The 143184-nt window shown below is 50.4% G+C and overlaps 3 protein-coding genes and 1 long non-coding RNA gene across 8 annotated transcripts in view; 1 reads left to right on the top strand and 3 right to left on the bottom strand.

Moving 5' to 3' along the window:
• KIAA1671 (KIAA1671 ortholog) overlaps positions 1-15753 on the bottom strand; it is a 168891-nt gene extending 153138 nt beyond the window's left edge. For all 3 annotated transcript variants that reach the window (XM_045534341.1, XM_045534342.1, XM_045534343.1), the window contains exon 1: positions 15709-15753. The gene's annotated coding sequence lies outside the window, so the exon portion shown is untranslated. The remainder of the gene's footprint in view (positions 1-15708) is intronic.
• A 22131-nt stretch (positions 15754-37884) lies between these two features.
• Positions 37885-46184, top strand: LHFPL7 (LHFPL tetraspan subfamily member 7). Of its 2 annotated transcripts, XM_045534280.1 has the most exons (4): positions 37885-38070; positions 42518-42634; positions 43573-43711; positions 45691-46184. In XM_045534280.1, the coding sequence occupies exons 3-4, from the start codon at positions 43585-43587 to the stop codon at positions 45951-45953; spliced, it is 390 nt and encodes a 129-aa protein (XP_045390236.1). In that variant the 5' UTR covers positions 37885-38070; positions 42518-42634; positions 43573-43584; the 3' UTR covers positions 45954-46184. The 2 variants fall into 2 exon arrangements, with proteins under 2 accessions (XP_045390236.1, XP_045390235.1); XM_045534279.1 differs by lacking the exon at positions 37885-38070 and having other exon boundaries at positions 42405-42634.
• Positions 46185-52173: 5989 nt separating this feature from the next.
• Positions 52174-115005, bottom strand: SGSM1 (small G protein signaling modulator 1). 2 transcript variants are annotated; one of them, XM_045534291.1, is made up of 24 exons: positions 114522-114649; positions 111665-111827; positions 108999-109151; positions 105135-105202; positions 104736-104881; positions 104488-104619; positions 101275-101399; positions 97292-97359; positions 95907-96070; positions 95592-95724; positions 90626-90790; positions 88581-88719; positions 86144-86208; positions 83300-83445; positions 79476-79604; positions 74405-74587; positions 73033-73101; positions 71047-71637; positions 66603-66727; positions 64662-64744; positions 60696-60805; positions 57607-57703; positions 56268-56435; positions 52174-54298 (listed from the first exon to the last, which is right to left on the bottom strand). In XM_045534291.1, exons 1-24 carry the CDS (start codon positions 114583-114585, stop codon positions 54210-54212), a joined length of 3375 nt encoding a protein of 1124 aa, XP_045390247.1. In that variant the 5' UTR covers positions 114586-114649; the 3' UTR covers positions 52174-54209. The 2 variants fall into 2 exon arrangements, with proteins under 2 accessions (XP_045390247.1, XP_045390246.1); XM_045534290.1 differs by lacking the exon at positions 90626-90790 and having other exon boundaries at positions 114522-115005.
• Positions 115006-138110: 23105 nt separating this feature from the next.
• LOC123625755 lies at positions 138111-142046 on the bottom strand. Its single transcript, XR_006730637.1, has 4 exons — positions 141984-142046; positions 141843-141886; positions 139703-139858; positions 138111-138330 (listed from the first exon to the last, which is right to left on the bottom strand). It is a non-coding gene; the product is annotated as an uncharacterized LOC123625755 (long non-coding RNA).
• Positions 142047-143184: the final 1138 nt, after the last annotated feature.

Below are 143184 nucleotides of genomic sequence, written 5' to 3'. Positions count from 1 at the left end.
GAGGCTGTCCAGCCCCTGCACATGCGCAGGGAAGTGACAGGGAAGCAGGAGCAGGGCTCGTCCCCACCCTGGCCCAGTCCCAAGGCACGCAAGGAAGAAAGGGGTCTTCAGGGTGTATGCAGTGGGTGCTCAGTACACAAGAGCTCCGATTGTTATAAAATTCATCCTCGGAAAATGGTGAGCTCAAGAAAATGACCTCTCTGAGCTCAGAGATCCAGTCATGCCGGCGCCTTTCTGCAAACAGCCTCGGACCCCAGGCAGACGTAGGATCAGAGAAACCCCTCCCTTGTCACAGCCTCTGGGCTCAGGCTCTGGTCCAGCCGAGCCACAGCCACCCTGTGGAGCCACCCTGTGCACCCCGAGGTACATGGGACAGCCTGCTGGCTGTCCACCCACATCCTCCTGGCACTTTCTGCTGCTGGGAGATGCATTCCCCGGCTCCTTCGCACTCGGATGGGACAATTTAGAGGATTTAGAGACCTGTTCTATAATGCAGTCTCCCAGAGGCCCCGGCACGGATAAGCCCCACTGTCCCCAAAGGTAACTGGCTTGTTAGCGCACCCTAGCGGTGCACTGCCACCCAGATAAGCCACTTGCCCTTGGCACCCTTGACTCGGGCTCTGCTTCAGGGGAACCCAACCTATGACAGCCCTCATTCCTAGAGTCCCTGACTCACAGGGACGGACTGGCTCAGAATACCAGTTCCCCTCTAAGGTATTGGTCGTGACACCACGGTGAGACACGCTCTCTTTTGAAATGTCAGCAAACCACTGATGACAAGACGACCTGAGGTTCTAACGTTTGCACTTGCTATATTTTCAAAAGTTGCTTTGTTACCAATTTATCCAAGAGATTTACTGACCTCTTGTGTGTCACACCCCATGTCTGGTGATGGGGGAGAGACGGATGGACTCACAAGTCAGGGTCCCTGTTTACATGGAGTTTACAGCCGGGGTACGGGGCAGGGGGGGGATGGAAATGACAAGCGAACGGACAGACAACATGCCAAGACAAAGACGACAGCATGTGACAAAGGAGGTGAAGGGAATGGGGTCTGTGATGTGAATCACAGTTGGGCCCCACAGATTGGGTGGTCAAGGAAGGCTTCCTGGAGGAGGTGACATTTCAGCTGCACGACCTAGAGGATCGCAGGGAGCCAGCTAAGGGAACACTATGACATCTAGAGTCAGAAAAGAGCTTGGGGCAAAGAAGGAATAGAGATTTTTGCTCGCACAGCTGGAGGGGCGTGGAGAAAATGAACACGGGCTGAGTCTGGAGAGGGGGCGGTGGCAGATCTTGCAGGGCTCTGAGGCCACCGTGACAGCGCGTTTGGGGCTCTCCGGGAATCACCTCCCTCCCCCGCACTCTGATCTGCTTTCCTGAGTGGGAGAGGGTGGAGTTACCGCCTGCCTGCCAGGGGACTCGCTGAGTCCCCCACTCCCGGGGGAGAGCGTCTCACATGTCCGCGTCCTCCGTCCTGCGCATCCAGGTGAGAACTGCCGGCTTCCGGGCAGGTGGAAGGCAAGGCAGAGACGGCTGCTTGAAGATCAGCCCCTGGCAAGTGGGCAGCTGAGTCGGGGGAGACTTCGGGGTCACAGTTGTCAGTGCGCAGGCTCAAATCCAAATCCTGCCTCCATGAGCTTGGGCAAGTTTCTTAACTTCCCAAACCTCAGTTTCCCTGCCTGTCAAATGGGTTAATGATAATCCTAACTACACGGAACAGCAGCTGAGAGAGATGCTGAGAACGTACATGGAAAGGGGCTTGGTGTTGTGTATTTATTAATTAGATGTTTACTGGTCTCCCACTACGTATGCGCCCGGCGCTGTAACAGGAACTGGAAATACAGCTGTGAACAAGACAGGGCCGGCATTGGGTCTAGCGGGGGGAGACGTCCAATGCGTACAGAAGTCAGTAACAACAGAGACAAAAGTTTCACAAGCACACAGTAGGTGCTTTCCCTGGATCCGAGATCTTACCCCCCAGTAAGAGCCCAGAGTCCACCAGCCACAACACGAACCCTCCCAGCTAAGACTCCTGTCTCCTGGCACAGACCCAGGCACCGGCCTCCTTGATCCAGCCCTTTGGGAGCCACTCAGTTCCTGCAGGGTCCAAACTCCAGCCTCTGCCTCCACTTCCCGGAGACAACGTCCCTAAGCCCCAGAGACAATCTCGGGACACCAGCTTCGGGCGCGGCCAGTCATGCCCAGGGCGGGGTCTGCCACTGCGGCATGAATCACATCCTGCCTGCTCTGGGGGGGTGGGGGGGGCCCGCCAGGCCCAAACCCAAAGATGCTGCTGTGACCGTGCCAAGGAGGAGACAGGAGGAGACAGGAGGGGGACAGGGCAAAGCCCCGCCCCGGAGTCCCCACACCAGAGGAAGTGAGAACCCCAACAGCAAAACAAGCCCTCACTGCACGCTCCTTACGCACATCCTCGGCTCCAAAATAAACCCGGGACGGCGGTGACCTTCCTGACCGCTCACGATCATGCAGGGATTACAGGTATTGTTCATGTCCCCACTTCAGAAAGGAGGAAACTGAGGCTTGAAGAGAAGAAGTACCCTGTCCAAGGTCACTCATCTTGTCAAATTCCAGAGCCAAGAGGCTGAACCGCTCTGCTGGACTGGCAGGAATGAACAGACGGGACAAGCCTAAAAATAAGGAAGGGTGGGTCCCCAAAGAAGCCCGAGTGACGGGAGCTGCCTGGGCCAGTGGTGTGGCAGTGCGGTCAGAGGGAGGCCTTTGGTCCTGGCTTGTGACTGCGGCTGTGTGACCTGAGCCTCAGTGTCCCCAGCTGGGCGAGAAGGGCCAGCTCAGTACCTGCCTCGACGCCAAGCCTGGGGCCCCCCACACAGACAGGGAGAGGAGCCAGGCACCCCGCCGCCAGCAGGAGCCCAGGGCCAGCGCTCCTGAAGCTGCCCAGCCGCAGGGCCAGGTCACCACAGGGCCACCACCACCCCACCCTTCAAAGAAGGGCAAGGCCAGGGCGTGAGCCAGCGCCCGCTGCGTCTCACATGTGGACGCTCCAGAGGTGGCCTGTTCACGCCGGGGCTGGGCTGGAGGTGGTGGCTCTGCAGCCTGAACCCAACACCACGACCCAGGGCTGCTGCCGGCGTGGGCACATGTTGGGGACGCACATGGGTGGTGCAGGGCCGGTGGGGGCGCATGGCTGTGTACACAGTGTGTGGGGGCCCAGGCAGCAGGTTCACAGGTGGGTGGGTGGGTATGAGGGGTGTGTGTCTATCTGGGGGTGCCAAGGTGTGTGTGGGAGATGCCTAGGGCCACATACACATATGACAGTGGACGGTGACAGTACACACGTTCTCCTGGTGTCAGCCCTGCCTGTGGGGCTGGGAGCTGTGTCCTGGTGGTTGTAAAAGGTAACGCGGAGTATGGTGGCCGCGTGATGGCGAGGGACAGAGAGAGGTGGGGCTGGGGACAGGTGTGTGGCTGCAGGCCTGAGGCTGTACGTGTGCATGTCGGGGGCGAGGCTGCGGCCAAGAGCACAGACTCCAGGACCACCCTGCCTGGACTTCCGTCCTGCCTGAACCACTTACAATCCGTGTGATCCTGGGCAAATTACAGTATCGCTCTGGGCCTCAGTTTCCTCACCTGTAACACAGGGATAAGAACAGCATCTCTCTCAAGGGCTTGCTGTGAGGATTAAATGCGCTAATGCATGAAAAGCAACTGCACGGTGCCTGGCACATAGTAAGTGCTCATTAAAGAGCTGCCCATTATTACCCCGGCAGCAATGACGTCTGTGGCTCTCCGTGGTACCCGCCCTCGTTATACAGATCAACACGCACGTGCTGTGTCGGTGGAGGAACCAGATGGGGTGTCATGTGTCTGTGGGGGTCATTTTTGTCTTTTCCTCGTTACTCTCCCACCCCCATCATAAAGCTTGTTCAACTCCCCACCCCCACTCAACCAGTTAGGAGGCACAGAAAGCGGAGGCCCCATTTTCACAATACAAGAATGCACATCTATGAGGTATGAACCTGACACTCCCTTGACCCCTCCCGGGGCCCTGTGCTGGACCATGGGGTTATAACAACGAACAGCAGGCAGGTAGGAAGGTAACACCCTGGCCCCAGGCAGGTGGAGATCTGCCATTGGGGAAGATGGGCAGAAATCTGAGAAATTCAAGAAACGTTTTAATACAAACTATGATGAGAAGTATAACACAGGGAGTAGCCTGTGCAAAGGTCCTGAGGCACAAGACCCTTGGGGGGAACCGAAATTCGCACAGCACCCCTGGGGCAAAAAGCTGGGGACAGCGGGGAACAGGTGCATGAGGCTGGAGAGACAGACTGAGAAGTGCAAAACAATCCAAATGTCCCAGGATTGGAGATTGGTCAAACAGAGCACGACATTCCATTTTTCAGCAATTTTACGCGGTTGCCCCAAACGAAGTTTACAAACACTGGTGAAATGGCATTCACAAACCAACTCATGGCACGACGTTAAGTCAAAAAAGGAAGCTGCAAAGCTGTATACATCTGAGGTTTTACAAAAACAAGAAACAAACAACAAATGTCATCAGCATAATTCCTCTACGTGAAAAACAAATGTACCCCGCCTCCCGCAACCAAAAATACAAAAATCCCCCTGCCAAAATTTCGCAGCGCTTGCCCAGTGGTGATGGGTTTCTGGCTGACATTTCTCCTTCCTGCTGTTCGGTGTGCATAATGTTCTATCACAAAAATGTTTTTAATGTTGAACAAAGAGCCAGGACGTTTCCCTGCCATCTTCCACCATGATCCCAAAACCCCGGCAAGGTTTCCGGAGCTGCAGTTTTAAGAGGACAGCCTTTTTTCTGTTGGAATCTCAAATAAACAAGAGCCCCTCTGGCAGAAGTCCCTGCCAAGTGGACATTCACCCCGAGCACCCTCCAGGCACCAATCCTGCAGCTAAGACAATAGCTCGTGTTTTCTCGGGGAGCGGTGGGGAGGGGGCTCTTGAACGCTTGCTAAGCTTCGGGAACGCGTCCCAAATAGTTTCTTCCCCGCCCAGGGACCCTCCCTTTCCTGTGGCTCAGGGTCAGCCCTCCTCCTCCTCCCACACTCCTGCCTTAGACCAGCACGTCCCCCCTGGAGCCCTGACCAGCCCTGAATTCCTGGGGCTTAGAAGTCCAGAATCTTCCATCTTAAAGACCATGCCGCCCAGGTTCCCTTGTCACACCAGGGAGGAGACTGAGCTCCAAGCGTGGGAGGCAGGGCAGGGTCCATAACTGAACCTGGTTGTCCTCACCGGGATCGTTCGCTCAACAATTATGTATAATATTAATGAAGCACCTACTAGGTGCTGGGCGCTGCTCTAAGCACTGGGGACACAGTGACAAAGCTAAAGGACTGTGCTGAAAGGTAGAGCTTACAGGTAAACAAAAGAATGAAAAGGTTTCAGAGTCAACCAGGAATAGGACAGCAATAAAGCAAGGGTCACACGATAAAGGGCAGGGGTGGCAGCAGCAGCTCCAGGTTAGGGGCATGGGGAGGCCTCTCTGGGGAGGTGACACATGAGCTGAGACCTAAAGGAAGAGGAGGGGCCCCCCACCACGCAAACAGTCAGGGAAAGAACATTCCAGAAGGAAGGCTGAGGGGAGGCAGGGCCAGGTGGGGGTAAGGGAAGTTGGGAACGGGGGAGGTTGGGTGACTGGGAAGCAGAACAGTGACAGGTCAGGGCTCTGCAGAAGGAGCGTCGACCCGCCCCCGCGTGGGACAAGAAGCCACGGAAGGTGTCAGCAGGGCTGTGACACACCTGCCAGCACACTCTGGGCACCCAGTGGGGAATAAACTGTGGAGGACAAGGGTGGAGGCTGGGAGCCCGGGGAGGAGGCCAGGTTCAAATGCAGGCTCCACTTCAGATAGTCAGTCCCCTCCCCCATGTCTCAGTTTCCCCACTGCCAAAGCAGAAATGATGAGGCCAACCTTGCAGAAATCTGTAAGATTAGCTGTCAGGGAGTGCCTGGCGCAGGTGGAGGGGCTCACATGCACGGCCACCTTGTCACTCGTCCCTGAACCCGAGCCACCTGGCACTTGTCCATCTTCCCCCAGGACTGGGAGCACTCGAGGGCAGGGGTCCCATCTTACTGGCCTTAGCTAATCATCACTAGGTATTTTCCCCAAATACCTGCTCCACGCCGAGCCGTGTGGATGCGGAAGGGAACAAGACGTGGCCCCGGCCCTGCAGAAGAGCCGCCCCAGGCCAAGGAGGAATCACGAGACCAGGCCCTGATGGAGGTTTGCACGTGGACTCTGGGACACCAGGAGCTGCCGGAGGGAAGTGGGGACGGCTTCCTGCAGGGGGGACATTCGAACCCCGTACACCCGGGTGGTTTCCGAACGTCCCGTCATCTCTGCCTGAGGGCCTCCCCCTGCTCTGGGAGCTTAGGGGCGAGACAGGCCAGAAGTGGCCTGGAGTTGGCACCCAGGACCGGCCCTCCTCCTGGGACTGACGGCGGTTGGTGTGTGAATACCCCAGCCCCCTCAGCCTCAAGGAGACAGATCTGAAGGGCACGTCCTACACAGTCCCCCGACGTCCCAGTGCGGCTGTGCCCCGGCTGGCCACAGAGGTAACCTGTTCATGAACACACTCAGCCGTGGCTGCCCTCCCTCCCCTGTCACTGCCCCACTCCCCAAGCGGCCTCTCCTGGGACCACCTCCTGCACAAACTAGCTGCACTAGAATCACCGTCCCAGGGTGTGCTCTGGGCAGCCCAAACCCAGGCAGGTGACGCTGGCCACAGAGAAGGCCAACGGGGAGAGGCCCGAGGCATGAGAGAAGGATATCGACAGGACCTCCCACGCCATGTATCACACCACCACCTCTCCTGTATCCCCTCGTCCTCCCATTAGCGGATGGGGAAACTGAGGCTCAGAGAGGCAAGATCTTCACTAAAATCTACAGTGGGGTGTGCTGTCATCTCTTTCCTCCTCATTCCCTTCCCTTGTTCCTGTGTCCCCCACTGCCTCCCCAGCCTCCAGCTCACCCCTACCTGGGGACCTCTGCTCGTGCTGTTCCCACCGGCTGGGACACGAGGCCACCACCTCCTTCACCTTCAGTTCTCAGCTTCAGTGTCATTTCTTCAAAGAGGCCTTCTCTGACCGCTAAACAGGAGTGGCCTGGTCTCATTTCCTGCTAGATTCTCTGCACAGCCCTTCTCACTGAAATCTCAGTGAAATTTCACTAAAATTGTCTCCTTTATTGGTTCGCTGACAATACTATCTGTCTACAACAGGGTTTGGCAAAGTATAGGCCAAATCTGATCCACCTCCTGTTTTTTTTTATGGCCTGTGGGCTAAGGATGTTTTTAAATCATCAAAAAGAGTCAAAAGAGTAATATTTCATGACACATGAAAAACTGCATCAAAATCAAATGTAGGCGTCCATAAATAAGATGTGGTTGGAGTCCAACCACAGCCACACCGCTCAGTTATGTGCCGTGGACGGCTGCTTGGGCAGCAGAAGGCAGAGGTCAGTGGGGGTGACAGAGGTCTTACAGTGTGCAAAGCCAAAAGCATTTACTATCTGTCCTTTACAGGAGAAGCTGGCTGTGCCCTGCTTCAGGCTGTCAGCTCTGGAGGGTGAGGGGCCTTGTCCTTCATGTCCATAGATGGTCCCTGGTGCCTGAATAGGGCCAGGACAATGACAGGTGCTCGAATAACAATTGGATGACTAACATGAGGCCTCGCCCCCAGTATGGGGTGTGCATCACCCAGGCTTGCCACGGATGGATGGGTGGATGGATGGTTGGATGGATGGGTGGGTGGGCGGATGGAGGGATGGATGGGTGGGTGGATGGATGGATGGATGAATGGGCGGGTGGATGGATGGGTGGGTGGGTGGATGGATGGGTGGATGGGTGGGTGGGAGGATGGGTGGATGATGGGTGGGTGGATGGGTGGGTGGGTGGATGGATCAACCAACTGCAGATCGAAAATATTCAGGAAAAAATGGCTGCATCTGTAGTGAACACGTACAGACTTTTTTCCTTGTCATCATTCCCTAAACAAGAGAGTGTAGCATCTATTTACCTAGCATTTACATTGCATTAGGCATTACAGGTAATCTAGGGGTGATTTAGAGCACACAGGATAGCGTGTGTGGGTTCTATGCAAATACTGCACCATTTTATACCAGGGACCTGAGTGTCCTCGAACGTTGGTATCCACGGGGGCCCTGGAACCAATCCCCCATGGACCCCGAGGGGCGACGGACTGTATATGCTTCACAAGTAAGACAATACAAGTGTCACCCCTTAGGGCGGCCCAGAGTCCTTTCACAGAGTCCCAACCCGGAGTCTCACATCCCGAGGGTGTGGGCATCCTGCCAGCGGCGCCAGTTGGCCTTGACATTCCGCGGACCCAGAGCTCTAGAGAGGATGTGATTCATGTGAGACAGGACCTTTTACCAAGAGAGGAAGGAAACCGGGGCTCAGATCCAGGCCCAGATTTAACTCCAGTGCTCCACGCACTCCACCTCCCCTACCCTGCTCCATAATGCACACGTGTGTGTACACACACACACACGCACACACGCACACTCACGCATGCATGCACACACGGCATCTCCCCACCCTGCTGGGTGAGGAGTCCATGCCCGCAGCCGGGGCCAGGAGAGGACAGTGGCAGTTACTGGCTCAGCTGTCTCCCGAAGGACCACCCCAAAAACAAAACACAGATGGACAGAAATCCTCAAGGGAAAGGGGGTATTCCAGGAGAGGGTCCTGGTGGGTTGCAGAGCAATTCTCTCTCTCTCTCTCTCCCTCCCTTTCCCTCTCCGCCTCCTCCTCTCCCTCTCAGAAGGCACTAGGAAAAAGAGGGAACTAAAGAAACACAAAAGGGAGCAGGAAATGAGGGCCTTTCACTGCGTGGGCAATTTCAGATGCAGCCAAGAAGCCCATTCTTAGGAGGGGATTAGCATCCTCCCTACCTCAGACAAAGCACCTAAATCCCGGTGGCGGGAACACTGATACGTGCACGCTTTGGAGTGCTTTTTCTTTCTGAATAGAGATGTATTTTTACTTCCCAATAAGAAGAAAGTTCTTTGCCATGTGCATATACAATCAAAAACTCAGAGAGACAGCAGCTCAAAGGAACAGTTGTAATTGTCCTGCCATTTCCTTTGGGCCCTGGGGTGCAGATTTGATCGCAACCCTCGAAAATGCTCATTGGTGGACACGGGTCAGCGTTTACTGCTTTTTGTCTGTTTTTTCTCCCCTGAAGCTTTGTTCTGAATGGGGAGACGGAAGCGAAGCTCGTGGCTATGGGGGAATTCATTCCACACTCACGAAGTTGCTGGAGCTACCTTATCCCTTGCCCAGTAGCTTAACTGTCTCTTGCTGGGCAGGTAATAGAGCACAGTCAGGAACAGGTGTGAAATGAACGCACCTTGTCCTAGGGCATTTCCTGCAGCCCTGGAATCCCAGCTACCTTTGAGGATGAACCTTTGCCTCCAGGTGTGTTGAGAGTTCACAAGGCAGGAAAGTTGCCTGGGGCCTTGTGCTCCCTGCATCCTGTGTGATCCTGGGAAAATTCCTTACCCTCTCTGAGCCTCCATTGCCTCAAGAGATAACTGTACTGCCCTACCTACCTGCAAGGGGGCTGAGGATTAAAACACTGGAGGGGCGGCCAGGAGCCGTGGCCCACGCCTGTAATCCTAGCACTCCGGCAGGCTGAGGTGGGAGGATCACTTGAGCTCAGGAGCTCGAGACCAGCCTGAACAAGAGCGAGACCCAGTATCTACCAAAAATAGAAAAAATTTAAAAATTAGTCAGGTGTGCTGGCACGCACCTGAAGTCCCAGCTGCCGGGGAGGCTGAGGCAGGAGGATCGCTTGAGTCTAGGAGTTTGAGGCCACTGCACTCTACCTGGGATGACAGAGTGAGACTCTCTCAAATAAAATAAAATAAAAACACAGCGGAGGCACTCACATGCGTGAAAGCAGGAACCCTCAGTCATTGTCATTCTTCCCGATTAGAATGACCTTTTTCCAAAAGGGAATCCAATCACATCAAGCCATTGCTTAAGCCCCCCAGAAGCATTTAGAATTAAATTCAAACCCCTTTCCTTGGCTCTGTAGTCCAGGACCCCCGGGGTCCCCCGCATTCAGCCCCCAGCAGCCCCTTGGCTCCATCTGTCCCTGCCACACAGGCCGCTGTGCCACACGCCTGCCAGAGAGCCTTCGCATGCGCTGCTCCCTCTGCCCGCCTAGACCGACCCCACCCCCAAACCCCGCCACACACCCAACCTTTATGTCTCAGCTTTAATGTCTCCTCCTCAGTGTGGTGGATTGAACAGCATCTCCCCAAAATCCATGTCTGCCCAGGATCTCAGAATGTGACCTTATTTAGAAATAGGGTCTTAACGAGTTCACACTGGATTAGAGGGGACCCCAATCCAATGACTGTTGTCCCTATAAGAAAAAGAGAGGATACAGACATACAGCTAGAAGCCAAGAAACGCCACGGGTTGCCAGAAGCCACCAGAAGCTGGAAGAAAAAAGGAAGGTTCCTGCTTTAGAGCCTCCGAGGTGGTGCAGCCCTGTGGACGCTTCCAGCCTCCAGACTGCGGGAGAGTCAACTTCTGTCGTTTGAAGCCACTCAGATCGTGGCCATTTGTGAAGGTAACCCCAGAAAAGCCGGAGCTACACCCCGCTCCCCGCAGGGGTACACCCGCTAGACTTTCTCCAAAGCTTCCTGATCTTTCTCTCCCTCCTTGCAACGTCCGCCTCTCCGTCCAGCCCATAAACCCCAGGAGAGAAGGGATCGCAGCCGCCGGGTTCCAGTGCAGCCAGCACAGAGCGGGTGCCCAGATGAATTAGTTCGACAGAGGCACCAAGGGGAGCTCAGAGAGGCCAAGGGACCCATCCGAGGTCACACAGGTGGGGCAGGTCAGAGGCGGGGGGACGACTGGCCTCCCACAGGTGACCCAGGGAACCAGGACGCTGACAGCCACCCCACAAGGACTTGGCCCTGTGCAGGAGGAGCTCCCTGTCCCTCCTGACCCCTGACTCCCAGGCCTGTGCCCTCTGGCCTCTGTGCCCAGCCAAGAGCCTGACCTTGCCAGGGCCTGTCCCTGCTCAGTGACCCTGTAGATAAGAGCCTCTTCGGTCCTCCTGAAGTCTAGGGCCACTGTAGGGTATGGGATGCCCTGGATTTGGGCTACCCCAACACTCAGGGCGGATGCCAGCGACCAGCAATGCCCACTCAAGAAACCAGGCCTCGCCCACCCAGGCTCACTGTGCCCCACCCACTGGCTCCTGCCTCACGCACCCTCGTTCCCTAACGCTGGACATTAAAACAGCCCTGACTCAGCTGTAAACGGGGCACTCTCCTAATCACTTTATACTGATCAGCTCATCTCATCCTCCCAGCGGCCCCAGGAGGCAGGGCTTTTCATTTTTATACCCATTTCACAGATGAGGAAAACTGAGGTACCTTTACGGCTACTTAGCTAGTATATTGTAGAACTCGGGTTTGAACCCAGTAAGCCTGTTCCCTCGTGCCTGATGTTTAAAACAATTTATTTTTTTTAATTGTGGTGAGATACACACAATTTTCCGTCCTAAACCATTTTGAAATGCACAGTTCAGTGGCAGAAGTACACTGTTGTGCCATCCTCACCACCATCCATCTCCCAGACTCTCTCATCTTCCCAAACCGAAGCTCTTGTAACTGGTATCAACTCCCTATTCTCCCCCCTCCACCACCACCCCCCAGCCACCGTCATTCATTCTACTTTCTGTCTCCATGCAGTGGACACTCAGGGAAGTGGACTCCCGCAGTATTTGTCCTTCCGTGATCGGCTTATTTCACTTGGCGTAACGTTCCCCAAGTGCTGTGATGTTTGCCACCTCCGTATATTTGGCTGCTGGGCACAGAGGCCAGAGGGCACAGGCCTGGGAGTCAGGGCTCAGGAGGGACAGGGAGCTCCTCCTGCACAGGGCCAAGTCCTTGTGGGGCGGGTGTCAGCGTCCTGGTTCCCTGGGTCACCTGTGGGAGGCCAGTCGTCCCCCCGCCTCTGACCTGCCCCACCTGTGTGACCTCGGATGGGTCCCTTGGCCTCTCTGAGCTCCCCTTGGTGCCTCTGTCGAACTAATTCATCTGGGCACCCGCTCTGTGCTGGCTGCACCGGAACCCGGTGGCTGCGATCCCTTCTCTCCTGGGGTTTATGGGCTGGAGGGAGAGGCGGACGTTGCAAGGAGGGAGGAAAAGTTCCAGCCGGGAGAAAGTCCCCATGAGGTGCCAGCCTGTCTTTAATGCTTCTGCAACACCTGCTCATCACAGTTTTTTTTTTATTTATTTCAAAATATTAATTAAGGTGTCCAAGCGTCTTTGTTACAGGGATACCCTGTACAGTAAGTCAGGGCTTTTGTGTGACTAGAGATCACTGTAAACTAATCACACTTTCTAAGGAAGAAAGGAGGAGGCCTCTACGGGCTCAAAGCCCACAGCGAAAGCATTTATTTAGTGGGAACCTGATGACACTGTTAGTTTCCTTGGTTTGTATGTTTAAAGTCACCTTCTAGTTACGGCTAGCGTGGCTGGCTTTCTCAGTTCAGTAATGATAACATAGAACTGTTTGAGCACATCTAGGTGGGGTGACTTTTAATCATTAGGTGAATAATAACGCAGGAAGTATACAGACGTGGCAGAAATCACAAAGGAGTGAAGGACAGCGCTTGGGGAACCTGACACTCGTTCACTCGCTTGCTCACTCGCTTACTGCAGCGATGACACACACACCCCCGGGTGTCCCTCCTCCGCTGCTGCAGCCCGAGTCCAGGTGTAAGATGTTATGTAACCACCGTGCCTCTCAGGCCAGGAGCCCGTAAGAATCACCTGCAGAGTTTTAGTTTCTAGTACAGAGGCTCAGGCCCCCCCAGACCCCTGAGTCTCCAGATGGTGGCCCCAGCACCTGTATGTTTATAAGCCCCCAGGGGAGTTCCTTTTGAGCAGCCAGGGCTAAGCGTCACACGTCAGGTACTCAGGGGCTTTTGCTTCCTCAGTAAGCGGGTAACAGGGCCCACGGTGCACAGACAGCAGCCTCAAAGAATTATTAATAGATCCAAGCCTTACGCGTTTCTCCCCAACAGAGACACACACCAGGGCATGCCCGGCACCAGTGCAAAACGGGTTTTTTAGTATTTCTTCAACCTCTAACCCTGGCCAGCCCTCTGTGGGGCACCAGGGTACATCTTCAGGAAGTTCACAGTCCCGTTGGGGGGTGGGGGGACAAAGCGGTTCCGGAAAACATATCACAACGTGACAGACACTCTAATAGGAACGGCCCACTGCCTGGCATCTCACCCCACACAGAGGCAGGGGCCCAGCAAACACAGATCCTAAGAATCTCCTGCAAAAATCAGGTGCCAGCCACGCCCCCAAGGACGGTCACTATCAAAAAAGCGGGATAAATACCCCGTGTTGGCAAGGACGCAGAGCAGCAGGAATCAGCACCCTCGTGCACGGCTGGTAAGAACGTAAAATGGTGCGGCCATTGGGGAAACCAGTGGGGCTGTTTCTCAGGAAGTTAAAGACAGAATTAGCGTATGATGCAGTGATTCCACTTCTAGGTATAAAACCAAACAACAACTGAAAACAAGGACCTGAACAGAGACGTATCCGTTAATACCTAAAACGTGGAAACGGCCCCAGTGTCCACAGATGGGTGAACGAGCAAACAAAATGAGATACATACACACAGTGAAATATTACTCGGCCTTAAAGGAGGGAAATTCTGACCCGTGCCACAACATGGGCGAACCCTGAGGACATCACACTAAGTGAGACAAGCCAATCACGGAAGGACAAATACTGTAGGCGTCCACTTCCATCAGGGTCAAACGCATGGAGACAGAAGGTAGAATGAATGACAGTGGCTGGGGGAGGGGGCCGGGGGGGAGGGGAAAATGGGGAGTTGATCCCTGTTGTAAGAGCTTCCGTTTGGGAAGATGAGAGAGTTCAGGAGATGGGTGGTGGTGAGGATGGCACAACAGTGTACTTCTGCCACTGAACTGTACATTTCAAAATGGTTAGGATGATAAATCATGTGTGTATCTCATCACAGTTAAAACATAAATTGTTTTAAATAAATCAGGCACCAGGGAACAGGCTGTCTGGGTTCAAACCCGAGTTCTACAACATGCTAGCTAAGTAGCCGTAAAGCTACCTCAGTTTCCTCATCTGTGAAATGGGTATACAAATGAAAAGCCCTGCCTCCTGGGGCCGCTGGGAGGATGAGATGAGCTGATCAGTGTAAAGTGGAGAGCGCCCAGTTTGCAGCCCCTGCTCAGTGCGTTGACGGCGATTATCAAGGTGTGGTGTTACCATTCCCTGCTCCACACCCTGCTGGCGCTGTGACGTTTTGGAAGACGCTCACGTGAAGCATATGACGTGAGTCCCTGGGACTTTTGGCCTCGCGGTTTGGTTTGCTTAGGAGCAGAAGCCACTTCGGAGTAAGGAATAAAGATGCTGATGTCGCATGTGGAGAAACTGAGAAATTAAACTCCATAAGGAGAGAGGCCAATTCAGCAGTAAATAAATTGTCCCTGCCCAGAGCCCAGGGCTGAGAGTCCTCTGCTGGCAACTTGCAGGGTGATGCAGGCCAGGCCTGGCCCTCGCTGGGCTTCGGCAAACCCTGCCCCTCGGCCCACCACGCTGTGAATCTAAGCAGGGAGCCAGTCCATGGTCCCAACGGGTCAGGACATCACACCCCTGAGCCCCTCTGGAACCCCAGGGATGGGCTGGGGAGGCCAATGCCCCAGGTGACCGGAGCTAGAGGGTCTCAGGCACATTCGGGCCTTTCTGCTCCTCCCCAGGAGGAAGCTGGGGGAAGAACCCTCCTCCCAGCACCCATGAGCCTCCCCCAGGCCCCCAGCCCTGTGTATCTAGGGCCTTGGGGACAGACAACAGCACGTGGTCCTGGCCTTGGAGCCAACATTTTATCCTGATGCCCCACAGAGGAAGGGCCCTTAAGGGGTCGCATCATCTATCCCCTGCCTCCATTGCTCTGTTTTCCCTTTTTCAAAGAAACACGACTCCCATGTCGCCAGGTCAACCATAAACACTCATAGTAGTATTATTACATTGATAATCGTAACAGCTGCCAGCAACATGCCTGGCTAAGAACACCACAGGCAGCATCTCAGGCAATCCTCACAACAGCCCTATGAGGTAGTTCTACCATCATTCCCATTGTACAGACAGGGAAACTGAGGCTGAGGACCAAACTTGCCCAGAGTCACACAAGCAGCAAGTAATAAAGCCACGGACTAGAACCCAGGCTTTCTGGTCACAGGCGCATATGTGCTCTGTTCCACCCTCTCCCCTGATAACATGGGCATTTATTGAGCAGCTACTACATGCCCAATCCTCCCACAGTCCTCTGAAGCAGGCATCACGGCCACACGCAATTTGCAGATAAGAGAGCTGAACTGGGAGGCGACATGACTTGTCCAGAGGCAAGACTGGAACTTGGGTCAACCTCACTGGGCTCTGTTGGTCCCACCCTGCCTTCCCCCACCCCACTGGCAGGTCCCCGGGAAGCCAGAGTCTCCACCCTTGCATGTCACAGCCCAGGCACCTGGGCCTGGCAGCACACCTTCCGCAAGGCCCAGCCAGAGGTGGCTGTCCCATGTGCTGAGCTGGGGGTGAGCCCCGGCAAGTGGGGAGCAGGCAGGGAAAGGGCCCGAACCCGATCCTCCACCTGCTGTGGTGCTGGGCGCTGAGAGCATCTTCATGTGGCGACCGGCCCGGTGGCTTCTCTGCATCACAGGCGGGAGTGCCGGAGTCTGGCAGGTGGCCACTGGGTGTCCAGGCTCCACTCAGTCCCTGGGCTTCAACACGCCCGAGCAGCTCACACCTGCTAGAGGGAGGGAGACGTGGAAGGTTCCTCCAACAACCAGGGCCGGGGCGCAGGGGGGAGGGGGGCCGGGAAGGGGGAGGGAGAGGCAGAGAGGAGTATCAAGTAGAAAGAAGCAGGAATTAGGATGCAGGAATTCTGACATCTTGTCCCCACCCGGCTCCCAGCTGGCTGAGTGACCTTGAGCAAAATACTCAGCCTGTCCAAGCCTTTTGTTCCCTCTCCTAAAAGGGAAAGCTTCCAAAAGAACAGCACAAAAATCCAGACAGCCTGGTCAGGGCCGGGATCCAGTGGCCGTCCCTGGGGATGCTGCCGTCTTGCTCCACAAACAGGGAATGGCCGAATGTGGCGCAACCCTCCCCGGGGGACGTGCCCTCTGGGTGTGTTCCCGGCCACAGCAGGACCAAAAGCCTGGGACCGCTGGCTCGGGGTGGGGAGGGGAGGACCAGGTTGTCTGAGGCCCTAGAGACCCCCGAGATCCGTGAACTAGCTCAGCTGCCTCACCAGTGCCCGCTACTTCCCGCGAGGCACGTCACAGCCACCAGGGAGGCCCGCGGAGTGGCGGAGAGTGTGGCCCATACCGGGAAACCCGTCCCTGCTGCTGGACAGATAAACCGCAGCTCCCGTCCCCCGCGGGTGAGTCAGCAGCAACACTGCCAAGTGCAAAGGGAGGCCAGGGAGACAAAACGAAAGGAGGAGGCGATGGGGAGCCCAGCTCTGCACCCTCCTGGCCGTGTCTCCTCGGTCAAGTCCATTCCCTGTCTGGGGCTCGGTTTTCTCATCTGGAAAAAGCCATCAATACTGCCTGCTTGGTCGCGTCATCCTGAAGTTGCACTGTACGAAATTACCGTATTCCAGCATTCTTGACCTACAAAAACGGCAGTTTCATATGTTTCAAACCAATGCGTGCATCTGGGCAGCACACACGTGAAAGCAAGGAACACGGGTCGGAACTGAACCCAGCGGCAGAACTACTGCTTTGAAGAAGCAGCAAGCAGAGTTGAGGCGGAATTGAAACCTTCCCCCTGTTCCAGCAGAAGCATGTGTTTCCCTCATTCATGGGACAAAGACGCAAAATGTCTCATTGCACATACTCCCAAATATAACAACCACACAACAGAACAGCTCACCTGTGGGTGGCCCATGACGATGTGTAAGACAAGGTCCCAAATACCACTGTGACACGCTAACAGATATGCGTTATTTTAAGCGAAGCATTTCTGTGTGTATTAGATCAAATATAACTACCCCATTGAACATCTTTTTAAACGCTTAGAAGTTTTAGAAAAGGAACCAAAGCTGGGCATGGTGGCTCATGCCTGTAATCCTAGCACTGTGGGAGGCCGAGGCAGGAGGATCACTGGAGGCCAGGAGTTTGAGACCAGCCTGGGCAACATAGCAAGACCCCATCTCTAAAAATATATATATATAAATTAGCTGGGCACGGTGGTGAGCAGCTGTTTTCCCAGCCCACTTGAGCCCCGGGAGTTTGAGGTTGCAGTGAGCTATGATGATGCCACTGCACTCTAGCCTGGGAGAGACAGAGCAAGACTGTCTCAAAAAATAAATTAACAAAAATTTAAAAAAGGAACCAAAATGTGGTATATCCATATAATAGAATATTATTCAGTTATAGAAAGAAATGAAGCATTGATACTTGCCATAACATAAATGAACCATGAAAACATTCTGCTAAGTGAAAGAAGTCCGGCACAAAAGGTCGTGTACTGTACGACTCCATTTATATGAAATGTTCAACACAGGCCAATCCATAGAGAAAGTAGATTAGTGGCTGCCTGGGGCTGGGGAAATTGAGGAATGGTAAGAGGGGGACTGCTAATGGGTATACGGTTTCTTTTTCAGGGTTATGAAAATGTTCTAAAATTGATCGTGGTGATAGTTGCACATATCTGTGAATGTACTAAAACCACTGAAATGCATACTTTATACAGGCAAATTGAAAGATATGTGAGTTACATCTCAATAAAGCTGATATTGACAAAGAGACAAGTTTAAGAAAAATGTTAACTGAAAAACAGTCCAAGTGGTACACAAATACAAAAAAATTCCGAACTGATACAAGAATGACTGGAGTTGAGGAAACGAAATTCACGCTTTAGTTTTATGTGGGTTCAAATCTCAGCTCCACCACCCCCTGGCTGAATGGCTCTGGCCAGCGACTTCAGCTCTTTGGACCTCAGTTTCCTCTTCTAGAAAATGGCAACAAGAATAGTTGCTACCCAATGGAGTAAAACATGAGAACTAAATGAGTCAGCACAGTGCCCGGCACATCCTAGCGGGCTGATAGACGGTAGCATTGCTACCTGTCACCTGAGGCCCATGGAGGGGAAGGGGCCTGCGCAAGGACACAAGACTAGGAAAAGTGAGACTCAAAACTTGAACTTCAGTCCCCAGCTACACAGAAGCCCCACCTCCCACGCAGCCCAGAGGCCTCACCCAAACCTGCCCCACCCAGACCCAAGTCCGGCTGATAAATCTTTTCCTGAAAGGGAGCACAACCTGAAAGTTCAGCCAAGGATTTGCGGAAGGCCTTGCCAGGTGACAGGGCCTCCCAGAGCTGGCGAAACTCCCGCAGTACAAACCAGCAAAGGAGGCGCAGGGGGGGAGAGGGGGACAGGGGGCTGGCCGGGGTCTAGCACAGCACAAAGCGATGACGGTGAAAATAAAAGAAGGTGATGTGAAAGATGTGTCTGTTTTAAATCGGGTGGTTAGGGAAGGGCTCTGGGAGGAAGTGACCTTGGTGCTGAGCCCTGTAGAAGACAGAGGAGCCACATGAAGGGGCTGGGAGAAAGTGTTCTAGGTAGCAGGGCTGGCAAGTGCAAAGGCCCTGAGGCAGGAGCAAGCTGGGTGTGCTGGAAGAACCACAGGGGAAAAGTGAGCTGCTATTATTATTTATCCATCACTAAATTCATCCTTATAATGATTTTACTGGAACTCATTACTCACTCATTCGACAAGTATTTATTCAGTGCCCCTGCTATGTGCCAGGCACTGTACTGGGGACCTAGCAGTGAGCAGAACAAAGTCTCTGCCCTCCTGGATTTTCATAGTCCCAGAGAGGGAACAGACATTAGAGAATTAAATGCATAAATGATCATATGACAATCTGCACTGAGAGGACAGGGATCGGGGAGTGGGGAGGGCTATCGTCACCCTGGGCCACCATCCTCTCCACCTCCATGAACGCAGCCTCCTCGCAGCCCTCCAGGCTTCCACTCCTTCCCCTGACCTCAAGTCCCTCCCCTGCCCAGCAGCCAGGAGGATCTTTTGAAAACCCAAACCGGGTCCTGCGGTGAAAGGCCACTGCACTAAAATAAACCCCACACTGTCCTGCACTGACCCCTGAGGCCCGAAACAGTCCTCCTATACCTTTCCCTGCTTTCTGTCACTTCCTCCCAGCGCCCTTCCCTAAGCGCCCGATCTAAAACAGACACGCCTTTCACATCACCTTCGTTTATTTTCACCTTCGCCGCTCTTAAGCATTCTCTAAAGTTCTCTGGTTTTTTTTTTTTTTTTTTTTTTTTTTTTTTTGAGAAAGAGTCTGGCTTTGTTGCCTGGGCTAGAGTGAGTGTCGTGGCATCAGCCTAGCTCACAGCAACCTCAGACTCCTGGGCTCAAGCGATCCTCCTGCCTCAGCCTCCCGAGTAGCTGGGACTACAGGCATGCACCACCATGCCCGGCTAATTTTTTCTATATATATTTTAGTTGGCCAGATAATTTCTTTCTAGTTTTAGTAGAGACAGCGTCTCACTCTTGCTCAGGCTGGTCTCGAACTCCTGACCTCGAGCGATCCACCTGCCTCGGCCTCCCGGAGTGCTAGGATTACAGGCGTGAGCCACCGTGCCCGGCCTAAAGTTCTCTGTTTTATTAATGGGCTTTGGTGTCTGCTTCTCCCCATTAGCATGTCAGGTCTATGAAAGTGCTGAACCTGCTGCATCCTCGGTGCCTGCAACAGGGGCTGGCACAGAAACAAACACTGTTAGATGGGATGGACGGATGGATGGATGGATAGATGGATGGATGGATGGATGGATGGATGGATGGATGGATGGATGGACGGATGGATGGACAGACAGACGGACGGATGGATAGATGGATGGATGGACGGACGGATGGATGGATGGATGGATGGATGGAAGGAAGGAAAGGTAGGTAAGTGGATGGAAGGAAAGGCAAATGAAGTGAGGGATGAATGCACACATGGATGCATGAAGGTATGTTTGGATGGATGAGTGGAAGGGTGGGTAGATGGATGGATGCATGGAAAAATGGTAGGGTAGAAGGATGGATAGAAGAATGAATGGAAACTGGATAGATGGTAGATATCAAAATGAATGGGTGGTTCTGGCCATGTGTTTATGAGCAACAGGGTCCTGAATTTATCTCTCATGAACACTGTTTTCTGAGCAGGTGAAATAAGATAAAACATGTAAAACATTTAACAAGTGTTCAGTAAACATTAACCATGTCTATAATCATCATTTTAGTTGTTGCTAACCACTGTACTGTCTGAGGGACAACGCTTTGGATGTGCCTGTTCGCCTGTCTATATATCTACCTACCTGTCGATTTTTGCTCATGTTCTACAACAATCCTGTATTGTTTTTGTACTAAACGCCACAAATAAACACATGAAATATGAAGAGTTAGAGTTATACAGCGTGACCTTGGACTTCAAAGGCCTGTCCAGGTAGAAGGGAAAACGATTTGCCAGCTGAGTCCCCGGCCTGTTCCAGCTGTGTACCCTACTCCGACCTCCCCACGCTAGTCGCACCCTGGAACATGAAATCCCCCAGGGTTGACGATCCCTTTGGAAGCACTGTTAGGACAGCCCTCCGGAAGCGGTGGCACATGAGGAGTCCAGCCTGTTGGAGGAGGCACTCAGGCCACAGCCCAGCCAGCAGCACAGAGAAAACACAGGTCCCCTCCCAACTCTCTGCCTGCAAGCCAAACTCCTTCCTCCATAATCCACCCCCCTCAAAAATACAGTTTCTGATGCAAATTCAGTACCACGTCCTACAACGTACAGATGGATCAGCCCCAAATTTGAAAGAGCCACTGGGGATGTGCCATGTGGTGGGCACAACATTCACTCTGGAGGACCCCGGGGGTACCCCCAAGATTCAGTGGCCATCCTTCAGAGCAAGGAACCACTAACAAGGGGCAACCCGGCATGGCACTGAGGTGTCACAGGCAAAGACAACAAGCAGTGGCTCTCAAGGTCAGCCCCCACAGACCCAGCGCAGCAGACGCTCCAATCGGCAGATGTTGGGTTGGGGGGGGGGGCTCCTTCTCCACAGTATTAACTACCCGGGCTGCCACCTACTGATCCCTCCCCGGGTGTTTTATCACACACTCAAAGGTGTGCGGCCAGTGGTTGAAACCACTCCCAAGCAACGTGGAATCAGACAGCTGGAGAGTAGTATTGATAACCGCAACTACAATTTACTGCAAGGACTCGAGAGGTAGCGCACAGCAAGTACTTAGCACAAGGTCTGGCTCAGTCAGGGTCGCTGGGGCTGCTAGAAATGTGCTAGATGAGGAGGAAGAGGAAGAGGAGGCCCTGACCATGTGCCCGGTTGTGCTAGGACCCTTTACATGAGGAGGCACGACCCCCCCATTAGGGTAGACCTATTATTAACCCCATTGAACAGCAAAGGTAACTGAGGATGGGCCACGTTGTGTCATTTACTCCTCCAAGGTCACAGAGCTAGTAAAGGGCAGCATCACGTCCCTACGGACGTCCCCAACCCCAAACACACCTCTGAAAACCAGGCTCCACTATCTGCAGTGCCCTATGTCCCCCCAAAACCCTTTCCTGTCTCTGGCCTTCCGGGTCTCCACGGGCGTCCAGATGGCTTCCTGATTTTCAGACTTTCTTGCAGGTGGCCAGCTGACCCTGTCCTTCCCCCTGGTGGTGCTGAGCTCCATCCTCCGGAAGCCACCGCTGCAGCTGGGGGTGGCGAGTGGGCTCATCTTACAGGGGCCACCTCCAGCTCACTGGGACCGTCCGGCAGCTCTGCGTTGGACAACACCCAGGCCTCAGCAGGGACGGGAAGCATCCCAGTGACAAAGATCGGGACTGGCTTGTGAGTGCACCTAGAGCGCTTTGTGGGGGCCAAACCAGCTGGCCCAAGCTCCACTCTGAGCTGCCCCCACCTAGGGAACTAAAGAAAGCACCCCTGGGCTGTGCCTGGAGGAGGTGGTCTAGGGGGTTCTCCCCCAGCCGAATGCCTGCATCCACCAGTTGTAGATCACAGCATTCGTAGAAGGGGTTCATCTTCCCAAAACAAGAAAAAAAAAAGTCGCATATGTATAAAATGATAGCTAGTGGGAACTGCGCGTTAGCCGTGTGCCAGGCACCCCTCCATTAACTCATTTAATCCCCGCAGCAACCTCATTTTACTGAAGCTCAGAGAGGGCAGATGACCTGCCCCGAGGTCACACAGCTAAGAGGCTGCAGAGCCAGAACTTGAATCCAAACCACCTGAGAACGAAGCCCACATTTTATGCCCCAAGATACAGAGCTGACATTTCAATCAATATGTATGTATGCACAGTGTGGTTAACACGTCTAAAAATCACTGCCTAAAATATTAGCACCGGTTATCTTTAGACTGTGAGATTATGAGAATTTTATCTCCTTCTTCTGTATCTATACAGTCGCCCCTTCGTATCTGAGGGTTCTACATTCGGGGACTCCACCAACCGCGCATGGAAAATATTTTTAAAGCAGTGAATGTTTGCATCTATACTAAACACATACAGATGTTTTTCCTTCTCATTATTCCCTAAGCAATATAGTATAACAACTGTTTATGTAGGATTTCCATTGCATGAGGTAGCACAATACAGAGAGATGAGTTAAAGTACACAGGGAGGATTGTGTAGGTTATATGCAAATACTGCGCCATTTCCTATAAGGGGCTTGAGCATCCAGGGACTTTGGTATCCATGGGGGGTCGTGGAATCCATTCTCCAAGGATACCAAGGGACAAATGTATTTCTACATGTCCAACAATCAAAATGTATTACTGTATAATAAGGATAAAAAAAGGCATAAAAGTTATCAATTTAAAAAATGAAACGAGAGTCATCGCTTCCTTTAACGGTTATCTCACGCTAACACACGCCGGGTGTGCGGGGGACACCAAGCATGGCAGAGGGCCCACCAAGGAACACGATAACGTCAAGTGCAAAGGTCTGGGAAGCCCTCAGTGCTCCAGAGAGAGCCACGCGCACAGTGGGGGCTTTTCCTAACATCACCACCCACCCAATAGAACAGCAGGGACATGACTTCACAGTCACAGGGTGACCCTGCTGAGAGCTCCTGACCAGGCAGAAAGGCAGCACCCCCATTCCACAGGTGCGGACACCGAGGCAGGGCCAGGATGTGACCCAGGGCTGTGTGGCTCCGAACCCGGGTGGCGTCTTCCCCGGCAGGCTGCAGCTGCAGTCCACGGCAGAGCCACCATCCCAGGAGGGACTCGGGCCTCAGGACAGGAACTGGGCGGCACCCAGAGAGCCCTGTTGGCACCCCGCTGACCCCAGCCGAAGCCAAGGGAGACAGACGGCTCACACCTGCTCTGCTGGGGCAGCCGGCATTCTGGGCATTCCGAAGATGCCTCCCTGATATTTACGCTACCCCTCACCCCCAACCCCTTTTGATGAATTAAAGGAAGGGAAGACAGACGGGGTGTGATTAAGACATCTGGATGGAGACAAGACTTGGAAGCATGATCGCCGCCTTGCTGGGGTTGAATCTGACAGTAACCAGGCCCATCTCGCCGCTCCAAGGAGAAAGTGGTCTGCCCGCTGCCAAAGCTCCCGTCTCATCCAAGTCCGGAGCGCGGCAAGGGACATGGTTTTGCTCTGAGGCTGAGCGAAGGCGGGACCGGGGCTGGGATCACAGACAGGAACCCATCCCAGGGCCCGCGGCCATCCGCCTCCTCGCTGTCCTCCCTGGCCCAGCTCTGAGGCCCGGGGCCCAGCGCAGGCCCTGGTACACAGCAGGTGCTCAATAAGCAACAAAGATGAAACTGATTACCTGTCCCAAGAGAGGAAAGGACACACTGCACTGGCACTTCCGAGGGGAGAGAGGGTATTTCCGGTGGGGTCAGGACCTCGCAGGGAAAGACCTGAGTTCAAATCCAGACTCTGCCACTTCTTATCCCAAGCTGGTGACATTGGGAGGGCTCTACCTCTCTGAACCTCAGTTTCCTCGACTGTAAAGGGGTTAATAATACCAACTGCCTGAATCATCCCAAGGATTTGACGAGAAGAACCAGAACAGGATACCTCCCTAGTGAGGGACTCAGCACTCAGCAGGCCCTTGGCAAATTGTGTTTTTTCTGGGCCCTGCCTTTCAAAGGGCTGGTTTTGATCCTTTCCAGAAGGTGTATCGGAAATAAGAGGCTCTGGAGTCTACATACCCAGTTTCCCCTGCCTTTGCAAAAAAAGGCCCAGAGAGGGTAAGGGGCTTACCTAAGGACACACAGCAGAGAAGCCAGTATAGAACACAGGAGGCCTGGCTGCTTCTGACCGAAGCTCATTTTTATACACTTTGTATTCTCTCCCATGGCCTAGGACCCTTTCACGTGCCAAGCACAGTCCCTGCTAGGCAGGTAATCAGTTCTAGAAAGAGAGACAACAGTCTTCCCATGCTAGGGCCTAAAATGAAAGGGAGTGACAAACCTGGGCGGCTTCCCAGGCCAAAGGGCCCTGGGAGTTCCCCAACCAAGTCACTCCCCAGCCCTGCCCAGCCCTGGGCAAGGCTCGGCCGAGTGCCAGTGCCTGCCAAGGCCCGGGCTTCATGTCTGGACAAGTCGGGAGGAGCGAGTTCAGAGTGACCTCAGCGTACCCAATGCACCTGCTGGCCTCCCCTTCTGCTGCGAGGCCCGCACACCCCAAGTTTCCTTCCCTTGGCAGTGCCTCGCTATGGGACTCCCGGGAAGGGCTTTCATCACTGCAAAACAAACAAACAAGGACTATCAACACAGAGTCGGCTGCAAACCACAGCCCTGACCTGGAGCCTTTGAAAATACAGCTGCTTCTCTAACAGGCAGGGCACCGCACTGCCGGTGAGATTCTCACGTACAGAGTCCTCCCTGCCTGCCACTAGCTGGTAACTCTGGGCAAGGCATTTCATCTCCCAGAACCTCAGTTTCCTCATCTGTAAAATGGGAACAACACTAGCACCTTTCTTCATATCTTGTTACGAGGATTCAATAAAATAATGCACAAAATCTACACCAGAGGAACTGGAACATAAGATGCAGTCAATCAACGTTAATTATTTTTTTATATTACTGCTACTGTTACTATTTCAGCTACTACCACAAACAAGGAGGGTTTATATTATGATTTATAAAAGAATTCCTTAGGATAACTTACACACATTTTTTAAAAACCCTAGGCCTGGAGTGGTGGCTCACACCTATAATCTCAGCACTTTGGGAGGCCAAGGGGGGGGGAATGCTTGAGGCCAGGAGTTCGAGACCAGCCTGGGCAATATAGTGAGACCCCCCCCTCCCCGATCTCTACAAAAAAATAAAAAACCCTAAGCTGATCTTTTTATGGGGGAGGTCTCCCATTTTTAAGGTCCCTACTATGTACAAGAGGCTTTACAGACAAGTACCTCATCTAATCCCACAATGATCCCACAGGGACAATCTTAGCATCTTCTTTCTGCAGATGCACTGAGGTTCAGGGAGGTGAAGTCACCTGTGCAAAGCCACACAGCACTGATATGTGGGGACAGGATGTAACGGAGTCGGCAGGTTCCGACTCTGCCCAACCTGCTGTCCCCGAGAGGGGCTCCGGAATGGAGACTCAAGGCCTGGGGGCTGGAGTTGGGCTGTTTGGGTCCACACTCCCCACTCCCGGTAGTATGGCCCTGGGAAAGTGATTCCCTTTCTGAACCTCAGTTTCCTCATCTGTAAAATGGGGACATAAGAATCAAATACAACAATCTATATAGGAAAGCAATGAGCACAGTGCTAGGACAGAGTGAATACTCACTTCATATTATTTTTATTTTACTCCAAGTAACATTGTTCTCAAATGCTGGGTCTCCAAATAAAGAGGAGAGGCAGCCTCAGTCATCTCCCCCAAACCTCTAAAGAGGCCAGGGCAGAAACTGCCCCGTACATGAGGTCAGGGGCTGTCCCTGCTCACCTCCAGTGACATGTTGGCCCGTCTGAGATTCACTGCAAGACAGGAAAGGCCCAGAGGGGTGCAGCGAGCCGCCCAGGGTCACACAGGAAGCCCGTGCCTGAGCCACCCCAGACCCCAACTCCGCACCCAGCCCACCCCTGACACCTGGGGTTCCCATTTTCCATGGACGCAGCACATGATCGATACATGATAGGTTTTTATGACATGAACTACTGTGGGAGTGAGTAACCTGACGCCGCACCCCGCTTGGGTGGCCCCAGTGGCTACTCATGACCATGAACTCCCAGAAGCCTGCTGTCCCCACAGTGGGGCAGTGGGACGATTCCTTAAATTCAGAGCTTCCCTTGACTTTCCCCTGGCTGGATCAGGGCTGCTTCAGGACTCAGGCGCTGAGTGCTTGGTAAAGGCCAGCTCTGGGGACAGAAAGTCATGGAAGGGGTGACCCAGGAACAGGCAGCCCCTCCAGCTACGGCCGAAGGGGGAAAGCACACAGGCTCAGAAGCAGGGCCCCTAAAAGCACCTCCCTGTCACTCCTGTCCCCAAGACTCTGGTGGCTCCCAGGAAGAGAAGCCATGTCTCGGGGCCTTCCCAGACTAATAGGAATACTAGTAATCGTATATGGCTAATATGTAAATTCATTAGCAGGTACTATGAGTTAACACGTTTAATGCTCATCGACTTCATGAGGCAGGCATTACTCCCATTTTACAGATGAGGAAACTGAGGCCCAGAGAGGTTAACCGCCTTGCCCAAGGCCACACAGCTGATAAGTGGATTTGAATCCAGGCAGTCTGGCTCCAAATTCCCTGCAATATTCCCAAGGGAATGGGCTGCAGAATTCCTCATTCCGCCCCCATAAGGACCCGCTCGGTTCCGTGCTACACACCACCGTTTGGTTATTATCAAACGTCATGCCGAGCACTTCACAGTCCTTCTTGCTAAGGGACACCAGCACGCTGCGTACATTTTATGAATGGGCGAACTGAGGCTGAGAGACACGATGACACTGGTCAAAGGTCACGTGGCCCATAAGTCGCAGAGCTGGGATTCGAACCCAGACCCGTCTCTTCCACAGCCTTCCCTGGGCCTTGCTGTGCTCTCCCGCTCCACTGGTACCAAGGCTCGAGGGATGGAAAACCAGGTCCAGAACAAAAACCGTCACCAAGACGGTCATTTCGCACCTCACACCTCACACTGCACGGACAAAACACCTCTTCATCCAATTCCACGTTCAAGCTTCACAGCGGCTCTGCCAGAGAGGACACATCATTCCCATTTTCCAGATGAGGAAACTGAGGCTCAGACTGGTGAACTGCCTGTCCTGGGTTATAAACTCAAGACAGGTCTCCTCACCCAGAGATCCTGCTCCGAGTCCACTTGTCCCACTCAAGTCACGAGCCACAAGACTCTTAGTGCCCCATCCAGGCGGACCCTCCACTCCTGCAGGCACCAGTCCCACCCCGCGAGAAACATGATCTGGGCAGCCCGTAGTATTGCTCAGCCAGTATCCACTCAGCCTCCACGAGAGCAGTAGACATCGGATCCCGGATGTTGGGCTTGGCCATGTGACTTGCTTTGGCTGACAATATAAGGGCAGAAGTGACCCCTTCCCAGTCCTGAGAGGAGGCTGTCCTGGCTGGCTGGCGGCCACGCTTCAGCCTGGGAATCTGGACGTAGAATCGCGGGGTGGACCTGAACCCAACCCAAAGCCTGGAGTCAGACTAGTTGGCCAAGCCCAGCTAAGACCAGCTGAGCCACCTGCTGACCCGTGAGCAAGAAACAAATGTTTGCTGTTAAAGGCCACTGTGACTCGGGAGATGTTTGTTACACGGTATGATTACAGAAAACTTGACTAATACAGGGGGAGGACCATGTATTTCCAGAAGGACTCGTGTGTGCATGGGCAAATGTCTTTCAAAACACAGTCCCCAGTAGGTTGGATTAAAACCCAAGGGCCACAGAATATTGTGCCACATGCAGGAACTGTCACCTTCTCTACTGTCAGGCCAGAGGCCATATCCCATAGCCACTGACAAGACAGAGCCAATCAATGCTCCTCTGTGAAACATACAAACAAGCTCTCTCCTGCAGGCCGCCATGAGTGTGAAAGGTACAAGCGCTCCGGCAGGAAACTGTGCAGGCGAGATCAACACTCTAAATCCCCTTTATCCCAGTAGCTCTATGTCCTGGAATTTATCCTCCAATCTTCTACAGTAAGTATGCAAAGACACGCGAACAGGGATGTTTACCGTGGCACTATGTGTCATAACAAAACAAACACAAACCAGAAACAACTCAATGTCCATCAACAGATCAGAGAGCTAACAGCACCTGCATGCATGGGAATATTACTCAGCTTCTAAAAAGAATGGGATAAATCCATTATTACCGTTCTGCTACTATTCCCATTTACTGACAAGGAAATGGGCTCAGAGAAGTTAAGTTACTTGCCCAAAGTCACACAGCCAATACTCGGCAGAGCCAGGATTCAACTCCTTCCCTCTGGCTCCAAAGTGGATATAAAAATAACTTTGATAATTAGCAAAGTGTGACAGGGGCTTGGAAGGAAGCAAGTAAACAGAGCATATGTGTGTGTAAAGTTTCTGAAGGGTCAAAGGGAACTGCTGACTCTCTCAGAAGTAGGATTGGGAGTCTGGGGTACGAAACTCACTTTCCACTTCGTAGAATATCATTCCGCCGTCTTTGAAGTGTTTGGGGTGTTACGTGTTATTTTCCTAGTGTCAAATACATTTTGATGTGTGTTTATCATTTCTGACTCAGTGATATAAACATCCAAAGATCATGCTTTGAAAGAATATTTTATACTCTTAACAGAGACAGGGCTACAAAACATGTCAAAGGTTGCTTAACTGAGCAATTAACAAACGTAGCAGTGATAACTTCTCAGAAGTCAAGTTCAAAATTATTTGCATACCTGCCTCACTTTGCCTTACTCCTTCCCTTCATCCCATATCACGGACCAGAGGATTCTTAAGGGATCTTTTGAATTTTTCGCCAGCCTAGTGCCTTGCCCACTTTAGATGCTCAATAAAACACTCATCACATTGAAGGGAAAAAAAAATTAAGAGTGTGTGCGTCCCTCGGTTCAAACAGTGTGTCAGCTTTCTTTTAAATGACAGCAGCTTGAGTAGCGGGAGTGGACAGAGCACCCCTCCTTGTGCTGGGGGCCATGGAGATGGGAAGGTTGTGGCTCTGAGGCAGACAGCTTTAGGTTCAAATCCCAGTTGCGTGACCTGGCTACGAGTCACGTAACCTCTTGGAGCCCCAGTTTTATAAACTGCAAAATTGAGGGTCTGAAGAACAGGCACTGCCTGGGTTTGTCGTGAAGAATAAAAAAGGAAAAAAGCTTAATCCAGATCTGATGCACCGTGCACTTTACCATTCTCCCCAATCCTCCCATTTTACAGAGGAAGAAACTGAGGTTCCAAGAGGGAAAGAGCTTGTCTGGGTTCACACTCCTATAATCTGGATGGGTGAGTGGAGGAAGGAGTGTGAACTCCTGGACAGGGATGCTCCTGCCAAAGCCGTTGGGTTTGGGTATTCGGGGAGCAGCAGGGATGTAAGGAGAATTTTTGTTGCTGATGGTCTTTTATTCATTCAACACACCCTGCATTTTGAGCATATCAATGCCTTTGCCTGCACGATCCTTCTGCCTGGAATCCCACCTACCACCACTCCCCAGCCTCCTACTCATCCTTCAAGACTCAGCTCAAGTATCACCTTTGGTTGTCCCTCACCCAACACATACACACACACACACACACACACACACACACACACACACACACACACATACACACACCAGGTTGAGCAAGGCACCGGCTGCCTGGAACGCATCCTGCTGACAGGCTATAATGATAATAATCATACCCACCACTAACTGAGCTCAGACCCGTGCAGACACTGTGCCTGGCACTTTCCATTCACTGCTTCACTGAACTCACAGCAATGCTTTGACAGAGGGGAACATCCTATTAAGAGTCCTTTTTACAGATGAGGAAGTAGAGTCTCAAAACAAGTACCATGCCCAAGGCCACAGCCAGGAAGGGACAGGGCCAGAGTCTGTCCCCTCATCTCCCTGGCTGGCTCCCTACTTTCTAGCCCTGCCTCCTCCTCCGGGAAGCCTCCTTGGGTTTACCCCGGCTGCACTCCAACTCCACCCACCATCCTGTTTCTTCTCTACTACTCAACCACACTGAGTCCTAACAGCTGCAAGCTGCAAGCGAGAAGTGAGTTCAAATCCCCTGCTCTGCCACTGGTGGCTGGCACAGACCTCACGACACCACTGAGCCCTCCATCTGTGAAGTGGGAATAACAAACCCCACAGGAAGCCCCTAAGGACTGCTATGTTTTCTGACCATCTCTGGGGCAGGCAGATAATGCGTGCTCAGGCAGCTTTGCTAAATTAAGTATTGACACTTGCAATATTTAGGCCACCATCCCTGAGGGGTTTCCTTCTCCAGATTGACTGTCACACCTTCAAGAAGGGGTCTTCAAACTGAGCGGCTCTCTAAATACATCAGGGACCGACATCAAAGCTGTCAGTCAGCACCCTTCAATGCCATTGCCCTGCCTCTAAGTCCAGTCCACAACAGTCTCCCCCCTGGATTTTTCTAGCAGCCTCCTAATGGGCCCCCAGTCTCCTGGCATCCCCCCCTCCCAAACAGCTCTCCCACACCAGCCACGGCAAGTTTCCAAAAACACACGTCTGACCCCACCTGTCACCTGCAGAGAACCTTCCACAGCGCCCCACTGCCCTGGAATAAAGTCCAAACCACTAAGCCTGGTTGGCCAGACCCCGGCCAACATCTGCCAACCCTCCATGCACCCTCCTCGCCCTCCTGCCTCCAGGCCTCTGCACAAGTTGTTCCACGGTCCAGGAAACTGAACTCTCTGTCCCCTGTGCCTCTTCCCATGTTCATGGTTCTCCCCTTCTAGACTCTTAAGGATATGACTGCTAGCCTCATCTTTGCCAGTGCCTTGCAATATTTCTTAAATAAATGAATGAATGCACATATAAAATGTCCTTCTGAGGATCTTTTTCTGAGTTGGTTAAAGATGTATTTTAGCGATGCTGAGAGAGGAGAAATAGTCAGGGCCGGACGGCTGGCTCCTCCGTTTTCCTGCCAAGGTCAGCCTTGAATAAAAGCCAGCCCCAGGACCTCCATGGATGGGGGGAGGGGGGTCCCAGCCTCAGAATCTGGGGTGATGGCTGCATCCCCAACACGAAGAATCAACGCTAGACTGCAGGGGCCAGCTGATTGCTCCATGGCTAGAACGTTAGCAGGGGGACAGGTCCTGAACTGCCCTGGGCCGACTGTTTGTCCAGTGCTTCTCACACAGTGGTACTCAATACACGCTGATTGACTGACATGCGCCCAGCTGAGACATGTCCCCAGACACTGTACTGAAACTCTGCACTTCTCTCGCGTAATTGCACCCTTGTCAAGCATGCAAATCCTTTTAAAAGTATTCCCCCCAAAACCACCAAGACCCGGGCTTGTGTCTGCACAACTCCCTCGGGAACTGTCCCTGGCAGAGGGAAGGAAGGAGGCGCCAGTGTCTGGAGCGAAGGCATGTTTGTCCAGGAGACGTGATGGATTAGCAGAGGGAAAGCTAGGCCAAGGGAGAAGCCTTGTCCAAATGTCCTGGTTACTGATTAGCCAAACCTCAGAGCTCCTCTGTGCAAGGGGGGATCAGAGGGGCAATTAACCCATTTGGAAGAAAGGCCAAGTTAAATATCTCTCTAATCCTGCAGTTAAAAAAGGCAGCAGGTTGGTTTCTGGAGCCTCCCCTCAGTGGCCATAGGGCAAGCCCAGGAGATGGGGCATGGGAAAGGAGGGCCGTAGAAGGAGGGAGGCACTAATAGTTATGGAACCCCCTTGTATCACACCTAGCACACCGATCCATTCCGCCAGCCCCCTAGAAGAGGGATTGTGAACCGCCCCCCTCCCCAAGCCCATTTTGTCCGGAGAGGAAATCTGGGCTCAGACAGGTTAAGTGTTTTCCCAAGGTCACAAAGAAAAAGCTTTTTCTTCGTGCAACAGGTACAGCCCTTTCCCTTCCAAAAGGTAATGGCTGCTCCCGGCTAGAGAAAGTTCAGTCTCTGCGGGCAGGGAGCCCCGGCCACCTAGGCGGCCCGCGGAGGTCACACGGCCGGCCGCTCCGGGGACAGGGAGCAGGGTTTCAGGGCGCGGCGCCCCCAGCTCCCAGGCCAGTGTGCGCCAGGGGGGTGTGAAAAGGTCAGGCTCGGGAGGGGGTCAATGGGCTGCTTCCTTTCCCGGGGGGCCCCACCCGTGGTCCGGGGCGGCGCCGCCACCGGGGCGGGGACCACGCGGGCCTTCCCGCGAGCGAGGGACTGAGCCTTAATCCCATCAGGGCGCCTCTGCCCGGACAAGACCAGCGCAGGGGCGCGCAGGCCCGGCCCGGAGGACCCCGGCGACCAGAACCCCGGCCCGGGCCCGCGCACTGCCCTTCCCACCCCCCCGCCGTCCCCGTGCTCCCCTCTCCCGGGCTGCGTCTCGCTCGTCGCCCTGGCTCCCCGCTGTCCACCTCCGGGGCCTTCTGCCCGCCCGGATATCCAGATCCTGGCAGCTCCAGGCTGGGTACCCCAGATCTCCAGCGATCCCTCGGCTCCCGGCCACCAGATCTCCCCTTGGAACCTCCCCCCGAGGCTCAGACTGGCGTTGGGGGGCGAGGGATCCGCTCGCTCCCGTCCGGAATCGCCCTACGCCGTCACCCCTGGCTGGGGACCCAGGGATCCCAGGCCGCCGCTGCCCGATCCCCTGCTGGGATCGACTCCCAAGGCGCCACCCGGGTGGCGCGGGATCCACTGCATGCCCTGTGCGGGATCTTCCCGCGGGATCCACCCCCAAGTCTCGGGAGACAGATTCCCCGGCTCCCACGCCAGGACCCTCCCTCCCCGCAGATCCGGAGCCCGGGGAGATCCGCCGGGTCCCCGCCTCTCCCCCGGCCAACTTTGCCAACTTTTCTCCCGGGGCCTCGGCCGGGCAGAAACTTGGCGACCTTCTCCCGCCGCTGCCTCCCCGGGTCCCCAGCGGGTCGGGACTGGGGGCGACCGGCCGGCCCCCTCCCCCGCGGCCGCCGCGCAACCTACCCTGGAGCCGCCGCCGGCCCGCGCCGCGCCGCCACCTGCCCGCAGCCCGCGGCACCTGCCCGCGCCGCCCGCGGCCCCGCGCAGCCTAGCCTGCTGGGGGCGGGGCCTCGGGCGGGGACGCGCCCCGTCGCCATGGGAACCGCGGCCGGCGGCGCCTGCGCGGAGGGGCTCGGGGTGGAGCGCCGCCGTCCCGACCCGAGCCGCTGGCGGGCGCCTGGGCCGGGGGGCTCCCGGCGGGTCACAGGTCGCGAGCCCGCCCGAGACCCCCGCTCCTGGCGGCGCATTGCCCCTCGAGCCCCGACCCCGCCGTGTCCGACTGCGCACGTTACTTACGTCCCCCACCCGCGGCCCTGGGCTGGTCCCCAGGCACCGGCGAGGTCTGCGCCCCCGAAAGCCTAAGGCGGCCCGCAAACCGGGAGGCGCCCGGGGAAGGCTGGTTCCTCGCACCGCCGGGGCCGCGGGCACCCGCTCGGGAGCGGCCCAGTCCGCGCGGGGCACTGGCGCCCCCTGGCGGCACGCGGGGGACTGCAGCTGGGGTGTCCCCTGCGCCAGGCGCAGCCCCTCCCGCCACAGTGTTGGGGTAGGGGGTGCGGGGTAATGGCATAGAGACTTGGGGACAAGTTGACGGAATCCTAGGAAGTCGCCCCTGGGGGGGGAATGCCTGTTCTGTCATCCTTTACTCACTTCATTCAACAAATCTTTATTAAGCACCTACTGTATGCTGGGTGCTAGAGACATGTGGTGAAGGTGCTGGCGAGGTCCAGGCTCTTCTGGAGCTTACAGATATTGAAAAAAAATAACTGCACGAGTACACTGAATTGCCTGTGTGACACGTGCTCCTAAGGAAAATGTGCAAAGAGTGAATAACCAACCGGAGAACCTAAAATCATATGCGCCTAGACCTCGCTGAAATTGAAGAGAAAGAAAAAACATCCCATTGTGTGGCTTCAGGGGAATTGGCAGGGAGCCCTCTTGCCTCATTTTTCTCTTAAGTTGTTGAGGGGTGTGTGTCCCTGGGCGTGTGTACGCGCGCGCGCGCGTGTGTGTGTGGGTGTGTGTGTGTGTGTAAGAAGCAAGGGCGGCTTCTGTCACATCCTTTGCACGGCAGCCCTTCTGCAGTTGGGACCCCCACCCCCATTTTATCAATGAGCCCCCTGCAGCTCCCCAGCAGACTTGCCCACAGTGATGGCACCCAGAAATGGTGGGGCATCGGCTCTCTAAGGTCTGCTACGTCTTAGGATGTTGTCCTTTATCATCTGGATGTCTTGAGCACGGTCCTCCACAGGACCTAACTGAGTGACATATGACTACCACTTCTGGAGAGAAGTCTTCGAGGCAGGAGATCAGGAAGGGATGGATTGAAAATTAAAATCCCTCAAAATCCACCTTTAAGCAGGGCTTTGACATGGCATGCATGTGTTATAGGAGCAAGGACAAGTCATTGTTTATTGTCTGCTCTTCTGTCTGGAACTCCTCCAGGAGGGACTTTTGTCTCTTGCTCACTCCTGAATATATGCTGGGTGCATGAATGACCTGCTGCTGCTTCTCCTCCCTAAGCTTAGGGGAACTTCCTGTCTCTCCTGGGAAAATCTCCACGATCCAGAATAAGGGGGCTGGAGGTCGTGTTTAACTGAATATTCCATGTTTCTAAGCTCCCCAGACTGAGTCTTCCACCATGGCACTTCCTCTCTATCCCAGAATGTAAGCCCTGGAGGGGACAAGATGGCCCACCTCCTGCCACCACCACCCTGCCCCGCAGGGACCCCAAACCCAGACATGTCCCCAGCCCTCACCACCTGCCCTATTTGCCCAAAGAGATGCCCAGCCCCGGCCGGGTGTTAGCTCTTCCATCCCTGTCTGGCTTTGCGGGGTGCCCAGAACTGTCAAACTACAACTCCCAGAGTCCTCCTGTCCTCAGAAGGGGTGGGACTTCCTGGTTCAGCCTGGCCTCAGCTGGTTCCCCCTGCATTCCTGCGTCCTCTCTCCCAGTGAGAGGTGCCAGCCAGCACACACCCAGAGGTTGGACGCTGACCAAAGAGGTGTCAGGTTGTGCACTGTTTCCAGAGCCACTACTCCCACCCCTGCTCCCAGCCCTGGCTTTTGTCTTCCTGAAGATAGAGGGCAGTGCCACCCAGGGACTTTCCCAGAACCTTTTCTCTGCCATCTTCTGCCTCCTCCTCCAGGAAGTCTGTCCTGATGAGACTGCCTGTTCCCAGAATCTCTGGCAGCTGTGTCCAGTAGAACTTTCTGCAGTGACAAAGATGTTCTGTATCTGCACTGTCCAACATTGCCCACCAGTGACCACTGAGCACTGGAAATGAGGTCAGCGAGACTGAGGGACTAAATTTTAAATTTTATTTAATTTAAATTTAGACCAGTATGTTCTTTGAAATGTTTTCCCTCAACACCAGTCGTTTGCCCATGCCATGCTCCCTGCCAGGAAGACTTTGCCCTCCACCTGCCCATCATCTGGTTAACAACTACATGTCCCTCAGACCTTAGCATCTTCCTCCGAGAAGCCATCCCTGACTACCAAGACTGAGTAGGTGTCACCTGAGTCTTGTGCCCTCCCATCCCATGACACTGAAGTATAATTGCCCAATTACTTCTCTCTCACTTTCTAGGTCCTTGAGGGCAAAGACCAGCGTAGTACCTGAAACAGCTGACAATCGATATTCGTGGCAATCAATGTTGAAGGAATGTTTTCACGTGTTATGACCCAGTGCCTGATTCAGTAATGCTACTAATGAAAGCTATGATTTATTGAGCCAACTACTTAGCCTGTGCTGTCTCATGAAACACCACAACACCTATAAAAGATGCTCTGTTAGCTCCCTTTTACAGACAAAGGATCTGAAGCTCAGAGAGGTTAAGTAAGTTGTCCAAGGTCACACAGCTATTATAGTATCTCAGCCTGGTTCCCTGGAAAACAGAGCCTAAGGCAATATGTGTTAGTGCTTTATTGGGGATGTAATCCCAGCTCAGCAAGGGTGAAGGGAAAGTGAAGGAAGGAGAGAAATACAAGACATGCCTGACTTGTCACTACTGGCCACAGCGTCTCTGGAAAACACTGCCCGGAGTTCCACCATTCAGGAAGTCTCTGGAGAAGCCACGTGGAACAGACCATTGCAGGGATGAAGGGCAAGGACTTCACTGGCTGACACCTCTCATCTCTTGTTCACCACTGGTCACAGCTGGGCCCAACTGGTCCACACTGCTGGGTCCTGTCACCTGCACCTCCAGGCAGCCACAAGGGAGGCCAATTCCACACACAGAGCTTCACCTGCGCCCGGAAGAGGAGGTGCCACAGCTCCCTCCTTCAAAGGGCCCAAGCAGGTCAGCGTGGATGACACCTGGGGGTGTTGGGAGCCTGAGCCATGATGCAGGCCGCCCCCGCTTCAGGCCTAGGTGGCCACGTGGCTGCAGCCACTGATGCAGGACGTCTGCAGGGAGGGGCTGGGGGGGCTGGATCATGTCCGATGGCGCTGGGCAGCCGGGAAGGACACAGCTGAGCACAACTGAGAAGTGCATCAGTCAAGGAAAAGAATATTAAATAAATTAATGATTGAATGAGCGGGGAAAAACCCTGGCAGATGCCCTCATTTTATAGGTGGAGAAAGTTCCCACCAGAGAAGCAGAAGTGTCCCACTAAGGTCACTCTGAGTGTAGGTGGCAGAGCTGGGACTTGAGCCTGTGTCTCCGCTTCACTCAGGTTTTCCGCACGTAACTGGCTGGACCCTCCTGACAGCACCAACTGGTGTGCGCTCGTTGCAACGCCGGCACTTCCTGAGCACCGTGGCGACCCCTCTTGTCCTCCCCGCCTGGCATCCACCCCCCTCCTCTGCTAACAGCGCCTCAGTTCTCCTCCTGGGAACAACCCATCCCCCACACTCGGTCCATGGCGGTCCAGGGGGGTGAATTTCATGACATCCCTATCCTACCCCAATTCCCAAACCTCAAGCCTCCATCCTAGGACACGGGACCCAGGTCAGGCCAATGAGAGCATCCTATTTCCCTGGCCACGTGATTGGTCCGTGGGTGGGCACGTGATCCAACCCTGTCCAATGAGAGTTCATCACAACACTTGCTACAACTATGCAAAGAGGAGCTTTCCTTTCCCTGGGGTTGCTGAGTCGGGGACTGTCAGCCTGGAGCCCCCAGTGGCCAACACTGTTAGAAAGGATCTGCCCGAGTGTAAGAGGGAGAGAGAGATGCTGAAGACATTGCTTGTTTACCTGGATCTTCCTGTGCCTGAAGTCACAGCAGGGAATGTGCAGTTCAGGGAGCCGCAGTCCGTTTCTCATTTCCACCTGAGCGGGTTTGAGTTGCACTTCCGTCACTTACAGCAAAAGACAATACAGGCACCTGCTCTGGGCCACATCTTATGCTGGATGCTGGGGATGGAGATATTTAAGACACAGTGCCTGACTCTGGGAGGTTCACGGCACTGTGAAATATACAGAGAAATATACATGCATGTCAGTTCCCCAGACTAGAATTGCCAGGGCAGAAAGGCAGAACACAGTGGCAAAGTTTCCTACACCTGGTGTTTAATTGTAGCTCAGTTAATCCCTGTGTGCGCCTTCCCCTGCCCGGGAAACACCATCCCCTCACCCCAACCCATCTGGGGCTGGCTCTTCCCTCTTTGCCAAGCCAACCAGCAGCCGGGAGTGAGAGGCTGTTGATTTAAGGAACTGGGAAGGACACATACACACACCCTCAGACCCCCTTATCACGCATGCCAGGCTTTGCTCTACAACCCGAATGCTCCCTTCAAAGGGAAGGAAAGCTTTTATGAGGTCACAGACTTGAGTCCAAAGCTGGAACCAGAGCAGAGGTGGCCACGTTGGAGGGTCATGATCTAAAGTGCGGTGAGTCTGGAGGGGGGGAGCGATCCAAGGTGAGGATGGGGGGAGGGAGGAAGCTGGGGTAGCCCCAAGCATTGTCCAGGAGCCATAATGGGTTCTGGGGGGGGCGGTCCTTGAGCCTCTGAAATTCATACAATAGTGTGTGTGTGTGTGTGTGTGTGTGTGTGTGTTTCCATTCTAGTTTGCACAGAGAAAACAGTGATAATTTTAAATCATATTTTCAAAGGGATGCATCATCTCCAAAATGTTAAGTCTCACTGGTCTAGGGCATGGCCTTCCTTTTGTAGATCGGGAAACTGAGGCTCGGTGCCATCGTATAATATGTTCCTAGGTGACATAGGCAACATGTAGCAGAGGCTGGAAGAGAACCAGAGATCAGGCTTGCCTGGCTGTGTAGCTGGGAGAGTCAGACAAGGGGGGCAAGTAGAAATGCTCCCCAGCCCCAGGTTGGCCATTTGTGGATCTCAGCCTGGATCCCCAGGCCGGCCCAGGTGCCCTTCCTCTGTGCCTGCCCCCAGTGTCACCCTGGGCTTTCCCGTGGTGTGGAGCTGTGCCTATACCCGTGCCTGTATGTATCTGTTGATTGAAGGGTTGGTGAAAATACACAACTCAAGCTTGACTTACACAACGTCACACTCAGAGTCCTCCCCTCCCCCAGTAAACCTGTTCCTCCCACAGGTTCCCGGATCACGTAACAGCAGCTCCACTGTGCCAGGTGCCCAGGTCAAAGCCCTGGAGGAATGCTTGTCTCCTTCCTGTCTCTCGCACCCCAAAGCCACTCCATGAGCAAATCTGGTCGGCTTGAGCTTTGTCCCTCAAAACAGATATCCAGAATCTGACCCCCTTGCCCTTGACTGCCCTTCCTGCACCCCTAGTCTCATCCACCCTGTGACTCACCTAATTGACAAGTTGCCTTCCAACTGCTTTTCCCCAGCCTCCTTTTCCACCTGTTCCCCACCCAGGAGCCAAAGTCTCATTCTGTCACCCAGGCTGGAGTGCAGGGTGTGATCATAGCTCACTGTAGCCTCAAATTCCTGGGCTCAAGGGATCCTCCTGCCTCAGCCTCCCGAGTATCTGGGACTACAGATGTGCACCACCACACTTGGCTGATTTTTTTTATTAATTTTATTTTTGTAGAGATGGGGTCTGGCTGTGTTGTCCAGGCTGGTTTCAAACTCCTGGCCTCAAGCAGTACTCTCACCATGGCCTCCTGAAGTGCTGGGATTACAAGCTTGAGCCATTGCACCTGGCCCAGAGTGGTCTTTTTAAAATTTAAGACAGGTCATGTCATATCTCTGCTCAAAACTGTCCACAGACTCCCTATCTCACTCAGAATTTAAAAGCCAAAGCCTAAAAGGCCCACCATTCACCCTGTCCTTATCCTTTCAAGTCACATGGGGCTCTCTGTCCTCTGCTGTGCCAAGCACACGCACACCCCAGGGCTTTTGCACCTGCTCCTCCCCCTTCCTGGAATATTCCTCCCCCATCTCCACATGGCTCCCTCCCTCACCCCTGCTCGAAGGTCACCTTCTCCCGCGGCTTTCCATGACCATTCCCCAGTCACTCGCTCTACCCCTCCACGTTTCATTTTTCTCCAGGGCACTGGTGACATCTAGCCTAGTAATACACCTACTTGTTTATTTCCTTACTGACTCTGTCCCCACTAGAATGTAAGTTCCAAGGGGAGGGGCTTTGTCTGTTTTCCTCGCTGCCAAATCCCCAGCACCTAGAACAGTGCCTGGAACATAGTAGATGCCCAATAAATATTTGTCGGATGGGTGAATGGATGGACATATGGTTATATCCTGTCTGTCTGTCTGTCTTGCCCACAAAACTCTAAGCTCCTTCAAGGCGGGGGCTATGTTCTGTTCACCACTGTATTCCCAGGGCTGGGGGTTAAGGAGTCACACTGGGCTGGGCACATCGAAGTGGAATGAATGAATGATCAACCCCGTCCATTTACAAATGAGGACGTGGAAGCCCAAGTCCCTAGCAGACACTTCTAAACTGAATCTCTCCTCTGCTCCTAAGATTCTGCCTGTGGCTATGACCCCTCTGGAACCATCCACGCTCCCTGGCCAGAGCAAGTGGGAGAGTTGACCATGTCCTAACCCTGGGCAGCCCTGGGAAGCTGCTGAGGTATTTGGCTTTTAAATTAAGCTCCTAATATCACTCTGGGCTTAGGGCCCAGAGTTGGAGCCTGATTCCCTGAGTCCCAGCTCCACCGCTCACTTCCTGAACCTCAGTTTTGTCATCTGTAAAATGGGAATGATGATAGGAGACTCTGTTCTCATCAGGCGGTGTGAGGCTTACACGGAAGAGGCACTGAAGGCGCTTAGAACGGGGCCTGGTGAACGCTCAAAAATTGTTGGCTGCTGTTAAGAGTTAAGTACTGAGCCGGAGGAGAAAATATTCAGTTCTTTCACGCTTCCCTTAGGTGGATTCCAGCGAATTGGAGCCTGGCCGGATGTGGTTTCGGGTTATAGCGCCTCATTTAGGTTTCTGGGCACCTGGACGGTTGGCGTGATTTTCCCAGGTGACATTGAGCATTATCTAGAGAACAAAACTCCTGTCAAGGTCAGAAACGCCTGGAGAGCCACCCGTGCAGCCAGAGAGAGGCAGAACCACCGGTCTCAGTGTATTCAGCTCTCCCCGGCTTCCTGGCTGGAATTACACCCCTAGGGATCCTGCCAACCCCAAGGAGAGGCTGATTTTGGTATAGAAGCGGGGGAAGAAAAAAAACAACAAAAAACCATCCTCTCTGGCTCAGGGGAGCGCATCTCACTTGCTGGCAAGCAGCCAGGAGGTTTTTCTAATCCGGGAATAGAAAGTCCATGTGCAACTTGACCCTGACCTACCTGCCCAGGCTTATCTCTGCCCCTCCCCCTGCAACACACACATGCATTTTATTCCCTGGAACCTTCGTAACAACCCCCGCTCCCATTTTCCAGAGAGGTGAGTGGACCCATTTTCTTAGCTCACACAGCTGGGAAGGGGACCCTCGGGCCTCTCTGCCTCTGTCCACCGCATCCCCCTGCTCAGTGATCGAACTCAACACTGTCTGCCCCCAGGGATTTATAATCTCCTTGTACAGAGGGAGAAACTGAGGCCCAGGGCAGTGGGGCAACTTGCACCGGGTGCCACAACTGGGAAACGGGCTAGAGTGGTTGGTCGGCCTCCCAGCCAAGAATTCCTGCCACGTCTGAAGTGCTGGCTGGGCTTAGATCGCCAAAGTGAAAGCCAAGGTTGTAACCCAGTGGTCTGGGAGGTTTGCGTGGATGCCCTTGGCATGGGTGGCGGCTCACCTGCTTTTGGCCCTGGGTGTCCTTGGCCACCTCTCCAGGCCTCCCTGTGGCCATCAGTGACAGGCTTGGCTATTAGCAAACCACCTTCCAGCCTCAGCCATGTCAAACCTCCACCTCTATTATTATTTAAGTAACACTTGACTTGAAATTGACCTGCTTGTTTATTAAAGTAAATTTTCACTGGAAAACTAATATCATCCCCAAAAAACAGAACAATAAATACAAGGATAATCAAACCATATCCACAAATTCTCACTAGACTCTTGCTGTGGACTGAATATTTGTGTCTTCCCCCCAAATTTACATGTTGAAATCCTAACTCCCAAGGTGATGATATTAGGAGATGGGGCCCTTGGGATCTGCCTCTGGGGCCCCCAAACCCATGCAGGTAGAATAGGTGTACGCGTGAGAACATGCATCGATCCCGAAAACAGTATGCCTAGTGCCTTTCAGGAAAGAGAATACAATACATAAAATAATACTATTTACATACGTGAAAAAAATGCATGCATATCGTACAACACCAATTTTGCAAAAATATCTCCAAACAAAATGATGCACATCAAACAATTCAAAGCATATTGGGAGGCTTTAGCTAATGGGCAGGGGGCCTGCTAGAAGCAGCCTTGCATGTAAATTAAGTAAAACCACCCTCCTCTGGGTAGAAGCAGCCGTTTTGGACAGAGAAGGCTTGATGGGCAAAGAGAATGAATGAATGAACCAATGAATGAATGAATGAATGAAACATGAGAGGGGCCTGGCATGGACCAGTGATGATGATTGGCCATGCGGAAGGTGGAGGTCTGTTCCAAGGTCTGTAAGCACTAACATTTATTCTGGGATTGGGGAGTTCTACGTCCAGAGCTTGTTAGGGCAAAGTATCCCGCCCGCCACCCCACTGCATCACCGGGCTCAAGGGGGGCTCATGATCTGGGGTCTGACCAGAGCCCCAGATCCCTGGCTGGGGTCAGGGGGATCTGGGAGCCCCTGATTCTCTCCTTGTCCTGGCAGTCTCCATCACTAATCCTGCCGGTTGACCCCGAGGTCAGCGACACTCCCTGATGGTGAGCAGCGTGTGGGCAGCTCTGGGGCTGTCCCTCACCTGCATCTCGGCCCTCAGCCTCATCTCCCCTGCCTGGTTCCAGACCCCCGCCTTCTCCTTTGGCATCCTCACCTACTGCGCCTGGCCTCAGGGGGACAGCTGGAACCAGAGCTGTGTGACCTTCAGGTCCCTGGAGGATATTCCTGACTTCGCCTGGAAGGTGAGACCTGGGCTCGCCAGTTCACCGGGTCCCCGGGGGCACAGCCAGACCCTTCAGGGCAGGGAAGCCGGCTGAATGGGATTTGAAGGGCCTTTGCTTGCTGCCTGGGTGTCCCAGAACCTGTGAAGCCACCATTAGTCTCCCCTTTGAACAGAGCACAGAGGTTCTTAAGCCTGACAGCCCTTGAGAAACACCTGTGGAAGTTTGCAAAAATGCCAAGTTCTGGGGTCCACCTGGAGCCTCTGACTCTAGGGGTGGGGTGGGGTCTGGCTACCTGTATTTTAGCAAACACCCAGGATGATTCCAAAGGCAGTCGCCCACCCATATAGCACCTCTGTGCCCAGTGGGAAACAGCACCCTTTCTTCAGTACGCTGTACTGCCATCTGCTGGGAAATCGCTGTAATCAGTATGCAAATCTATGATGACCCCAAATGCATATCCTAGAGTTGTGCAGTGTACAACCTGCGCACTCCTACCTGGCCACCCTCTAAGCACTGCTAGGTGTAAAAATGAAAGCCAAGGTGTTCAAGTTCCTGTTATGATGCATATTACCAAGAGCAACAATGGGGAGAATGGGTAAGGACTCCCAGTCCAGCACTTCTGAAGAATATACAGCCTTCAAAACTGACCGTTGCAAAGGTGATGTAACAGCACCTACCAGGTGCCATTCCTGGTGATCGTGACATTTAGCATGTACTTAAGGTTATGGTATGGTGGCCAATCTGGATCTTAATTCTGGCTCTCCGTTTAACTAGCTGTGTGTCCCTAGGCAAATGACTCCCCTTCCATGGACCTCTGTTTATTTATATGTAAAATAGAGATAATAATAGCACAGACCTCATGGGGTGGACTCTGATGCTGGTCACGTAATAAGCAGAGGCAGCATCCGGCTGCCCCCGTCCCAGCCAACACCCCTCCTCTCATGTCTTCCCGGCAGCTCTCAGCTGTGATGGCTCTCGGAGGCTGGCTCCTGTTGGCCTTCAATGCAATCCTCCTCCTGTCCTGGGCCATGGCCCCCAAAGGGCTGTGCCCGAGGCGGGGCAGTGGCCCAATGCCAGGGGTGCAGGCAGCGGCAGGTAAGTCCACCGGCACATAGTTAAGTGCTATAGACATATTTATGGCATGAATGAATGAATGAGCCTGTGAGCAGAGCTTGGCCTCCTAGGTCAGATCTCAGAGATAAACCCTAGGATTGTCCACTACCCTGGTCCTTTAGCAAGCCAGAAATTGGGGGCAGGGAGAGATGGCATCCTTAATGCCACCCACTCCAGCCCTTACCCAACTCAATCCTAATAATCTGTCCCCCTTGGTTTCTGTCTTATCCATCCACCTTGTGTCATCTTTACCAGGGCCACCATGGTTGGGCAGGCAGGTTGTGCACTGCACAAAAGTGCACAGCTGAGAGCTGAGCAGATGCTCAAATCTAGCCCATGCTCAGCTTACTGAACTGTGAACCGGCAAGGCTGCATCTGCCGAGGAGGGGTGCTTTTCTCTAACTCACACACAGCCTTCGGAGGCAGCAGCCTAGGTCTCGATTGTAACCCTCGATCAATTAATTCTTCACCATCTCTCACGTGGATTAGAGCAATAATCCACACAGATCTCCCTGCTGCCACCCTTGCCCCCTAGCGTCTGTCTGCCACACGCAGGACAAATGGGTCCTGTTGAAACTGAAATGAGATCCTGCCACTCAGACTGGTTTATCTACCCCTGATGGCTTCTCATCACCCTCCGAGTAAAATCCAAAGTCCTTTCCCTGGCCTGTGAGGCTCCACCTCATTCCCTCTTCAACCTCAGCTCTTCCCCGCCCTGCCAGGCTCAATGCGCCCCAGCCATATTTGCACTCTGTTGCTTATATACACCACGCTTGCTCCCTCTGCCTGGAATTCTCTTTCCCCAGATCTTGGATGTCTAATTCCCCACTTCATTAAGGGCTCTGCTGAGATATCACTGCCTCCACGGGGGCTTCCATGCCCTCCAGCTGAGGGAGCTTTCCTCTCCTTGGGTTCTCCATCCTCTTACCTGGCTTTATATATCTCACAGTGCGCCACACATCACAGATGCCTGATAGGCATATGCCGAGTCAATAGGTGAAGATGCGCTCCTTTTGCCCTAGGCTTGCTTGCACAGTGTCTACTTGGCAGGGGTTGGGGGGATCAGAGAGTTGTAACTCAATGGATATTTGACACCACGTGGATGGGCACAGGATGCTGGGAAAAACTCCAGGGGGCACCTGACCAAGTGCGTGCAGCGTGTTAAGGCGAGCTCCCCGGAGAAGGTACCACTTGAGCTCAGTCTGGAAGGATGAGTAGAATTTAGCCTAGGGGACAAGGGCATTTCGGGTAATGGGAAGTTCAGGGGCAAAGGCATGGAGACAAGACAGCAACGCATGTACAGGGAACACAAAGTGGACCAGTGTGGCTGGAGACAGCGAGGGAGGCTAGGAGTCATGTGACTCCTCTGCACCACCAGGAGTGCCTGGGAGGCCAAGGGGTGTCTGGTTCACTTCATTAGCATCATTAATGCCCACGACAGTACCTCGAACAGTTTTGATGAATGAATGCATGGATGTATAGGTAGGTGGTTTGGTAAATGAATGGATGAACTGATGGATAGATAGATATTTTAGCAGACGGATGGATGGGTGGATAGGGAAGATGGGTAGATTGGAATATGGTTGGATGGATGAAGGATGAGGGATGGATGGATGAGTGGGTGGATGGATGGGTGGGGTCAGGTGGCTAAGGAGGCAGATGGATGAGTGAACGGATAGGCGGATAGAGGGATGGAGAGAATAAGTAGGAAGGAATATGGTTGAATGGATAGATGAGTGGATGGACAGATGGGTGGAAGGGTAGTTGAGTGAGTGGGTGGATAAAGGGGGATAAGCCACTAAATAAGTAAATGAATGGATGGTTGGGTGGGTGGATGGATGGGTAGGTGAGTGGGCAGATGGTGGGTGGATAGCAGGGTGGACGAGTGAGTCCTGGGATGGAAGGTTAGCCCAGCACTCCTTAACTGGCAACACACTGACTTTCCTTCCCACTGTCTCCAGCCACTGCCACCATCGTGGGCCTGCTGGTTTTCCCAATCAGCCTGGCCTCACCGTTCGCCAAGGAAGTCTGTGAAACCTCCTCTGCATACCATGGTGGGAGGTGCCAGGTGGGCTGGGGCTACGTAACTGCCATCTTGAGCGCAGTCCTGGCCAGCCTCCTGCCTGTGATCAGCTGGCCCAGGGTGACCAACGTCCAGGGGACGACCATCCTATTCTCCAGTGACACTGAGAAAATCATCCTGGTGCCAGAAAGGAACAAATAAAAATCTCCCCGGAGGAGCAAAAAGCGCAATCCAGCATTGTACGAAAGCACCCATTTCCTACCCAGTTTCAGATCCTACCCGTACTGCTTCCTTGTGGTGTGATCTCAGGCAAGACACTTCACCCCTCTGGACTCCAGTTTTTTTCTTCTGCAAAATGGAAGTTGAAATAATGCCCACCTCATAAGGCTGTTCCGGGAATTAACTTGAGATTCTCTATATAAATAAAGCATTTCGCACCCATGTCTGGCACATGGCGCTCAATAAATGTTAGCTACTATTATTATCGTCTCTACCTCGCAAGACTGTGGTGGGAGTTACATGTATTTATGAAAAGTGCCCAGGCCAATTCTGAGTATGTGGTTGTCACTCAAATACTAAACCTTTCAATGGGCACATGCACATTCTCTTTCTCTTCCTTTCCTTTTTATAATTCCTCCTTTCTTGGATAATTTGAAAATTATTCATTTATTTCTTCATCATATATTTAGTGGTGCCTATTATTTACAAGATTTTGTGCCAGTGTTGGGGTGTGGGGGTGAGGAAGTTAAGGACCTGTCTCACCCCTCTGTGCAAATGCAAACAATCCCGCTGATGTAGAAACTTCACTGTTAGTTGGGGCACATGATGCTCTTTACAATCCAGTTCCAACCACTCTCTTCAGCCTTCATTACTTGTCATCCACCCAACCCCTGTGCCACTCCCTGCAGCCACAATGAACTTCTGAGCCCACAGGAGGCCTCTCCCCACCGCCATAACTTGGCACGTGCTGCCTTCTCTGCCAGGGGTGCTGGGACCCATCTGTCGGTTTTGCTTGTGCTGACCCATCGCCCTTCTTGGGAAGCAGTGCCCTAATCTTCCCTAGGGGCTATTCCCTGGCCACCCTGGGCTTTGAGATGGACAAATGAGCCCTTCTGGAAAATCAACCCCGGTCAGAATGATTGATTCATGGGCACTGTGGGAGCCAGCAGGCCAACATGGAGGGGAGCAGAACCATGCGATGGAGAGACGTGGAGCTTAGAGGACTTCATTTGAACACCTGGATCCGGCCATTCTTGACCCCTTCATGCAGGAGACGTGGTCACAGGCAGCTCCAGGCTGACATCCCTAGCTTGGCTGCCCCAGAGGAAAGAGGGAACTTCCCTTTCCTCTCTTGGTATATGTAAATCCCAGGGAAGGAGTCTGATTGGCCAGCACTGGGTCACAGGCCCACCCCTGGGCAGCGAGGGGCGTGTCAGCAGTCTCACTAGAAGGCCATAGTTACAGTGGAGAAGATGCAGTTACCGATATCTGGGGGAAGGTGCTTGCTGGTAGCAGAATGGGGAAAGGATGCTAAGCAGGCAGATACATGCAATGGCCAGCAGCTCTCTCCTTCAGGGGGGCTTTAGTACCCCCATTTCACAGAATTGAAAATTGAGGCTCAGAGAGGTAAAGTCAACTCACCCAAGGCCACAGAGCTGATCAGTGGCAGAGCTGGGTTTGAACTCAGAACTGTCAGACTCTATGGTAGATGCAAAATAATAACTAGATTTGCTCCCTCTCCCCCCACCCACCCAGCTCATCTTGATCAAACTCTTGGCTTCAAATGCTCACCCAAGAATACTGTGAACTAAAATAAAATCTTAAATCTTAAGCATCCCCCGGCTGATTGAATGGATCCTCTCTTAGCCAAGGGGACCCCAGAAATAGCCTAATACTGAGTTGCTGGCCAAGAGAAGGGAGGTCAGACATGCGTCCTCATTCCCCCTTCTTGGAGAGATCCTTTGTAACTCATTAACAAGCCTAAGGCCATACAGGGTGGGGCTTGAACCACACCTGCAGGTCCTCCATTTACTTAACAGATCACTTGAGTCTATGTCCAGTATATGTCCAGCGGCTTGTCTCTGATTAACAGACTTCCTTATCTTAACCTAAAACATCCCAAGCTTTTAGACAAAGCTTCATTTCTTTAACCAATGAAAAAATCAAAGAATCTTGAAAACCCACCTATAACCTATAACACCCCCACCCCCACCATGCTTCGAGACGTCCCGCCTTTTCGGGTCAAACCAATATACACCTTCCATGCATTGATTTATGACTTTACATGTAATCCCTGTCTCTCTAAAATGTATAAAACCAAACTGTAACGCAGCCACAGCAAGTCCACTTGCTCAAGGCTTCTTGGGCATGGCTCTGGGTCATGGTTCTCATACTTGGCTCATAATAAATCTCTTTAAATGATTTTAAAGAGCGTGGGTTCTTTTCCATTGACAATGTCCATAAACAACCCCCAGGAGTGATTCTATTATTCCAAAGGCACATAGATCACAGAGAACATACCTGGTGTTTATCCTCCAGAAAGAATAATAAGAATGACTTTAGAACTTTTTTTAAAGTAATAGAATAATTGAATAAAGTAATAGGAAGCCACCACATGATGTTCAAATGGATTCAAAACCCAGCAGCTCATTTTGAATGTCATCAGAAGTGCTTCAAAGCAAATCAGTCTCATGAGGGAATATTCCTTGAGCCCTGGGCAGATTCCAGTACCAAGAGCGGCAAGTAGAAACTACCAGGTAGGAGCCCAAGGCTATGTGTCATCCATCGGCGCTTGGGGTGTGCTGTTTCCTCTCTTGTAATCACCTCCTAATGGCCCCCAAGTTCCGTAATTTTCTGTTTGAACTGTTTCAGCAATGCCAAAGGGAGTGATTCTCTAGCCCATAAAGCAAAACCATTTACAGAAAGACTCTGTCTTTATTTGGTAAGAGACAGAGGGGTCTCTCTGTTATTTTCTCTTCATCAAGAGACACCCACTGTTTACAAGAAGCTTTGTACCTACAAAGTTTGGAAATCATTGCGCACAGATATGAAAATAGAAAGCCAGGAAGATACCGGAGGGTTCCTCTACCACATCCTAATGTAATGGACCGTCTCCAGGGAACTGCATGCTCCTGTTGGGTATTTGAGTTCTGCTAGGTTGACGGTCAGAAATGGATCATCAAGTTGGCACTTCAAAAAAGGGCTCAAATTGTGTTCCTCTAGAGTCTGTATCTGTCCTGGGTGCAAGCTCTTAATGTACCCAGTGGCTTAAAAGCCAAAAAAAAAAAAAAAAAAAAAAAAAAATCGAAACAAAACACCAGGAGACCTGGGGCCCTTTCCTGACTCAGCAGAATTGGATGCAAACTGCAGAGTCACCGTGGATGCTGCTCCTGCCAAGAACTGATGTCCTCACCACACCTAACGCCTGTGCTTCTCCAAGACACAGACTTAGAGGGCTCAAGCCTCACCCCTTCCTGAGTTTTCTGCCTGGGGCCATATTCTCTTAAGTTTCAAGGACTCACCTGAGGACCCCAGATAGGAACTCTGGGAAAATGGGTTCCCATCCCCATCCGCAGTGATGCTGAGAGGCAGAGGTTCCCTTGAAAGAGCGGGGCTCAGAACTGAGTCCAGAACCAAGGGAGGCATTATTATCCCCATTTCACAGAAGTGAAAACTAAGGCTCAGAGAGGTCAAGTCACTTGCTCAAGGCCACACAGCCATAAGTACCAGATTTGAAATCCTAAATCTTGCCTCACCAAATACGTGGGTGGAGATGGATGACATGATTTTAGGTGGTACATTTAGTTAGTCATTCCTGTTTTAATTCTCCTTTAAGTCCTCCAAGAAGAAAGGCTCTCTTGGCTGATGGGTCTAATCTGCCAAACTTAAGAGTATCTGATGAGAAGAAAAGAATCTAAATCTCATATTGATAGGTATATTATAATATATTTGACTACACTGATTTGAAATGTAAAGAAAACTCTGAGCCAGGTGCGGTGGCTCATACCTGTAATCTCAGCAATTTGGGAGGGCATGGTAGGAGGATTGCTTGAGGCCAGGAATTTAAGAGCAGCCTGGGCAACACAGCTAGACCCCGTCTCTACAAAGAAATAAGAAAAATTAGCCAGGGGTGGTTGCGCGCACCTGTAGTCCCAGCTACTTGGGAGGCCGAGGCAGGAGGATTGCTTGAGCCCAGGAGTTTGAGGTCGCTGTGAGCTACGATTGCATCATTACACTCCAGCCTATCACTTCCCACCCTGTTCCTGATCACACTCTTTCCCGCCTTCCCTCAGGACTAATGGGAAAGAAGAAAAGGTAAGAAAGAAAATGAAAGAATGTGGCTTAACAAGGCTTCCAGCCATTCTGCAATGGAAAGTGAGGGCCTCTCGAACTCTTTGCAGGAGAAGTGCCTCTCAACTGCCCCGTGGCCTCTCCTGCAAGCCAAAGGGGAAGCTCTAGGTGAAAAGAAAGTGCAGGATGGTTTCAAGGGAGAAGGGTGGGGCAGCCAGAAGGGCCTTCCCACTGCAGTCTTGTTCTGAACAAGACCAGCGTAATTCAGGTAGAAAACGTGGGCACAGACACTATCCAAGTTAGTATTATTAATAATACAAGGAGAAGCAGTAGAAGGAGGGGAGAGAAGGGGGAGAGAAGGAGAGGAATAGGAATGAAAAGAGAAAGAGGTGGAGGAAAGGGGGCTGACGAGGAGAAGGAAGAGCAGGAAGAGGGTAGGAGGCAGCAGCCTCAACGCCAACTACACGCACGCGCAGGACTGAGACCGCTTCTCCACCCCCACTGAGTGGTGGAAACGTGCCTTGTGTGATCCAAGACTTACCTTTCCACATCTAGGCAAGTTCAAGTGCATATGTTTAGGAAAGCCTTGGCAGAAGCAAAAATGTTCTCTTGGGATTTTTTTTTCCCCCTAAGAGATATTGTCAATGAACAGAGGCCAACAGTGCACGTAACCGGGCATTTGTGGCCACACGACAGGCACCCTGGTGTTGCCCAGGTCTGGCAGTGCCAGGCGGCTGCAAGCAAGAGTGCAGCCCTCCAGGAGGAGGGCCACGTGGGCCGAGTAAGGTTGAAGTCAGAGAAATGAGATGGTGACCTCAGAGGACAGTTGTGGAACATCAGGACCAGACTTTGCTCTGAGACGCTTCCCTCAGGAAGCAGCAGCAGACGTGGCAACTGACACAGCCCCCAGCTGGGCTAGCGAAGGGACAAATCCCCGCTGGCCTGCTTCTGTGAGTGGCTTCACGCTTGCCTCTGCTGGGAATCTTCTCAGAAAGTGGTGACGGGCACATCCAGCTACCTGGTGCCATCTGCAAACTCCTCCTGCACTTCGCAGGCTTAATTTGGAACATCGAACTTTTTCCCTATAAAGCATGAAGTTCTGATGGGTGCTCGTTAGATTAAATCAAGCTTTGCTTCTGCAGCTGAAAACCAGAAGTTTCCCTCAGGCCGTGTTTAGAAACAGCTGGGGGCGCAGACCCATGCAAGGTCCCCATTGCCTGATGACTGTGGTTCTGAGCGACAGCCACCAGTGAGAACCAGAGATGTCTAGGAGACGGGAGCGTGGTCTGTGGGAACGTCAGAGCTGAGAGATGGGCTAGCTCAGCAGTCAGGATGCAGAGAGGTGTTAACTTAAGGGATGTTCCCATGTCCAGTGGCTGACGGACTGGGGTCCCCAGTGGTGCACCAGACCTCAGGGGATGCGGCAGGCAGTTTGCAGACAATGGCCTGCATGACTTCCCTGCTTGTATCCATGCTCCTCTTCAATGTCACGTTTCAAAGCCTCCTATCAGGAAGTGGAGTCTATTTCCCCACCTCTAAATCCAGGCTCAGTCATGTGACTTACGCTGACCAACAGAATGTGGCAGTAATGACTTTACGCCAGCCAGGCTGAGGCCTTAAGAGGAGCGCTTGCTTCTGCTTGCTTTCATGGAATCTGCCGTCACGGCCACGTCAACAAGCCTGAGCTAGCCTGCGGGAGGATGAGGGACACATGCCCCAGTTTCCTCCATCGCCCCAGCCAACAGCCGTCGGAAGTGGAGCTGCCTCTCTGGCCATCAGTTGACCACAGAGGCATGAAGAAGTCAGGCTGAGACCAGAAGAACCTCCCAGCTGAACCCAACCCAGACTGGTGCTCTGCAGAATCATGAGCTCAATAAATAGCTATTTTAAACCACTATGTTTTGGTTGGTTTGTTATGCAGCATCACTTGTGGTAACAGCTAACTGATACAAGGGGTAAGGAGTGATTCACCTTTCTGGGGAAAGGCCAGGCAACTGTCACGACAATCTGACCCCATCTGGGCTCACGAAGGTGGAAGCGTGAGCATAATTGAGAAGCAAACATTTCTTTCTTCTCAATTAAAAAATAAAAATAAAAATACCCAAACAAAGAAACAAAAAAACCCCACAGATTCACATATTTCTCTGTTTATAGATATTTTCTCTCCATATAGACACAACTCTTCAGTAAACATTTACAAGATATGTGGGCCACACTGAAAAAAATGAGGGCACTCCATAGACAGAACGACTCCCACGCACCCAATTCCAAGACACACACGCACAATGTACAGAGATCTGAACAAGCACGATAAACAAAATAAATATGAATTATTCCAAACCACAATCACAAATGCTCTCTGGAACACCACAAGAGAAGGCAGAGAAGAGGTCTTGTGCTGTACTTTGAAAGACTAGTCTGTTAAAAAAATAAATAAGAACCCGAAGGTCCGGGACTTGGGTCTTGCTAAAATAACATCCTCTGTAGGGAACAGCTGAGTGGCAAAATAAGACTTTTATCCCGAGGGCCCTTTGCACGTTTCTTCCCATCTTGGGAAGCTGGTGGGGGGGGAGGGTGGGGACATGCAACTCTAATGGCAGCCAGAATGTTGACTGTGTCCCTTTCTGCTTCCTGGCTTGTTCAGGGTGGGAGGACTAATGCACCCCCCTGCAAACACTTCAGTATGCTCCTTTCCCTGTCTTCCCCCCTCTCCCAAACCCCAGCTGTCCTTCTTTCACCGCCCTAGAGGCAGCAGGTGACCTGCGAAGAGCCTTCCTCCCTGACACTCACTGTGTCCTCCCATTCTGGGTGCATTCTCAGAACAGAAGAATTGGCAAGACTGCTCTACTGAAAGGACAGGCAGACAGAGTGAACCAGCCCGTCTAGGGTCTGTTTGCAGACTGGTGACCCTCTGTGTGAAGACATGGAGGTGGCTGTTCCCAGACCTAGCCGCACCCCTGGCCCCAGTTCATCAGCAGATGTTTCCTTAGGAAAACACACACCACACACTACCCTGGCCGACCTCTTCCTCCTTCTCCTTCCTCCTGAGTAAGCAAGGGTGCTTAGAGAAAAGCCGGCCTCCCTGATCAAGTGGCTTTTGCCAAACCTACACCTTTCCAAGATCCCATACGTGGAAGAAGGGGCGAGGTCCCCCCTTGGAGGAAGGCAGCAGGGCGTGGACCCCAGCGAGCCTCGGACTATCTCATGCCTGACAGACACTTCTCTGGTTCCGTCACTGCTGTAGGAAGATGCATTTCTTGAAAAGAAGAAAGGAAGTCTCTCCTAGCATCAGACAAACGAGAAAAAAGGAGAAAATACAACAAAAGGAATCCTGGCCCCCAAGGGAGATGTGTGGAGGACCCCTGTGTGCCTTTTCTAAGTGAGGGAAGGTCTCAGGACATGGGGAGCTTCGTACAAAGACAGTGGGCAGGGAGGCACATTTGTAGCCCTCCACTAAGCCCGGGGTTCTCCAATGGGGGCAACTGTGCCCTGCTGGGGGCATCTGGCAATGTCTGGAGACATTTCTTTTTTGTCACAATCACAGGTGGGGACAGGGGATGGTGCTACTGCCATCTTGTGGGCAGAGGCCAGGGATGCTGCTCAACACCCTGCAATGCATAGGACAGTCCCCTCAAAAAGAATGACCCGGCCCCAAATGTCAGTAATGCTGAGGGGGAGAGACCCTGCCCTGAGCCAGCCTTCCAGCCACGTTCCGGAACCTCTCCAGCGGCCCCTTTCAGAGCACAAAGGAAGCCCCGTAGACCTCTCCTACACCAATTAAAAAAAAAAAAGAAAATCCCTCCCAAAGTCTCATCTGACGAGACAGTTTGGAAGGTTCGAGAAAGAAGAGGAGACCATTCCGGAGACCAGGAACGAAGATGCTTCCTCCATCCAACAACATCCCCGAGCTCCCGCAAGGGAGAAATGCCAGACATGGGTGGGCGATCTTTGGTCAAACAGGAAAACGTAAGGCTGAACTCAAGGGGCGGCTCCTCGATCCCACCCGCCCGGTGGCCAAAGTCAGGGCAGTTTCTCTGTGCACAGAACTCCACGCTCTTGAACAGACACCAGGACTCGGCTCCCGGGGTGGCCCTCCGGCCGGGAAGAGAAGTGGGCAGAAGGACGGGCAGGGGGTGGCTCGCTGACGCTGCCTGGGCCAGGTGGCCCTCACTTGTTCTCAATCAGAGTCTGCACCTTGTACACGAGGTCCCGGGCCAGCTTCAGGACTTGCTTGGTGTTGTGTCGCTCGGCCATTTCTGAAAGAGGAGAAGGCAAAGTCTCATGAGCCTCCTTCTATGTGCAGCCTTGGGACACACTTCTAGCCCCTGGGAGGGTCTCTGCAAGCAGAGACTTTGGGGAAGGCCTGCACCTCCAGACCTCAGTTTCCTCATCTGTAAAATAGGGACTGTCACAGTAGCCACCTCACGAGGTTACTGTGCGGATCAGATGGGATGAGGCTGGTTCACAGCATGTGCTATAAAAACAAGACGTCGTTCCACCCCTCTCCTACAAACGGAATGAGGGAAAGCAAGGCCGGGCACGTAGCAGATGTGCAAATATACGAAAAGGAGGAAGCAATAGAAGGAGGAGAGGGAAGGACAAAAAAGCAAAAATAATCATTTTATCAAGAGCCACACAAAATGATCAGACCTGGAAACTAGAATAATTCCAAGTTTGGACATTTATGATAAAGAAACTACTTTGTAGAAGGAAAACAAAACACTAAGATCATGGTTCCCAAACTGGGTGCCGAGGTACCTTAGCATGTTGCCATGAACTCACAGGGGCACCGTGGAATATTTAGAAGTTTTGAGGGAAACACAGCTATCAATACTCCACATCAACTGCCAGGTGGAGTGAGTTCACAAAGTGCCCGACATTCCTATCCATTGCTTTGTATCCCTGCAAAGCTAGATTTTCAGTGGTTGTTAGGATAAAAAAATAAAAAGCAAGAACCATGTGAACATCAATGTGGAACAGAAAACGAAGGTGGCAGTGTTCAATCTGATTCCAAGACTTGACAAGTTGTGCAAAGCCTAACTGGTGCGCACATCCCATTAGTAAGTAATTGTACTTACTTAAGAATGAAATAAAAATGTTATTTTCTTTCAATTCATGTGTATTATGTTTTCAAACAGCGATTCAGTTATTAGGACATAAATACTTATCAGGGGGGTTGGACCTAACTAAGTCTTTACAAAATGCAACTTTTGGCCTCAGGTGTCATAACCATTTTGGAGAGACACTGAGGGTGCCCGGAATTGAGAAAGTTTGGGCATCTCTACACTAACATGAATGGCTTTGGGTGCTCAATGACACCTCAGACTAAAAACAGCCTAGATGCTAATGGTAAGGGATGGTTCCGTAAGTTATGGGAGTCATTAGAGGTATATTCTGTAGTCTTATAAAATTTATTATATGGAAGACAATTTTTGAAATAGCAAATTTAAAAAAAATGCTACACGCAACTGGTGAAACAAAAACCCTCATAATGCTTCAAAAGTGAGATCACAGGTGGGCTTTTTCTTCTTTTGGTTTTTCCAGAACCTTCTTTAGGTTTTTTGATTTTAAATAGTGATAACAGTAGCAATAGCTTTCATTTACCGGGGCCCTCATATGAGCCAGGTACCATGTGACGCAACTTATCCATGTTGTCTCATTTAATCCTTTGGACCTCCCTGGGCGGGGGGAGGTGTTGGCACCATTTTATCTCTGAAGAATTTAAGGCCCAGAGATGTGAAGTCACTTGGACAGGGTCACACAGCTCCCGAGTGGCAGAGCTGGGATCAGAATCCACATCTGTCTGGTTTCGAAGGCTGTGCCTTTCTCGTGTTACTGCAATCGCTTTTCTGTGCCCGCTTTTCCTACGCATGTGAATCCTCTGAAACAGACGCTGCTGCCCCATTTCACAGATGAGGAAGTGGGTGTTTAGAGAGAGGGGAAGTGACTTGTCCACTGGCACAGCTGGTCAGGGGCAGAGCCAGGCTTTGCCCCTGAGCCGATTTCAACACCCAAGCTCCCTCTGCCAGGTCCCTGAGTATACGCACCCTCTGCATTACAGAATGTCAACTTATCCTTTTCAGAATAGCCATGAGAAGTGGGAAGAACCCTCTTCATCCCCTTCACCGGGAACCAATTTCAGCAAATTTCCATCCCTCCCGAGGCCCCAGGAAGGGGTCCTCCAGAAGCCCCACCCCTCAGAAGAGACCCTAGTCATGCGGGTACCGTTAAAGAATTTGATGATGTCTGTGAAATCCATGTTGTTCTCCAAAATGATGTCACGGTAGACTTCCACCAGAGCCAGCGCGATGAACAGGACGTAGTGGGCGGATGAGACGTGTTTGGCGGCCCAGATGGTCTCCCAGACGGAGAAGACATCATCATAAACGAGTTCTACCGAAACACCAACACACACACACACACACACACACACACACGCGCGCACACGCACACGCACACGCACACACACACGCACGGGGAGAGAGAGAGTCAGCGAGAGGCGCATGGTACTGCCCTCCCTTGTGAAAATCCCTCCGGGAAAATCCCAGGCCAGCTCTGCTTCGTGCTTCTGCGCTGGTGCATCGGACACAACTCAGGCCAGGAGGCAGGAGACCTGGACTCTGTCACTTGACCATTAGAAGCCTCAGTTTTCCCCATCTGTAGAACGGGCTATGCAAACCAGGTGGGTTCTAAGTTCCTTCCAGCTCTGACATTCTGTGAATGGAGGATTGAGCATGTGCAGGTTTGGTCTATGCAGGCCTGTCCCTGCCCTGCCTTTTGACCAGGGTCCAGCCCTATCCCTGCACCTCTATCTTCATTAGCACCCATGGAGGTATCTCCACCCCGACCCACACACAAAGGCAGAACTGGGGCTGCCTCTGACTCTAGAAAAGAGACAGAATAGAGCAGTGGTTAAAGCAAGGCTTCCTATACCCAGTAAACTCGGTGCAAATCCTTCCTCCATCACTTGCTAACAAGGGGACCTTGGGCTCGTTTCTTCTCCATGAACCTCTTTCTTTCCTCATTTGTAAGGTGGGTGAAGCTGACAGCGTAAGAGGACTGAAGAGATAATACATATCGATGGGTCAGCATGGTGTGTGGCATTTAATAAACACCTCTGTATATATTAGATATTATTATTATTTGCATCCCCCAGATTTGCCCAATGGCAACAATGCACTGTGTTATACATCACTTCTAAGCCACATTTGAAATGTGTAGGAAATAACCCCTGCTCCATGGGCTTCAGAGTTCTTGGTCTCTGCTAAGCAGAATAACTGAATGGAAGGGAACTGGGCTTCGGGGGTGGGTAGAGGCGGGTGCAGATCCTGGCTCTCCTCATCCTAGCTCTGAATTTAATTCTTCCCAGCCATGGTTTCTTCCCGGTAAAATTGGGATCTTAACAGCACCGACTGCAGAGTGTTGTTGCAAGACAAGGCGGGTGAACGGACAGAGCTCTGCTGCCTTTGCCCCAGCACCCCTCGGCCTCCCCTCCACGGTACTTTTTCCCCTGGAGTTCTGCTGCAAACGGTCTGGAAAGAAGCCCCCAGTTTAAAGTCTGTACCTCGCTTGAAGTCCAGCAGGAACCAGCGGTAGCAGAAGTAGAAGTGCGTGTAGTCCCCGTTCTGATGCATCAGCTCAAACAGCTCCGAGTCCAGGATCTGTGGGAGGAAGGAAAGGGTGAAGCAGAAGGGACAGCTGAGTCAACAGTGGTGTGTCCACTCGCCAGACCCCACCCAGCCCTTAGCAGACAGGGGGAGTTAAAAACTGGGCAAAGGATCTGAGCAGACATTTCTCCAGATTTACAAATGGCCAACAAGCACAAGGAAGATGCTTAATATCATTAGTCATTAGGGAAATGCAAATTAAACCACAGGCCGGGTGCGGTGGCTCACGCTTGTAATCCTAGCACTCTGGGAGGCTGAGGCGGGAGGATAGCTTAAGGTCAGGAGTTTGAACCAGCTTGAACAAGAGTAAGACCCTGTCTCTACTGAAAATACAAAAAATTAGCAGGGCGTGGTAGCACGTGCCTGTAGTCCCAGCTACTCAGGAGGCTGAGGCAGGAGGATCACTTGAGCCCAGGAGTTTGAGGTTGCAGTGAGCTAAGCTGATGTCATGGCACTCTAGTCCAGGAGACAGAGTGAGACTCTGTCTCAAAAAAAGAAAAAAAACCCAAAGAAAAACAAACAAGATACCACTTCATACTCACTAGCATGGTTAAAATAAAAACGATAGACAATAGCTAGTGTTAGCAACGATGCAGAGAAACTGGAACCCCCATACACTGCTCCTGGGAATGCAAAATGGTGCACCGGTTGTGGAAAACAGTTTGACAGTTCCTCAAAAAGTGAAACACAGAATTTCCACATGACTCGATTCCTCTCCTAGGTATAGCCCCAAGGGAAATAAAAACATATATTCACAGAAAAATCTGTACATGAATGAATGTGTGTAGCAGCACTATTCGTAATAGTCAACTTGAATGCCCATCAACAGATGAATGGATAAACAAAAAATGGTATATCCATATAATTTAATTCAATATTATTTGGTAATAAAAAGGAACAAAATTCTAATACATGCTACAATGTGTGTGAACCTTGAAACATTATGCTAAGTGAAAGAAGCCGGTCACAAAGGCCACAAACTGTATGACTCCATTGATATGAAATGTTTAGAAAAGGTAAATCTATCGAGGGAGAAAGTAGACAGTGGTTTCTAGGGGCTGGGGACAGGGAGGAAATGGGGAGTGACTGTTAATGGGTAAAAAGTTTCTTTTGGGGGTAAAGAAAATGTTCTGAAATTGGTGATGGCTGCATAACTCTGTGAATATACTAAAAATCACCGAATGGTACACTTTACAAGGATGAATTTTATGATATTTGAATTATATTTCAAGAGAACCGTTATTTAAAAAATGGTGGTGGAAGAATACCTCCAGCTGTTAGATAGGCTGTTAAGCAAAAAGAAAAGAAAATCAGGTTCAGAATATGTATGTATACAAATAATGGAGAAGTATGTAGAAGATGATTCTAATTATGGAAAAAATTATACATATAAAATGGGCAAAACATATGAACAGGCAATTCATAGCAAAAGCACTCCAAATAAACAGGAAAAAGAAAGAAAAAAAGAAAAGATATTCAGTCCCACCATTAATCAAGAAAATGCAAATAAAACCCCAATGGGATGCTCTACTCACACCCAAGAGACTGGCAAACATTAAGAAGAGTGACAATATCAAGTGAGGGTAAAATGTGTCAAAAACCCTTACAACACTGCTCTTGAGCATAGAAACTGGTGCAATCACTTTGGAGAGTGATTCAACCATCTCTGCTGAAGATGTGTACGCTCTCTCTAATCCAGCAATTCCACTTTAGGTACGTGCCCAATCAATGCTCTTGCATAGATGCACAAAGAGATGCACGCAAGAATTTCAGTGCACCATTATTTATAAAGGCCAAAATGAAAACCCCAAATTCCCTCAAAGCAAAAGCAAAAAACAAAACAAAATGGAAACAACCTAAATGATCACCAACAGGACAATGGATCCAAATAAAATGTTATATAATGTGATATACTCCTCGAGTGGAAGACTGTACTTCTGGGAGAACGGAATGAACTGCAGTTTTGGAGCTGAGCATCATGAACTTGTTACTGAGTATAAAAACAAGTTGCAGAAGAATTTATGTCATTTACAACTATTTACGGAAAGTGGGGAAACTTGAGAAACATTACATGTTATTTAGGAATATATGCATATGTTATAAAAGAATTTTTACAATGCATTTTAATGATAAACATCCCATTCTAGAAAGTGCTTATCATTGGGAGGACAGGAGTAGGGAAATGCCACCAAGAAGGGGTACATGAGGCTGGAAAATATATAGTTAATATTTTATTTCCTGGGCAGGTGCAGGCAGAAACGTGGGTATTCATTGTATTATTGTTTCTACTTTTCTCATGCCCAAAATATTTTGTAATATTTTTAACTCCACCAAAGAAGCCTTCAGAGCTAATGTGATTATGGCTGTAGCTCCATTGCTGGTGCATAGATAATTATGCATCCCTATCATTTACTTGGGTTAATGCATTTACATTCCTTCCACTCAAAGGGCAGAATGTTTTAATTCCTCTGGGGAGCAGATATACTAATCACTATGGATGCTAAAGAGCTAGCATTTATTACAGCACCTGTCAAACTCGAGCTTGCATGAGAATCACCTGGAGAGCTTCATACAGCACAGATTCCTTGTCCCAACTCTCAGAGATTCTGATTCAGTGGGGGAAAGTGCCCAGTAATTTGCATTTCTAAAGTTCCCAGATGAGGCTGATGTTGCTGGCCCATGAGAGGCATTGGCAGGCATTGGCAGGCATTGGCTAAGCACTATAAATGCATTAGTTGGTCTCATTTCCATTATAACTGCAATGATGTATTGGGAATCCCATAAATGGGAAAAGAACCCATTTTCCAGATGAGGAAACCGAGGCTCAGGGAGATTAAAAAGCATACACCTGAAGCTAGACAGCTAGTGAGTAGCAGAAATAGGATTTGAAACCAGGTTGGCTCCAAAGTGCTCACTCTGAAGCCACTAAGATATACTTATGGTTTCCCAAAAAAACTCCAAAGCAGGACTAGCCAGCGGGTCATACCTGGATCAGCGACCTCATGTTTGCAAAGTGCGTGTCCATGGCGCCTCCGTGGGGGAAGTTCTGGTTCATCCTCTTCATGAGCTCGGTGAAGCAGCTGAAAGCAAGGGCCTCTGAGGAAGCAGCACAGGACAGTGAGCTGTAGCATCACCCAAGGGACCGGAGCTCCCAGAGTGGTGGGCTAAGGCCCCAAGCTGGTTCACAAAGTCCACAGCCAAATAGGAAACACATGGGCAATGCCGGACCAAGTGTATTTCAATTCAAGGGATGCTTTCCAATCTTTAATTACATACTTCTCACCTTAGAGGTATTGCAATGACAGCTACAGCAGATGCTCTTTTTAGAAGATCCTTATTTGGCACTATAAAGAGTTGATAATGTTTTGTTGGTCCCAAACTTTTTTTTTTTTTCTTTTTTGAAATTCTATTGGTTCATGAAATTCTCAAGTCTGGGAACCACCGTATTTGAACAGCGATTGTCAACACTGGAAGGGCTTTTACAGAAGATATGCAAAGAAAGGGTCAAACAACTTTGTGAAATGCTTAGAATATCTGCTGCTTAGGGAATCACTACATATAGTTAAGAAAGTAAAGCCTCTGACAAGTCCTGAAATAAAGAAATTTGTTTTGTATTGTTTAACTTGATGCTTCAAAAACTTTTTTGAAAATGGTATTTTCTTTTCTTTCAGCAATTGGTAACTTTGGAGAAAGATATTCTAGACTGGAAGGTTTCCCAAGGACAGTAGGATCTGATTTATTTTTTAAAAGACTATTTTTCAGAACAGTTTAGATTTATAAATAATTGAGAAGATAGTGGAGAGTTCTCATGTACCCCACATCCAGTTTCCTGTTATTAACATCTTAACATTAGCACAGTAAATTTGTTACACTTAATAAACCGATATCGACTACCATTAACTGAAGTCCACACTTTATTCAGATTTCCTTAGTCTTTATTGAATGTCCTTAGTCTATTCCAAGATCCCATCCAGAATAGCACATCACATATGGTTGTTACGTCTCCTTAGGCTCCTCGTGGCTGTGGCAGTTTCTCCGGCTTTTCTCTCTGTTGATGACCTTGACAGGTTGGAGGAGTCCTGGTCAGCTATCTTTGCAGGGTGCCACACTAGGAGTAATGGAATTTGTCTGATGTTTTCTCCCAATAAGACTGGGTTATGGGTCACTGGGCAAAAGACCACAGAGGTAAAGTGCCATTTTAATTGTATCATATCAAGGGCACGTACCATCAACGTGATCTGTGACTGACATTGACCTTGGCCAACTGGCTGAGGTAGTGTTTGCCAGGTTTCTCAACTGTAAAGTTTCTCTCTCACCCCTCAGCCCCCACTCCCTCCATGGTGCACTTTTTGGAGGAAAGTCACTATGTGCAGCCTCTGTCTAAAAGGTGGGGTTATGTCCCCATTGGTGAACAGTCTTACTGAGATTCACATATACAATTTACCCTTTAAAATGAACAATTCAGTGGTTTCAGTACATTCACAATGTTGTGCAACCATCACCACTGTCTAGTTCCAGAACATTTCTTCACTCCAAAAGGAGAGCCTGTACCCATGAAGCATCCACTCCCCATTTCTCTTCACCCAGTTCCTGTCAATTACTAGTCCACCTTCTGTCTCTACGGCTTTGCCTCTTTTGGATATTTCATAGAAATGGAATCATACAATATGTTGGTTTCTTCCACGTAGCATAATGTCTGCAAGGTTTATCCACGTTGTAGCAAGTATCAGAACATCATTCTTTTAATTACCAGATAGGATTCCACTGTACAGACACATTACATTTATTTATGCATTCATCAGTTGATGGGCATTTGGGCTGTTTCCACTTTTTTTTGCCATTATGAAGAATGCCATTATGAACGTTCATCTACAAGTGTTTGTATGAACGGATATTTTCAATTCTCTTAAGTATATACCTATGGATAGCTTATTATTGAATTGTAAGAGTTCTTTGTATGTTTTGGAGACAAGCCCCTCATCACATATATGACTTGCAAATATTTTCTTCCATTCTTTGGGTTCTCTTCACCTTCTTGATGGTGTCCTTTGGAGTACAAAAGTTTTTAATTTTGATGAAGTCCAATTTGCATATTTTTTCTTTTGTCATTTATGCTTTTGGTATCATACTAAGAAATCATTGTCTAACTCAAAGTCGCAAAGATTTACTCTGTTTTCTCCTAGGAGTTTTACAATTTTAGTTCTTGCATTTAGATCTACGATCCATTTTGAATTAGTTTTTTGTATGTGGTATGAAGTAGGGGTTGAACTTCAATCTTTTGCATACAAACATCCAGTTGTTCCCATACCATATGTGGAAAAGACTATTCTGTTTTTTCCTCATTGAGTTGAATTGTGTCTTGGCATCCTTGTCAAAATCAATTTGCCACTAACGTCAGAGCTTATTGCTGGACTCTCAAATCTATTCCACGGACGTACATGTTCTTCCTTATGGATGTACCATACTGTTTTGATTACTGTAGCTTTGTAGTAGGTTTTGGAATCAGGAAGAATGAGTCCTCCAACATTTTATCCTTTTTCAAAATTGTTTTGGCTATTCTAAATCCCTTGAATTTCTGTATCAAGTTTAGGGTCAGCTTGTCAATTTTTGCAAAAAAGGCAGCTGGAATTTTTGATAGCGATGGTACTGAATCTGCAGATCCATTTGGAAAGCATTGCTACCTTAACAATACTAAGTCTTCCGGTTGATGAACATGAGATGTCTTTCCATTTATTTAGGTTTTCTTTAACGTCTTTCAACAATGTCTTGTAGTTTTCAATGTACAAATCTTGCAGTTCTGTTCCATTTATTCATAAATATTTTATCCTTATAGATGCTATTGTGAACAGAATTGTTACCCTAATTTCATTTTGGAATTGTTCAAGTGTGTAGAAATACAATAGACTTTTGTTTATTGAGTTTGTATCATATCCTGCAACCTTGCTGAACTTATTAGTTCTATTTTTTCTTTTATTCCTTAGGATTATCGATATTTAAAATCATGTCATCCATGAACAGAGATAGTTAAAATTCCTTTCCAATCTGGATGAATTTTATTTCTTTTTCTTCTTTAATTGCCCTGGCTAGAACTTACAGTGGCAAAAGTAGACATCCTTGTCTTGTTCCGATCTTAGGGGGAGGATACTCAGTCTTTCACTGTTGAGTATGATGCCATTTGTGGCTTTTTCATAGATTTCTTTTATCATGTTGAGTAAGTTCCCTTCCATTCCTAGTTTGTTGAGTGTTTTATCATAAAAAGGTATTGGATTTTGTCATGTTTTTCTGTGTCAGCTGAGATGATCGTGTGGGTTTTTCCCTTTAATTTATTAATGTGGTGAATTACTTGATTTATTTTTGTATGATGAATCACCCTTGCACTGCTGGAATAAACCCCACTCGGTCATGGTGTATAATCCTTTTTGTATCTTGTTGGATTAAGTTTGTTGGTATTTTGATGAGGATTTCTGCATTTATATTTATGAAGGATATTGGTCTGTAGTTTTCCTGTGATGCCTTTGGCTGGTATTGGTATCAGGGTACCAGTGAGGTACCCAGTACTCACATGAGGACTGGCCTCAGAGTGAGTTGGGAAGCATTCCTTCCTTGTGTATTTTTTGTTTTTTTTGAAGAGCTTGTGAACAACTGTTGTTAATTCTTCTTTAAATGTTTGGTAGAACTAGTCAGCGAAGCCATCTGGTCCTGCGTTTCTTTTTGTTCTCATTTATCTTCATACAATCAGTGGCTAGCAAAGGCCTAGCTGTGTGTTAAATGCTGGGCAGCACGGAACACAAGGAATTTTTATTTTACTAGGATCTTGACGTGTTCATCAGACAGGTCTTCTGAGCACCTGTCCTGACCCATTCCATGGAGTCACAAAGTGAGGTTCACCTCCCTGCCCTGCAGTGGGAAGTAAACCGTACCCCCAGCCCTGGGGCAGGGAAGACACACTCACCATCATCCAGAATGACCAGCAGTGGAGCCAGAAGGTCACACATGCCCTGGACATAGCCGATCTCAATGTGCTGCCAGATGTAGCTATGAGAGACGCAAGGCACCCGATGATGGCACACACAATCTACCTCTGCAACCCACTCTTCCTTTCCCTCCTCCCTCCTTTGGTCTCCCATCCTTCACCTGGACCATTTCCTCAGCATCCTGTCTGCATCCCCATCCCAGTCTTACTCTCTCCAAACATCCTATGTGCAGCCACCAGGGTCACCTCCCTAAAGCCCAGCTCTGGGAGGACTGCACAGGCTCAAAACCCTTCACCAGTTCCCTGCTTTCTGATGGGATGATGTACAAACTCCTTTACCGGTGGTACAGAGCATTTATAATCTCTTCCCAACTCATATTCACAGCTGATACATCACTTCCTGGTTCCTCTTCCCCTCCAGCCACACTGAGGCATTCACTTTACACAAATAAACCACATTTTATGTCTCGGTGCCTTTGCCCTCACAGTTCCCTCTGTCTAGAATTCTGATCTACCCCTTACTAATAATAGCTTATATTTCCGAACATTTCCTGCATACTCATCCCACTATATATGCATCGCACAATTTGATTTTCAAAATAATCCCATGAGGCTGGGTGCGGTGGCTCACGCCTGTAATCCTAGCACTCTGGGAGGCCGAGGTGGGTGGATCGCTTGAGGTCAGGAGTTTGAGACCAGCCTGAGCAAGAGCGAGACCCCATCTCTACTAAAAATAGAAAGAAATTATCTGGCCAACTAAAATATATATAGAAAAAATTAGCCGGGCATGGTGGCGCATGCCTGTAGTCCCAGCTACTCGGGAGACTGAGGCAGGAGGATCGCTTAAGCCCAGGAGTTTGAGGTTGCTGTGAGCTAGGCTGACGCCACGGCACTCCCTCTAGCCCGGGCAACACAGCGAGACTCTGTCTCAAAAAAATAAATAAATAAATAATCCCACGAAATAGGTACCATTATTAGCCCATTTCACAGATAAGGAAACTGAGGCATAGAGAGGTAAATGACACACCCAAAGTCATATACTTAATAATAAGTGGCAGAGACAATATTTGAACTCAGGAAACCTTAGTTGAGGATACGAGATCTTAACTTCTATGATAAATGGTTTCTTTAGTTTTCTTAATTTTGTCAAAACCCATCTTGAAGGTCACCACCTCTGTGAAGCCTTTTATGATTTCTCCCTATGCCATAACCAGGCAAAAGTCAGTCTATCTTTCCTTCTCCCTCAGCACTATTTTCATTTTAATATAACATCAGACTATATTATAAATACAATATATTATATAATATACAATCGATTAGATATCACTAAATGGTTAGTAGTCGTTAATTCTGGGTGAGTGGCACTGATAGGTTAGATGAGAGAAGTTTCTCTTTATAACATAGGAGCTTCTAATCTCCTTGATTGAATTAGATTTTTTAATAAGCAGGGGTTACTTTTGTATTTTAAGAAATGTCAATAGTACTTTTTTAATGAACAGTGATTAAGCCTTAGATCTTGGCTGAAAGAAAAAAAGAAAAAGAGGGCAGATTCTAGAGCCAGAGAGACGTGGCTATGAGCTCAGGCATGGCCCAGCTGGAGGACTCTGAGTAACGTGGCTCCTCCCTGAGCCTCCACAACCTCACTTATAAAAGGGGACAATACGCACCTTTTAGGGTTATTTGAGGGCTAATTGAGGAATGATGGTAAAGAGCTCAGAACAGTGGTATACAGTAAGTGCTTAATAAATGCTTTATATTATTATTGTCATTATTATTATTATTTGTCAGTGGGGGCTGAAATAAGATTCCAGGTGGGTGTGGTGCCAGTTTTAGAGGCTGAAATAAATTCTAGCTGGGCCCCTTAGAGCCCCCACCTCGCACTACCCCTCCCCACCGTCCCCCTTCCCCATTCCCAGCCACCTGCACATGATGTTGCGCAGCTTCTCCAAGTTGGCGGGTGTGAAGTACCAGTAGTTGCGGTCGCACCTCTGCACATCCTTCTCGATGCGATGCAGATTCACGGTGTATAGGTCTAGCAGCTCCGGCTGCAGGGCCCCACAGGGGGAAGAAATGAAAAATTACACTCAGCTCCTCACCGGAACACAGAGATCCTCTCTCCTCCTCCTAATCCTCTCCTGGACCACTCAGCGGTTTGATTTTGTTTGTTTTTAATTTTTTAAATTTTAATAAATTTTGGGAGTACAAGTGGTTATTTGTTACAGGGATGAATTGTATAGTGGGAAGTCTGGGCTTTTAGCGTATCTGTCACATGAATAGTTTGTTTTCTGGGAAAGTGCCTTTTATTTTGTAGGATAAAATTCTTGCTCAGAGTTACAACTAGAGCTGGAAGTGCATCCCTCTCTGCTGAAAACTGGTAAGGAGAATGGAAGGATTAAATTATATGGAAGTCCAATTCTGGTGATATACTGGACTAGATGCATTGACCAACAGCCCTAATTTTGAAATGGCTCGATGATACGGCCAGAAAATAGGAAATATTTAGGGACCACAACCTAATCCACAAAGGTGAGAAAACACCAAAGCCGGCTGTCTCCTTGAGGGAAGCTGCCAAACTGGAAAAACTTAAGCTTAGATTTAATTGTTTTTTGTTCTTCCAATCCAAAAGTGAGGAGTCTCATAAGAGACCTTCTTGCAGGATGGTAGGACCCCAAAGAGTCACACCTTCAGTAAGGGAAGACTAGAAAAACTACTAAGATCCTGGGGTCTCAAAACAGTTGCCTCATTACCTTGAACATATGTATACAATTAAGTGTAAATGGCATCTCCCTAGACAATTAAGAGCCATAAGTCAGGTTTATCACTCATGCAGATTTGTAACCCAAATTTCCACTACCTGGGTGGTCTACAAGATCAGAGAATTTAGTTCAAAGTCATCTTATACTTGTTATTCCTCTGGTACTAGGAAGAAGTAAACAAAAACCCTCTATTGAGAGGAATCTACCTTCCACCTAGGCCTTAGATAGTGCAACAGATAAAATTCCAAGAAATACGGGCTTGTGTTCAAAAATCACAAAACGCTCAGAGAAAGAAGGTACCACGAATGACAGTCAGCATAAATACAAGAGAGCAGAATGAGACTCTTCCTTAGTTTTTACAATTATCAGGAATATAATATAAATCAGTATATTTGCTGTATTTAAAGAAATAAGAGCTTAAAAGAAGAGCAAGAGTTTATACAAATAAGCACATTGTTTTATAGCACATTTGAAGAAAAGCCACATAAAACTTAAAAAATATATTAAATGTTCATCAGCGATGTGACAGAAAATTAGATACTCTGAAGAGAGAATTAGTAAATTGAAAAGATATCTGAACAAACTATCTAGATTTCATCACAGAGGGACAAAGAAATGACAAAATGAAAGAGAAGTAATATACATGGAGGATAGTGTGAGAAGGGCTAACAAACTTTTAATCAGAGCTACAGATGGAGAGAGAAAATGGAGAAGTAGGAACATCTAAATAAACAGTAGAGGAGAATTTTCCAGAACTGTCTAAAGACACCAATTTGCAGATACATAAAAACCCGACAAACCACTAGCCAGGAAGTATAAAAAGAAATCCACAGCTAGGCACATAATGGCACACAGTACCAAAAAGAGAACATTAAAAGTAGTCAGAGAGAAAGGAGATTATTTGTAAAGAAATGAAAATTAGATCTTTAAAGACCCTTTCAAGGAATGACAATTAAGACACCTGACTTCTCAACAGCAACAATGGAATTTGCAAGACAGTGGAACAATATCTCCTGAGAAAACATACCTGCAATCTAGACTTGCATGTGCTGTGAAAACACCTTTCAAGAATGGGGGCCAAATGAATTCAAGATGGACACAATGGAGAGATACTCTTCTAAAGAATGAATTTCATACAAAAAGATAGTTATCCCAGTACTAGAGGGCTGTGATGTAAGAAGGAATGAGAAGTTAAAAATGTGGACTCCACTGAGGTATGTGCTCCACCTAAACAAGAGAGTAAACCAAGAAAGAGGTAAACATGAGACAAAGAAAACAGAAGAGAAGCAGAAGGAACCTTGACATGAGGATGGAGGAAGATCGAGCAGGACAACTGTGGATCAGGTACAGTGGAGGACAAGACCAGAAAGCTCTTGGGAATCCTTTAGATGTACAAAATAAAGAGAAAACCTGATGTGTTTGAAAGCTTGAGAAGAGATTTAGAAAAGATTTGGGGAAGTGAATTGATGATAAAAACGTAGCAAACTAAAAAAAAAAGAAAACAGGCCGGGTTCGGTGGCTCATGCTCATAATCCTAGCACTCTGGGAGGCTGAGGTGGGAGGATCGCTTGAGGTCAGGAGTTTGAAACCAGCCTGAGCAACATAGCAAGACCCCATCTCTATTAAAAATAGAAAAAAATTATCTGGATATGTTGGCATATGCCTGTAGTACTAGCTACTCAGCAGGCTGGGGCAGGAGGATCGCTTCAGCCCAGGAGTGGGTGGTTGCAGTGAGCTATGACAACGCCACTGTACTCTAGCTAGGGCAACAGAGTGAGACCCTTTTTCCTCCACCCCCTAAAATGTGAGAGAATAAAAACACATCTAGGAAAAACAATATTTTTGCATGAAAGAAAAAATAAACACAGCTTATTAAATGGCTTATAAATTATATTGTTATATTAATGTACACCCTGATATTTACACTATATGTATAAAATGTTATAATATGTAACACTTATCTACAATGATTATATAATTATATTGGAGGAATGGGGTTGGGAAGGTGTCACTTGCGTGTCGGGGTGGGGGTGGAAACAGAGCAAGGTCCTCCCCTTCCTTAGCAGGGAGCTAATAGCTAATGTCTAAAACTGGAAACAACTAAGATGAAGAAGCGCCAATACAAGTGTGTTAGAGACATGGGGGCAAACACCAAAAAATCTGGGCAGGATAAGTAAATATGATCGCCTCTGGGGAGGGCTACATGGGAGTGGTGGGTCAGACACTTTCTGAGTTTTTGTATCTGGGCTTGTCTAAGTGTTTGACTCTTTAAACTGTGCAAGCTCATATATCTTTGATAGAAATACATCACTAATCATCAGGGAAATGCAAATTAAAACCACAATGAGATCTCGCCTTACCCCAGTCAGAATGGCCTTTGTTAAAAAGTCCAACAACAATAGATCCTGGCGTGGATGCAGATAGAAAGGAACACTGATACACTGTTGGTGGGACTGCAAATTAGTACCTCCATAGAAAACAGTCTGGAGATTCCTCAGAGAACTAAAAGTAGAGCTACCATTTGATCCAGCAATCCCACTACTGGGTATTTACACAAAGGAAAAGAAGTCATTTTATCAAAAAGACACCTGCACTCAAATGTTCACGCAATTCACAGTTGCAAAGATGTGGAATCAACTGAATGTCAATCAATTCATGAGTGGATTAACAAAATGTGGTTTATGTATACCATGGAATACTACTTAGCCATGAAGAAGGATGGATTAATGCCTTTTGCAACAATCTGGAGGGAACTGGAGACCATTATCCTAAGTGAAGTATTTAAAGAATGGAAAAGCAAACACCACATGTTCTCACTATGAAATTAGAACTAACTGATGAGCACAGATGTGCACAGAGGGAAGTAAAACTCAACAGAAATCAACCACGGGGGAGCGGGGAGGAGAAGACAGCTGTAAATCTACCTAATGGGTACAACGAGCAGCATCTCGGTGATTGACACACTCGTAACCCTGACTCAAGCATTATAAAAGCAACCCATATAACCAAAAACCTATGTACCCCCGTAATACTTTAAAATTAAAAAAAAAAAGAAATAATAAGTTCTTTAAAGGAAAATAGATATATAGTGCCTGGCTCAGACAAACCACCCTTTCAGTTGATATCCTTTGGCTTGGACTTTCGGGCAAGAAAGCAAACTTGAATGTCTAAAAGACACAGGATCTGAGTCTAAGTCACAATGCTCATCGTCAAGGTTGCTGGTGATCGAGTGCTTACAACGTGCCAGGCACATGGGCCTTTAACTTGTGAATTCTGGACTTGACCTTAGCATAAAGGCTGAGAAGCGATAACTTGACATTTCTGAAAACACCTCAGGAAGGAGTAGGCAAATTGAGGCTCAGCAGGATAAAGTGACTGACCAAAGCTGGGATTGGAACCCAGGACTGTTTACTGCAAAGCCTGTGTTCTGTAAATACTGTTTCACCGTCTCTCCCCAGTGGGTTTCTACAGTGAATCCTCCGTGATGGGGAAAATGCAAAAAACCAGAGGGCTCACTCCTGGGTTATTCGGGATAACAGGTTTGTTGTGTGCCCCTCCCTCCCGCAGCTGGAGGTAAGAAAGTTGAGTGGAGAGTCCGGGTGACTTACAGAGTAGGTGACACCGCTGGAAGACACAGGGGACACCTCGTTGTTGGCGGAAGTGGTCACGGCCAGAGAAGCCAGGGCGGGGAAGAGACTTTCCATCTCAGGCTCCTCCGACAGGTTGTCCTCACTGTCCACCTGGCTGCGTTTCTCCGCCTCGCTGCCCCGCCAGCCCTCCATCACGGCATCGTCCTTTTCGGGCAGGGCCGCGTCCATGCTGCCCGTGATGGACATGAACTCGTCCATGCTCTCGTTGGCGAGGAGGTCACTCTCCAGGCTGTCCTGCACGGCCAGCTCCTCACGGGGGGCCTCGTCCTGGGAAATGGTGGCCTCGCTGCTCTGCCTGTCATCCATGCTGCTGTCCCTGGGTCGCAGCACCAGGGGAACATTCCGCTGGGCATCCAGGACGCTGTCTTCCGTGCTCAGACTGGGCTCCGAGTGCTCCGAGAGGCCCGAGGAGAAGTTATGGGAGGAGGGATGACCAGAGTCCGGGGAGCAAGTGCCGTTCACCAGGTTCCCATTCGGGATCTTGGGCTGTTTCTCTTCCAACCTGCCTTCAGCCTCCACCTGCTCCACTTCATCCACAGACTCGAACACCTGAGGACAAGGCGCACAGAGACAGATGGGACTGGGGTGTCCACACTGTAGCGCTGCTCATGGCAGCAACCTGCATATCCAACAACAGGGGATCAGTTTAAATATGGAACATGCACGCAGTGGGATTCCACGAGTCAGTGAAAAGACTGAGGCAGACCACGGTGTAATATGCATTCCCATTCGTGATAAATAAACAAGTGATCCATGTGCTCGTGTATGCATAGAATAACCCAGAAAGAAACAAGACAGCATCACAGTTGACTCTGAGGAAGGGGGTCCTAGGGCATTGAAATGGGGGGAGAGAATAACTTTTCATCCTACAGACTTCTGCCAGGTGCACATAATTTTTTTAAAGGCAAAATTAGTTAATATAAGGAACAGGCTTTGAAAAACCATCTATTATATCCATGTGGTTGACTATTATGGATCAATTTTTAAATATAGTTAGATGTACATGAAACACTATGAAGAAATCTCCAGAACACATTTTAAAGATTTATTTGCAGTTCTTTGTGTCCTTAGGTCATATCCCATCAAGGGTAGACAGCAAAAGACCATGTTCCAAAGTCACTTGAAATTTTCTTCTCTATGTGGTGATGTCACCAACTTGATTTGTGGTTAGTTTCATGTGTCTCTGTGTTTTTAAAAACTTCTTTATGATTTAATTGATTTAAATTATGTAAACAATTTGCCTAACTCCAGAGTTAAAACTAGAGTTTTAAAATTCAAAGTCAAAATTAGAAGCGGGGAGAAAAAAGCATATTCAGGGAAATGTAGCTTCTTTCCCTGTCCCCCCTCCCCTTGGCAATTATTTTGATTCATTTCTGGTTTATGTTTCTGCGGGTTTCAAAAATGGATGCAAAAATATACCTATATTAATATTTCCTCTTTTTACACAAAGGGTAACATACTATGCTTTTTTGCACTTTGCTTTGTTCTTTCTGAAGGAGATTGAGTCATCTCTTTTCATTGAATGAGATGGAAAGTTCTTGAACGACACATAGGATGGCATGTATGTAGAAATTTAAAAAAAAACTACGAAACATTGCTACATACTATCTACATGTTTCTGTGTATGTAAAGGCACACAGACGGTCCCACAAGGACACACAGCAAGTCGGTGACAGTGGTGTTATTTCAACGGTGGGCAGGCTGGCAGGGAGTAAGGATGATCAAAGTAGACTTTGACTTCCTTTGTAATGTTTTAGTTTTTTACAGGGAGAATAGATTCATATGTTACTAAAAAAAAATCAATTTTTAATGCTAGTATAAAAAGCTAAAACCAATAACCCAAAAAGTGACCCGCAGATGATGGACATTCGATCCCCGGCACCCCAGGTGGGCGGGACGGGGGCGGGGCCGGCACAAGGGGGCGGGGCCTCCGGGAGCTGTCACCTGTGTGCTGCTGCTGGAGTCGCTGTGCAGGCGGATGTTCTGGGGGCCGGAGCTGCAGCTCTGGGAGGACTGCGAGAAGGAACAGGGGGGAGAGAGGGTGAGGCTGCATCCCGGCCCACGGCAGGAGGGGCCGCTGGGCTGTGAGCCGCTTTCCTGTCTATTCCTGACTTGCACAAGTGTCCTCTCGGGGACCTCAGCTTCTTAGCTATAAAATGAAAGCGGGGAACCTCTTCCTGCTTCCGGGAGCCCCCTCAGAGACCACCTTGGTCTCTGGGCCTCCACCTCCCACCTCCGCAACTGGAGCACCCACCTGTAACTGCTCCGTACTCGAGACCTCTGCCTAGTATTTTAGTTCAACTCAGAGTAACTGGTTGTATCAATGGCTCATTTTTTTTTCCCCACTCCCTGTACACGTGCCTTTTGCCCTATAACTTTGCAGTCCTTGCCTATTCTGATGCGACGCCTGGCCATGCGCCTTGCTTCGGTCAATGGGATGGTAGCAAACTTAACCCCGCAGAGGCTTAAAACACGCTTGTGCATTTCTGCCGTCTCTCTTCAGCATCTGTTCTCACCACGACAGCGTGCCCAGGTGAGCTTGCTGGGCGATGAGGCCCCTGGAGCACAGCCTTGTCATCCCAGACAGGCGACAGAGCCCAGACGAGATCAGGGGACCTTTCAGTTGACCGGCCACGGACAGCTGGTGCCAGAGAGGGCCCCGCCCCCAACCCAGCCCAGCTCAGAGCAGAACTGCCCAGCCGACCCATGGACTTGTGAGCAAAAATAAGTGTTGGCTGTTGGAAGTCACTGGCTTTGGTGTTTGTTTGTTACGCAGGGTTATTGTGGCAACTGGTGACTAATAGAGATTAGGGGTGAAGAGAATGAACTTTTTTCTGAGCTCCTGCTTGGGGCTGTTAAACTGGAGGTTCTGGGAGGGCAGAGATGTTGCCCTTGGTCACTGGAATATTCTTGGCATTCCAGGACATTTCTGACAGTACCTGGCACACAGTAGGTACTCCATAAGCAGTTGTTAAATCGATTAAAGTCAGGCACTGTGCTAGGGGCTTTATGTACACTGTCTCATTTGAACTGTATGCAGACCTCGTTGTATACCTGATTATTCCCACCTTACAGATGCAGAAACTGAGGCTCAGAAGAAAAGGTGCTTGTAGGAGACCCTAGAGCTGGGAAATGGTGGGGCTGGGGCTTGAACCCAGGTCTGATTCCAGAGTCACCCTCCATCCTCAAAAACAAAGCCAAGGGTGAGACTGTCCCGAGGCCCCAAACTCTTAAATTTCCCCACTCTTGGAACAGCCTGATGAAGCAGGTCCCGGCCTTCGCCACCCCTCCTGCTCCCCGAGGCCACCGCCATCACCTCGTTGCTGATGGTGGAGTCCCTGTGCATCATCCGGTGCAGGTGGCTGTCCAGGCTGGCCCCTGAGGAGCACTTGGCCAGGGCTGCAGCGTGGGACTCCCGCTCCCTCTGTCGCACGATCGCCTCGCAGCCCAGCCACTCCGCCATGGTTTGTGCGTAGCAGGCATGAATCTGCTCGTCCACCTGCCAGGGCAGATGTAAGGTCACCTGAGGTGCTGGGGTCCCTGGGGAGAGCCAGCCTGACCTGGAAGAGAGTGACTCTAACCCATCTGACATTCATGCAGTTAGCACCCAACAGATACTCACTGAGCACCTACTGTGTCACACCTAGCACTGGCTGCGCCCTGAAGACACACAAAAAGGAGCAAGGATGCTTCTTCCCTTCATTTTCTTCATTTTTTTCCTTCCTTCTTTCCTTCCTCCCTCTCTTCTTTTATCCATTCATTCATTCATTCATCCATCCATTCAACTATTTGTTGAGCCCCTACTATGTGCCACACAGTATATTATATAGGCCCTGGGGATACCAAAGTGAAAAGATTATTTCTTTCCTTTTCTATTAGTTTCCTTCCCTCCTCCCTCCTTGAGACATTCATTCACTCATTCCTTTGCTTTGATAAATACATCCAATGTGCCAGGCACCTCGCTAGGCATGTGGGAAACAACACGAGCAAGATGCTGACATCCACCCATCCGTCCACTCACGCAACACACACACTCAGTGCCTCCCACGTGCCCGACACGGGCTGTGGGTGCTGAGGTACAAAGACAAATAAGACCAGCCCACTTCCTGTCCTTCCGGCAATGGCCTTGCAGAAGCACCACAGATTTCAAGCTTTTTCCTTGTGGGGTTTCAACAGGAGGGTGTGGAGCGTTCGCTGTTTCTGGGTTACACAGCCCAGGTGACTGAGGCTGTGAGTTTGCTGGACCTCTGGGCACCAAAGTGGGCAGACAAGCTGATCTAAGGCATGGAGAGGCAGGAGGGAGAGAAGAGAGGGCAGGGGGGTCTGCCTTCTCCCATAGCTACTCAGGGCCTCCAGAGAGGGGCTCCGGGTCCACTCTGCCCAAGGGCCTGGCCTGAGCAGCTCCCTCCCACCGCCTCCCTAAGATGCCTCCACGCCCTGCTCACTTCCCATTCCCAATGTCACCCAAGGCCAGGATTCCACCAGCCTTCACCTGGCAGATGGTCCCAGCAGACTCCGTCCAGGGCTCCGCTGTCCCAGCCTGGCTCCTCCTGTCCATGCACCACTCAGCAGCTGTCAGCCCTGTTTCCTCTCCAGCCTCGCCTCTCTGCCTCCACCACCTCATCCTCTATGTCCCAGCAACTCACATCCACCAAGCCCTCGTCCCCTCCCCATACAAACACACACAGACACACACCACAGCCGGCCAGACTCCCCTCCAGGCCTTTGGCCCTGTTGTCTCCTTGTCCTGGAAGCCCTTCCTCACCCTCTTGGCCTGGAAAGCAATTCCTTCAAAGGATGTGGGTACAATAAGCCTCCAGGAGCCTCCTGTGGCCAGCCTCCCCTCCTGCCTGGCGTAGGGGTCCCCTGTGTGTGTGTAGAGCCCTCAGGTTCGCCTCCGGCCCACCACCGATCAACACGGCCCCGCTAAACTGGCACGGACCTCACCTAATTCATCTTTGTGTCTCCAGCTCTGAGCACGGGGCCCGGCACAGGAGAATCCTCAGTTACTATCAATATTTGCCCAGGAACACACCAGGCGTGGGGTGGAGTGTGGCTGGGCCTCACACTGGCACTGAGATCACTTTAGACAGTTCACCGGCCTGGGTCCTCGTGATGCAGAAATATGGAAATTTTCCACTCTCAACTCTGCTTGAACTGTTCTGATTACACCAGGGAGGAAGGGCCAGTCCGGTGCTACTGTGTCTTCAACACCTTACAATCTCCCTTTTCTTTCTTTCTTTTTTTTTTTTTTTTTTTTTTGAGACAGAGTCTCACTCTGTTTCCTGGGCTAGAGTGCCGTGGCACCAGCCTAGCTCACAGCAACCTCAAACTCCTGGGCTCAAGCGATCCTCCTGCCTCAGCCTCCCGAGTAGCTGGGACTACAGGTGCGTGCCACCACGCCCGGCTGATTTTTTGTTTCTATTTTTAGTTGCCCAGCTAATTTTTTTCTATTTTTAGTACAGACGGGGTCTAGCTCTTGCTCAGGCTGGTCTCGAACTCCTGACCTCCAGTGATCCTCCCACCTCAGCCTCCCAGAGTGCTAGGATTACAGGTGTGAGCCACACTGTGCCTGGCCCTATAATCTCCCTTTTTAACGAAGAGAAAGTGGGCCTTGGGCAGATTACAGCATCTAGTTAGAACTGAATTACATCATTTAGTCTTACTCTATTTATTTTTATAGTTTCATTCTGTGTCAAGTCACATTGGCTTCCCATTTATGGAAGGGATGTAAAATATATTTTAAAATAAGTTATATAAATTTTAAGTGAATAAACTTAAAGACAAATGTTGAGTAAGTAATAGTGCAGGTGGTACATGAATATGGAGTGTAAAATACCACCAAATTTTGAAAACTTAATATAAATAAAAGAATGTAAACTACCTCATTAATATTTTATTGGTTACATGTTGAAATGGAAATATATTGGATAAATTGGGTTAAAAAATTATATTATTAAAATGAATTTCATCTGGATGAAATGTCGTAGAACCACACATGCACACAACACAAGCAGATGCAAAATCTGGCAAAATCTTAGTAAGGTCTATAATCCAGCTAGTTGTATCATGTCAATGTTAATTCTCTGGTTTTGACAGTGCACTCTAGTTATGTAAAGTGTTACCATTGGGGAAAGTTGGGTGATGGGCACATAGGACCTCTGTATTATTTTTGCAACTTCTTGTGAACTTACGATTACAGATACTCTTTAACCTACAATGGGGTTATGTCCAGATAAAACTATTGCAAATCAAAAACCCCATAAGTCAAAAATGCAATTCATACCCCAATAAACTCATCATAAGGTCAAAAATTCATAAGTTGAACCACTGTAAGTAGGAGACCATCTATATTTCAAAATAAAAACTTTTAAAATACTAATTGCATCTGTTTCTTTTTACTTCCTAAAATATAACTACTAAAACATTTAAAATTATAAATGTTCTACCATGATCAAGATAGCGTGGTATTGGCAGAAAGATAGAGACATAGATCAATGGAACAGAATAAAGAAGCCAATAATAGACACACAAGTGTGCCCAACTGATTTTTGACAAAGGTGCAAAAGCAATTTAGTAGAGGAAAGACATCAACAAATGGTGCTGGAGCAATTGGACACCATAAGCAAAAATTGGACTCAAAATATTCTACATTGAATGTAAGATACAAAACTTTTAGGGAACAACATAGGAGAAGATCTTCAGGCTCTAGAGGTAGGCAAAAAGTTCTTAGACCTGACACCAAAAGCACAACCCATAAAAGCAAAAATTGCTAAATTGAACATCATCAGAAATTTTAAAAATTGCTTTGCAAAAGACCCTGTTAAAAAGATGACAAGCTACAGACTGGGAGAAAATGTTTGCAAACCACATATTTGACAAAAGAGTGTATTACCTAGAGTGTATGAAGAACTCTCAAAATCAACAGCAAAAAACCAAGCAATCCAATTAGAAAATGGACAAAAGCCGTGAGCAGACATTTCACCAGAGAAAACAGACAATGGCAAATAAGTGCATGCAAAGATGTTCAATCTCACTAGCTATTTGAGAAATGCACATTAAAACCAGAATGAAATATGAAATATTGTTTACATACTGTCAGAGTGGCTAAAATACAAAAGGGTGACAACATCAAACTCTGGTGAACATGCAAGGGGAGATCACTCATATGTCGCTGGTGGTAACATACAATGATACAGCCACTGCAACCGTTTGGCAGGTTCTTATAAAACCAAACATGCAACTCTCATGTTGCAACTACCCAGCAACTGCATTCTTGCACATGTTTCCTAGAGAAATGACGACTTATGCTCACCCAAAAACCTGTACATGAATGTTCTTTGCAGCTTTATTTGTAATAGCCAAAAAAACTAGAAGCAATCTAGCTATATCCATCAACAGATGTACAGTTAAAGCGTAGTACATCCATATCATGGAATACTACTCGGCCATGAAAAGGAATCAACTCCTGACACAGGCAACAACTTGGATGAATCTCTGGAGATTTATGCTGAGTGAAAAAAAAGTCAATCTCAGTAAGTTATATACTGTATGATTCTATTTATACAACATTCTTGAAATGACAAAATTGTAGAAATGGAGAACATATTATTAAGGCTTTCCAGGAGTCAGGGACAGGGGGTGGGGTGGAAGGAGGTGGGTGTGGCTACAAAAGGACAACATACGGAGTCCTCCTAGTATTAGAAATGTTCTATATGTTGACTCTGGTTGTGGACACAAATCTCCACATGTGAGAAGATTGTAAAGAATGACACACACACACACACACACACACACACACACACACACAAATGACTGCAGGTAAAACTAGGGAAATCTGAATAAGATTAGTTTGTTGTACCAATGTCAATACCCTGGTTGGGATATCATTCTACAACCCAGTTTTGCAGGATGTTACCATTGGAAGAAATTGGGTAAAGGATGCATGACATTTTTATGCATTATTTCCTACAATTGCATGTGATTCTACAGTTATCTCAAAATAAAATGTTTATTTAAAAAATTACACACAGGCCGGGTATGGTGGCTCATGCCTAGCACTTTGGGAGACTGAGGCGAAAGGATTACTTGAGCCCAGCTGTTTGAGGTTGCAGTGAGCTATGATGGCACCACTGCATGCTAGCCCAGGTAACAGAGTGAGACCCTGTCTCAAAAAAAAAAAAAAAAAAAAAAAAAAAAAAAAGAAAAAAAAACTACCTATGTACCTTGGATTGTATTCCTATTGGACAGCACTGCCCTGGAGGTTCCTGTCCCCCCCTATCTCCCGGACCCCTCTTGGTCCATCATGCGAAAAGAGTTCCCCCAGCCTCAGAGTATCCGGCTCCTTTTGTTGCCAAAGATCCTACTGTCCATAACAGGTAACCAACCTCCTTCCTTTCTGTTTCCGTCATCCCGAACTGGTAGTGGCCCAGGAGGAAGGGCCACACGGCCTTGCGGATCTCGGGCTGGATGCCCCCATAGTAGATGAGACGCAGCAGCTCCTGCTCCTCGTAACTCTGTGGTGGGCAGGCAGGAAGCAAAGAGTTTGGTCAATAGAAAAATCAGAGAGTAGACTCCGTGGCCTGGCAGCTCCGTGCAGCTCCTTGGACGTAGCCCTCGGCTATCCTGGTGTGAATATGCAAAGCCACGTGTACCTAAACATTCATCATGGCGCCATACGATAAAGCCAAACCCCAGCAACTCTCCGACTGCCCACCACGGTGGGAACGTGCACATACCTACTGGCTACACCACACAGAGATTTAAAAGGTGGGAGGCGTATCTATGAGGACCTACATAAAAAGATGTTCAGTGTGTATTGTTAAGTGAAAAACAACAACAACAAAAAAAAACAAGATGCAGAACATGTCTAGTATGAACCCATTTTTGCAAAAAGAATAAGAAAGAAAGAAAGGCCAGCATATAATGAATTAGCATTTCTACTTTTCAATTTCCCACACTGTGCTTATGTAGAAATATTATCTTGGAGTTATTAATTTTGATTCAGCTCTAAAAAAAATCTCTAAAGCAAATCAATCCAAAATGAACATTTCCAGCTGCTACCTCATAGGCTAATAACTTTGGTGCGCAGTAGGATGGCTTTAATAGCTGCCTGCTGTATCACGGAGTTGATTTTGTCTGCTTTTTTTAAATTCGTTTTTCAGGCAAAGGCTTTGCAGTTAGTCAGTCCAGCCGAGGGACCAACAGGTGCTAACCACGCCTGCACGTGTGGAAAATCCTGATGGTGCTGGAAGGCTGCTCTGAAGGGCTTACTTACATTCCACGACGAAAAGCCTATTCACATCTTAACACTAGTCTTAGGTGCACCCCGGAGCCCACTGCTGACTCCATTTCCCACCCTCCTTTGCGGTTAGGGGTGGCCATGTGATGGGTTCTGGCCAATAGGGTGTGACAGGAAGTGATGTCACCCATTTCCAGGCCAGGGCTGGGAAGAACAGGTGTGCTCCTCTATACTCTCTCTCTCCCCTTCTGCGGGCTGGAACAGGACCATGAGGCCCTAGAGGATGGTGGGGCCACAAGACTGAAAGACCCTGAACCTCTGGGGAAAAGGGGAGATGCCCACTCACCCAGGATCACCCACCCAGAACTACGGAGTGGGTGACAAATAAACCCGTATGGTGTCAGGCAACTAAAATAATAGGGACTCTTTGTTACTGGGGCTCAGTCTGCACTAACACAGCAATGCAAAGTGGAAACACGGCCCAACAGGCTGTGAAAGGTGTTAGATGAAAAATATTCGTTTTTGACTAATTTATTGTTTCCACCAATTTGTCCTTAGACCTGGGGCCTCCCAAGTGGGGAAGATCATCAGAAGCACTTGTGGAATTTCCAAAAACTATAGATTCTTGGGCTCTACTCCCAGAGACGCTAAATTAGTAAAGCTGGAGCCACCCCCAGAAATCTATAAATCTTTTAAATTCCGCAGGAAATATGCATGCTCAGAGGCTGCTGCGGATTAGGAACACCGTGACCTTTCGAGAAAGTAAGCTGGTGTGTCTATTTAAATCTTAAATGGACATAAATCAACTCTACTTCTAGGAATCCACTCTTGGAATAAAAGCATTAGTACAGCAAGGTATGTGCTAATGAGGATGTCGACCGCAACACCGTTTGAGATAATTTAGGGAAGATGCAAATTAATTATGGGCGCTCCATATGTGAGGTTCTATGGTTCTAACATTCAATATTTCACCTAGGATTTGAAAGATGCCCTTGACATAAATGTAAGTTGGTCACTTAAAATACAAATATAATATACCTCACTTTAAAAATAAGGGATAAGATAAACATAGATATTATAGAGATATAGCTTTATATCTATATATTATATATAGATATTATATTTCTATATGTATTATCTATATATTATATATAGATATTATATTTCTATATGTATTATCTATATATTATATATAGATATTATATTTCTATATGTATTATCTATATATTATATATAGATATTATATTTCTATATGTATTATCTATATATAAATCTATATAGGTATAGATAAAAGATAGACACAAAGATGTATATCTATAAATATAAATTTATATAGATATATAATAGATATATAGAGATATAAGTATTATATATAGATTTGTATCTACAATATAGATGTATAAAAATAGATATCTATGTATATAGAGGGAGCTATATACAGATGTTCATGTGCATGAGCACAGGAAATATACGGAAGAGTCTACACCAAACTGAGGCTATTCATTCATTTAGAGGATCAAAACTAGAGGGTTGAAGGAGAAAGATAATATTTAAAATTTTTAAATTCTATACACTTGCAGTCTTCATTCTGTGAATTGTTACAGTAAGCAGGCATTACTCCTATAATTAAAAAAACAAACCAACAAACAAGTATTTGTAGCAAAAAGAAAAACAATCCTTCGGTTTGTCCAGGTTTGGAATCCAATTTGTCTTTGCCACCGAATCCCGTGGCATCCCAGCAGTAATGTACAGAATGGCACCTTCCCTTACGGTGTGGACGCCACCCCGGCCCAGGTGCTCACCAGCTCAGCCCCCCTGAGTACCTGGGTGGGAAGGTACCTGGGCCACTAGATTCACCCCGGTGTGCAGGAAACAGGTTACCACCTCCTAAATCCTGTTCTTGCCAGAGATAAACGAGTGCTTCTCAAAGTGGGTTCTACCTTCCACTAGCATGGGAGGTACTTTGCTAATAAAGGTTTCTGTGGCCAAATACATTCAAGGCAATGTTTCATATCCTCTCTCACATGCCCCCATTTCTTAAGAGTGGCAAGGACATTAGCATAGCTAAGGCTCTGAGAAGTCCTGCAGAATACAGAGAACTGTTTAACTTAGTTTCCCAAACTATTTGACTATGAAACATTGTGTAAACGTAAACTTTTCCTTCCAGTAACATTTGTATTCTACTAAGAAAATCCTAGAAAGCATTCCAGGTGAACTATCTCATGGTAGAACCTCAGGCCCCACGGTAGAAATGGCAGACATGCAAAATTAGCTCTCATAAACCAGTACCAGCCATCTCCAGCACACAATGGACTCCAAACACACTCAGGATTTTTTTTTTTCTCTCCTTCCTAAAATGCCTGATTTTTTCTCCTTCTAGGCAAGCATGTTTTCCATCCCTCTCTTTTTTTGTTTTTACTAGTGATTTTTTTTTTTTTTTGAGACAGACTCTTGCTCTGTTGCTCAGGTTGGTGTGAGTGCCGTGGCGCCAGCCTAACTCACAGCAACCTCAAACTCCTGGGTTCAAGCGATCCTCCTGCCTCAGCCTCCCGAGTAGCTGGGACTACAGGCATGCGCCACCATGCCCGGCTAATTTTTCCTATATATATTTTTAGTTGGCCAGATAATTTCTTTCTATTTTTAGTAGAGATGGGGTCTCACTCTTGCTCAGGCTGGTCTCGAACTCCTGACCTTGAGCGATCCACCTGCCTCGGCCTCCCAGAGGGCTAGGATTACAGGCGTGAGCCACTGCACCCGGCCTCCATCCCTCTCAACCTCCACCCTAGAGGGCAGAAGTGACCTGTGGCTCTTAGAACTCTTGAATAGAAGAAGGGAACTTAAATTTGTCCATGCGGAATCCAAGCATGGCAGCTTGAGTCCCCACAACCAGGTGGGCTTAGTTCTTAGGTAACAAGATGCCCTTCCCTGCAGCCTCTGCGCCACGGCAGGCCACGCCCAGTCGAGCCTTACTGTGCTGTCCTGAAGGTACTGCTCCCAGATCCTGGCTGTCAACCCCTGTCCAGCATCACAGGGCAAGTCTGGAGACACGATCATGTGATTGACCAGGGCTGACAGGTGGGTCCTCACGGTGGACAGGTGTCTGCAGTAGGCAAGCCCTGTCGGGGGGGGAAAGAAAATGTCATCATCTGCCATCTGATACCCCCTCACCTTGTCTCTTGAAGTCTCCACGTGCTGTCCTATTCCCCATCTTACTGAACTCCCACAATTCAGTGCATTCTTGTCATCGCCCTCCCCTTCTTTTCTAGACAAGGAGGGTGGTGAGGCCAGGGTGGTGATGTCATTTGCAGACTTGACTGCTTACTGGCTTTGTGACCCTAGGAAGTCTTATCTCCTTTCTTAGCCTCTGTCGGGGTGATCCCATCCTCCTCTGCTGGAAGCCAAAGCCTTGAGTTAATAGGCTGGAGTCAGAGAAGGGGCAGGAAGGAAGGGACCAGTGACCCCACGGGCTCGTTGTGCTTCTGTCTCCCTCCAGTCCATACAGAGAGAAAGAGAATGCAAGACATGGATGCCTCCCATCCACACTGCCGCTGGATGGCTATATATCTCAAAGAAAGGAAATCAGTACATCAGAGAGACATCTGCACTCCCACGTACATCACAGCACTGTCGGCAATAGCCAACAAACAGAATCAACCCAAGTGTCCAGCAACAGATGAAAGGATAAAGAAAATGCGGTGCATACACACAGTGGAATACTATTCAGCCATCAAAAAAGAGTGGAATCTGCAGCAACATGGATGAAACTGAAGGTGATTACATTAAGTGCAATAAGCCAGGGACAAAAATACAAATATCGCATGTTCTCACTCCTAGGTGGGAGCTAAGAAAGTGGATCTCATGGAGGTAGAAAGTACAATGGTGGTTTCCAGAGGCTGGGAAGGGAAGTGGGGGCTGGTGAAGAGAAGTTGGTTCATGGGTACAAACATACAGTCAGATAGAAGGCGTGAGTTCTCACATTTGATAGTATACTAGGGAAATTATAATTAACAATAATTTGTTGTACATTTCAAAATAGAAGAGAAGAATTGTAACATCCCAATACAAAGAAAAGATAAATGTTTGAGTTAAGGGGTATCACAGTTACTCAGACTTGATGAATACACATTGTATACATGTATCAAAATTATCACGTGTACTGCCAAAATGTATACAACTATGATCTATAAAAAAATATCAAAAAAAAAAAAAAGAAAGAAAAGAAATCCAAATTCCAAATTGCAGCCGGATAGAAAAGGCCCCAGCAAGAAAGTAACCAACCAGGGAGATGCCCAGGGCACCTAGTTTGCTTTCAGACATGGCCCCGCCCCCTTAAAGGAATAGCTCACAGTGTGACACCCCTTATCTGTTCCACCCTGAGCACCTGGAGGGAACTGGGCAAAGCTCCTGGCACGCAGGAAGCACTCAGCAAATGCCAGCCGGTGCTCGGATCATGCCCCTTCCTTCTGCTTCTTTTTGACCATTTCTTCCCCAATTCCCAGAGAGAATTCTGGACCTTCCAGAACCTGAGGACTCACCCCTAAAAATGTCCTGAAAACAATGGGTATAATCATAATGACCGTGATGATGATATAATAGCTAACACATACATAGCATGATGTGCCAGGGAGCTGTCCCCAGAGTTGTCATAACTTCACCCATTTAATTCTCACCACAACCCTATGAAGCGGGAACCAGTATCATCTCCAGTTTACAGATGGGATAGACTGGGGCACAGACTGGTTATGTCACTTGCACAAGTCGCATTGCTGGGAAGTGTGGAGTTGGAATTTGAAACCAGGACACCTAGTCCCAGAACCTGGGCTCTCAGCCACTGCCAGGGATGAGCCACATTGTCCAACGACATCACTGCAGACTCATCTCAACCCCTACCCCTTCCTCCAGGAAGATCTTCAATTTTGGGTGCAACGAATATTGCCCGGTGACTGCTCCATGCCAGGCTGCGTGTTAGGCGGCCAAAGAGCTGGCAAAACCTTGTCCTAGTGGTGCCCGCGCTCTACCTGCCTTTCCCGGCACGTGGGGATGTGGCCTGCACTGCTGTTTCCCAGGCCCATGGGGGTTGTATTAAGACTTTTCTAGAATTCCTGAAAAAACGCACATGTTTTTTCTCACCCATCTAGGCTGGGGGAGGCTGTGAGGCTGGGGAAATAAAACCTGCTAAGACTCAAACAAGCAAAGAAGGAAAAACAAAGCCCTAATTTAGAGTCAGGCAAGCTGGGGTTTGAATCCCAGCTCTGCTGCTTCATAGCTGTGTGATCTTGGGTGAATCACTTTGCCTCTCTGTGCCTTTGTTTCCTCATCTTTTAAATGTGAATAATATATTAAGAATACCCATATTATGAATTTAATTCTTAAGTTTTGGGGAAGGGATCAGACTACCTACTCTTCTGCCTTTGCCTACAGGAGAAGGGAACTGACATTTATTGAGCACCTATGACATGCAATACTAGGTGCTAGGGGCTTTATACACACTTGTCATTCAATCCTGAAAACAAACCCTCCAGCGTGGGCCCTGGGGATGCAATGGTGATTAAACCAAACCTCTGCCCCCATGGGGCCCTAACTGTTCACTGCCCTTTCTTAGGACCCAGGGATAAAATTGATCTCCAATCTGTAGATGAGGAAATTGAGGCTAAGAGAGGTTAAAGCAACTTCACTGAAATCAGACATCTACAAAATAAAGGAGCAGAGGTTCAAACTCCAGAGCTGATATCCCCTGATATTATTGCTGGCTTACAATAGGTGCTCAATAACTGCTCCTCAGAGACCACACTGACAACGAGGACCTATACGTACATCCATAGAAGGCTCTGGAAAGGATCTGGTACTTCATATTGTCACAGAGAAGTTTCAGGGGAGCCCTGCAGGTGGAGAAAGAGGAAAATGCTTAGAGTAGATGCAAACACAGCCCAGGCTTTCCGGAGAAGAGCAGAACTCAGAAGGCAGATTTAAACCAGACTTTCAGGCGGACCAGAGGGAGAGCTGCTGTTATTTCTACCCACACAGCAACATTGCCCCTTCTTCTATCACTGCCCAATTTCCTTTCAGGAATCAACCCCTCCATAACTCTGTCCTGGTGGTCAGATGGAGCTGACTCTACTCAGCACAGGACCCAGGTTGGAATCACAGTGATTGGGCCAGAGATGGTCATGTGATCCAACGTGGGGCAATGACAATCAGCCCTGGGACTTTTCATGGAGCTACCAGGAAACACTCTTATATTCTGCTTGAGTCTCTAAGCCAGTGGGACATGGGGCAGTGGCCTCTGGGAGCCAGCTTTGCCACTGCATAGGAAGGGCCTGCCTGAGAATGGAAGCATCACAGAGGCAAGCAAAGCCAAGAGCTAAAGAAACAGAGAGAGATTCCTGTTTTCAGCAGCTGGATCCAGCCATGCCTGAAGCCACTGTGCCTCTGAACTTCTCAGTTATGTCAACGAATTTTCTGTTTTACTTGAATCAGTTTGAAGTGGGTTTCCGTCACATGCAGAAAGAGTTCTGACTTCTAAAGTGACCCAGGTGAACCAAACTGAGGCAAACTGGGACTCAGAGTCTGGCTGATTGCAAAGTAGGGGATGCCTCAAAGCTTCTCTTTGAATGGGAATTTTGGGGGGCCTTTTTTGGCTGAAAGAGGAGAGAGGAGCAAGGCCCCAACATTGTTGGAAAAATACAAAAGACTGCTGAAGGGAGCATTGTGCATTCCTGCAGAGGACAGAATGGAAGACTAAGAGACGCCTAGAAAAACCTAGGGAGACTGGAGGGGGAAGAGTAGCCGAAGTCCAGTTATACACATGGCGGCATTAAACATTAAAGTGTCTCCTTTTGTGTCCCCAGGTTGGTGAGGCCCAGACTTGCTCAGGTTACATGAGAACAGGATCACACCGACAGCTGTCCCACAGTGGCTTTGGCTTTCTGTGAGATAGTGAGCTCCCCGTCACTCCAGGTGTGTGAGCAGATGCTATGAGAGGGGGCAATAGGTTAAAGCAGCATTTCTCACTGGTCCATGGATCACCGGCCTAAGAGTTACTTGGGGTTTCTCCAAAATGTAGATTCCTGGGCTCCCCACAGACCTCCTCAATCACGACCTGTAGGAAGTAAGTAGCCCAGGAACTGATAAGCTTTGATCTCCTCCAGTAAAGTTTGAGAATCTCTGGTTATATTGACGCTTCTCAAACTTGAAAGCACCTACATGATCTTGGGATCATGTTAAACACAGATTCTGATCCAGTAGGTTTGGGAAGAGAGAATGAGAAGCTGCCCAGGTGATAATGGTGGTTCCCTGACCACGCACCGTGGAGCCAGGGGTTGGATGACTTCAAAAACCTGATGCCGGCTCCCACCCCTTACACTCCTACGGCTGACGACTGGACCATCCACTGGGACAGACACCCAGCCGGGACAAAAGGATTCCATTCTCCCAGGCCGGGCTGAACCAGTGGGAAACAAGACCTGTCTCATGAATTGGCTCAATGGTTCCAAAGAGACAAAAGTTCTATGGGCAAAAAAAAAAAAGAGAGATGAGCTTAGATTTAACTTTACATAATAAAGCAGTAAGTGCCATTTATTGGATATTGCTGTGTGCCAGACACGACATGCTGGCCACTTTAAACCATTATGTGATCTGGGCCTTACAATAGTGACATAAAGTAAGCATCAGAATCTCCGTTTTGTGGAGAAGCAATCTGAGATGCACGTGGTTGTCATTAAATGATATTTCTGGTATTCTTCTGCCTTCGGGGCACATGGTAGGGCTGCACCTCCGGGCCCCTTGTGGATGGGGCCAGTGAGTTGTGAGCAGAAACGGCATGAGGCTGCTTTTGAGTGGAGCATTTATTGTTGGTTCAGTCCCCTCCAGAGCTATGTTTCCCTCTGTCACTGTGACTGAACATTCCAGATGGCAGCTGCTTCATCAGTCAGGCCCCTTTAACACGAGAAAACTGACCCCCAGCTGACCCATGATAGACACAGAGCACACATAATATATAAACCTTTGTTATAAAAAGCCACTGAGATTTTAGGACTGTTTGTTACCATGGCATAACCTTGTTTATCCTGACTGATACACACAAGTAAACTCCAACAACTAGGACTCCATGAAGCCAGGATTTAACCTAGATCTGGTTGGTTCTATAGCCTGTGTTCACACCTCTGAATTCAGGGCAGGGAAAGAAGTGGGCATCCACAAGTCTTTGGTGAATCCTTCAGTTCCCTCCATCTACAGCGCGAGACCCTCATACCTCTCGTGGTTGCAGCCGTTGGTTGAGCTGCCATCGGCCGAGCCGCTCTGTGAACAGGATGAGCAGGAGGATTTCCGGGGGCTGGGTTGCCATAGGGATGGGAGGTTGCTCACGGAGACATCCATCAGATCCTGGGGGACTACGGTGGGTAGAAGAAAGGGCAGAGGAAGAGCCCCGTTAAGCCTATGTTGATCACAGAAGGCTCACCCCAAAGCAAGCAGCTTACCCCCAGGCCAGCACAGGGATAGGGAAAGACCCCAAATGTGACAGTAGGAAACCCCAATCATCATCTGACCCAGGCCCTTAAGCCTGCCTGATCCAATGAAAGCCGCCACCAAATTGTGGGGGCCCCAGCAAATGGGGCAGAGCTGATGACAGGCAAAAAGAGAGGAAGAAAACCGAGACAGAAAGAGAGAGAAGCAGCAAGAAAACAGGCCCAATCCCAGAGCAGGAGGCCAAGCCTCACCATGTTGTCATTTAGTCATGCTCATAAGATGCTGCAGGAAGGAAGGGGAGCCTGCCGGGTGCTTCTGGGGAAGGCTGATGGTCTCAAATTCCCAGAGACAGACCTCATGGGAGCTCCTGGTGGGGAGATGGAAGGGGGCCTGGCTCAACAGACAAGGCAGGGCACTCAAGGTCAAGAGGGCAATAGGGTCCCTGGTGACCAAGGAAGAGGGCTCCTGCACTGTCCATGGTCCTGAGCCACAGAGCTGCTGCACCAAGCAGGTCTCAAATAGATTGGCGACTCCCTAGAATCATGTGGGGGGCTTGTTAAAAAGCCATATTCCCATCTCACACCCCTGGCCTACTGAACCAAATCCTCCTGGAGACAGAGCCCTCAAATCTCTATTTTCAAAACAATTCCAATACAGCAGCCATGCTGGAGAGACCCTGATCTCCTAACTCTTGAACACTGGTGATTCCTGACCAACTGGGCTCCCGGGATGCAGCACCCATAGTTTCCCTTATTTTGTTTTTCTTTCCCAGCTTCATGAAAACTTCAGTGTCTGCAAAACTGCATGACAAACATGCATGACACATGCAACCAAGGACACATGCATCACAATTTCTATAGTCAACTTCCTGGCCTCTTGGCAGTTGTAGACAGGTGGGAAAGTTTTATTTTCTCTAGGACAGGGCTCAGTAAAGTTTTTCTGTAAGGGGCCAGGTAGTAAATATTTCAGGGTCTGCAAGCCATTTGGTGTCTATCACCATCACTCAGCTCTACTGTTGTGCAAAAGTAGCCATGAACAAATGTAAACAAATAAGCATGGGTATGTGCCAATAAAACTTTATATATAAATACAGAAATGTGAACTTCATATCATTTTCACATGTCACAAAATAGTCTTCTTATGGTTTTATTTGATCATTTAAAATTTTAAAAACCATTCTTAGCTCGTGGGCTGTACAGAAAATAAGGCTAGATTTGGCCCAGGGGCCTTAGTTTTCTGATCCTTCTTCTAGGAAATTAAAAGAGGTGCACATTTTTCTATACACCACGTGCTACAAGGACAATTGGTAATGGCCTTCCTCTTCCCTTGGGCTCCAAGGAGAAGGCAGTTGTGGACCTGGCCCCTCTTGTCATCAGAGCTCAGCAGGGCCAGCCCCTATCTATGGACAGAATGGGAAGCAGCGTACAGAATGCTGTTCTTGTGGCCACCAAATGTGGCATCTCACACTATTCCTCCCCATGCAGACTCATTCATGAGCTAACCAAGACAGACCACTATGCCCCTATAAAATGTTTTAGAAAAACATCCCCAGTTCTTAGCCAGTCTCAGGGAAGTATTGATCAGTTCAGCCCAGGTGTGGCAACCATGTCTTCACCCCAGCCCCTCACACCCATGCAGACATCACCAATGGATCCCTGTGCTACTGAGCCCACAACACTCCAGGCTGCCTTCTGCAGGGTGGAGGCTGGACAGCACAAGGGCATTGATTTGTCTCCTGCCTCCATTTCCTGCGGGACCAGGACTCAAATGACAACATGGCAGAGGTGGCTGGCACCCAGCCCCTGGAAAATGGGGGAGCCCGAACATTACTGGGGGGCTGCTCCTTCAGGCCCGGTGTGGGGAGGGTGGCGTCCCTGCCGGCTCGTGCCCGCTGACTCCCCCTGGCCACCACCAGCATGGAGCGGCCTACAGGAACCACCATCCAGGCAGGGCCCACGGAGGCAGGGGAAGTGCTGCCCAAGAGGTCGGGGGCAACTTGAGACACAAAACAAAAAGACCTGGTGAGATGGGAGGTCTGAGGTGGGCAGGACGCTGAGACAGCTGGGAAATCCAATTCCCGGGGGCTCCCACCCTTCCCCTGCCCTGGTCTACACAGCCGCCGTGTATATTGTGCGTGATCTGCAGAACAAAGAATGCCGGTAAAAGTACCTACCACGTGCTGGGTGCTGGGCTAGGCAGTTGCCTTATCATCATTAGCGACCCTGCAAGGGATGCATTTACCCGCCCCGCCCCCCATTTTACAGAAGAAACTGAGGCTCAGAATGATGATGTCAATTAATCACCCAGAGCCCCACTAAGGTAGTAACCAGCATAGCTAGTCTTTTTGACCGAAGTCCCTCTTCTACTAACAACAGCTGTCCCTTACTGAGTGCAGATACTATCATTGTCCCCTTTTACAGATCAGGAAACTAAGACCCAAAGCATTTAAGGAACATAGTCAAGGCCACCCAGCTAACACATGGCGGAGCCAAGATTCCAACCCAGGGGATCTGGACCTGCCAGCCTGGGCAGATCCCTCAGCTGTTTCTCATCAGCTCATCTCCCTACACCATCTGTTGGCAACCGGGGCAATTTCGGCAACACCTGGAGACATTCTTGGGTGCCACCACTTGGGGATTAGCTAGATGCTACTGGCATCTAGCGGCTGACGGCCAGGGATGCTAGTCAACATCCTACAATGCACAAGACAACCCCCCACATAAAGAATTATTCAGCACCAAATATCAACAGTGCTGAGGTTGACAGGAATCCTGCTGTGCGACAGGAATACAATGGAGCCACATATGTAATTTAAAGCATTTTTAGTAGCCACATTCATAAGGAGAAAAGAAACAGATGAAATCAATCCCAACAATATATTTTATTCAACCCAATCTATCCAAAAGGTTATCATTTTAACACATAACCAATATAAAATTATGAATGAGATATTTTAGTTCTTTTTTCTTACATACACAGTCTTTAAAATCTGGGGTGTATTTTACACTTCTGGCGCATTTCAATTTGTACCAGTTGCATTTCACTTGCAGCCACGTGTAGCTTGTGATTAGCACACCAGCCATACAGAGGTAACCTGGCTGCAAATGCCCTCGCCTGACTGTGAACCTGTCTAAATGTTTTAGAACTTGTCTTCAGCGCACAAGGGGCAGACAAAGAACGAAGTGGAGACGGGTGATAAGACACTGAAAGGCAGTTTAGAACCAGCCATAGCCACCTCTTCCCTCCCACAGGGTGAAACTCTTTTCTTCATATTTAAGGCAGGCATCTGCAAATTTTTTTTCTCTAAAGGACCAGATGAAATATATTTTTGACTTTGTGGGCCATATGATCTTCATCGCAACTATCCTCTGCTGCTGTGGCATGAAAACAGCCACAGGCTGTATGTGAACGAATGGATGTGGCTGTGTTCCAATAAAACTTTATTTACAAAAACAGGCAAGCGGGCCGAATTATTCCATGGGAAGGGGTTTGTTGACTTCTGATTTAGCTACTCCTCCAGAAAGGACTTCCTACCTCTCACAGAGGAAAATCACAAGAGAGTTGTTTTTGTTAACCCTGTGTGGCCCAGGCCCCTGAGAAATCAACCAAGGATGGGGTTGTCATTCCCACGTGGGGCTGAATCTGATCTTGAGGATGAAGGCAGTGAAACAACGATGCCCTCTCCCTGCCAATCAAAACAACATGCATGGAGTGGTGATTAGAGGCACAGGCTTTGGAGCCAGATCACCTGTGTTCAAATCCCAGCCATGCCAAGAATTAGCTGTGTGACCTTGGACCAGTTGCTTAACTTTACTGTGCCTCAATTTCCTCCTCTGCTAAATGGGGGATGGTGAAGGCAATGGTGCCTGCCTGGGAGGGTTCTAGTGGGGATGAAATGAATTAAGGCATGCACAGAGTACAGAAGTGGGCCTGGCACACTTCTAGCAGAGCTCAAGATGTGATATTTCCTATTGCCCACTGAGCATCTAACAGGCATCAGCCCCCGCACCAGGTGACCAGGTATTTACGAATGGTCACCCTGACTCCCCAGAATACCATCCTGATGGGGAGTGCTGTTGTCCCCATTCTACAGACCAGGAGATGAGGTCTGAAGAGGACGAGTCACCTGACCACACTGCAGTGGCAGAGCCAAAAAGGCAGAGCCTTTTCTCTAAACCTGTGGTTCTCAAACAGGTGCAATTTTGCCACCCCCGCCCCCCAGAGGCCACTAGCCAATGTCTAGAGACATTTCTGGTTGTCACAACTTGCAGGGAGGTGGGTTTGCTAGCTGGCATCTAGTGGTGCAGGCCAGGGATGCTGGTCAACATCCTACAATGCACAGGACCGACCCCTACAACAAAGAATGATTCCAACCGAAATGTCAGTAGTGCTAAGGCTGAGAAGCCCCATTCTAAATAAACTGATTAGGCTGGGCGCGGTGGCTCATGCCTGCAATCCCAGCACTTCGGGAGGCCAAGGCGGGAGGATCACTTGAGATCAGGAGTTCAAGGCTGCAGTGAGCTATGATCGTACCACGGCACTCCCAAATAAACATGCTGACTTAGCTGGGGTTTCTTCAAAGGCAGACAAGGATTCAAGTGCAAGTAGTTGATTTGGGAGGTGTTCCCAGGAAGCACTGCTGGGGGGAGGCGAAGTGAGACAGGGAAGGAAAGGCAGAGAGTAAATGAGCACTAGAGGCAACTGTGCTTACTCTCCCGGGGAACCTCTAGGGTAGTGGTCCCCAATCTTCTTGGTACCAGGGACTGGTTTCATGGAAGACAATTTTTCCACAGGCCCGGGGGTGGGGATGATGCAAGCGCATCACATTTATTGCGCAGTCAAAGCTCTCTGCTAATGACAATCTGTATTTGCAGCCGCTCCCCAGCGCTAGCATCACCGCCTCAGCTCCACCTCACGTCATCAGGCATTGGATTCTCATAAGAAGCATGTAACCTAGATCCCTCGCATGCGCAGTTTACAGTAGGGTTCGTGCCCCTGTGAAAATCTAATGCCCACCATGATCTGAAAGGAGGTGGAGCCTAGGCAGTGATGCCACTGATGGGGAGCGGCTGTAAATACAGACGACGCTGCGCTTGCTGGCCTGCCACTCACCTCCCGCTGTGTGGCCCAGTTCCTAACAGGCCAAGGACCGGTACCAGTCTGCGACCCAGAGTTTGGGGAATGCGGCTCTAGGGGACTGTGAGCAACACGCATTTCAGAGTTTGCTCTCCCCAGCGGGGAGGGAGCTGGGGTACTTCTACTCCCATCAGGGTGGGGCCGAGGGCTGCTCCAGGGAGGCACTGAATCCTTGACACTTCCAGTATGCCCCACTCACGAGCAGAAGGGACCCTGGTCCCTTCTCTGGCCACCAGACAAAGAGACACCGAGGTGGGGAGCCGGCAGCTGATCAGCACAATGGGAAATGCCGGGGGTGTGGGTGGGCACAGCTGGCGTCTGTCCCGCTGGCCTACATCAAGTCAGAGGAGGACAACATGGATATTTCCTCAAATAAATGAAACATCCAGCACCCAGCCTGGCTCCCAGCAGGAGCCTACAAATTACTGGTTGGATGAGAACCAGCGCGAAGGGATTCCCGGGAAGGCAGCTCTGGGGGATGCGGCCCTCTCTGATTAACCAGCGCTCGCGTGGGGCGTACGAATTAATGTCGGTCTTCATGGGGGTGGGAAGCCCAGGTTCCCGGGAAACAGAACTGAAGCCAGCCCAGCACCCAGGGAGATTTCACCGTTACAAATGGAGCCATCTCAGCTCGGCCTTGGTGTCAGGCTGAGCCTGGTTCTGGGAAGAGGGCAGGACAGCCCCAGATCCTGGGTGGGAACGGACGTGGTAATGCATATTTCAGGACACTCTGTGTGGCACGTAAGGGATTCCAGCCTTGCCAGGGAGGACGTCTGCTCTCAAGAGAGCCTCTCACTGCCCAGCGTGTGGCCGCTTAAGCAAAGGGAGGCTCGGAGCTATTACCCATTGAGTGGGAACAACAGGGTTAAATAAAATGAGGTTAACAGAAAACCTGTCACTGGATATTGATTTAACACACATCCATATGGTGCTTAATAAATGCCAGGCCCCCCTCCGAGTACTTTTCAAATATTAATTCATTGGATCCTCACAACAGCCCCAGGATGATGATCTCAATAGTGAGTTTCCATTAGCTAAGCGTTTATGTCGTAGCAGTCACCACGCAAATTGTTTGACATATATTATTAAATGTCACCTCGCGTGCTGGTGCCTAGTGCTTTGCTTGCTCCCCACTGTTCTAACGGCACTTATGGAGCACCTACTGTGTGCAAGGCCTTATCCCTTTATCTCATTGAATCCTTACAATGGTGAGTTGAAGTAAAATATTTACAGCAACAACTGTATGACAGCAGCTAACATTTGAGTATTGGCTATGTGTTGAATGCCTTATCTCATTTAATCCTCAGCCATAGGCCTACGAAATCGGTGCTATGAATGTTCCCATTTTACAGATGAGGAAACTGAGGCACAGAGGGGCAAAGTGACTTGCCCAAGTTCAGCCAGGATTCCAGAGCCCCGCCACTGCCACCTCGCCATGGCACCTCCTACCTAGTGGCGTTTTTGTTAGCCAAGCAGACAGTGGTTACCTGTTCTTATTTGGGGGGGAAACCGAGGCTGCCAAGATACTGACTTCTTGATTCCAGGTAACCCTGCTGGCCCCAGAATCCAGACCTCTCGTCTTCTAGTTGCAAACACCTGGAGTCGTTTTCAGGCTCAGTCAGCAGGTGGCTCCCCAGGGCCCGGGGACAGGGCAGCTTACCGAATTCAGACTGCATGCCGGGGTAGATGATCCTGAATACGTAGTCTGTGGCCTCGTCGTCTTCCTTGTCTGAGGACGTGGACTCAGAGGAACCCTGAGGGCTTCGCTTGCGCAGTTTAGGAAACACTTTGCCCTGAAAGAACATGTCCCAGTGCAAGGTCCTTGGGACACACCGTCCCTGCAACCTGTACACCCTGGGGTATCGGGGGGGGGGGGGGGGGCGCATGAGCCCACAAAGCCACATGGGGACCCACCGGCAAGAGGACCCCCATGACAGCCCCAGCCCAGCCTCCCTGGGCTCCCGCGGTCACTCACCTTCCCCCGCTGGGACCACAGGGGCGGGTCCAGCTGCCCGTGCGGCAGCAGCCCGTTCTCCAGGCAGGAGAGGAACTGCAGGAGGTGCCCGCCCTTGGGGAAGCGGAAGGGTGGCCTCTGGATGCCGTCCTGGCTGACCAACACCACCGTCCCGCCGCTGTCCACTGCCACCGCGACCAGCCAGAGAAGACCCAGCGGGAGGTCACTATGAGGCGTGATGACAGGGCCCCCCCCCCCACAAACACGTCCCCCCCCCCATCAGGGGCCAAGCCCGACCCAGGGGCCCGGCTCCCAGGCTCCGGGAAAGGCCTGGGCAAAAGGTCAGGGGCAGTTTTTACCCCGCCCCCAACCCTGAGTCCTTCTCATCCCACCCACCATCCATCCCTGCCTGGGAGCTGCAGGACAGGGTCAGGAAGAGCATGCTTGACCCCCCGAAAGTCAGCCACCAATGGAAAAAGATGCCTGCAAACACCCTACGCTCAAGAACCCCCTACAAATCTACCTGTCTGCCTTTTGTACGGAGGCCTTCAGACTGACCCCTTCTCAGGGCAGTAGTTGACTCTGGCTAGCAAGTCTTGAGCACTTACTGTATACAAGCACAGTGTGTTAAAGGCATTGTCTTATTGTAATACTCACAATATCCCTAGGAGGCATATCTATATTATTGCCTATTTTACAAATGATGAAACCGAAGCTCAGAGAGGTTAAGTAACTTCCCCAAGGTCACACAGCTGATCCGTGGCAGAGCCTGGATCTGAACCCAGGTCGGCCTCATTAAAAAGCCTTAAACCAAACAGTGCTTTGGTGAGGCACAGACCCCTTGCTTTTCCAAAGCAGGGTGGGCCTCTGCTTGTTCTGACTGTACCTGCTTCTGGCTTTAAAGGAGTGCTGCAGTTACGGGTCCCAGATCTTCAGAGCACTGACTTTGGAGTCATAAAGACCTGGGCTCAAGTCCAGGCTCTGAAGCTTGCAGACTGTTTGCCTTTGTGCCAAGCTGCTTCCTCACCTCTACAGTGGGAATGATGTCACCTCCACGACTGGGTCATGGTGACAATTAAACAAAAGGCACGTGATTACTTAGAACTGTGCTTGGCACATTGTAAGTGCCCAATAAGTGTCAGCAGCTAATGCCACCAGTTTGATGTTGAGCCCTTAACACATGTCATTCGATCTTCACGGTAACCCCATGAGAAGGTGCTGTTATAATCCCATTTTACAGATGGGGAAACTGAGGCTCAGCATGGTGAAGTCACTTGCCCAAGTTTGCACAGGGAATAGGAGATGCCCACCCCCTTGTATCATGATGCTAATGAATGGGCAGGGGTGGAGGCAGGCAGGGGGTTCAAGAGGAATGCCCAGCCCCCTGCTGTCCCCACAGTTCCTACCTTGCTGGTGGCAGTGCAGGTAGACAATCTCTTCCAAGCGGATGGTCATGGCATAGTCCCAGTAGACGCTAGAAGGGGAGGGAGGGTCAGGCTTCAGGACGCCTGCCTACCTCACGGTGGCGAGGGGCTCAGGACACCAGCAGGCTACACCCACAGGCTCCCTTCCCACAAGGACCCACCCGTCCCCAGCATCTGTGTCCCAGGCTGCCCAGACTCTGCCTCCCGTTCTTCTGTCCCCAGCACCCCAATTTCTCCCCACTCCTAGTCCATATGACTAAGGTGAGGCTGAGCCCGCTGACTTTCCACTCCAGGACTCTAGGAATGGCCACCGGCCCAGGCCCGGCCACAGTGGCAGCGCAGGGAGGGCTCCATGACCCAAGCAGAACCAATGGGACTCAACTATTGGACTTACGTTAGAATGACTGGGAAAGAGCTACTCCCCTCCGCCTGGAAAGTAGCGGCAAGAAGTCTGGGGACGAAGGGACCACAGCCTGAGAATGGCATCCACAGATAGAAGACAGCCAAGAGACGGGAAAAGCGCAGGTGCCCGCCGCCGGAGTCCCCGGATCCAGGCACACCTGGGGCCACTGTCCTGGATATTTCCATGCATGTGGGCCCGCGCTTAAGTCTGCTGGAGTCCGGTTTTCTGTAGCTGGCACCTAAGAGTCTTGACTAACCCACACCCTAAGCCCAGGCCCCCGCGTGTCTCCAGACAGGAGTTAGGATAGCCAGGCGACAGCCTTGACTCCACAGCTCCCAGCAGTGTGACTGAAGGGTCTCTCTGAGGCTCCATTTGCCCATCTGTAAAATGGGCACTGTAACAACACCCACCCCACCGCGTCGCCGTGGGGACAGACTCGACGCAGAGCTGATAAGTTAAAAAGCGTGTGCTTGGGAAATGGTTCCCGTGATTCACTCAAGTGTTCCCATTTCCACCTCAAAGCCTGCTGCTGTCCTGACACCAGTTGCTTTTCCCATCAGAACACAGCGGGAGGTGGAGGCCACAGGACCCTGGGCTCTGTGGCAGCCACGGGGACGCACCGCTCGGATTGCAGCTCCGGCAGACCTTGCTGCAGGGAGCTGAGCTGACTAACTTCAGAGGCCACCCCTGTGGATCCTCCGCCAGGTTTGCACCTGGTCACGCTTCCCCAGGGATGCTCACAGCCAGGACGGAGCACAGGGAGGCCGTCCCTGCGTGACCAGGGACTCCTCTAGCAGCCAACAGTCCACTGGAGACTCCCAATTGGTCCAGCCAGACGTTCTTAGAACTGTGCTGGGTCCGAGACTCATCCTGCCCCATCTCCCTGCCTTCCCCTCCTGCTCCCAGCATGGAGGTCTGAGGGCTCTCCCGGCCCACCCCTGCCCCTCCGTTACCCTGCACAAGTGCAGCCCCGAGAAATCTGTGCTCGTCTAATCCTGCCTCGGCACCTGCTTCTTGGAGGCCTCAACCTAACACAGGCTTCAAGGTCAGACAACGTTCACATCCCACTTTCACCACCTACCCTGGACCAGTCCCTACTCCTTCCTGGGCCTCAGTTTCCCCAGCTGTGAAATGAGGAAGTTGGAATAGAAACGTTGAAAGTCCTTCCTGCCCTGGTCTGGACCAGAACCAGCCTCACCAGGGTTCACGGAAGTGAACGTCCTTGGAGGACAGTCGAGTGCACACGAGTAGCAGCCTCTGCCGGGCCCCTCCCATGCCTAGGCTAGCCAGTGTGTCCCTCCCCGGGCTGCCACAGAGCCATGTGCCTGTCACACAGAGTGGCAACTGCCTGCTCTTCCCCTCTGACTGCCCAAACGCTGCTGAACACCCGGAGAGGGGCTCTGTTTTCTTCACTTCTCCATGATGCCCAGGGAATGTTTCTCGTGCTGAGCACTGGAAATGCCCAGGGCACAAAGCCACTTACAACGTGCCTATTCAGAAACAGAGAAAAAGATGCACCAACACGCGGTCTAGATGATCTGGGGGTGGTGGTGGAGAGGCTTGGCAGCCATTGGATCCAATGCCTTTCTCAAGACATTAGCATCACATGTTCCCTGCCCACACAACCCTGGGCTTCAGTCCAAGCACCAAGCAGGGTTCTCGGGCTGTTTGAAGCTCTGATGTTGGGTGGAAGACACTTCGGTGTTAGAGAAGTCCCTGAAGCTCTTGTTGGAGTCCCTTGAGTTCTGGGGAGACCCCATCTTGTCCTGCTCCCTCCTCTGATAGAAAAGGAAAACTGAGGCCCAGAGAGGTGGAGTAACATGCCCCAGGCAACCAGCTAGGTGAGGGCAGAGCAAGGACGTGGTCCCATAACATACATTTATGCGTTTACTTGCTCACTCATTGTCCCCCCGTATAATGTGAGTTCTGAGACGGTAAAGACTGTCCCTTTCTTCAATGGCTATCTCCCTTGGATCTAGCACGGTGCCTAGCACAGAGTAGGTGCTCAGTAAATATTTGGGGTGTGAACCCAGGCCCCCTGACTTCTCTGCTTCATTTCACAAAGATGATCTGAGCACCTACTAGTGCTCCAATGCGTGGCAGGTGCTGGGTATATGAGCAAGTTGGGACCCCTTACTTCGAGGATCAGAGGGCTCGAGGGTGAGACAGGAGTATACAAGTGGGCACAGATTGATTATGTGACCACAGTGTTCAAATATTAAATAAAAGCTATGAAGGAGATTAGGCTTGTGTGATCCGAGCTCTGCAGGGAGGTCAGGGAGGGCCTGACAACTAAGGTCTGAGACAAAGAGGCTGAGATAAGCTTTCGGGCCAAGAGCATGTCCTTGACCCCTGCCCTGTCCCTCCATGAGGGCCTCTTGACCGGAACCTCCAGAGTCTGGCTGGAGCTGATTTACTGGACCCAGCCCGGGACCAACTGTATCACCCACTGACTATCTCTGGGGACAGATGGTGACCCCTGAACAGGACGTGACCAGCTTAGACAACGCTATTTGTCACTCCAAGGCCTGATTGTTGAGAACACAACAATAATGTTCTGGTTATGTTTCTTGAAAAGAGTCCTCATCTTTTTTAGAGATACCTATTAAAATATTTACAGATGAAATCCTACAACGTCTGCATGTTGGTTCAGAATGATATATAGCAGAAAAGCGGATGGGTTCATGGCCGTTAGGATGGGGCAATGGGTCCCTGAGTTCTGTCTGTCTTTATGTTAAAAATCCACCACCTGTAGTCCCAGCTACTCGGGAGGCTGAGGCAGGAGGATCGCTTGAGCCCAGGAGTTTGAGGTTGCTGTGAGCTATGATGACCTCACTGCCCTCTAACCTGGGCAACAGAGCCAAACCATGTCTCAAAAAAATAAAATAAATAAATACATAAAATTCATCACAAAAAGTGTTTTAAGAAAGCAAGAAAACAGAAGAGAAAAACAGGATCGGATGTGGACCTGGAGCAGCACAAGCCATTGCTTCGCTTCCCCACCAGCGGCAGACAAGACTCCGTAAGCTGAACTATTTGGACTGGCCACGCCTTTGCACCGTGGCTCCCGCTGACCCTCCCGGAGGCTTCCCTGACTGTGCTGGAACACAGACATCGCAGCACCCAAGTCCCTTTCCTGCCATTTCTTTCCTGCGTGGTTTATGTGGCCTTTGCTGGGTCACAGGGATTCGCAGGAGATGCAGCCCTGGGCCAGCTACTCCCACCTCCCTGTTTTATGGAGTGACGAGAAAGGGTGGCTGGAGACCGGGGAGTGTTTTGCCATTTGCAGGCTTATGAGATCTTTGTCAGGATTTCTGTCTCTGGGCGGTGTTGGGAGCAGGGCACTGCCGAACCCCCATGCCCTGAGAGTCTTGCAGCTGGTTTCCAGATCCTCCCGAACCTTTGGGTCCCAGCTGCAGGGAGGCTGAGCCCCGTGGCCGTAACAACCAGGCAAAGCAGCAGGCAGGGCCAGGACACGAGCCTCCCCTGCCCAGGAGGGCAACTCTCCTGTGCCAAGGGGAGCGGAGGGACCCAGGGAACACACGCAGGCCCAGTGTCCTACCTCTTCTCATAGTCCAGGTCCCCCACGGACCCGTTCATCAGCTGGTTGGGCGTCCACTTCAAGGTCATGACGTCAGCCGTCTGGTGCAGGGACAGATACCCCGGTACGGCCTCCATGTCGTCCCTCTGCAGAGAGAGGAGGACTCAGGCCCAGCGACAGTGCTGGAGTCACAGTGGACGCAGGCCCAGGCCCACTGCACTCACGGACACACAGCCTGAGCCTTCCAGGCTACAGCCATCTGGAGGACCCTAAACCTCCTTCCAGGTGGCCGTGCTGAGCAAAGCCATCTGCCACCAACCTTGCAGGACGGGGTCTGCAGCATCCAGCTGGGAAAGCCACCCACCCCTCAACACTTTCACATTCTTGCCTCCCTCCTGAGGTCCAGGGGCTCTGCGTCAAGGTTCCTTTAGGACCAGGAAGGGGGCTCTGTCCCTCTTAACATTACCGTTTTCAAAACAGAGGGCATTTGTCTTGCTCAGTCTTGAGGGAGAGAGACAGCAGCTGAGCTCTAAGGCCCGTCCTGCAGACCTTACCCGGAAACCTCCTCCCCAGTGGCCCCCTGCACTCTCCGCCCACAGTGCGACCCGTGGCCTTCCCAGAGTTTTCCTAGAGGACTTCTCATCTGCTTCATTGTAGCCCAAGTGGGGATGTAGGGGAGGGTGATGTCACCATCTGTCACACATATAGAGGAGGCAGCCCCTCCACCAAATCCACCTCAATGACATGCAGAGACAGACATCTAACATGTACTGAGCACCAGGGGTGTACCAAGCAAGGCCCCATCTACACACACACGGTCTCCATTCACTCCCACATGCGTGCAGCCCCCAGGGGGCACCACGGCAGTATGTCACCCATCCAAAGAGGCACGGCTTGCTTTTTTGCATTTTAATGTACCTAAAATGGGGATGTGTCTCGTAATGGATGGCATCTCACAACCGTGATGTAGCTGTCATCACCTGACCTCGCACAAACTCAGTCATAGCTGTTCATACTGTCATCACTTAAGTTTTACGCACGGTTGTTACTCCATAAGCAGGGTGTAGGGGCTATTTTAGATGTCTTCAAAAAGATTGGACTGTGATTCAGCTTTGAGCCGAAAGGCTGTTGTGAACACAAGAATGCTGAGAACAGCTCAGCAGAGGGCTAATGTGATACTGGCGAAGCGGGAACATCATTCATCCCCGCAGGGATGCCCACAACTCTAGATTTTTTTTGCAAAGCAACAAGCAAGCACTTTACGGGACTTCAGAGCCATCCCAGAGATGAGAGTGGACACTCTTGTGAGACACGCGGCACTTTCTGTGCTCTTGGATAAGGGGCCACCAAACTTTTTGGGTAAAAGGCCAGAGAGGGACTATTTTTGGCTTTGTGCGCCATACAGGCTCAGCTGCAAGCACTCAACTCTGTCGTCACAGCCTGGAAGCAGTCACAGACAATACGTAAACTAACAGTCATGGTTGTGTTCCAATAAAACTTCATTGGCAAAAACAGCTGGAGGGCCGCCTTTGGCCCATGGAATATCGTTTGTTGATCCCTTCCCTTGATGGAACAGAAGGTGATACGTGGAAAAATAAGGGCATCGAGGACTCTTAGTCAAAGAGTGATACAGAAGATGGAATTCTGAACTGGAGGAAGTTTTAGGACTATCGCAACAAATGTATTTCAATGGTATTTTCCTTTACGTGTACTTATAAAACTGATGTATGATTAAGAAAAAATAACTATGTCAAAATAAATCCCAAAGATCCCTTTAAAAGCATAAGCTAAAGTTTCCAAGTACTGAAAAAACACTGTATATACTCTAAATAGCATTTTTAATTTCTCAATGGTTATGTTATAAAATGGTGTATCTTAAATACATGGCTTCTTAGATTTAAGGAAATAGTCTTTTACTCATTATGATGAAAATACTGTGGCTTGGAGGAGGAAGTGTCTTGCTCAGGGTCACCCAGTGATTGAAACTGTGACCAGAGAGCTGGAGTGGCTGACAGCTCTCCCTCTGCTTCCTCCCAGTTGGGCCCAAATACCATACTCACTCTGTGACTAAATGACCCTGGGGAGGGGACAGCCAAAGGAGACACTGCATGAGGTGCACATGCCTGGCTCACCGCCCATCTCTGCAGCCCAGCCAGGTGCTGGGACATAGAAGGTGACAGTGCGGTGGCACACAGTCTAGCACCAGCTGGCCTGAATTCAGTTCATAACTCTGCCCCACGCTTTGCCTGCATTGGCCTCAGCAATACCATCTATAATAATAGTACCGACCTCACAGGGCTGTTGTGAGGTTTAAATGAGTTAATATAGTTAAGAGCACTTCACACAGTGCTCAACACACAGGAAACACTCAATAACTATCAGTCATGAGGATGCTGGATGAATGGACGGATGAATGGATAGATGGGTGGGTGGGTGGGTGGGTGTGTGGATGAATGGATAGATGGGTGGGTGGGTGGGTGGGTGTGTGGATGGATGGATGAACAGATGAATGGATAGATGGGTGGGTGGATGGATAAATGGACAGATGAATGGATAGATGGATGGGTAGATGGACGGATGGATGAACAGATGAATGGATAGAGGTGGTTGGGTGGGTGTGTGGATAGATGGATGGGTGGATGGATGGATGGATGGACAGATGAATGGATAGATGGGTGGGTGGATGGACGGATGGATGAACAGATGAATGGATAGAGGTGGTTGGGTGGGTGTGTGGATAGATGGATGGACAGATGAATGGATAGATGGATGGGTGGATGGATGGATGGATGGACAGATGAATGGATAGATGGGTGGGTGGATGGATGGATGGACAGATGAAAGGATAGATGGGTGGGTGGATGGATGGATGGATGGATGGACAGATTAATGGACAGATGGGTGGGTGGATGGACAGATGAATGGATAGATGAGTGGGTGGGTGGATGGACAGATGAATGGATAGATGGGTGGGTGGATGGATGGATGGACAGATGAAAGGATAGATGGGTGGGTGGATGGATGGATGGATGGACAGATGAATGGACAGATGGGTGGGTGGGTGGATGGACAGATGAATGGATAGATGAGTGGGTGGGTGGATGGATGGATGGATGGATGGACAGATGGCCAGGTGGGTGAATGAATGGATGAGCAACTAGATTCAGAGGGAACTTCTCTATAACCCAGAGCCAGACCCTCAGTGCAAGTTCGGGGCCCAAGAAGACCCCTCACCGGCTGAACCAGAACGTTGTTCTTGCCATAGAGCAGGGTGGCACGGGAGTTCTGGTGCAGAGACTCCACATAGTCACGGGCAGAGAGGGATGGCCGGTCGTCCATGCTGCCACTTGAATGCCTCTTCTGGATCTGGCAGTATGAGGGGAGATAGAGGGATGAGGCCTGGAGCGACCTTCAGGGCCCCCACCCTGTTCCCTGCCCCCGTGCCAAGCCCTTCCCAAAGCCCCGCTGCCCGCCCCACTCACACAGAGGGCTGGCCGCTTGGTGGGCGAGTCCTGCCGCAGGCGCGAGCTGTGGATGCGGTGCCTCTGCACCAGCTCATCGGCCGAGGGGTCGGTCCAGAAGTGATCCGCAGTCTTCATCTTGGTGTACTCAAGGGCACAGGGCCCCACTGCGGAGCACACGGGGGCTGGGAATCCACAGCCCCGGAAAGCCCATCCTCCCGTCCTCCACCAGGTGGGCCCTGCCCTCCAGCCAGCTAGGACGCCCAGGTCCTGCAGAGGACAAGGCCCGGGGAGCGAGAGACAGCAAACAGCTAAGCTGGGAAGGGCCAGGCTGGCTGGGGGTGAGAAAGGCCCCAAGGAATTGCCCCTGAGACTCAAGAGCAGACGTCCAGATGAAGCTCCAAGCACGGGGCCACTTACCCAACAAAGACGCCAGGATTGGGCCGTCCACAGGGTCCATCAGGAGAGCTTCCTTCTCATAGTATTTACTAGCAAGAGAGGAAAGGCCATGCAGGTTTGGACGGGGACCAGCAGAGGGCGCTCGATGGACAGACTGGGTGCAATCCCCACCTGTCATCAGTTACCGCCCAGAGCCTCAGCTGCCCCATCTGTAAAATGGGACTAATAATGCATCTCCTAGGACATTTAGCATGGTGCTCAGCATGTACCGGGTTAATACATGGTCATGACAGAGCCTTTATGAGAGCAACAGGAATAGCAATGAGAAGGCTGCTGAGGTCTGCCTGATGCTATCTGCTTCCACATCTTCCATTTGAGACGCGAAGTCCCTTCAAGGCTCAGATGATGTCTGCCCTTCTGTGCTTGAGGCAAGAATAAGCTGTGTAGCTGCAGTGTGTGCTGAAAGGCTATGTGAACAGGCTTTCCTGCTCTGATGACTAAGGTTGATAACGCTGGCCTGAGATGCCCAGAAATGCTCCCTGGAATCTGGCTCTGCAAAATAATACGTGATGCCATCAGTACAACATCCCTGCTGAATATTTTTTGATTTGTTTGTTTGAGTTATCGTGTAGTAGTGGCTAATTCCTTGAAAACTCATACAGTCTAGAAACAAACAGAATTTCCGGAATTTCAGGATGAAAAGAGAACCTCGTAAGGGATCTTAGGCTCAGAGAGGGTAAGTGACTTGTTGAATGCCACACAGCAGGAAGATGCAGGTTGGGCTACATCCAGCTGGCCCGGCTCTTGCCATCATACAACAGGAAGTAAAGGATACGGGATCTGGGTAGGAGCTCAGATCTGCCACTCCCTGTCTTGCTGTGTGTCCCTGGGCAAGTGACACTCCTCTCTGAGCTTCAGTAACGTCAGCTGTAAAATGCAAAGAATGCGGTGGCTCATGCCTGTAATCCTAGCACTCTGGCAGGCTGAGGCGGGTGGATTGCTCGAGGTCAGGAGTTTGAGACCAGCCTGAGCAAGAGCGAGACCCCATCTCTACTAAAACTAGAAAGAAATTATCTGGTCAACTAAAAATATATATAGAAAAAATTAGCCGGGCATGGTGGCGCATGCTTGTAGTCCCAGCTACTCGGGAGGCTGAGGCAGGAGGATCACTTGAATCCAGGAGTTTGAGGTTGCTGTGAGCTAGGCTGACGCCACGGCACTCACTCTAGCCCGGGCAACAAAGCCAGACTCTGTCTCAAAAAAAAAAAAAAATGCAAAGAATGACAGAACTCAATTGGGTTATTGGAAGGATTAAATGAAAACTTACCTGTACAGCAATAGCACAGAGCCTGGCTGGCATCAGGAAATTCTCACTAAATAGTGGCAACATTATTGTAATCTTACTCCAAAGAAATCTTCTATCACTTAGAATATTGGATGATCCAGAACTGACGTGCTCTGTACTTGCTCAATATCACAGTTTGACATTTTGGTGTCAAATCTGAAGACATCAAGACACTTTCCACTTCAGCACCACCCGATTTCCATGCCAAAAATCAGCACAATTATGTGATTATAAACCTTGGAAATGCTGCCTCAAAAACAGCAGGCACAGTTAGAACCAAGATGTGATTGTAAAAAGTAGCCCAAGAAAGTCTCTTTAGGGTGATGAGTTTCCTTGGAACAATTCTGTATCCCGATTGTGGTATTAGTTACATGAAACTATACATGTGTTAAAACTTCATATAAATCTCAACAAAAAAATGAGTGCACGTAAAAAGTGGTAAAATCCAAATAAAGCCTGTGATTAGTTAATATTATCATACCAATGTCAGTTTTCTGGTTTGGATCATTGTACTATGGTTATGTGAGATGTTATCACTGGGGTTAGGCAATTAGTACTCTCTGTACTAATTCTACAACTCCTATATAAATCTAAAATTAAAAATAAAAAGTTTAATGAAAAAAATAGCAGGTTGACATTGCTGCTCAGGTAAATTACTAAGTCCTTGACTGACTTAGCAGAAAATCCTAAGGTCGTATCCCAAAGGCAGTAACTAACGAGGCCCAGCACCATTCACAGAACAAGGGGCAGAGGCACGTTACTATTTCCTACAACGTGAAGAGGTTAAATGGAGACCCAGACCTTGGATGCCAAAAACCAGCACAGTTATGTTTACCATAAACCTTGGAAATGCTGCCTCAAAATATAGCAGGTAGAGTTAGAACCAAGATGTGACTGTGACTTTCTTTCAGTCTCTCTCCTGCCTCTAGGCCTTTGCACCTGCTGTTCCCTCCACCAGAAACACTCTTTTCCATGCCCCCTTACCCTGGCTAATGCCTGCATGCCCTTCATATGGAAGCTTAACTGCTGCACCTTCCGGGGTGCTCTCCCTGAACACCCAGAGAAAACTAAACACCAGCACGCCCACCTTGGAACACTCCTCTCCTCTTACCACCATCGCAATTTGCCGGTTTCCCTGCTGGAATGCGAGCTTTTTGAGAAGAGGGGCTTTGCTCCGTACTTTTGTACAAAGTACATGTTTGTATCTTGAAAATATGTAAGTATGAAAATCGTATGTATGAAAATATTTCATATTTTCCTCACAAAGGGGCAAAGAATGAAAAGATAATAATAATAATACGCAGTGTGTGTGCACATGTGGTTGAACGAGCACTTTTATGTATTGAAAGATGGGGAAATTCTCAGATACCTCTCTCTCTCCCTCTGCCCCCTGCCTTGGGAGCTGGAGAAGCTGCTGGCCGTGGGGAGTCTCAGATTACAGATTCTTCAGTGGCCGCCCACTGCTCTTGAGATAACATACAGGCTCTGTAATACACCAGGCATCACCACTGTATCCCCGATAACTAGGTTAGCACCTGGTACACGGCAGGTGCTCATTAAATATTTATTGGATGAATGAACGCATGCACGAATGCTTGCCTGAGGGGATTCATACTATAAACCTTCACATCCGATTAGTCTGAGCTAGGAGAGAAAATGTAAAAAGGGTCATGGTGCATTTTCAAAATGCTGAGTATTCGCCCAATTCCCCTTCTCATTTCTTCTCTGGGATGGCTACGATCCCCATGCCATTAACCAAAAGAGACAACAGAATGACAAAGAGGGCTAAGTGATTTCCTCAGGCCACACAGTTATTCACTGGAGTAATCAGTGGGAGAAAGAAGAAACCCAAGATCCTTATATGCCAGAGGTCCCTGTGGTCCCCAGCCCCTGGGCTGCAGACCGGTACCAGTCCTGGTTTGCGGCCTGTTAGGAACCAGGCTGTACAGCAGGAGGTGAGCGGCAGGCAGGCGAGTGAAGCTTCATCTGTATTTATAGCCACTCTCCGTTGCTTGCATCACGACCTAAGCTCCGCCTGCTGTCAGATCAGCAGGGACATCAGATTCTCATAGGAGCACGAACCCTACTGGAAACCGCGCACATGAGGGATCTAGGTTGCGGCTCCTTATGAGAATCCAATGCCTGATGATCTGAGGTGGAGCTGAGGCGGTGATGCTAGCGCTGGGGAGCAGCTGCGAATACAGAGGATCATTAGCAGAGAGGTTTGACTGCACAATAAATGTAATGTGCTTGCATCATCCCGAAACCATCTCCCATGGAAAAATTATCTTCCAAGAAACTGATCCCTGGTGCCAAAAAGGTTGGGGATCGCCAAAAGACCCTGATATTGAACACCTGAGTCTTCCCAAGGTTCTAAGCTAGCCTAGTTCATGGTCAAACATCCAGGAGACATTTATTTAGCCACTTTCAAACTTAAGTGCACGTCAAGGGAGAACGCAAGCAGTTTTGGGCAAGGGGTGCAATTCCTGCGCCTGCCAGCAGGTGGAGGCAGAGCACGCCCAGGTTCTGGTCTTTCTCACCTGCTGTTTTCCACAAGGTAATGCACAATTTTGTCCAGGACCTTCTCAAACAAGGCGGTGCGGATCCACAGGTGCTTGATGGCGAGTGGGGACAGGTTGGGCAGCTTCGGCAGCTTCCGCACATTCTCCTGGAGGCCCTGGATCTGGTTTCGCCTTCAGGACCAATAGAGGAGAATAGATAGTCACAAAAGAAGAAATCCACAGGACCAGCATATTGATACAAATGGGACAATGTTCAGCCTCTGTAGGAAATGAAGGCTTGGCAACTGGACAACAAGAGCCTGTACTGCTCCAAGCAAATGGGCCAAGAGTTGGAAAGATAATAATACCCAGTGAGTGTGCAGATGTGGTTAAATAGACAATTTGATACACCGTTAACAAGCAAGCCAGATTCTCATACTGATCTCCGCCCCCTACTCCCACTCTCTCTCCCTCCCTCTCCTGGAAAGCAGTGCTGGCCAAGAAGAGTCTTGGATTGTGGATCCTTCAGTGGCTCCCCACGCCCTTGGGAAGCAAGCTCTTTAACATGACTTGCAAGGAACCTCACCCCCATCACCTCTCCACCAACCTCCTCACCACCGGCCACCTCACTCCAGGATCCAGACAGACAGAGGCTTCTGCAGACCCATGAGGCTGCCAGGCTCTCATCTGAAGCCTTTTCATGAGCTTCTGCTTCTTCCTGGTTTCTCTCCCCACCCTGTGCCCAGGCTCATCCCTTGTCACTCTTTAAGTCTCAGCCAGGGCATCCCCTCCTACAGGAAGCCCTCTCAGAGTTGCTCCCTCAGCCTCTAGAGCTTAACTTCCTGCTCACTTTTCTGTCTTCCCCTCCACCTTGTGATCTTGAAGGTACGAACTAAGCGATTCAATTTGTTTTTAAATAAAACACTTACTGAGAGTCTACCACGTGGCAAGCCAGGGCCCTCTCCATGTCTGTACCTCCAGGGCCTAGCACAGTGCCTCGCATAGAGGCTCAGTAAATGTGCTCATGAATGAGTGATTGCATGAATGAATGAATGGTTCTCCCTTACCACGTGGCACAGTCGTCTCTAATTCCTCCATTAGGAAGTCTAATTCCTCCATTGTGGAAGACCCATGGAAAACCATCCCTTTAAGGAATTATCTGCAAACACCTGGGAATTTAGCAGATGGATTGGAAGGTGCCCGAAGACCCGGTGGCTGAGAAGTCATTCCAAATGGGAGCTGGCAGAGCCGAACCCTGAGCTCTGGGCACCCTCCAGTTCTGGCCAGCAGCCCTGGGCAGGCAGGGCCTGAGGGGCTGTTTCTGATCTGGTCAGGTGGAGTGACCGCCCACAGCAGAGACGGAACACCTGGCATGCTTGTCTTTGCCCTGCCCTTGCCTGTGACAGACATGACCAATCAATCCATGCACTTTTCCCCAAGATGCCCAATCGCAGCTTCAGAATCTTTCACAGCACAGTCCTCTGGACAGCCACTAGCACCACCCAGAGTTGAAACCTACTTGCCACCCCTGACCAGGCTCCAGGCTGGGGGTTTGGCTGTGCAGTTGGGACTCCAGGGGTGGCTCTGGTGGAAGGTGCTTGTGTACACACACTCAGTCTGTGAGTGTCCCCCAAAAACATGCAACCAGTCACTAAGACAAGTGAGTGAGGCCACCTCTGCCTTTCAATGGTTGCTTCAATACTAGGCTTTTTTTTTTTTTTTTTTTTTTGAGACAGGGTCTTCTCTCTCTGTGCCCAGGCTGGAGTGCAGTGGTGCAATCATAGCTCACTGCAACCTTGAACTCCTGGGCTCAAGCGATCCTCCCTTCTCAGCCTCCCGAGTAGCTGGGATTATAGTCGTGCACCACCATGCCCAGCTAATATTTTTATTTCTTATTTTTATAGAGACGGGGTCTCACTACATTGCCCAGGCTGGTCTTGAACTCCTGGCCTCAAGAGACCCTTCTTCCTCACCGCCCCCCCCCCAAATGCTGGGATTACAGACGTGAGCCACCACACCTGACCCAGAGTTTGCTTTACATGCCAAGTCAGTGTGTTCAAATACATTATAACAAATCTATCAATATGAGTGTTAACCAGAGGCCCTAGCATCTGGGCCACATGGGTGGAGACCGTATCGATTCTATCACACTTCGGTCATCTTGGATTTAGAATAGGGATTGGCTCCTAGCAGGCACTTATTCACTCAGCAATTGTTTCTCAGGCATTTCCCAGGCAAGAGACACTGTCCCAGATGCTGGGGACATAAGGGAGAAACACAGATGTAGTCCCCTGTTCTCACGGAGTTCAGAGTCAAGCGAGGTAGGCAGACAACAGTCAAGTGGACAGTAAACAAATGAAAGAATTGCTACTTACAGATGGCAATGACCATTGGGAAGAAAGCAAACGGTGATATGAAGGAGAAGATGGGGTGAGGGCTGGAATTTATTGAGCTGGGGGAAAGTCTGAGTGATGACAAGGATCCAGCCATGGAAGATCAGGTGGGTGAGCCTGGTGGAGGGTACAGCACAGCATGTGCAAAGGCCCTGGGGTGGGAAAGAGTCTGGCAGGTGTGAGTAGCAGAAAGGAGAGGAAGGAGAGTGATGGGCAAAGTGGGAGGAGGGTGTGGGCTCCCCTTGAGCCCGGGAGAAGTGTGGACTATCTTCCGGGGAGCTGCCCAGCCTGCACCCCACACTCCACACTCACGCGCTCTCGATCAGCTGCTCCAGGTCCTGCACTTTGTGGCTCAGATCCTCAGCCGGTGGGAAGCTCTTGCCCACTTTCATGAAGAGAGCCGCGATCTTATTGCTCCGCAGGAAGCCCGCCGCCCGCCGCCGAAGCCCGTGCAGGACGCAGGCCTCCACAGCCGCTGCGGGGACACAGTGGTCAGCGGGCCCTGCCCTGCCCACGCTCCCCGGCACCCAGCACGACCAGGAGCTGCAGCCAGACAGAGACCACCTGGAGAGCCGGGGCGCCCAGAATCACAGAACTGAGAACAGCTTCAGGGGGAACAACACAGGTGCCACCTGCCTTCCATATTCTCCAAAGTGGGCAGGAGAGCTTAGAGGTCAGACCATCCCTGCCACTAGCCAGCTGTGTGACTGTGGGCAGTGACTTCCCCCCTCTGTGTCTCAGCTTCCCTATCTGTAAAATGGGGATAGTGTGAACATTAACCCCATAACACTGCTGGTAGGATGAGGTGGAAGAAAATGCACGGACAGTACTTAGCAAAGAGGCTGGCGCAGATCGAGTGCTTTAAGAGTGTCAGCCACTATTCCTGCCAAAGAGGGAGGGGAGTGTGGACCACACGCCTTTTGAGCTATGTCTGGATTAAAGAATCACATCACCATCATCATCATTTATACTGCGATTACAGTAACAGCTGACATTTACAAATCTCATTCAATTTCTGCCATGGCCAGGGGAGAAAGGAAAACTATCCCCATTTTCCAGATGTGGACACTGAGGCTCAGAGAGGTGAAATGAATTGCCCAGGGCCACCCAGCAAGTAAGTGATGAAGCCAGGATTCAAACCCAGGTCTGGGTCTAAGGTGTGCCATAACAACTGTGCTTCCACAAGGACCTCTGAAGGGAGTTTTTAGTAGTCACAGTCCCACCTCTGTCTTTCCCCTGGAGGCCCTTCCCAGTTCTCCTCAAAGCAGGAGGTCTGGGCTGTAGCCTGGGCTCTACCACTAACTTGCTGTGTGACCTCAAGCAAATCACTTGCCCTCTCTGGGCCTCAATGCTCCCTTCTGGGAAAATGGCCCTGTGCAGGCCATTCTGATGGCTGCTATCTTCCTCCTGGTAATTGCAGCTGCCCTCTTTATCTTCTTACCTTCTGTCTTACACAGCAGACTAGGAGCTCATGGCAGTATACAATAGGTGCATAATCAACGTGTATTGAAAGAGTATATAATAAGAGCTACTCCTTATTGGGAACCTGCCGGGTGTCAGATAACTGTTACAATTTACCTTCCCTAATTCTTGGGACAAAAACTATGAGGTAAGAGCTCTACAGAGTAAACTGAGTAAACAAGCACTCTCAGGGGTCCAAGCAATACTGAGACATTTTGGTTTCATCGTTTGTCTTTGTTGTTTATTTATTTATTTATTTATTTATTTTTTTTGAGTTAGCAATTACTTGGTTTCGAATGAATGTCCAAATATTGCCTAATCTGCCCAGGGGTTTAAAATATTCCAGGGTGAGGATTTCTAAAATAGCTTACTTTTAAACTTACAATCACAGTACTTTTCATTTGCATATATTGAAATAAGTCAATTATCTATTCAGGCTGCGTAGACATTGTTTAATGCTTTCTGATAACAGCTCACCATGAACAATGAATAAAAGAAACCTCAAGGAGATGCTTTAGGCCTCGTTTGGGGCTATCAAATTTCTCCCACCGAAAAACATTGTGCAGAGTTGGAGAATTATTATAATTTTTTAAATCATTGTCTTTCCTCTAAGTCTTTAAATGGTAGGTATGTTAGCAAGTACTGACATGGACATGCATATGATTTTATCTGCAAATAAAAATGTCCAGGAGAAAATAAAAAATTGGGAATATATATATACAAACACACACATATAGACACATATGTATATGTATAAACATATTCCACTTAAAAAAATCATATCTTGCCCAAGGTCACTCAACAAGGAAATGGCAGAGATGGGATATGACTCCAGGTCTGTCTGGCTGAAAAGGGGGTGAACCGAGATCAGTGGCCTCCCAGGTCACAGAGTGTGCTTGGCATGTCGGGGCCCCACGGGGCGGTGCCCCAGGCGTGTGGACGGCAGCTGACAGGCCGGCCAAGTCTCCTGTCTCAGACCTCCCTACGGGGCCAAGATCACAGGAGGGGAATTGGAGCGTGTCCTCCATTAGGGGACGCTCCAATTATTAAATCAAAAAAGTTTTCAGGGAGAAAGAAAGACACACTCCTACTTATACATACACCCTGATTATGAGCTGAATCTTGACTTCAGAGACATGAAAACGCATGTCTCTGGCCACTGTCAAAGTAAGAACCTGGCAGCATGGTTATTTCTGGAACCACTGTGAGCACAGTGGCCCAGGAGACAAGCCTGAGTCACTGGCCCCGGGCCTGCCTCCTTTGCTGGGCCAGGTGGACGCGATCCCACAGGATGTGTCACTGGCTCTTAATTCCCTTCCTTGTTTTAAGAGTCCCGATCCACCCTCTCCCTCTACCTGGAAATAGCTCCAGGCAGAGCAAGGAAAGGACAGGGAGCCCGATCCTCAGGGGCAAGACCACTTGTGCGTTGGGCGGGGTCAGTGTGACCTGAGCCCTCAGGGAAGGGACATTAATCAACCCCTCTACTGTTAACAGCCACAACCTATTTACGGGGTGCAAAAGCCATTTTCAATTGCCTCCCTAGACTTTTCTGGATTTGGAAATTCTCCAGTGGAGTCTCCTTGGAATTCAAAAATAACTTCAGAGCAAAACATGACGTGAGAACCCCGGCTCAGAGACGCCACTTCCCCGAGGCAGCCCGCAGAGCAAGAAGCCACTTTTCCGGGCCACGGGAGGGCCCCAGACTCACCACAGAAGGAGATGATGTGGCTGCTGTCTTCGTGGACAAACTTGCGCGTCACGGCTTCTTCCATGATCTGCTTCACCTGGAAGGCAGAGGCGGCGGAGGGCGAGAGACCCAGTGTGACCCGGGGTGCAGACGCCCTGAAAGGGCTGTGTCACTCCTCGTGAGCCTTCCAGGATGTCTGGGACGTTGTGGCAACTACTTTCCTTCCACACCCTCCTCTTCTGCGATAACGTCACCTTCCCGTTGTACTTAACTGTTTGTTCAGGCTCTTTGCACCACGGGCTGCCGCTTCTCTCAGGCGTCATACAAAATGTCACCTCCCACCCTGACCGCACTATCCAAGGCAGCCCCCTCCCCAGTCTCGCCCCTACGATGCTTCCTTAGAGTACTCACTGCTATTCCTGTTCTACGCGCTGATTTGTAGACTGTTTTCCCTTTCATAGAATGTAAATTTCATGGGGAGTCGAAACTCTACCTGCCTTATTCACTGGTGTCCCCAGAGCCTAGAACAGTGCCTGGCACATAGTAGGTGCTCAATAAATATTCTCTGAAGGAGTGAATGAATGAATGAATCAAGTATAGAAAGGACTCAGCAGAGTGTAGGGTAGGAAATCAGCCCTGGAATCTGTTAGACCTGGGTTCAAATCCCTGCCTGGGTACCTACTAAGTGGGTTCGTGGTCTTATTTTGGAAAACAGGGGCTCAGAGAGAATGAAGCAACGTGCCCAGGGAGGCAGAGCTGGCCCAGGGCACAGGCAGATTCCAGCTCAGGGCGGACACTCCAGCTGCGTGCTTTTCTCATTGTACTTACTCACTCTGCAAAGACTTCCTGAGCGCCTCCAACATGCCAGGTGTGGAAGACACAGTGGGAAAGGCAGCCACGCCTCAGCTCATGCAGCTCACCCCGAGTGGCCTGAATGCCTTTCTGCCCCACTGGACGCTGAGCCCCAATCTGCAAAGCCCTCCTCCTCTCTGGGCCTCAGTTGCTGCACCTCAAGGTCGAGGAGGTCAGAAGAGATGAACCTAGCCCTAAATTACCCCCAGAGGGAGCAAAGTCCTGAATCGTCCCCACGCAATGGGTCCCGAGGCCCTTTCCCACTGTCCTGTGTCCCATCCCGACTCAGCCAGGCCAGCACATCCATGCGCCTGTCTGGGCGCGATCCTGGGCTCTCGCTGCCCCTCTCCCGTCTGGCTGCGTCCTGGAGATGAAGACAGAACTGAGAGCACCCCCGGCCACCTTCTCAGGAAAAACACACGGCAGTGCCCGCCCCAGAGCTGGCACGCTGCCCCCGCCCCACACAGCCAAGTCAGCACCAGCCCCGTGAACAGCTCCCGACCTCTGAGCTCAGCGAGCTCCTAGCTGGGCTCTGCTGGCAGCATTTCTAAGTCTGAAAACTATCTAGTGAGGCCCATGGAATTGGTCCCATTTTACAGATGTGGAACCTGAGGCTCAGGGAGGCCAAGTGGCTCACCCAAGGTCACACAGCTGTGAAGGAGCAGAGCTGGAATTCAAACTTTTTCACGGCTCCAGGTACCATACCCCGGCTCTTCGGGCTATTAGCTGTATCCTCAGGCAAATCACGTCACCTCTTTGAACCTCAGTTTTCTCATTAGTTACAGGGTTATGGGATTAGCACCAACCTCGAGGGAATACGGGAAGACTGAACAAGGTAATGAACATCATGTGCAGAGCCCAGAGCTTGGCATACAGTGTGCCTGCAATAAGTATTAGCTGCTTGCAGGTCAACACCCCTGCCTGAAACCTCGCCTGGCCTCCTGTTATCATTATTCTAGACCTGGCTGAAATGTCACCTGTCCAGGACATTAAATTCCTCTGCATGGGTTCCCACAGCAGCCACTTTTGTGAACACCCATCAGATGTAGAGCAATTTGGTCTGCACCTGTCTTCCCTGCCTGGCTCTGGACCCCACGAGGGCAAGCACACTGTGTCACCCTGCCTGACAGCTATGGTGCCAACATCTACCTTGAGTTCTGGCACATAGGAGGAGCTCAGTAAGGTTCTGTTTGAGGAATGAATGGCCTGAAGAATCATGATTGACGTCAGCCTTTGGTAGAAAACTTATCTGAAAAAATGTTTTCTTGTCGCCATAATTGTGGCTAATAGAGCAGTGACATTATTATCCCTGTTTGTCAAGGGAGGAAGCAGAGGCACAGAGAGGTGGTGCAACCTGCCTAGAGTCACACAGCTGGTGAAGAGTGGAGTCAAGGCTTGGACCCAGGTTTGTCTGACTCCAGGGTCTGAGCTTCGTCCACATCATCTCATTAAGCCCGCGCGGTCTCAGAGCATTTGCCCACCTCTCTCCCTTCTGCAGGGCTCTGCCTCCTTCTTTCCTCTGCTCCCCTGCGGCAGGACACAGTGATGCTGAGCACCTGCCAGAAGGGAGCTGCCAAGCACCCAGACCTTAATGTCCTTTGGGAATACAGGGGCAGAGGGAGTGCGTTCAGGCTCAGCAGTAGACGGTAGAGCACTGTCAAGGAGGCACTGGGGGTGTGGGGTCAGACGCGCTTTCAGATAAACATATGGTTAATTAAGAGCTGAGAATTTGGGGGCAGACGCATCAGGGTTCAAATCCTGGATCAGCCGCTCACTAGCTGTAGGACTTTGGGAAAACTCCTTTCCTTCCTTAGGATAACAGTACCAACTTTTTAAAAGTTGTCAGTGAGTCAGTGAAATCTGTTGCCTGTACCTTAAAAATATCCTCCTATTCCAACCATTTCTCACCCCCTCCACCATCACCTCCCTCGTACAAGTCACCATCATCTCTCCCTGAATCAACACTGTGGTCTCTCACTGGTCTCCAGGCTTCCACCTCCAAGAGGCTCATCTCAGCACAGCCAGAAGGATCTTGTCAAAAGGCAAGTCCACAGAATGGCCCAACAGAATACCCACTTTCTCAAGTGCACATGGAACATTCTCCAGGATAGAGCCCATGTCAGGACATAAAACCAATCTTAATAAAAAGATTACAATCATACAAAGCATCTTTCCCAGTCACAATGGAATGAAACTAGAAATCAACAGCAGAAGAAAAACTGGAAAATCCACAGATAAGTAGAAATTAAACAACACACTCTTGAACCAATGGGTCATAGAAGAAATCAAAAGGGAAATCAGAAAATATCTTGAGATAAATGAAAATAAAAATACAACATGCCGAAACCTACAGGATGCAATGAAAGCTGTGCTGTGAGGGAAATTATAGGTGGAAATGCTTATGTTAAAAGAAGAAAGAATTCAGATCAATACTTTGCCTTTACACCTTAAGGAACTAGAAAAAGAAGAACAAACTAAATCCAAAGCTAGCAGAAAAAAGGAAAGAATAAAGATTAGAGAAGACATACATGAAATGGAGAATTAAAAAACAGGGAAAACCAACAAAATCAAAAGTCTGTTTTTCCAAAAGATAAACAAATTGACAAACCTTTACCCAGACTAAGAAAAAAAGAGAGAATACTCAAAAATAATTAAAATCAGAAATGAAAAAGGGGACATTATAACTGACACCACAGAAAAAGGATTATAAGATAGTAGAAAAATTGCATGCCAACAAATTGGATAACCTAGATAAGATGGATAAATTCTTACAAACATACAACCTACCAAACTGAATCATGAAAAAATGGAAAATCTTCACAGACCTATAGGTAGCAGGGAGAGTGAATCAGTAAGCTAAAATCTCCCAGCAATAAAAAGCCCAGGATCAGATATTTTCACCTGTGGATTATACCAAACAATTAAAGAAGAATTAAACCAATTCTCCTCACACTCTTCCAAAAACTTGAAGAAGAGGGAGTGCTCCCAAACTCATTTTAGGAGACCAAGACTGCTTTGAAATGAAAGCCAGTCAAAGACACAAGAAAACTACAGACAAATATCTGTGATAAATATTCATGTAAAAATCCCCAATAAAATACTAGAAAAGAGAATTCATCTGCACATTAAAAGGATTATATACCATGACCAAATGGAACTTAATCCTGGAATGTAAGGATGGTTCAACATACAAAAATCAATCAATGCAATACACCACATTAACAGAACAAAGAAAAAAATCACTACATAATCATCTTAGTTGATGCAGAAAAAGCCATTTGATAAACTTCAATACCCTTTCATGATAAAAGGCACTCATAAAACTAGGAATAGAAGGAAACTACCTCAACATAACAAAGGCCATATATTAAAAGCCCACAGCTAACATCAGATTCAATGGTGAAAGACTGAAAGCTTCTTCCTCTAAGTGTAGGAATAAGACAAAAATTCCTGTTCTTACCTCTTCTATTTTTAACATAATACTGGAAGTCCTAGGCAGAGCAATTAGGCAAGAAAAAGAAATAAAAGGCATGCAAATCTGAAAGGAAGAAGTAAAATGATCTTTGTTCAAAATTGACATGATCTTTTATGTAGAAAACTAAATATTCTCTGGAAAAACTTTTAGAACTAATAAACAAATTCAGAAGAGTTGCAGGACACAAAATCAACACGAAAAAATAAGTTGTGTTTCTATATTTTATTCTAACAATAAACAACCCCAAAGGAAATTTTTTTAAAAAATCCATTTTATAATAGCATCAAAAAAGAATAAAATACCCAGGAATAAACTTAAGCAAGGAAGCTAAAGAAAGATTTGTGCACTGAAAACTACAAAACGTTGCTGAAAGAAATTTTAAAAAGACACAAATAAATGGAAAAGCATCCCATGTTCATGGATTAGAAGACTTAATATTGCTAAAATATTTAATACTACCAAAGCAACCTACAGAGTCAATGAAATCCCTAATAAAATCCCAATAGTCTTTTTTTTGAAGAAACAAAAAAATCTATCTTAAAATTCACATGGAATCTCAAAGGATTCTGAACAGCCAAAACAATCTTGATAAAGAATAAATTGGAAGTCTCACACTTCCTAACTTCAAAGGGTATTAATAACAAAACTACAGTAAACAAAACAATGTGGTACTAGCATAAAGACAGACATCTAGACAAATGGAATAGAATAGAGAACCCAGAAATAAAATCTCACATATATTATCAAATGATTTTTGACAAGCATGCCAAGACCATTCAATAGGGAAAGGGCAGTCTTTTCAACAAATGGTGTTGGAAAAACTGGATATCTACATGCAAAAGAATGAAGTTTCACTCTTACCTAATACCATACACAAAAATCAACTCAAAATGGCTCAAAAATTTAAATATAAGAACTAAAACCATAAAAATCCTAGAAGAAAATATAGGGGAAAAGTTTCATGACCTTGGATATGCAATGATTTCTTGGATATGACATCAAAAACTCAGGCAACAGAAGTAAATATAGGTAAGTTTCACGTCAAAATAAAACACTTCTGTGCATCAAAGGACACAATAAACAGAGTGAAAAAGACAATTCATGGAAGGGGAGAAAATATTTGCAAATGATATATCTGATAAAGGGTTAATGTCCAAAATATATGAAGAACTACAACTCAACAACAACCAACCTGATTCAAAAATAAGCAGAGGACTTGAATAGACATTTCTCTAAAGAAGATATGCAAATGGCCAACAAGCACGTGAAAAGATGCTCAACATCACTGATCATTAGGGAAATGGAAATCAACACCACAACGAGACACCACTTCGTATCTATCTAGTGGGACAGTTATTATCAAAAAACAGAAAGTAAGTGTTGATGGGAATGTGGAGAAATTGTAATCCTTGTGCCCCACTGATGGGAATGTAATACAGGGCATCATCTGCTATGGTAAATGGTAGGTTGGTGGTGCCTCAAAAAATTAACCTCAGAATTACCATATGATCTAGCAACTAACTGGGTATATACATAAAAGAGCTGAAAGTCAGGGTCTCAAAGTGCTATGTGCACACCCACATATCATAGCAGCATTATTCACAACAGCCAAAGGAAGCAGCAACCCGAGTGTCCATCAACGACTGAATGGATAAACAAAAGTGGTATATCCACGCAATGGAATATTATTCAGCCTGAAAAAGGAAAGACATTCTGACACGTGCTAAAACGTGGACAAGCCCTGAAGACATTATGCTAAGTGAAGCACATTTAAAAATGGTTAAGAAGGCACATTTTATATTATGTACATTTTGCAAACTCAAAATGTGCATGCTATGTGTTCATGTAGTATAAATAAATATTTTTCAGTTAAAAAAATGTTATGCCAGACCACAGCCCTCCTCTGCTCAGAACTCTCCTGGGGCTCCCATGTCACTCGGAGTGACAGCCCAAGTCCTCACCAGGGCCCACGAGGCCCTGCAGGCCCCGGAGCCACTGCTGACCTCCTTCCTGAGTCCCTCCCACACTGCTCCCACGCTCACTCTACACACACTGGCTTCCTTGCTGTTTACCCAACTCACTGGGCACAGTCCTACCTAGCTCAGGTCCCTTGCATTTACTGTGCCCTTTCTCTGGGACACTCTTCCCCCAGAAATCTGCATGGCTCAAGTCTTTGCTCAAATGCCACCGTCCCCAATCATTCTATTTAAAAGTGTCTTTCCCCCACCCCAGCCAATACTCAACATACCCCTTTTCCACTTGATTTCTCCCCAAAGTCCTTACTGCCTCTACCACTTTATATGTTTTACTTATTTACTTTATTCTCTGACTCTCCCATTTAGTGGGACCAAACGCTCTAGGCTCAGGATTTTGTCCTTGTCATTCGGTACCCCATTCTCAAGACCCAGCGGAGTGCCTGGCACATGGCAGGTGCTTAGTAACTACTTGTGGAATGAATGCCCACCTCTTCGGGAGAGGTTAAATGAGGCAATACAGGTAAAGCATTTGGCACAGTGCCTGGTACATAGTATACGCTCAATAATTAGTAGCATTTTAATAACGATGATGAAGACACTCCTGCTTCCCTGGGCCTGGAACGGGTCGCAGCTGGTCTGTGCACCCCAGTTCCCTGCTCATCAGGCAGGTCTATTCACAGAAAATCAAGTGAAGAAGAAGCAACAAAATTAACCCTGCAGGGAAACACTGCCACCAAGGGCAGCCTGAAGAGGATACGGAAAGAAGGATTTTTGCCTGGGTGGTGAGGACCGGGAGGGGGTCACAGGCAGGTTGAACACAGACGACAACAACTATGCGTCTTAAGTGTGTGGCAGTTTGCAAAGCTCTCTCCTGCCCACCTTGCCTCATTGGATCATCGCAACAACTTTGCAGAATACTCTCTCCACTGGCAGAGAAGGAAACTGAGACTCTGCAGGCAGGGGACACTCCTCCAAGTCAGCCTAACTAGGAAGTTCCAGGGCCAGGCGTGACACCCAGGGCTTTAGACGCCAAAGCACAGGAGCACGGGTAGGTAAATCTTTTCTGTAAATATCTAAAGAGTAAATATTTCCTGCTTTGCGGGCCATATGTGTCAACGACTCAACTCGACTCCTACCGTGTGAAAGCAGCCATAGACGATACGTCAGTGAATGCACATGGCTGTGTCCCAATAAAACTTTACTTACAAAAACAAGCGGAGGGCCAGATTCCGCCTGCAGGCGATGGTTTGCCAACCCTGCACAAGAACGTTTGGCTCCACCGGGCTGGCCAGTCAAGGGAACGGCTCCTCTGTTCTGAGTCACGGGCCAGACTGCCTGCCAGGGTGGCCCACACTCTGGGATAGGTTTCGGGGTCACTGCTGACGCGGCTGACAACTCCCCACCCGGTGGCCAGCCCTCTCTTAAGCAGGCTGTAGCCCTCCGGCCAACATTCTCCTGCTCCTCAGAGGTGGCCATCTGCTGTTGCCATCCAGACTGGCTCTGACACAAGGGCCCTGCCACCTGCCTGCGTCCTCCTCCGTGGTGAGCGCCAAGGCCACCGGGTCCCATCTGCTCTGTCCACAAAGGAAGCCGTGAGCCCCCTCAGTACACAGGGCAAATCCCCAGCTTTCTCTCAGAGCGCGTGGTGATGGGGTGGGGCAGGGGTGGGGGGGCGCCAACCTTGGAAAGTTCTAGCTCTGTCACCAACTCGTAGGTGCTCCTCAGGGTGGCACCGCCCCTCAGAGCCTCAGTTTACCCCTCTGGCCTCGAAGACTTGCCCAACTCCCACTTTCGTGGACGCCTTAACCTTCTTCCATTCCTTCCCCTTGAAATGCCTCTGCCACCTTGGGAAGCTGATCCTGCAAAGTGTCACCTTACCCGCTGTTATGGGGTGAGCTGTGTCCCCCCAACCCAAAATTCATGTGCTGAAACCTTCACCCCTAAGGCCTCAGACTGTGCTCATATTTGGAGATAAGATCTTTTCGGAGGCGACTAAGTTAAAGCGAGGTCGTTAGCCCAAGACGGCTGGTGTCCTACTACGAGGAGGAGATTTGGACACAGACATACACAGCGAAGGTCATGCGAAGTCACGGGGAGAAGATCTAGAAGCCAAGGAGGGAGGCCTGGGGCAGACCCTTCCCTCACGAACCTCAGAAGGAACCAACTCTGGGGACGCCTTGATCTCGGACTTGCAGCCTTCAGAGCAGCGAGGACATTAATTTCTGTTGTTGAAGCTGCCTGTCCCTGGTACCTTGTCACAGCGGCCCCAGCAAACTAACACATCCGCCATCAATCAGCACCATCGGTATCTTCATCTTCGTCATCCTCGTCCCTTTGACTGAGCCCTTCCTGTATGCCAGACTCAGCTGACCGAGTGGCTCCCGGTTTCACCTGTATTTGTAACTCATCATGCCCTCCCCACAGTGCCGTGAGCACAAGTTCTACTGTACACCTATTGCTCAGATGCCGCGACTGAGGAACGGAGAGATAAGTGACATCCCCAAGGTCATACGGTGCGTGCAGGGCAGAGCGCACACACTCGATTGCTACTCTAGAAGCTACGACCAATGATTGTCTCTGAAAGTAATAATAACGATCTTAATTACTCTCATGTGTCATGTGCCTAGCGCTGTGCCACACACACATGGCAAGCCCCACACAGCCCTCCTAACTTAGGCCCCAGGTAATTGCTATCAGCAAGTCCAGCAATATTGGCTATGATGTGATCAAGGTCATCAACTTATCCAAGGTCATTCTGCTGAGGTTTAAACCCAGGGCGCTCCGGCTCTAACGGAGGGGGAGGGGTCTCTTCCCACCACTCCCTCCCCCAGATCTAGGGGTCAGATGCACTAACTCGTGGAGTCTCCAAACCCCAGGACTGTGACGGACAGCTGGGGTCTGGGGATGCCTGCCCCAAGACAGCCGGGGGCTGAGGCAGGAAGCAGGGGTCCCGGGAGGCCTCCCTGCTGCAGACAGCCGCAGTCCTGACTCCGAGCGAGGTGGAGGATGCACACGGCAGATCTGGGCCTCCTCTCCAGGCCTCAGGGGAATAATAGAGAAGAAACAATCTTTTTCTTCCTCTCTCTGCAAGGCCTGGAGGACTCGCTAGCCCCTGTCTGTGGGCAACACCGATGTGTTTGTTGTGTAGCGAAAGCTAGGATGGGGCCTGGGGGCTCCGGCTTCTCTGTATTAAGGGACAGCCTGGTCGAGCAAAATTAAGATTCAGGGGTTGGCTGTTTGCAAAACCTTGGGCAGGCAGCTCCGGTGGGGGCCCGTGCGTTTGAGGGACAGCAAGAGGGCTTTTTGGTTTGGAGTCGAAGGAAGAAGGAGTGTGGGGTACAGGGGCCAGGGGACCCAGGGATGGGGAAGGGAGGGCAGTGGGGGGCCGAGTTCTGCTGATGTGGTAGGTGAGATGCTGCCGTGCGCTACCCAGATGTTGTCAGAGCTGCTGGAGGAGGCACGCGCTGCTGGAGACCCTCAGCCGCCAGCCCCCCTCCTAAACCGCCAGCACGCCCTCCCTCTCCTCCAAGGACTGCTAAGCTGCAGTGTAGACGCATCTGCGCAGCAGTCAAGAGAGACGAGTTGCAAACGCTGGGCAGGAGGTGGAAGGCCAGCCCCACTGATCCAGTCCTGTCGTGGAGGGGCTTCCAGCGTAAGGAGCGCGGCAGGGGCTGCGGGACTGAGAACTGTGCTGTGCAGGAGAGCGGAGCCACTCGCTCCCCATTCAGCCACCAGAACCACCTGGGAACTGGCTGGAAATGCAAATGCTTGGGCCCCACCCGAGAACTAGGGAGTCAGAAACCCTGGGGTGTTTATCACGCTGTCTGGGTGATGCTCCTGCACTAGAGAATTTGGAGCAGGGGAGTGGAGGGCGAAGGCGAAGGGGAAGGGGAAGGGGCAGGATACACAAGGAGGTGCCTCAAGCTTCCCTAAGGAGAGAGGGGACTTAGCAGCCCCAGCCCTTGTTCAGGACCCTCCCATACACCTAGCCTCCTGGGGTAACCTCTCCCTCCCACCCCCTTCAGGCCTAAGGGCGGTATAGGTTCCTGGTTCCCACTGCCAGTAGCCACTGGGGGCTCCATCCTTCCTTGTAGACTCCCAGCATTCTCCCCTCCCCCCTTAGTCAACAGCCCCTTTATTAAATTTGCCTTCATGTGCTGAGTTTGGAGGAAGCATCTGTTTCCTCTTGGCACCCTGACTGTATACAAGTCCAAATTCCACAGTGTGGAGAAGGTGTCTGTTTATAGCTGTGGATCTTGAAACTCAGAGAGGTTAAGCCCCTCTCCCGAGGTCACACAGCCGGGAGGTTGGCTGCAGCGAGGACCATGGCTGTCCAGCTGCAAACGTTTTACCTTGGGGATGGATCGGGTGGGGTGGGAGTGGAGATGGGAATGCAGCAGGCAGGGGGGGTGCAGGCCTCAGTCTGGGGCGGGAGGGGGGGGGGGCCCAGCAAGGGAGGATCCCTCCCCACCTCCGCTGGCTCCCAGCTCCCAGCTAGGATACCTCCCCAGGAGTTAATGACAGGCTGACAGCCTGAGGCCAGGAGAGGAAATTAAAAAGGCTGGTGATCAGCAACGGGGGCGGAAGCCTCCCTCTGAAGGTCGCTGAAAGCTTTGCAGGAGAGGACATTGTCTCCATGCAGAAAGGAGGAGGCTGCTGCCCACTCTTGCCATCCCGGGGGACAGACCAGACCTGTGGACAGGGCAAAGAGGGCCAGGCAGGAAGAAAGGGCCAAATTTCAGTTCACCCACTTTCCCCCCGTCAAGCTCCCAGCCACGGCCTTGGACTTGGTCCCCTTTGGAGGCCGACAGATGCCAGGGGCTCTGGGGTGATCTGGGGGCAGAGGTGGTGGGGTGGCGCCCTGGCTCATCGAGACCCGTGGGGTTTTCTAAGCCTCGGCCCAGGAACCACGCCTGGGTTAGGGCGCACAGAGGCAGTGGCTGTGGCTACTCCGGGGCCACACAGACCTGCCTGGTGGCCCTGCTGGCGCCTCTGCCTGCTCTTCTGAAAAGTGGAACCCGCCGCCCTTCGGGCTGTGCTGAGGATCAAATGTGGTGCGACGTGTGAAAGGGCAGGTGGGGGCCGGACACAGGAGGAACTTCGCGACGGCGAAGCTCACTGCTCACCTTTCTTGAGCGCTCACTGTGTCCCAGGAGCTGTGTGCAAGCGCAGCCACCCTGATGAGTTCCCAAACTATTCCATTTTACAGATGGGGAAACAGAGGCACAAAAAGATTTTTTTTTTTATCTGACCTGTCTGCCCAAGGTCACGCAGAGGTGGCAGGAATCAGACCCGGGGCCCTCGTTCTGACGAATACCTTGTGTCACGGCAGGAGCTGGAGGCCACTTCAAACTCAAAGCCTTTGTTACCCCCCGAGCTTGAATGACTAGAGGATGTTCACCAAGCACCTTCTATGTGCTCTGTGTAGAATACCTTATTTAATCATCCCTAGAGCATCATCATCCCCATTTTAAAGATGTATACACTGAGGCTCAGAGAGTTTATGCCATTTTCCCAGGGTCACACAGCCAGGGACGGGCACAGCTGGGACACGAACCTAGGTCCATCTGACAGTCTGACCTAGAGCTGAGCCTCCAGCCCCGCCCAGCCCTGGATAATCTGAGGACGAGGCGCAGGGTGCTGGGAAACCAATGGAAGGGACCCCTCAGCCTCTCCCAACTTGGTGACTAAAAGAAACACTGAGTTGCCAGTCAGATCTGGGTTGCTCAGACAAGACTCTGCCACCCTCACTATATGGGGTCTTCCAGGAGAAGGGGGAAGCTTTTATTCCTCTCCAGAATCCATTCTGAGGGGGTCCTCCAACATCTGCTTGCATTCCTCCAACGATGGGGAGCTCACCCCTTTCGGAACCGGTGTATTAGCACTAAAGACAGGGCGTCGGGAGGCAGTTGAGAGAGGCTAAGAGCCCAGAATGTGGAGTCACTGACCCGGGCTCGAACCCTTGGCTACTCACTGTCGGTGATGTTGGACAAGTTTCCAGCATCACGTGGATAATCTATGCAATGAGGCGGATGATAACAGCAGCCCTCCCGCACAGGGGTCAGATACAGCTTTGATGGGGTCCTGGAGACAATGCCTGACACACAGCAGAGGTTCTGCAAGTGGCAGGGACTCTTGACATGACACTGACTCTCCAGCTCACCGCCTGGCCCACAGCGGGTGCTCCTGAGCGGCAGGTGCGTGGCCACGGCTGAGGAGCTTCAGTCCGCCTGCCCTGAGGTTCCCACCCACCACTAGTCACCAGTCAGGGCCCGGCTGGTCCCTGGGGCTGTGGCCTGGCCCCGCCCTTCCGTATGGCAGGTCTCTGAGCACCTGCCCGGCCCCACCCTGCAGCCATTCAGAAACCAGCCCCGCCCTCCCTCCTCTCTCCCTCCACCTGCAAATATTTAAACAGCATAAAAGGAGGATTAATCTCTGGAGGGAGTCAGGGCTGGTGGGCGCTGGTTTCAGGCAGGGAAAGCGGGGCCAGTCTGTGAAGCCAGAAGGGGGGCTCTAGAGGGGCCTGAAGCCTGCCTGTCTTTTCTCCTCCTGTCACCTGCCACCTGTGCACACCCAGGTGCCCTCACACTGCCCACCTTGGACGCTGCCAGGTTCCAGATTAACTTACTGCTCCTCCCTGCCTCCCACCCTGTGCTGGGTTTACCCCTCTGAGCCAGGGATGGGACCCACGTGCCTGTGTGTGGGGCTGTCGTGAGGATCATGGAAAACATGGGCAGAGGGACCGGGACAGGGCCCAGAGCACAGCCGGGGCCAAATCAAGGGAGGCACCCAGTGAAGTGAGAACATGAACCTGGGAGAGCCACCAGGCCCGGGCCAGACTGCAGCTCTGCCATGGGCTGGGTGACCTCTGGCCTCAGTTTCCTCATCTGTGAAATGGGGATGGCACCGCATTATCCCACGGGGCTGCTGCAAGGGGATTCCATGGGCGACACACACAGTGCCGGGCACTCACGTGGGGCCGGGCACATGAGTGCTGAGCACGTGGTAACCCCGGCCATGTCCCCAGCCCCTTCGTTCAGGGGGTGGTTTACAGGTCTCCCCGTCGGAGGGGCTTCCTGATCACCCCGTCCAAAATAGAACCTCATGCCTGCCATCTCTACCTGCTTTGTCCTTTTCCTTAGAATTCATCATGGCCTGAGCTCACCTGTGGGTTTATCCACTTAGCATCCATCTATCCCATGAAGTCCTTGAGCACCTGGGCACACAGTAGGTGCTCAATAAATGTGGGTGATCACTCCGACTGTATCAACACCACGAATACCAGCAGCTACTGCTTATCAAGCTCCGTTCTAGGCAGCATCTTGAGCCCCTGTGGCTCCTGGTCACACAGGTAGGTGTTTAAGGCTGGGGTCGGCAACCTTGCTCCGTACGGCATCCGACAGCAAATGTTTCAGGCTCGAGGTGGGACTGCCAGGTCACGTACGGGATGCCCCATCAAATCTAAGTTTCAGATAAATAAGGAATAATCATTTAGCATAAGTATGTGCTACATATTGCACGGGGTAGTGCATGGATTATGGGTTATTTCTCTGAAATTCAAATTTAATGAGGCATTCCGAATGTTTATTTGCTCAATCTGGCAAATTATTTTTATTTGCTAAATTTCCATTTGTGAAACTTGGCAAAGCTATTTTCAGGCCACATACAGTCTATGTCTCATAGGTTTTTGGTTTTACAGCCCTTTAAAATGTGAAAAATAAAAATTCTTGGCTCAAGGAGGGACATAAACACCCATAAGAACCCTGGGTTTAAAGCACCCTGTGGCACACAGTAGGTCTAAATAAAAGTCACCCGAGCTGTCCCCTGCTCCTCCGAGGCTGGCTGCCTCAGCCGTGACTCACGGTGGCCCTGATCCCTAGGTGGGCTCTCGGGTGGTTGGCTCTTGGCCAGGGAGGGTGATGCAGGTGGGGTGACTCCCCCAGACACCCTGACTCTTACCTGTGTGAGCAACAGGCAGGCGGGAGGATGGTTAAGTTAAAATGCCTGGAGGGATCCCGCGGGAGGCTGCCAGATGCCCCTCTCTGCTGGCATGCTCCAGCCGGCTTACTGCAACTCAGCCTTCCAGCTTCAGCCACGTGTTACCTCCTCCTGGAAGCCTTCCTGGACTGCCCAATCCCCAAATGTCCCTCTTCCAAGTTCTGCTCACACTTCCTTCCCAGCATGTAACTGCTGTTCATTCACTCACTCTTTCTCGAGTGCCTCCCGGGTGTCGGGCACGGGGTGAGCAAGCGGACACAGTCCCTGTCTTCATGGAGGTTATAGTCCGGCGAGATGGCAAGACATAAACTGACTCACACAAATGGGTAAATAATTTCAAAGTGAGATCAGTTCTCTGCAGCAAAAGAACTTGGTTCTATGAGAATAATAAACTATACCTGACAGGGTAGGGGGGAAGGTTGGGGAGGGCTTCCTGGAGGTGGTGATGGCTCAAGATCCAAAGAACAAGCAGAGATGTACTTTCTGAGCCTCAGTTTCTCCAACTCTAAAGCAGAGGGAAAAATCCCCCTTTGTCACCAACCCCGCAGATGCCTAGCAGCCAAAGGAAGGAACAGATGTAAGGGGACAGAGAAAGCTCTCTATGGAAAGTGCTGGAAGGCTTTAATGCTTTAATTTATTTGCAAGCAGGAGATGAGAGTTGGGAGGGGCTGGGTTAGGGCCACTGCTGGTGGAGGGGGGGGGACAGGAGTATTTTAGGAAGCTCCAAAGCACGAACAGAACAGACTTGGGGTGGGGGGAGGGGTGGTGCCACCCTGCAAGCTGTGACTGTTTCCATGGTGCGGCCCAACCTTCCTTCCCTGCTGACTCCTGTCCCTCCCCACACCCTGAGCTCCGGTCCCACCTGCCAGTCCTTCTGTGCGACTCACGTGATTCCCACCTCCTGGCCCTTGCTCCTGCAGTTCCCTGCATCTCTCTCTGTCTCCAGCTCTGGAAAAATCTCCCAGTCCCCAAGGGCCAAGTCGCATGCGCCTCTCCTCATTCCCCACTGAGCCCCCCCACCCCGAGGTGATGTGATTCCCCCTCTCTTCCCAGCCCCTGGAGTAGAGCCTGCTGCACGCGTTCGGTTCTGGGAGGAGACTTCCAGAATCGCAATTCCAGCTCTTTGCACGCATGACCAGAGAAGGGCAAACCATGTCCCTTCTCTGAGCCTCAGCTTTCCCGTCAGTGAAATGGGTGATAGTAGTATCTGCCTCACAGGTGTAAAATAATACATTTAAAGCATGGAACACAATAGCTACTGCAGAGTAAGTGTTTTAGACATTTAACAGCCAGCATTCATTTGTAAAGTGTCCACTGTGTGCCTGGCACTGTGCTATGACCTCACCTAATCCTCATCGTAACTCAGTGACATGGGTACAATTAGCCCTTCCATTTTACAGATGAGGAAACTAAGTCTCGCTTGGGTGAAATGACTTGTCTGAGAGCACAAGGCTTGGGAATAGCAGGGCGGGACTGAAACCCAGGACTCTCTGTCCTGCACCAAACCTGTCACAAAGCAGGTGCTTTACACACATGAGCCCAAAGATTCGCAACAACCGTAGGTGTCACTGTTATTATTCCCATTTTCCCACTGAGGCAGCAGACCCGGGAGTGGCAAAGGCCATCCGACTCGTGAGGAGGCCGGGATCTGAATCAAGGTCTCCTGCCCCAGAGCCCGCAGCTTGCCCTGGGGACCCCAGCAGCAGGGTGGCCAACGCACCTGCTCCCGGAGCCAGGGTCCAGCGGCACCTGCCAGCTCCACCTCTGCCCTTGCCACCATTTTTCAGAGTTCCCCCCTCTCTGCACCCCTTCTCTCTGCCACAAGTGTGCTCCGGAAGGAGAATCGTGGTTAACAAAGAACAAAAGGAAATATCCAACCTTAAACGCCTATCACCTGTGAAAGAAGCCAACCTGCAAAGGCCGATCGCAGTATGATTGCAACTGTAGGACATTCTGGAAAAGGCAAAAGGACAGTAAGAAGATCAGCGGTTGCCCGGGGGTGGGCGGGGGGAGGCGGATGAACAGGTGGAGCACGGGATTTTTATGGCCGTGAAAACAGCCGGGCTGACACTGCCATGGAAGATCCACGTCGTCACACGCTTGTCCAGGCCCTCCGAATGCACACGACCCGGAGTGAACCCTGTGGGCTCCGGGTGACGGCGATGTGTCAGTGTAGACTGTCACTCGTAGCAGAGGGCGTATGGGAAATCTCAGCACCCGCCGCTCCACTTTGCTGTGAACCTGAAACTGTTTTAAAAAAAAAGTCCACTAAAAAAAAAAAAAAAGGAAAGAAAAAAGAAACGCCCTTTTGTCACTCTGCCACTAATGGAGGACGTTGGCAGGGACCTTCCAGCAAACAGGCGCTCAGCAGGCGTCTCCCTCCAAACTGCCCGCCGTGCCCTCAGCCCACTACGACCTGCCATGGGCTTTGGCACCTTCACAGAGAAGGTGTCTGGCGGTGTCATGTCAGCTCAGAAGCCTTCCTCGCCACCTCTGCAGGGGGACACTCCGGGAACACTCCGGGTTACAGGGGCCCCGTCTGTCTCTGACCTGTTGTCCATCTCTTTCCTCCTCATGCCCCGCTCCCTGGCTTTTGTCCAATGCTGCAAGCTCCTCTCTGCCTCAGGGCCTCTGTTCTTGCCACCCCAGCTCTCTGCACAGGTATCAGCTCAAATGCCACCTCCTCAGAGAGGCCCACCCTGACTGCCCATGTAAACTGCTGCCTGCCCCAGCCCCTCTCTCCCCTCATTGCTCTCTCATCCATTTCTGAATTAATCAGACTTCTTCATCTGTTCGCTGTTCACCACCTGCCTTTCGCCCCTAGACGGCCAGCGCCGAGCAGGCAGGGACGTCACCTGTTGTGTTCACTGCTGTCTCCCCAGTGGCCGCCAAAGAGCCAGCACAGAGCAGGAGCTCAAGCAGATGCTGGCGAATGGATCAAAGCTCCCTTTTTGGACTCTTTCGCACCTGCAGTTCCAAGACAGACCTGTCCCACCCTCCTGCCCACACCCTTCTATTCTTCCTGTCACCTCCACATGGCACAGATAACAAAAGCAAAGCCAAAGGAGGAGGGCGTACTGCAGCCCCTGCGATGGGCGGGAGTGGGGAGCAGAGGGGACAGGAAATGATCATGGTGGCCACTGGATCTCCAGAGTGTTAGAAAAATCCTTCCTGTGTTCCCCGGCCCCCCCTTAGCCTGCCCTAAATGTGGTGGCTGGGGGTTCTAGGAAATGCAAACGCCTCTAGCTCGGTGGCTGCTAGCCTGGCCCCAGTTAATGGTTTACCGGCTGGCTATAAATAGGTGCCAGGCATTGTTCCCTGACAGTTTGGGGACCGGCCAACCTGCCACCACCTGGAACGAGGGGTGTGCTGGGGCGGGGGTTCCTACAAACAGGCCTCCCCTTGCTGCCATGCCCAGGTTGCTCAGACATCCCCTGGCAAGAAGGTTCCCCCAGTGCCTGATTCTGCAGCATTCGCCTGGGGGCGTCTGGGCACAACGGTGCTACAGGCTGGCACGCCCATGCAGGGCCACTGATGGAGAGGGAGGAGCCTCCTTCCACTCCCGGAGAAACCGCCTGCAGGATGCTCATTCTCATTCCCAGCCCACACCCTGGCGACCAGCCAGGGCTCTCCTGTCCACTGCATGTGGCCGGACTCCAGTGGCAACTCATGTGTGAGGAAGACGCACGCAGACTCGGGAACACACCCAACCGCTGGAAGACTGCCCAAACCTGGGGCGGGGGAGGGGTCTGGGCAGCTGTGGAAAAATAAGAAAAAGAATTCCCAGGTGGTTGCTTAAAACACACAGGGAAACCAGAAAATGGACTAACCTCTGTCCCCTGACCTTAGAAGGAAAAGCAGTCCAACATCGATCGTGTCCAAGGGCAGCTTCAAATCCTGTCTGCACCTCCTGCCAGCTGTGCAACCTCGGGCAACTCACTACACGTCTCTGTGCTTCAATTTACAGTACTTATCTGTAAATTGGGATAATAGATACAACTTACCCTCCCATTAAATACACTAATGCATATAAATACACTAATGCATATAAAGCACATAGCATGAAGTCTAGGACGTGATAGAACTTTCTGGAAATGCTCTATACCTGTGCTGTCCCACATGGTATCACTAGCCATATGTGGCTCCTGAGCACTTGAAATGTGGCTAGTATGACTGAGAAATTGCATTTTAAATTCAATTTAATTCAAATGTAAATAAGCACTTGTGACTAGTGGCTAACAAATTGGACAGGGCAGGTCTGGAGTACAGTGGGTGCCCTCAAAATGCTAATTATTATTCTTAGGGGTTGTTATCATATTTATTTATTTATTAGAAATTTATTATGTTTATTAGAAAGCTCACTGGTTTAGAAATCAGGAGGCACTAGTTCATTTCAGAGCAAACTGAGGACAGGAAACTCTATCGCACGCATCTCTGTATCCCGTCATCTTGCAGGGTGTTATGGGCTGAACGTTTGTGTCTCCCAAGATTCACATGTTGAAATTCTGACCCCCAAAGTGATGGTATTAGGAGGTGGGGCTTTGGGAGGTAATTAAGTCATGAGGGTGGAGTCTTCTCGAATGGGCTCAGTGCCCTTATAGAAGGTACCCCAGTGACCTGTCTCGCCCGCTTTCCACCATGCGAGGACACAGTGAGAAGTCAGCAGTCTGCAATCTCAGACTTCCAGACACCAGAACTGTGAGAAATAAATTTCTGATGTTTAGAAGCCACCCAGTCTTGGTACTTGGTTATGCACAGGGTGATCCGGAACCACGTTTGGGTGTTCGGGTTGTGGGCCCCTTAGAGGTGCCGATGAAAGCTTAGGATCCTCTCTCCATACGGAAAGCGCAGAGTGCTTGTACAGTTTCAAGGGTTTGCACATCCCTAGAACAGAAGTCCTTGATCCAGCAGACACTGGGCACACAGTATGTCCCCAGGCAGCACGTGGGACACAGACAGGCACAGAGCCCGGGCAAGGACACCTCCACTGTTAGAGGCCGAGCTCCAAATGCAGGTGCCTCACCCTTTGGTGTGGACATCTGTGTTTGTCTGCCTGGATTCCATCTCCCTGTCTGGTCATTTCCACTTGACTGTCCTCTGGTGCCCCTTCCTTACTTCCACAGGGCTGACTCCACCCCTCGCCCCTCCAGGCTTGACCAATCAGAGCAATCTGTCCTACTGTGCCTGGTGCAAAAGCAGCATGTGACCCAGTCTGGTCCAGTGAGACCTAATCCTAAGACTTTTGCTAGAACCATTAGGAAGGGGAAGCTCTCTTTTTTGCTGTGATGCCAAGCTGGCAGACTGTGCCCCTAGAGCTGCTGGGAAAACACTCTACCTCCCCACAGAGAGAGGCCGAGCACAAACACAACGCAGAGGAAGGCAGCCCAGAGCTGGAGAGAGTGTCCTGATGACATCATTGGAACCCCTGGATACAGCTGTACCTGAAACTGGTCACCCCAAACTTCCCAAACACTTGAACCAAGAAACCCATTTTTAAGTCTCTGCTTCCCTTTTCATTTTATGTTTATATGTTTACTTATCACCCTGGCTAGTTTTATTAGGGTTTATCCAACTTAATGGGTGGATGGAGTTGACTAAAACCCCTTGCTCTACTGCTTCTCAGCTCTGTGACCTTGGATCTGTTTCTTAACCTCTCTGAGCTTTAATTTCCTTGTCAGTAAAGAGCAGTTGCTACTTGCACCTGCTCTCCTGGAAGAATGCTTTGTGGATTAAATGAGATAAAGCAAAGCACTTAAAGAAATGTTTGGTAAGCGGCAGTTGCTATAATTCTAATTTACTAATTAAGCATAGTTCACTAAATAACAATAATTAAAAAGGATTTCATTCAATGCTCCAAGTATTACCAATCTGTTAATTCTTGGGGCCTCAGTTATCTGATTTTTATTTTATTTTAAAAAAATTTTTTTGAGACAGGGTCTCACTCTATTGCCTGGGCTGGAATGCAGTGGCATTGTCATAGCTCCCTGCAATCTCCAACACCTAGGCTCACGCGATCCTCCTGTCTCCGCCCCCCGAGTAGCTGGGACTACAGGCATGAGCCACCATGTCCAGCTAATTTTTTTTATTTTTCGTGGAGACAAGAGTCTCACTATGTCGCTCAGGCTGGTCTTCAACTCCTGACCTCAAGCGATCCTCCTGCCTCAGCCTCCCAAATTGCTAGGATTACAGGTAGGAGCCACCTCGACTGGCCAGTTATCTGACTTTTAAATGGGGCCTTCCTACAAAACGAACAGTTGCGCTCCTTTATGAACACCCACGATCTGAGTTCCTGCAAAGTTGTGAAAAGAAAAAAGCACAAAAATCTACTCATCTCCCATCTTCTCATATAACTGAAAGAAAAAAAAAGTACACCATCCCCCCAGCTGAGTTCAGCACTCTCAGCCCCCTCACCCAGGGGTGCACAGCGACTACGCAGCAAGGCCAGGGACTCACCAGGGACTCTGGCCTCCTAGGCCGAGGGACTGTCTCTATGAGCAACCAGACCCAGAGGGAAAACCCAGCTGCCCACCCCAGGGCGGCAACACAGCCTGTCAAGACTCAGCCCCCCGGCTCCCACTCGAGAGCTTGTCCCTGTGGACCTCAGGACACAGCCCTTCCCATGCCCCCTACAGCACTGCTCTGGGGGCTGCAGCACCCCCAGCCCGGGGCTTAGAGCAAGATCCCAGGCTGAGACCATCTGCAAGTTCAGATGTGACCAGGAAGGGCAGCAAAGTGTTCTTCTGTGACTGAGTCCCTCCTGCTCCCAAAAAGGTGAGCCAAGCCCTGTGCCTGGCCTCTCCATAGACACTGCTGACTGTCTGGCAGTGACAGCACAGCTGCACTGCTGCACGGTAGACAGCGCCCTCGACATGTGACACACGAGGAAACTGAAGTCAGAGAGGTTCACGCGGCTACTAAATGGCAGGGCCACAATTCGAACCCACGGCTGTCTGGTTCCAAAGCTGGACCCTCTTCCCCACTCCACGCCCTTAACGGAGCTCATAACCATGTGTGGGATGTCGGTTCTAGCTCCAGAGTAGGGCAGAGCAGGATTTTGGAGCCAGACCCCCCGAGCTGTACCACTGACAACCTCGGTGGCCTTAGGCAAGTTACCTGCCATCTCTGTGCCTTGATTTCCTTATCCATAAGAGAGGGTGTTTTACTCACTTCATGGGGCATTGGGATAATTAAACAAGGTCATTTATATGAAATGCTCAGTATATGCTGATTTAAAAAAAAAATTTATCCCATTAGGATGTTTTTAGTTGAGCCCTGGTTTTCCTTGAGTGGACTGAAGGTCCCCATAAGGTCGTATCGGCTACTGAGTTTTAACAAGGCTTGCACATGGACTTGGCAAATTCTCAGTAGACAAAACATGGAAGACTTGGCTCTCAGAAAGTGACACTGGCCAAATTAGATGAGCTGAAGTTCTTAGAATCCTGGAGCTGTCCAGCCTCGTCCACTTAGAAAGCAGGAAAATGAGGCTAAGGAACCTGCAGGGAGCCACACAGATTGTCAGGGGCAGAACTGTGACAGGGACTCAGGTCCCCGCATTTCCCATCCTGGGTTCTGCAGCCAGCAACTGTGTGTGGGCACCTGGGGTGACCAAAATGCCCTTTCCTACCTGCCAGCCAGCAGCAAACGCTACCACCAGCTCCTGGAGCACCTCATGAGGTCACTGGGGTAGACTCAGCCAGACACTACAAGAGACACAGTCAAGCAAGAGAGCTTGGGTCCCTCCTGCCACCCTCGCCACGTCGAACCAGGGCGCCCAAGCCTGCCGCAGACCCCCATCACTACCAGAAGCTCCCAGAAGCCTGGTTGCCAGAGACCCGAAAATACATCGAAAGGAAGGGGGTGGGGAGGGAGGAAGTTTTCTTCTACTGGCAGAAAAAAAAACGTCCATCCTAGTCCCTGCTAACAGCTGAAATTTCCTGAAGGAGAGCTCTCAGCAAAACCTTCCCTTGCTCATAAATCTTCTATAGCTCCCTGCTATCTGCTGTGGCAAGTCCAAATGCTGCAGCCTGGCATGCAGAGCCCTGCACAAACGGGACGAATAAATGTTCCCTGCCTCATCTCCTTCCCCGACACAGTCCTGACCCCAAACTGTGTTTCCAGGGACTCGTCTGAAGCTCATACTCCCCACCGTTGCCCTCTCTAAGCCAGGAGTATGGGCTACCCCTGAGAGGCTGGCAAGGTTTGAACCCCGGCTTCTCCGTGGACCAACTGCGTGACCTTAGAGTGAGCTATGTGACCTCTCTGCACCTCCAGTCCCTCGTCTGTCTGTCGAGGAAAGGGGATGGTGCCTGGCCTCGCAGTGCGGACGTGAGGAGTGGAGGAGACGGTGCTTGGGAAGCACTTGGCGCCGTGCCCAGCAAGAGCAAACCCTGCATGAACAGGTGGGACGTCGCAATTACTCCCTGCTGTGGCCCAAGCCCACTGTACAGGTAAGAAACAGCTGCATTCTAAAGAAGTTTGCCCCAAATGACATGGCTAAGGAGCCACTTCCCCTGCTCTCCCTCTGACCTCATATATGCATCCAAAACAATTTTAAAGCGGCAAGAATGAGTTGTTCAATAATAAGATGTCTGCACCAGGCCAGCCCAGAGAGGTGAAGGGCGCGGTGGGCGCACAAGAGCAGGTTTCCCAGCCGGAACAGTGCTGGCGTTCCGGGCTGGATGCGTATTTGTGGTGAAGGTGGTGAGGGGTGGGGGGAGGGATGCCTCGTGCATTGCAATGGAGCAGCATCCCTGGCCTCTTCCTACAAGTAGCTCCCCCCCTCAGCTGTGACAGCCAAACATGTTTCCTGACATCGCCAAATGTCCCTTGGAGCAGGGTTGACAGATTTAGCAATACATACTTACACTAAAAACTTACTCATTGTTTATCTGAAAGTCAAATTTAGTGGGGCTGACCTGTATGTGATCTTGCCACCCTAGGGATGAGAGACAAAACTATCCCCCTCGTTAAGAACCACTGGGTTGGAGTAAAACCATGGGGTCTCCATAGCAACGTCAATTGCTTCCCTTATCTTCCGCCGGTTTTCTTGGCATGTCCTGCCCTTCTCTCCTAACCCATCGCCCCCAACCCAGAGGCTGGGAGTCTGGGTTCCCCAAACTCACTCTGCTCGGCGTCTGTGCTGAAGGATGCATAACCAATGCCCTTCCCCGAGCTCCCGTGTGCATGGCTAAACGCAGCTCCCTGCCCCCCTCCTGGGGTCTCATCTGCTGCCCACCTTCCCCCCTCCAATTAAGAGGCCTCCTAGGCCCAGCCCTGGAGGCAGGAAAACAAGACAGTTAGTCACTTTGCTTCTGTTATCAACTGGCATCACGTGGCAGCCTCCTTTAATGGCAGTTGTCATGGCAACGGGAAGCCAGTCTCTGCTGTCTCTCTGCGGGAACCAAAACAAATTAAGGGGTGGCATTGGGAGGGTAGAGCGAGCCAGGAAGGAGCCAGGATAGAGCTGGCTGGATTTAACTGGAGGAAACCACGCTGAGGACACCTTGTCTCCAGCTCTCCCTTGGTGGCACTGGGGAGAAAGAGAGAGAGAGAAAAAAAATATGCCTGCCTGCCCTGCAGAGGCTCAGGCTAACACAGGGGGTGTTTTTGCACGGTTTATCCTGCCAAGCGAATAATTTTCATCCCCATGATGAACAGACTGAAACCCAGACGCTTGGGAGGTAAAGCCGGGTCTTGACCGGGACGGTGCAATGAACAAGCAACCAGTGCCAGCTCCGTCGTCTCTGCTCCCTGTTCCCCGTGTCCTCCCCATTCCTCTTCTTTGGTTTTAGGGTAAAACCATGTGCTCTGCCTCCTCTGCAGCTGCACTTTCTCCTTCCTCTCTGCTCCAGCCACTTCGATTCCTTCAAGTTCACAGTGTTCTGTCCGGCCACAAAGCCTCTGCGATCCGGATGCCTCCGCCAGGAATGGTTTTCCCTGACCCTCCTCCATCCCATCACACCTTCACCTACTCATCTTTCACACACCTTCCTAAACATCCTGTCCTGGGCCCCTGATCCTGGTCACTTCTCCCTGTTTTGCATTCTTGTGGCACCTGGTACCTCCCTCCAGACCTCTGTGCACAGTGTGTGATTCTCCTAGTAATTGGGACTGAATATCTCTTGGGGTCTCTCTCCCCACCCCCCGCTGCAATGTCAGCCCCAGCAGGGCAGCGATGAGGCCTGTTATGTTCACTGCTGTATCCACAGAACCTAGCCCAGTGTCTGACACACAGCCTCAGTGAATAAATGCATCTGGGATTTGCACCCAGCTCTGGGTGAGCCCGAGGCTCCTTCCTGGCCTGCCTTGCCAGGGCTGGGTCCTCCTCCTGGTTGCCCAGGTCAGCAGTGGACAGAGTTTCCAGCCCTGGGTGGCTGCAGTGGCTCAGACAAAGCTTGCAGAGCTGCCCTCTTTATCTAAAGAAGTTGATTGTTGAGGCACCCCTTCTAGAGAGAAGGGTGAGAGGTGTCTCTGGGCGAGGCTGTGACAGGCATAGACGTGGCTCCTCTGAACCCAGAGGGTGGGGAGAGGGAAGGCACGACTCGACACTCAGATTTCTAGCAAAGAACTTTCTTTCGCTTCCATTCAACCGGAGACTAGCTCTCCAACACCGGGGGAGATGCCCCCCAAAGAGGTAAGCAAAGGAAGGAACGGACAGGGGAGGTCTGTTTTGGGGTGCAGGGAACAGTCACCATGCTAAACAGGGGGCTCAAAGACAGAAGACTGGAACCTGTTCCCCCTCACTGGCTCTGTGCCCTTGGAACATGACTCATCCTCTCTGGGCCACGGTATTCTCATCTGCACAATGGAAATTATGCCGCCCACACACCCCGAGGTGAGGCATCCTATAGCTAGGGGCGGGCTTGTGTGCAGTATGGGAGGGTAAGAGCTCGCAGACATACCTGGGTGGTAAGTCCAGACTCTGCCCCTTCTTAGCTGGGTGCTCTTGGGCAAGTCGCTCCTCTTCTCTGAGCCTTCCCAGAATCCAAACTAGACTGACAAAGACTGGACCTCAAATAGGGATAAATGCATCTGTCTGCAGATGGGGAAACTGAGTCCTAGATGGGGGGGAAGGACTTGTGCAAGGCATTGAGGGAGCCGGAAGCAGGACCTCAGCCCACGCCCTCCCCCGATGCCTGGCTGAGGCTCTGTCCACAGCCCCCTCCCCAGTTGAACCAACCAACCATTTCCTTAAAAACAAACCCACCCCAGGCAAAGACATCCGGCAAACACATATTACATCTAGATCTGGTTAAACCACGAACAACAAAACAGCAGGTTTTTAACCTAAAGGCTTTTGTGGGTCCATATACACCCCTGCCCTGAAACAGTCATGAGAATGTTGTGGGTCTGTGCGTTTTGTTGGAAAGAGGCCCTCAACGGAGCTGCCTTCCGTTTCCTCACAGGGGTCTCTGCAAGGGCTGTGCTGAAAACTTCTGGGCCTTTCTGAGGGATACTACATATCTTGCATGTCTCCTTATTTGAAAACGCTAGAATGTACAAGCAGCTCTAGAGCTGATTCTTTAAACAAAATAGGACGTGTCACACACAGAGACATAGACACACACCCACATCCCGGAAGAGGGAGGGACAGCAACAGGTCCTGGCCTGGAGGCTGCCCTTGGTGGCTGTCTGCCACTGTGCAGGGAGGGGCTCCTCGGTGGTGCTCAGCGCTGCCACCACAGCCGACATTCCCAGCACACACACACACACACACACACACACACGCACACACACACACACACGCACGCACACACACACACACGCACACACACACACACGCACACACACACACACACACGCACACACACACACACACACACACGCACACACACACACACACACAGGCACAGAGAACCAGGCACGGGGACCAGGCCAGCACACAAGGTCTGCAGCCATGCAAGGTCTTGGGCTCAGGACCCATGAGGTTCAGAGGTGACGCAGACATGGCAGCAAAGGGGTCCCAGGCTGACATGGAGGGGGCAACACACACACGCAGTCACAGCCTTAGTCATTCACACAGACTCATGCATCACACGTTACACACCCACTCAAGACCCACACGCACACGGTCACAGCCTCACTCATTCACACTGACTCACGCATCACACAAATGCACGCACACAGACCCGTACTCACACAAACAGATACACACACAGACGTACACACGGTACATAGAGACACACGGGTATCTCCGGACAGATGCACACTGTCATACACACACACTCACAGCCACCGGTCCTCACCCACGCAGTCGTGTGCATGCGCGTACACACTCGTGCCCACACAGTCCGGGCACCCAAATCCTACCCCAGCTCCCCCCACTATAAACTGTCCCCTTCTACGGGGTCCTGGGAGGTCACTGGCTAGGAGCCCTAAAGCTAGACTGGGCTCCCCTCTTGCTGGAGGGAGGGGGCAGAGGGGCAGCTCGAGCCTGTCTGATTCTCACCTCCTGCGTGGAGGGTGGGGCGGGGAGGCGAGGGGACCCTGATTACCAGGGGAGCAGCCCGCTGACCAGGGACTCTCAGGGAGGGAGTCCCCTGGCTCCTGGTGGCTCCAAGGACTGAGAACTTGGGGCGGGGAAGGGAGGCTTTATTTTCCCACATCGAACCTCTCCCTTTTCCTGAAGTCTGGGCCCCCTTCTGCAGACCCCTCCAGCAGCGCCCCTCCCCCAGCCCGCCCTGCCAGCCCCCCAGGAGCTGTCGCACCTAGAAGATCGGGGAGACCCACCCCCTGCTCCTGCTCAAGAGGGGGTCCTACAGACACACCCAGGTGTGCCCCGCACCCGGAGGACCCTCCGGCTGCACGCGCCCCCGCACACAGCTTCCAGACATCCGGAGTCCCCCACAGCTAAGACCCCCGCAACCCACTCGCCATGCCCCCAGCCCTGCGGGAGGTAAATGCCCACCCAGGCGAGCCCCACTCCGGAGGTGGCCGTCCCCGCCGCCGGGCGCCGCTCCTCCATGGAGACCGTTCTCCCCGCGGGGCCGCGGCTGTCCCCTGCACTGGGGTCGCGCCCAGCGCCCCCACCCGGCCACCTACCTCCTTCTTGACGGTGCGCAGCAGCCTCTGCCGGGTCTCCGCCTCTGGGGGACGAGACGGGGAAGCGGCGGGTCAGCCGCCGGGTGGGAGCCGGGGCCCGGGGCCGCCCTCCCGCCGCCCGCGCGCCCCGCGCCCCCTTACCCGCGGGGACCGAAGCCATGGCTCGGCGCGCGGCGTCCCCAGTCCCGGGCGGCGGCGGCGGCGGCGGCGGTGGCGGCGGCGACTGTCGCTCGGGCCTGGGCGCTGCAGCCGCAGCCGCGGCGGGGCGGGGCCGAGCGCCGAGTGACGGCCGGAGGGCGCCCGACGTCAGGACCGGCCGCGGTCGCCCCACCCTCCGGAAAGGTCGCCCGCGGGAGGGTCCTCCGCGCGGGACACACGCCCTCGTCCCGCGCATCCCGCGCCCCAGCCTCCAGCGGGGCCCCCACACCCATCCCCGACGCCCCGCGTCCCACCCCCTTACATGGGGCGGGGAAGGAAAGTCGCTTGTTTACTGGCCATCTGCTATTAATATGCGCCAGGCTCCAAGAAATGGTGGGAGACGGTGGGGCTGCTATTAATATTCTCCGAGCTTCAGTTTGTGCATCTTTAAAATGGGTATAATATGCCATAAAATGGGTATAATGGGTCTCAGAATGATCTGAGCTCTAAATGAGATATTCACCATAAAGCACTTAATACAGACCCGGTAATAAAGGGCCAGCGACCATAAATGTTAGCTGCCAGTGCTGTTATTGTTATTATTGGTGGTGGTCAAGGTCTTTCAAGATGTACTAGCTCTCTGTCCAGGAGAGGCCAGGATTTAATTAAGCGCCTCCCTACCCCATGTGCAGGTAACTGGGGGTGTGGGGTCCTCCGCGGAGTCAGCCCCCAACAGGTGGCATCTGTCAGCCAGGATCTCCAGGGCTGGCCGGGCAGTGGAGTCTGCAGGACAGAAAGGCACGTTTCACCAAGACCACCCTGCCTTCCCCGTCCCTGACTGTGTCCACCCAGGATGCAACTCAGGTCAACAAATATTTATGGAGCATCTACTATGTTCCAGGTAACTGTGCTGGAAATTTCTAAGTGAACAAGACAGACAAAAAGCCCTGGCCTCCTGGAGCTTAGGAGGCAGACAGCAAAATAAATGAATGAATGATATAATATGTTGGAAGGTTCTGGAGAAAAAATAAAGTTAGGCAAAAGAGACAGGGAGGGCCCAGATGGGTGGGGTATGTATTCTGATGTAGAATGGTTGAAGGAGGCCCTATTGAGCAGGTGACATTTGAGTAAAGAGGAAAAGGAGTAGATGGTGGGGATTTCTGGAGGAAGAACAATTCAGACAGAGGGAGGAGCAAGTGCAAAG

The sequence above is a fragment of the Lemur catta genome, chromosome 21, assembly GCF_020740605.2.
Source record: "Lemur catta isolate mLemCat1 chromosome 21, mLemCat1.pri, whole genome shotgun sequence".
NCBI classification, from domain to species: Eukaryota; Metazoa; Chordata; class Mammalia; order Primates; family Lemuridae; genus Lemur; species Lemur catta.
This window is presented reverse-complemented; position numbering and strand designations above follow the sequence as displayed.

Bases quoted from the DNA above. Each gene is read 5' to 3' on its own strand.
- LHFPL7 (XM_045534279.1), top strand. From the start codon at position 42,434: ATGGTGAGCAGCGTGTGGGCAGCTCTGGGGCTGTCCCTCACCTGCATC. The intron at 42,635-43,572 runs GTGAGACCTGGG...TCTTCCCGGCAG, and splicing joins TTCCTGACTTCGCCTGGAAG to CTCTCAGCTGTGATGGCTCT. The intron at 43,712-45,690 runs GTAAGTCCACCG...CACTGTCTCCAG, and splicing joins AGGGGTGCAGGCAGCGGCAG to CCACTGCCACCATCGTGGGC.
- SGSM1 (XM_045534291.1), bottom strand. From the start codon at position 114,585: ATGGAAGAAGCCGTGACGCGCAAGTTTGTCCACGAAGACAGCAGCCAC. The intron at 64,745-66,602 runs GTGGCTGGGAAT...CGTCTCTCATAG, and splicing joins CTGCGCAACATCATGTGCAG to CTACATCTGGCAGCACATTG. The intron at 56,436-57,606 runs GTACAGACTTTA...GTGTTTCGGTAG, and splicing joins CCTGCTGGACTTCAAGCGAG to AACTCGTTTATGATGATGTC.